Source organism: Argentina silus (assembly GCF_951799395.1).
Source record: "Argentina silus genome assembly, chromosome: 7".
Taxonomy (NCBI): Eukaryota; Metazoa; Chordata; class Actinopteri; order Argentiniformes; family Argentinidae; genus Argentina; species Argentina silus.
Window position 1 is genome coordinate 6,019,872 of NC_139661.1, and position 121,896 is coordinate 6,141,767.

Consider the following 121,896-nt stretch of genomic DNA (forward strand, 5'->3'; position numbering starts at 1 on the left):
AAGGACCCAAACGACAATACCAGACATGCAGGAAGAGCTAATGCATAAAACATGAGACTGATAGGATTTGCATGCAGGCGGGACTGTTCATTTTTAAGTATCAAGGAATACACAGCAGTTAATTTACAGAACATGACAACACTGGTTTTCCTGTGGGACTGGAGGGAGGAGGGAAGGAGGAGGGAGAGATAAGTTTCCTCTGTGAAAGTAAGAGCATTTCGCCTGGCAGTCTTATCTCCCCTGATACACTATCTTGCAGAGCTGCAGGAATAGCTCCACTGGTCCTGGATTGTTTTAGCTGTTGTTGTCTGCCGCATATTAACTCCAGATGTTTACGTGCTGAAGGCTGGGACAGGACCTCTGGGGTTTGTTAAAATAAGGAGGAGTGGGGTGAGGGTTGTAGGGAGGGGGGGGGGGGGGGGGTTGAAGTGTTACACATTTCAGGAGAGGATGATCTCTCTCACCCTTTGTTGGAGACTATGGGAATGGTGGGGTGTTAAATGGCGCATTAGGCTCCTCCGAACTGGGACGGACAAATTGTTCTCCTGCAGTTGAGAAATTGTTCCCCAGTGTGAGTCACTCCCCGAAATTACAGTCCCCATTGTACATCAATTTCTAAATTATACAAACACAAATACACAAACAAATATTTGAAACCATCTCACTTGACTAGTTGACTAGCTGGCTAACAGCACAATTGAAAGTCCACACTGTTTGAAGAAAGGGTTAGCCTAACCCTAACCCTAACCCTAACCCTAACCCAATACAACTATTTTAATGCAATTCCTAAGCTAAGATCTGTTTGAATGGTGTTTGAATGTAAACCCAATATCAGTGTTATGATACACTGAATGTGATTGAAAACACCATTACAGTGCAACAAAAGTTTTAGAGGAGCTTGTGGGACTTATCCTGAAGAGAACAGATTGCCACTGTGTCATAGTTGTCAGGCTCAATTTACGGGTATCAATAATGTTATATTTGTAATGAGGAGGACTGTAAGTTAGAGGTTAAACTTGGAGGTCAGTCATCTAAGTAAATTGTAAAACCTGAGACTTGAACCTGTCACCTCAATATAGAGGAGTAGTAGTGGATCCCGTTGAGCTAAAACCTGTGTCCTCATTAAAAAAAAGAGGTGTTTCAATTCTGCACAAGAAGTGATTCGAAACACCATGGTATTGGGGCCCAAATACCTCTAGATTCAAGTTTTGAATCTCTTGGAGGTGCTTCTGAACTCTTGATTTATTGGTGTTACAACACACCATGTTTCAAAGCATGATGAGTGTTTCATGCATCCTAAAACATGTCTCAAAACCTTCATAAAAATGTGTTTCAGTACTGTAAACCCCAGCAAAAGAGATGTTTTGAATGCTTTAAATAGTTTTTTGGGTTTTGCAACACTTTCTTTTAACAATGCAGGCTAGTCTGTATAAACAAAACAATACTAAATGGTGAGTTCACTGTAAAGAAAATAGAGGTAGTTGACGTCTAATCTTTGTAGATTCTAAATATCACCATATTTTATTCAATGACTGGGAACAAAATACAGCACAAATAATTCCCTGTTATGAGTTCATCGTACGTTGGGGTGAATAATGAGCCAAAGTTCTTTAATACAAGTAGACCTTTGTAATTTGGTGAGTCAGAATTAAAACAACATTTCCGTAGTCTACAGTACTAAGGTTTGTCATGAGTGACCTTTTCCTCAAAGTGTATGTTAGGTAGCTATTGGGAATTGTAGCCTGGTATCTAGCCGTGTGCTGTATTATAAAATCCAACCATCACTACACTATATAGTGAAATATATTCAGCAGATCAATGCATGTGTGCAGTAAATAAGTTACTAAGTGAATAATGTCAACATATAAACAGAATTGTCAACGTTGTAATACCAGTCAAAGGGTGAGCTTGTGATGGCAACTACTACAGTACCTGAATCCTCTATCATGCAAGTGAAGACAATAGCCTTTTCTCAATTGTCATGTCCTCTCCTCCGTCCTCCACTCGCTTCAAATCGAAATCGAATTTTAATCAAATCAAATCAAATGTTAATAATCATTTACACAATATGCAAGATACAATGTAATGAAATGCTTTAGGGTAAGCAACTCCTCAACAGCACAACAATCAAACAATAACAATTAACAGTGCAATAATAATAGCAATAGCATAAGGTGTCACAGAATAGCAGCAGAAATTGAGGGGCCGGGGTCAATTGAGCAGTCTAATGGCCTGCAGGTAAAAACTGCTCCAGAACCTGTTGGTGCGGGTCTGGATGCACCAGTACCTCTTTCCGGATGGTGGTAGAGAGAACAGGGCGTAGCTGGGGTGGCGACTGTCCATCATGATCTTCCCGGCCTTCCTCTTGCACCTCTCGGAGTAAATGTCCTGAATGGCTGAGAGCTCATGGCCCGTGATGAACTGGGCCGTTTTCACCACCCTCTGTAGAGACTTAAGGTCGAGGGCGGTGATCCAGCCAGTCAGGATACTCTCTATGGTGCACCTGTAGAAGTGTGTGAGGATCTGGGGGTCCAATTTCCTCAGGAAAAACAGGTGCTGATGCCGACACCTCTTGATCACAGAATGAGTTTGGTGTGACCATGTTAGGTCCTTTGTGATGTGGATAACGAGGAACTTGAAGCTGTTGACTCTCTCCACTTCAGCCCCTCTGATTTAGATGCTTCCTCCTGGTCCACAATCAGCTCCTTAGTTTTGCTCATATTCAGAGAGAGATTGTTATTCTGGCACCAGTCTGCTTCGTCCTCAAAAAGCATCGGAGGAGAATATGTAAGGGGGGGAACCTCGATCTTCTCCTCCAATGCGTTTTCAGTAGGATACAAGTGGAGGACGGAGGAGAGGACGCAAGGAGTTGTGTTCCTAACAATTGAGAAATGGCTTATGTAGTCTAATATGTTACTGATGTTATGTGATAACTTGTTAGACACATACAATAACTAAATAAACACTTGAGTGTAAGTTGAGGTGACAAGCCCAACATACTGCACTTGACATGAGATAGACTTGTTAAGAAGTGTTAATTCCAAGACAAACATACAACTACTGTGCACTCCGCAGAGAAACAGCTGTTCTGTATACATTCAGACACACGGTCTAAGGGTTGTTTTTGTTGAAACCATAAGGGACTAATTTAGAATGTCACCAAACACCAGCATATTACAATGTGCAAATACGAATGAGTTACGTTTCAGTTAAGAAGAAAATATTTCATTGGATAATGTTTTTATAAGCCCACCGGTGGCACCCTGTAGAAGTATTTGCATATAAAAATAGAATCAATCCATGGAAAATCTTCCCAGATAAGAGAGATTTCTAGCTACAATTCACAGAACAAATACCTTGGTAAGAAGGAGTAGGTTTTCTTGGAGAAAAACTAGCCTGGTCTAAGATTGGTATGTGCTCAGTCAACTTCTTCAACTATGACAGTCATAAGAGTTGGCTTAAGCACATACAGTATAATTCTGGGAAACAAAACCAGCCATGATCTTACAATCATATCAAATGTTGCTTCAAAAAGGAAAACAATTAGGAATTGGCTCACATTCTTATCCATAGCAACTTTCTGAGAAATAGTTGGGTCGATATATCTTTAAATCATTCCATTCCATACCCATAAAAATAACAAATGGCATATTTAATATTACTTCTTAAACCATTAAGTTCAGCCCTCCATTTTATGACAAGATATTTCAGTAATTGGGTTATATTTGAAAAGTATAAATTCAATGATTTCTCATAAACATACAGTGGACCTTTTTACAATTTGCTTTTTACAAGCATATTTCAAACTGCCTTTTCCCTCAATTACAAGAGGGGCCAGTTTAGGGAGCGCACAAGGGCACAGCAAACACAGAGCCCCAGTGGGAATGACAGAGCTGACATTGGAGGCCCGAAATACACTCCAAGCAGAATCACAACATGCTAACAACAGCCGTAAGATTATTTTTGAGGCCACTGTGGAGTCCCATCTACCAAACATTATATATCCAGGGATGTTGGAGAGAGAAATTAACTCCTCTTGGAGAAGTATCTCTGAACTATGATGGTTATGGTGTATTTGACAGATGTATCGTATCTCTACTTAAGAAAACGACCCCAACTGCTCTTCTCTTGGGGTAGCACCGTCTCAAGGCTCACAACCTACAGTTCATCAAAGTGTGCAAAGGTGGACAAACGTGCAATAGCACGCACAACTACATCTGCAAGTACTATTCTTGGATTATCTTCACTTACTAGTTTGAGCAAGTACTGAGGCATCTGTGCAGCATTATTTAAGAAAGAGATTTAATTTATGTTTAGGGTTTGAGCAAAGTGCTTGATCAAATAGGGCAAAAGTTGCAGTCAAGTGATCTGTGATCTGGACCTTGAGATGACTTATCTTGCTCAGTGCTGTACAGTATGTGATGGCACAACAGATTTGGGGCATTGATATCTGTCATATTTCCCTTGAAACATGAGAGTATGGGCTGCATTTCTAAACAACTCAGGCCCCCACCCTGCCAGCGATCCTGTGATTACAATCTTAAGAGCTTTCAGGGTTTTCTATTTGCTTGGTTATGATTTGGTGGGAAGTAAGCCTGAAATAGAATTCATAAAACACTACATATCACAAAATAAGAAACTCTTACTCAAGAAATAAGCTAATGCAGAGTGGTACCTTTGGATCTGGCTTCTCCTCTCACTTAAGCCTTGTTCACATAGATAGCAGTTCACATGAATTATATGTTCGGGGTCTGGCGGAAGTCTATTCGTGTCAATGGGATATGGTGCGCACCATTGTGACCAACTGAGGTCATTTAAAAATTCCATCCCACAACAATGCTTTTTAACCAACAATGATAGCTCACATTCAAATTCTGTGTTTGGCTTTTAGATGCTGCTAGTTGTTTGTTTGAATGACAAAGTGCAAAGCAATCAAAACCACCCAGTTTGATCTTATACTTACCATACTGTGCTGGCAGGGGAAATAGTTTGGTAGAACACAAACAATGTACGGCAGTATGAGGGTACCAGGTGTTACACATAGATTCTCTGTTGTTTATTTTAGTGATATGAAATTACAATTCCTCTACATTGCAGCCAATGTGAATGTACAGTAGAGGAACTAAGATATCATCACACAGTGACGTTACCTGAGATCTGCAGAAGTGTTGCCCTCCCCCAACCAATCCAATGGTTTTGGTAATGTAATGGCTATGTATGCCAGCCCCTCGAGTACATTGTATTGTGTTACATGGGTTTGAATCCAGCCAGGGGTGGACAAGGATCGACCCTGTTACAGTGGTGCCATGACCCTGGTGACGGATCACATAGTCTGGCTCTGTCTGACTGCTGGGCTGCTGCAGTTAAGGAGGAGGTCAGAGGGAGATGCATGTAGTTGATGGCTAAGACAGGATTGTGCATTGCCCTGCCTAAACAATGCCATGGTTTTATTCAGGTAATTCTCAGTGCACTAGCTTCTAAAAATAGTATGTTGCATCGTGTCGGTTGGATACGAAACCAACCTCGGGTGGACAAGGATCAACCCTGCAACATGAATCAATAACTCATTCACAACGGAGCATCTTTTTAACGTTGAGGTTTTCAATACTTGTACCGTCCCTCTTTAAACATTAAACTCGAAAATCATGCACAGTGTGTTACGGTCAGATCTAATGAACGAAAGCGTGGACACAGAGTCAGGACATGAAAATAAAATAATAAGGTTTTTAATAACGGGGGCTGGGAATGGGACAAGCATGGGAAAATGACAAACGGGGTAGGGCAGGCAGGCAGGTAGGGCAGGCAGACAGGTAGGGCAGGCAGACAGACAGGGCAGGCGGCCACGTAGGACAGGTAGGGCAGGCAGACAGACAGGGCAGGCAGCAACATAGGGCAGGTCAGGCGGGTAGTGCAGGCAGGCAGGCAGGTTGACAGGCGGACAGGTAGACAGGTGAATAGCCAGGTAGGGTTTCTGGGGAATAAAGGAAAGATCAAAAACAGAGAACAAACACGAGGACTAGTATCTAGAATACGAAAGAGGCCGAGAAGCGAGACTAACGTGTAGAAACACTGAATAACGATCTGGCGATGAATGGATGGGAAGCCGGGGTTTAAGTACAGTACGGAGATGAGTAGATGGCCAGCACACAACACACACAGACAGGCAAAGACAGACAGGAGAGAGGGAGGCACTGGCACAGACTAGGAGGAAGTGGAGGGCGTGACACAATGTGTTACATTTTGGCATTGTTCTTGAGACCCTTTTTTTCACTGTGTCAGTGATATAGTTGCCTGTGGTTGCTAGTTTTCTGGAAATTTGCTCTGATCTCGGCATCTTATTGTTAGTACACACATGTTTCCCTTCAACAGACAGTGTCAGAAGGGTTCAAAAAGGAAGACCGTTAATTTCAGCTGTCTTCACAGTAACCTGATGACGGAGCCATCTTCTGTAACCCATCAACTAATATTTCTAGATTGCAGTCTAGCTTGTAATAAATCAGACAAGACTAACTACATACTGTATTGTACTGCAACTCAATCTACCAGGGCCTCATTTGCCAGAGCCTTCATAATGAAAGGCTGTTCTGAAAAATAGTTATTCCCAAAAGCTATCTGGGATTGTTGTTGTTCCGAACGCCTAGGCTGTGTTTACACTGCAGCTCAAAGGGATAGTTCAGGTTTTTGAAGGTTAGACCTAATTTTCCACTTACTTGGAGTGTTGTAGGCTCATCCAGAGACTGACACTCAGACATAGAAGCAGCAACCACTGTATCAGTATGACTACTTAAAACATCCACTCCACAAGAAATTCTACAGCCATCTCATGTTTTTCTGGGCACACGTCAATATGAAAACACGTTGTTATTTCCTCTATAACAAGCACAACCACATATAATATTTGAACTGAGAATACTTCACTATACTCACTGTTTTTCAAAACTAGAAGTATTGTATTTACCAGCCAGTTTATCTGTGATACAATCATACACTGGGTCCTTTGTGACATGGAATACATTGTTTATTAAACAAATACATGAACACCATCTTCTTTGGTGCTCAATTGAGCAGCATTCAATTGTCTATTTAAAAAACAATCTGGTTGAAATCCCGTCTCCATTTGAAGCACTCCTCTCTATTCGCAAGCTGATAATCTATACTTTAACCTCATAGTAATTGTTCTATTTCAAATCCAAGCTTTTGGAGTTTAGAGCCAAAAGAAGAAAAAATGCTTCACTGTCCCATTACTATGCATTTTTGATTTTACTATGATTTTACCTTCATGATTTAAGTATTGTCTGCTTCATCACTTTGTGAAAGTTATGGCTGTGGCTGTTAAAGTAAGATATAGAACTGCCATTCACAGCTGTTATGGGATATAGAGGATTAAAACAATTCAATCTGTGTTCTATAGTTTCTCCTGACGCATAGACTACTTTCCCTTTAAATATGGGACAACGTTTACAGATATTTTAACCAGCTGGTTGACTCTCTGTGTTACTTGACACAATTGACATTAACATTGTTAAGGTGGCACTGTAGTAATGATGCAGTGTAAAAAAACATTGAATGCGGGAAACCTGGCCTATGTTATAAGACGCCTGGTGTAACGTTTTGGTATAGTAAGCGGACCCAGATGCGGTGCAGATAAAGGGAGGCAGACGAGTAGGTACCAAACAAAAGGATCTTTACTTAATGAAGTGAAGACAGAATGGTATACAAACATGGACTTAAAACAAAGGGGGAGAACACAGTCTCCAAAAATGGTACTCATATATTAAATTAGCTCACGTTCTCGAAGCGACCAACAAATGGTGAACACACGGTGAAGACTAAGCGGGGAGTGAAGGGAAGTGAGGGTACATAAAGCATCAGTGACAATTACACACAGGTGCAGGTGATAAGTCTGTGATTGAGGCGGCACAGTGGACAGCCGGAGGGAGACACCGAGGGACCGCTCTTCCGCAACAACCTGGCACTTGTATCCCAGATCCTGGACGATCTCTGAGACAAGTACCAGAGTTTGTGTAGACCATTATTTGTTTTATTCTCACACATACTCTACTGTGTATTATGTCATAGTGTTGGTCAGAAGCTAAAATGCCCCAGGATTACAACCAGACAGTGACATGTGAAAAATGCCCTGAAACACTTTTGGATCTGTAATGCATTGAGTGTGGATCCTAAGAGAAGCAGGAGAGCCCACTAATCCACCACACAGCACCATAAATCATGGGTTGAAGGTTCTGGGCACTGTTCCAGATGAGGATTATAATGTCCAGATATTTGCATCTTCATCACAGACAGAGAGCATACTGTAACACACACATCCGTGGAGTCTGTGGGACTTGGAGTGTACAGCTCTGTGCATTGTTTCTCCATAATAAACTATGCTGTCATTTCTCTGAGAGTCTTTGATTATGGAGGTAAACAGCTACATTGAACAAAGCATATTATGAAAGTGGGATATTTTGGGAACGATTTTGTTTATTTAATTGTTTACAGATTAACACAGCATGGAGAAAAAATACATGTAGATGAAAGCTGTGTTTAACCGTGTTATATAAAGGTGTTATTGAAGGTGTTATTGAAATAGGGTGGAATCCTTACTTGAGGGCATGTAACTCCAACATTTGTGTAAATCTTGCATTGATGTCAATGGAAAATTAGTGTGATGATTCAAGTTACACAAGTGGATCTCAATTTAGGATTCCACCCATAGAGAATAACGCTTACATGTTGAGCATACTGTAGGGAGGCATCTGATAAAATACCCAATACAATGTACAGTAGACAGTAAGAGTGACCTGAACACAGGAATTAGAGAGCTGACAGGATGACTCACAGCTGCAGTAAAATGGTGGTCAATTGTTGCCACCCAGTTAAAAACAAGATTTTGCCGAAGAACTGTCATCTTTGAAAAGTTAAGCGAATTTCAACTTTGCACCATTGTGGCGCCTGACCTTTTCAACCTGTAACTTCAGCCTACCAGCAGCTGTGCGCCCACATGGAATGAGCTCTCCATCAGGCCTTCATAGCCTGCATCCATCGGAGCCCCCCTGAGAGACAGCCATATTGAGCATGACAGAGTGAGCCTGTCGGGGGGAGGAGGGGGGGGGGACTTGGCACAGGGACGGAATTCAGAGGCAGGTATTGATTGGAGGAAATGGAGTGGCTCAAAAGTTGAGGAGGGGGGGGGGGGGGCAATATGACTCCCCTCTAATCAAGAATAATGGCCCACTCCCTCAGGATTTCAGGAAATACCTGCCCTGAAGAGAGAGGAGGGGTGGGGGGAGGGGGAGACAGGCACCCTAACAGAATAAGCATTGTTCCTCCAGACAAGTTCACTGGGACATTGTGACAACCAAAAACACTGGTGCCTCTTCAGACCCAGCTGCCAAGCCAAAAGACCCAGAGGTGGATAACCAAAGCTCAGTTTGGTGTGATATTGAGAAGGAAGTATGGTTCAGGCTGAATGACTTTACTGTTAACACACATAGTAACCCCTACACTCCCATGACACAGGACAACGTATTTTTACTGTAATTAAAGCCTATGACTACTAATATTTTATACCTGTATTTCTAACATTTTATACACTAATGGACACATACATGAAAACACAGGCACACACACTCATACTTAATGTAGACTCTGTTTCATAGATTGGCACATGTAGATGCCACATATATAAACCAAATACGTTTCAAGTTTATATGAGTTTACGTTATCAGACCAGGTAAAACACCTTGTATCTCTCTCCAAGAAAGTGTGTGGACTCTTGATATCAGTGTTAGGGCCAATCACCCCAGGAGAAAGGGGATACCTCCACTTCTAGTGGTGACAGCTGGTGATGTGGTGTGTGTGTGTGTGTGTGTGTGTGTGTGTGTGTGTGTGTGTGTGTGTGTGTGTATGTGTGTGTGTGTGTGTGTGTGTGTGTGTGTGTGTGTGTGTGTGTGTGTGTGTGTGTGTGTGTGTCTGTGCGTGCATATGTGATGTATGGGTTTGATATGGGTAGATGCAGCTGCAGCCTGAACAGATAGGGATCAAGAAGAAGATGCAGGCCCAAAACTAAACTGCAATCCCTACAAATCCTAACCTCCATTTTGAAAAACCTAGGTGGGGTGAAATTAAAGGTGAGGGAAGTTTCCTCTACATTATGTGTTGTAGAATGACTCAAGAATGTTCTCAGAATGTGTAATATTCATTAGGCTATACATTCTGAGCTCTCCTTTCAATTTTCAATTCCTTATCATAAAATATATTATTGCCTATATGTTTATATGACACAACTCTGCAATGGTGCTTTCATGTGTTCCTTAAACACTATAGAAAACAGTAACCAACTACATAATCATGCAAGCCATAGATTGGGGGACTGAATATGGAGAATTTTGCAAGACAATTTAATCCAGGGAGAGTAACTGACACCCCAGCCTGTTCAGCCCCTCTGGCAACACTCCAGCCCAGGGTCCTGCTATGTTCTGTTGTTCAGGCATTGTTCATAGACACCCAAGTCGAGATGTGACTCAAGAGCCTTGGCATCCATGCACAGGGAACCAGATACCCAGAATCACAACGGGTGGGAGAGAGCAGGAGATTCATTTCTTCCCCCCTCCCACCACTGAATGGCCCATACCCAATACTACCTCCATCACCCCCTTCCATCCCCATTCTGCCACTAAGCCCCAGTCCATGAGCAGCAGGTGATAGCAGTGAGCACAATATGGGTCTCACTTTTTGCCCAGCAGGAAATCTGCTTGCTATGTGCATTTTGACATGGTTCCACAAATTTCCCAGTACAGAGACCCCTCAGCCATCTGCAGATACAGTATGAGACCATGCTGATTTTATTCAATCTGTCCAGTCAAGTTCCTCAGCAGAGAATATGTGCATGGTAAACGGAATTAGGGTAGTGGATAAACCACAAAAAGGGCTGCAGTTTTTTACATACCCCTACCCGAGGTAGAACAAAACACAACTATGTTTTTTCACATCTCTAAGGTCTCCCATATATGAAATGGATGGTTGTATAAAACATTTTGACAGCAAAAGTGGTTAAATTGGTAGATATTGTGACACCCCATAAACTTGTGCAGAATAAAGTGCAGAATAAAGCCTGGCCACATGGGGGGTTGTAACACATAAAGTCATGTAGATTAATAATGACAGCTCTGTTGTTTCTAAAAGTTGCTGTACAAGTAGTCAGAAGTCTCACCTACACACAGAAATAAACATGTTTTTAGAAATGTTTGCTAATTTATTACAAATAAAAAACTGAAATATCACATTTACATAAGTATTCAGACCCTTTACTCAGTACTTTGTTGAAGCACCTTTGCCAGCGATTACAGCCTCAAGGCTTCTTGGGTATGACGCTACAAGCTTGGCATACCTGTATTTGGGGAGTTTCTCCCATTCTTCTCTGCAGATCCTCTCATGCTCTGTCAGGTTGGATGGGGAGCGTCGGTGCACAGCTATTTTCAGGTATCTCCAGAGATGTTCGACCGGGTTCAAGTCCAGGCTCTGGCTGGGCCACTCAAGGACATTCAGAGACATGTGCGTTGTCTTGACTGTGTGCTTAGGGTCATTGTCCTGTTGGAAGGTGAACCTTAATATATAATAATGATGTTATTAATGCCTCTTGGCCATAATACATGGTAAAAGTGTATAAGATGAGTATGAGTAAGAGTTTCCAAAAGAGATAAAGAATTCAGAAAAGAAAATCTGAAGAAAAAAAAGGAAAAAAAAGCTTTGAATAAGACAGGTAAAAAAAAGTTTTGAATAAGACAGGTAAAAAAAAGTTTTCAATCGTGATTTAAAACTTGACACCATCTCTGACTCCCTGACATAGGTTGGCAGGCCATTCCAAAGTGACAAGGCTCTGTAAGAAAAATGGCCACCTGCTGTCTTTTTAGAGATCCTTGGGAGGATTCAATCTCCTGCCCCACGGGATCAAAGGCCACAGATTGGCATATAGGGCTGAAGAAGATCAGCCAAGTAGGTTAGAGCCAACCCATGAAGTGCTTTAAAAGTAATAAGGAGCACTTTGAAATCAACCCTGACCTTAATATGAACCTAGTGCAGTGGCTTAACGACAGAGGTAATGTGTTCAGTCCTTCTGATCCTGGTCAGGATTCATATATATTTAGCTGACGCTTTTATCCAAAGCAACTTACATTGCAGTGAGTGCACACATTTTTCAGTATATATGGTACCAGCGGCAATCAAACCCACAACCGAAGCGTTGTTAGCACCATGCTCTACCAACTGAGCCACAGAGGACTTTCTTGCAGCTGAGTTTTGGACCAGTTGGGAATTGTGCAAAGCCTTCTAAATTTAGTGCCATTTGTGAACTTGGACTTGTTGGCCAGTGACCAACAATCCTGTTTTTATCAAAGTTAAGAAGGAGGACGTTTTTTGCCATCCATAATTTGGTGTCAGTCACACAGGCCTCCAAGAGTAAGCTGCATGCCAGATTTCATTGCAGTGTAAAGTTGTGTGCCATCTGCATAGCAATGAGCATTGACACCATGATAACATATTATATTACCTAGAGGTAGCATTTATAGTATAAGGAGAAACTCTGTGGTTCCAAAACAGAACATGTGGACAAATTGATATATTTCAGTGAGATACGATTAAACCGAGACAAAGCACACTCACAGATTCCCACAAGTTTCTCTAGCCTCTGTAATAGAATTTGGTGAACTATATCAAACACACACCACACTCAAGTCAAGGAGCACAAATATAGAGACAGAGCTTCTCTCAGAGTTTAGCATTAAGTCATTTAACACTTTGAAGCCGGTCTCTGTGATTTGTTGTGACCTAAAACTCGATTGTAGGCTCTCATCGATATTACTATGAGAGAGAACTCAACTCATGAACTTTGAAAGTCATTCTAAAAAGAACTCGCTCATGCACTCTTGAGGTCATTCTAGAGAGAACTCACTCATGAAGTCTGGAAGTCAAATCTAGGGAGAACTCTCTGCCCTGGCTATGACCCAGCCAGGCGTGCTCCCGGGGGCCATCCCAAAGAGCCCAAGAGGCCAGAACCCCAGGAACTCTGCAGCATGTCATCAGTCTTCTTACAAATCTCTGTGATAATCTTTGCTCTTCTAATGTTAGTCATGTTTGACAGCTCTGGGAAAAACAGGGATGCATTGCAGTGAAATCAAATGGCAAGAATTCAATCCGCTGATGTCACAGTGCTAGTAAGAACAGGTAAAATACATTTAGAGAGTGTTTGTTTCATGCAAAAAGAGTGCAATTTATTTCAGAAACTGTGCTGGAGATGTCCTCATTTGAAGTAGCCTCCATATTGTTGTGAGTTTTCTGTTTGTCCCACCTCTCTGTCAATTTGATTGGTTTCTTGGCCCAATGTGAAGTTGATGTGCAGCGATCGATTCCAAAAGTTGAACAAAATTCAATATGAGGCCGGAGTGCTCCACCAAAAAAAGAGAGGTGTGCCGCTTTGGTGGAGAAACATGCAAAACTTTTCCTTCCCATTGAAAACCATAGGGAATAGGCTCTGGTGGACGGCCCCTTACACATCAAACTAGAACACTACTGCAGCTAACTAGCTTCCTCGAAATACACAAGTGCCAAAATTCTGTAAACAAATTAAAACAAATCCACAGACGTAATTTAATCCGCAAATGCAAATCCAACAGTTGTAATGCTAAAGTGTTGTATTGAAATGATTGGATACCTACACAAAGCAATGCTTTTATTCATAGCTTTGGAAAGATGTTTGTCACTGCTTTTGTTTTTATTCCCACATTGTGATATTTGTTTGAAAATGTAAGAGCATTTATTCATACATTTTTGCCTCATCATTTTGCATGTATTAAAATACTGGTTTACAAATATTAATCAAGAGCTGTTTGTGTGTGGATCATAAATTATATTTGTGCTTTGTGTTTTTTGTTTACAGGTCATGGTGTGCATTTGTGAGTTGTACTCGATTAGTTTACAATAATATTGGCAGTAATCTATCTCCATAGTATATTTTCTACTATTAATTACTGCAAAATGTTTTTTTTAATAAATGATTAATTTATGCATTTCTAAACTATTTGGAACACATAAGAAACACTATTTGTAAATGCACACTATTAGCAAATTCATTCATTCATTAAACAAAAAGTGTATCTAAACATTCATGAAAATGTATTAATGTTGTACAAATGTTGTGATATATAGGCAGTTACAAAATCATTATAAAATGTTTAACAAATCATCTCTAAATTATTTGCAATCATTATGAATATAGTGACTAATAGTTTAGGAAGCATTTCAAAATGTTTATAACTAATGAGTTCATTATTTATAAATGGTTGAATGAATTTATAAAGTTTCACTGTAATATGTTTTGCAGCACAGAAAGATATCATGAGAATAACTTTCTAATATGGTTGCATTTGAAGGGTGTGCTATTCTTTATCAAATACTGTAGTCTGGCCTGTGGCGTAGTATATAACTAGCTGCAAAAAAAGCTTGGGGGTCTGCATGGGGTCACAGAGAATATCTCAATGGACCTTGATGACAGCTGACCCTGAAAGTCATTTATGCCTGTTCCTAAACTACATCATAAACAAGACATAAAGTTGAAGTAGCAGAGGCTACACACAACAGCCGTTATATCTATAGCCACTTTCTGGACCAACGCATCACAGAGATTTGGGCAAAGCTCAAGCTGTTAAATTTCATTCACTTTGCAGAAATCCCACAGTAATATTCATTCAGCATTTGTCAAGCTGAGAAAAGTTTTACCACATACATCACCACATACTGTACATTAACAACAAACATTTTGTTTTGATTTGATAAAGCATAAAAGGAATGAGTATTTCAATGCTGGATCCAACAGAATAGGATTATACTGTAAACTGGTATCAAGTTTACCAGACATACCATGGTGCTGAAAGGCCCTAGGAATCTGGTGAGCTTACAAAGAAGTGACTTTAAAGTGTAAACCAAAGCCAGATCACTGGCTTGTGACTCACGTTGGTCTTGCACGCAATTTAAAGGAAACAAAATTATTTACATATGTACTTTCCACATTGGTCATGCGGAAATAAATCAATTGATGGCACCTGCATCCGCACATGAGCAATTTCCCTAATGGAAATAATGATAGACACAAGGAACATTCAATAATGGAAACTTTTTTTCTTTTTATCTTCACCTCTAGCGATGAACAGATGCAGCATGAACTGAACACTTTTATGTAGCAGCTAGTAGGGGGCACTATATATGTTGCCAAATGATGCCTCCTTTTTTGTATGAGGTAAGCTCCTCTTTTAATAAACAATACCAAATACACAGGTTCGAGATTAATGGTGGAGCATATGAACAGAGGCAAATGACAAAGTAAAAAATGATTTTATTTTCCAACACATAATTTAAGTCTCACTAAATCTAGTCACATCTTGGACCAGGGGCACATTCACTTGGTTGAACGTTGTGCAATATTTAGCAATATGCACTGCACAACGACCCGCTTCAACAGTCTTCGAGGTGTGTTTGCTCCCATTTGATGGGTGTGGCGGCATGTTAATTCATTACTACAGTTTCTCAGTCTTTCGATTAAACGTTGCACAATGTTGTGCTGCACTGAAGGCAGTGGTGGAGTTAATCCTGGTCATGTGGGAAGACTACTGGTCTTATAGCCTATAACTAAGTCCAGTTTTTATTGGTCAGGTAGGAAACAAAACTGAGCCTACTCACATGTTATAGCAGCTTACAAATACATGGTAACACACATCTGCATGCAAATACTTACCTATATAAACCAAGTCTGGACATGAGTTACAGCCACTGTTGCGTGGCAGTAGTTTCAGTTTTATCACCCCAATTATAAATAAAAACGTGACGCCTGTGCGAGTGCCTGCTTGAGTTTTCACCCGTTAGGGAAGGAGGGGAGTGGGGTAAGTGGAGAAGAAAGCATACGTAAAACAATGTGTAGAATTTACAGTTTATCAAGAGCCTATTTCCCAGCAGGAGCTGTTTTATTAGCAGTGTTTAAATGACCAGGCCATTAAACATCAAGCAGCAGGCGGGTCGCCGTGGCTACAAGACCCTCGGAGGGAGAAATTGTGAGGCAGGGCCGTTGTGCTGGCTATTTTCACACTCAGAGCATGGTGTGTAGACAAGGCTGTTTCAAGAGACAATAATCACTCTTAACGTAACTTGAAACATTAGATTCCTACTTGAGACAGGGCGCTGGTGGTGGTCCAAGGCAAACATCTTCTCCACTGTGAAGTTACACCGAGGGAGAGAGAGATACAGCTGCCTCAAAGGGGCCAAGGGACCTTTTCTTAACTTCTACAGGAAACACAGCACACCCACCCATATATGTGCACACTAAAATGTGTGCACACTTATTAAACATACATACTTTATACTGTTGACACAATGAAAGAGCAAGAGAAACAGCATTTAGAAACACACACACACTTTTCTCCCCCACCCCACATATACACACCCTTTGTCTCATGAGCTAAAGATCAATGTTTTATTGCTTTGACAAGTAGAGTTCTTTAATGCTAATACAATAAATGAAAAACATGTTTTCTTTTAGTGGAAGAGGTTATGGGAGCACACAAAAAAATGAAATCACCCCCTGAGATTAGGAATGCAGTCATGGAAAATATGAGACATGAACCATGGCCTTTGATGATTTTAACACAGATGTGGCATTAGAAACTGGATCCTGTGGAGCCTTTGACAGAGAAAGTTGGCCAACACGGCCATTTTAGTCCATATCTTGACCAGTTCCTCCTTCAACATGTTGCTACTCTTATTTGTTAAGGAATGTGCTTTTGCTTGAACTCTGATATAAAGTCCTTAATCAGTCCACACAATCTGCCTAACGTCTGGCTATAACTTTGAACATATTCATAAGCACAGTGTTCAAATTGCAAACATGTTGTGCATGTTTGACACAAGGTTAAATCTATTCATTGTATTTCTTTTCTTCTTTTTTCAATAATAATGTTAATAATTTTTACATAACACAAAAAGTCCAGGTTCATGTATACCAAATGTGGACCTGTGTGAAAACATAATGGAATATTATTAAACACATAATGTATGTTTGATCTGAGTGTATGCTAAGTGTACTGTATGATTATGGCCAAATAATTCAGTCTAGCATTTCTTAAGAAGCAGACGAAAAATTCTGGCAAACTACTATTGAATGTGTCACTATGACTCACTCTCTTTTGTAGGTGTACCGACTAGATAGATCCATATTGAATAAACATTTTATAGTTCAAAATGTATGGGTGCTGCTTAGTGGAGAGGTAGAACATTGAGATCAATTGTTCAGTAGCCCAACCCTTACACAGAAACACTTGATTACTTGATTTTGCAGGAAAATAATATTATTTGTGTCATAAGAACATTATTTCATTCAATTTCATTCAACTCTGATTTTGCTTTACTTTGTTTTGATTATCTACTTTAAAGATAGACTCAGAGATATGATGTTATCATAGGAAGGTGGATGACTTCAGAGATGTTTCAGATTCACCAAAGCAAGATGTTTTGCTAGCAATACCATAGGTACACAAGCCCGGCAGTATAACGTGATGACCATGTGACAAAAAGACTGGTGAGTGAATTGTCTTGCTTCATGCTAGCTATCTGCATCTTTCATTGAGAAGGAATGATGTCGTTTTTCCACAATGCAAATTGAATTCTCTCTGGTAGTGTAGGCCTTACGTACCAAACACAGAGACTACGTCAGAATTGCAGACATGCTGTATTGTTTACCCCTGCTTGCATGGTATGGTGATGCTGAGTTCGAGCTGGGTGGTTTGCACTTCGTCAATCAAACAATTGAGTCTAATACAGGATTTGAATAAAAGCCAACATTGTTGAGAGGGTAAGCAGTGTTGTTGTGTTATTCTACACTAACGGCTATCACAAAGTATCTTTTTTACATCGACTTCCGCCGGAATGCCCAATAACATTTCAACGCACAAGGTGGATAAATTGAATACATGTGGTACGCAACACATAAGCAGTGTTCGCACAGATCCCCATTGAAAAGCAATTGGATTTCCACTGGACCGCAACCGCTGTGTGTCTGTGTGTACGAGGTTTAAGAGCAAACACTTGTGCTCATACTCCACTTTGCTTTCTTGACATTTATTTTGATTTATGGCATAGTGTTTTGCCTGGGTACAATTTTTACACACTTTATTGTGATGTTCCCATTTATAAAGAGTGCTAATGTCTGTCATTCTCATCAATAGTTAGAAACATATAAAATATTAACAAAACTAATCATGTCTTGGTTATTTGATAGCTAATACTAGTGCAAATAGTGCAAAGAGAAGCTCAGCATATTCCATTTAATCTGAAACCCTACTACCGTGAAACTGTTATTTCTCTCATCCACCAGGGTGTCTCTCCCAGGACACTAGCCCTGTTTCCCAATTTTGTCTATTTCCCTGTGAGCACAACAGCAGTGGCATTTAAAGTAAGACCTTTCACCAAATGGTAAAGTAGTTACAGCGTTTTCCCCATAGGCCACGGGGTCAGAGGCCTTGTCCCTATTGGCTGAGCTGAATCAATTTAGCTCTCTCAGGCAAGGTCTGCTTCCTGTCTCTGGTGGGCAGGGCCAGTGAATTTAGCCATTCCAAATGCTTTCAGAGAAGGACACTGGTCTTTCTCTGGCATATGAGAGAAACTTGGCAGAGGAGGACAACTTCTACTTTAATGTAAACTGCAATCTGGGACACCTTGACTGCCAGGCTGGTCCACAGCAAAAAGGCTAGCATTGTTTTCCACGCCAACTTGAATCAACCTGCCATTTCTTTCTTCCTCTCTCTCTCTCTCTGAAAATAAAAACAAGTTGGCCTCTTCTTTCAGAGAGGAAATGATACCTGTCTAGACAGGATGTAGCGTGGCATTATAAGATCATTTCTGGGGAATAGAGGCACTATTCTGCATCTGTCTCCATAGGTTTCTGCCCATGTTTTCCCCATTGGTGCCAGACAAAATAGATTAGAAATGTGTCAGCGAGCAACATGCATGGACCTATGAACTAAGGCTATTCACAGAATATTTACTTGTGAATGTAATATATAACATGATTCAATCAAATGGTAATAGGGTTTCCAGGACAAGTTAAAAACAACAATACTTCCATTGCAGACATATTATGTTTGAATTAATATGTAGTTCTGTTCCTATTTGTTACTTTCTGTAAACATTTCTGTTGAGTGCTGTTACATTCTTGCTGTAACAAAATCATAATGTGACTTGTCACAAATGTACTGAATTGGACATGAATTATAGCTTTACAATGATAGAAAGCTATAATCTAGAGAGCTACAGAAGTTGAATTCCATTGACCTCAACACAGGAATTTTGCTGAAGTCCAGGTTTCATGTATTCACTGTCAATGTTTAACTAGCGATTCTATACAGTAAGTGCACAAGCACGGCAATATAATATGATGACCGTGTGACAAAAAGGCTGGTGAGTGAATTGTCTTGCTTCACGCTAGCTATCTGCATTTTTCACTGAGAAGGAATGATGTAGTTTTTACACAGTGCAAGTTGAACTCTTTGGTAGGGTAGGCCAAAGAACCCACACAACGCACTCATGCTAAATTCCCAATCTGGCCCTCATACTATCATGGCCACCTAATCATCCCCTGCTTTCAATTGGCTCATTCATCCCCTCTCCTTTCCCCAGCAACTATTCCCCAGGTCGTTACTGCAAAAGAGAACATGTTCTCAGTCAACTTACTGCTTGAGATAATGTTAGGGAGCAAGAGTGGGTTTAAAGGTCTGCCAGAGCTCCTATAAGGGGCCAGAAGAGCCAAGCACTGGATGAAATAACCTGATGTGAACAATTCAAAGTTTGCATAAAAAAACATAAGCACATTTCCCTGGCCAAGGTGTTTACATGAACCTGTCATTTTACTGAATAAAACCCATGCTTATTGATGTCACATCCTCTAAAACATTGTGTGATGTGTGACAAAGCCTACCATATAGGCACGAGTTCATCTTGCATGCTTTTGTAACAAGTTGATGGCTATCTAATCACTGTGGTCTTCTGCTTAGGCTTATAAATATTGAGTGTAACGAGACTTGGGTGCTGCTGCCCAGAAGACGGATCAGAGGATATGGAGCCATTTGGTTTGGTTATTGATTCGTAAGTTTGAAACTATTCTGAGGATTGATTCAGTTTATGCCCAGTTTCCCTGTGATCTGCTCCTGTTCATTGTTGTATAGTATATAATATGATGTAAATGACAACTCTACATTTGTTCCTCCCTATTGGGAAAATATAAAAGATTACACCCTGGTCAAAACGTGTCGCTCTTTTCATACTTTATTGAGCTATGTAATCTCTTTTTATGTTTTTCTAATCTCAGCTAATTTTCATTTATTTTGTTATTGATTTTTGTGGACACATGTATTTTGATCTGATCACTTATCTGTGCACTGATTATTATGTTTGGATAACTAAAGCCTGATTGAAGAGTCAGATGTAGATATGGCCTTCGAGGACCTGGCCTCTTTAATAAAGGTGGTGTAGTACCATGTGTTACACTGTTGCATGAGATTTCTTTCACTGAATGTAAAAAGCAAGATTTTAATGAGTCTCCATTTAATGACCATCACACTAATTGGTCATTAGGTGCTAACCCAGGACACCTCAGAAAGAGTTCTCTTTCAGTTGGCTAGCTAACTAGTCAGCAAGATGGAATTTCTATTCTTCGTCTTCCATAATCCCTGTCTGTATATCATAATTCCTGAGGTAGACTCAGTGATACGACATATCCTCTCCGGAGTTGCCCCGCTATTTCAAGGCTAACTAGTGTAAAGCAAGAGCATTCCCTGCATCCCAATCTTTCCACTATTCCTAGCATCTTCTAACTGCTCCCTTCTCAAAACACATTGGAAGACAACCATAGAACTGTTAAGAATGTCAAACCAAAATTGGCGACAGTCACAACCCTAGCTGTTAGCTGTGATATTGTATAATGCTCAACACCAATTTATGGCCCAATTGCATCCAAACGAACTGACTTGCCAATTAGCTTAGTGCTTACTGTCCATCTGGTTAGCTAATCCAAGGAGGTAGGAGATTGTGGGGAGAACAATGGGTGATGACCATCAGCATGCGAAATTGAATTCACTTGCAGCCAAAAAGCCGCCCAAATTTTGCTGGAGAATGGTGCTAGATATTTGCTGCTAGATATTTAAATGTAAGTTCGCTTTGATAGCAGATGCCGATGCTCTCTTCCCCCCACCCATCTGAATTATCAATCAGAAATCTCAAAAGAATCCATGTTGTAATCATTTCTCACTATGAAATAATCCCTAAGGACAAATTCATTTTGATCCATTTTACAACATTTTATGCTGTAGTTGGGAGGGGTCCATGTAACCCAGCTCTCACTAAAGGAGAGAGGTGCAATCTTTGACAGTCTGGGAATTTTAGGAATGATAACAATTTCCAATATTCAACCGGGGTTACCTTTTAAAGAGGAATTTGATGTACTACCTTCTCACTAAGATGTACACGTCTCTGCGCCACTGCTGCCATGGCAACTAGCAGGTGCTCCTCCATGACCCTTTGCCCAGTATGTGATTAATAAGGGAAATACATTTAGTTTAGCCCCTATGACAGTTTTGGCACAGGGCGTCCAGTCTTACAAACTCAATCTGGTAAAGCATATTCTGTTTATAACAGCATGAAGGTGCCAAAACCTTCCTGAAAGTGGAGCACTCCGTCCCAAATATAGGTAGACCCTACATGGGGATGGGAGGGAGATGAGGGGAGCAAAAGGGGGAGTGAGAACTCTGGATTGTATTATGTTATTCCAAGCAGGGTGGTCCGAGCTGCTTGCTTAGAGCTGTAAATTCTAAAACACTGTTCCTCTCTCCAAAACAACTCGGCGCTCCATTTTCTCTATCAGGAGAGGGGGGCCTGTTAACTATTTATGGGATAAGACAACATTGTCTTTGTCAGCCGTGTTACAAATAGACCCTTATCTGGTGATTTATTGTTACTGATGAATATGTCGGGGGGGATCTGCTGAATCCTGATGTTGTTGTTCTCCTGGAACACAGCTGAAAATATGGCAAGGTGGTTTGACCCAGACAGGGTGGAACGGTTGCCCCACCGCATAGGGCCGGGGCACTCTGAGGAATACCAGTAATGTATGGAGATCACTTCCCTTATCGCCACTCAGCAATTACTCCTATTCCGACTGGAAATGGTTGTGTCCGGGTAATGTCCTCTGGAGAAAGTATGTACAGGATCTGGTGGGCCTGATTGCAACTAAGAGGTCCCTGCTTACAGTAAACCTGTGAATCATTATTCCAAATGTGTTTCTGTCCATTCAGGTCCTTTCCAGTCTCAAAGTTAATCATTCAAGAATTTTGTATGAAGGAGCCCATCCTCTCCACTGCATGAGGAAGAGCTCGAATGTAGAGAGGAGTAATATCACTGGAAATAGAAAATGGTGTTCCATTGTCAATACATGAATGGCCTACTTTAGTATTTGATCATTTAAATACTAGTGGTTCTGGAGATAGGCTTTAGCTCAGAGGGCTAACACTCGCACACACACTACTTACTGTAAATACCAGGTCAATTACAAATTCTCCTTGGAGAGTAATCTTGATGCAAAATACATTATTATTTACTCTTATCACATGAATAATAATGAATATGAATATGTCTCCAGGTTGACTTGACCCTGTCCTGTCGTAGTAGCCTAGACAACGCAAGCTTACTGCCCCATTCAGACAGCTTGTATGAGAAAGAGCTTTCATTACTGGGATGTCTGTCTGTGTCTGTGATGGATTTGATTCTGATCTGGTTAAAATTGCATTCCATGGTGGCCCAGGCTTCCTCTGATGTATCCTGTGCCTCCATATTAAACAGTGTAAGTTCCAAGTAACCTCATAGGCAGCACCTTTCAGAACAATTTCAAATGTAAACACATTTTGACAGTGAAAATCTATCTAGTGCCTTGGGCCTTCTTTATGTTATTGGAAAGCAAAGCAAAGTTGTGACAGAGAGAAATATATGGCTGGCTAGAATAGGACAAGGAGTGTGTTCGAGCAGTACAAGGCTGCAATCTAGATTTCAGTTAGAGAAGGGAGTTGGAGACCTATGGTATGGTACTGTTAAACTGGGTGAGATTGTTGCTCTAACCCATGACATGAATATAGAAGAGTTGTCAGTCATATATCCCTGAGATTTTCCTGAACCATGTGAATTGACCAGGAAAATCTCTAGGCTCATTCTGCACCTCCTCAAGGTGGGCATACCATACATTGTCATCTCAAACATTGCTTAGATTTGTAGTCCACCTTTTTGGTACTGCCATTTCCTTTGTGCTCTGATGCATCAATGCAGTCACTGAGAACCAACTGCACCATTATACAGAAAGTTTCACAGGTACCTAGCTGGGTGGTGATGACTTTTTGGTCACTGTATACATCATTGACTTAAAATGAATGAACTAGACCAAAGAATCTGACATTGCTCCCATTCATTTCAATGTAATTTGCTTAGTGGTAAATGTCTTCAATACTTTCTGAACAAACTATTAAATAATTCCTCAAAGTAAAAGTCAACCATTATTTTAACCAAACTGAACAGAAAATTAAAAACAACAACATTGCCTTCAATTAAATCTTAGTCAGCCCTTATTCTAACTCTTCGGCAAAGGACTCCTCTAAAAGGACAGCGGCTCAAAGCAAACGCCTGCAACATGAACACACTGGTTTGTTGACGATTCACTGGGGACTATTTCAAAGCCACAGAGCATATTTCAAGGCCAGAAGAATGAGAGCTGAGGTTTCTGGTTTAGGGTCATTTGAAGAGTCAAGAACAAGCATCCCTCATGGAGTCTCAGGGGGAAGTCATCGCAAGGAGTGCAATTAAGGAAGGGAGTTTTTGTCTGCAAAGAGAGCATTTCTGTCCCCTTAAACACCACTGTCATTCTTGTTGCTTTTGTTATTGAGTTATGAATGAGAGAAACTCGAGAACACAGGAATTCATGGAAACTTCACCAAACTTGACTGGGCTGACTCTTGGTCCAACAGACTGTCAACTAGAACCTTTGCAAATGACACAAAGCTTGAAAGACCTAACATGATTGTCTTGGTCCAACAGATGTTGAATTTGATCAAATCGATATAATGTGCTCAACCCGAGTGGTGGTACAGTAGCTCAAGATGGATTTATGAAGCTGTTATTTCACGTTGATGATGGCTTTGGGAATGTTTCTAGAAGGCTTAAGGACTTCGCACTATGTTTAAAGTGAGACCGTGGAGCCTTCGCCTTGTCATCCATTCCCTGTGGTGGTGGAAGAGATTCATATCATCGTTCATCTACTTCCTTCACCAGGCTGAATCATGTCTGTTTATTTTTTAGCAACATTTTAGTACCACACTGTACTCTGCCGCCATTGCTTGTTTACATTAATACTGGAGACCCACCACCTTCTAATGACATCAATTCTGACAAGGGAGACACAGACGCTTAGTGTGAACAAATTCACATTGTAAATATTTCCATAGCTGTGCATTTGTCGTGTGCCCTCTGCCAGTTTCTCCATTCTGCGAGACGTGGGCTTTAATAAATTTAGCCTGTCCTATGGAAATCTAGCTTACTACAAAGACCAGGCATCAAATTAAACTGTGCTGTTTTGTCATGAATCTCAAGTTATGACCTTCCTCTTGTGAATACCATGTTAATAGTAGCACTCATAACAGAAGAGCCCTAGTTGTGTTGGAGTGAGGGACAGATTCCATCAAATCTGCAAAAAGGTCAACTAAAGAAAAAAACATCTGCCCAAAATGTATACCATCTCATCTGTGAAACATGGTGCAGGGGGTGCTAGGTTAGCGCATGTATAGCTGCCACTAGACCTTGCTAACTTGTCTTAATTGATAATTGTAACTGCTAATGGCATCAGCAGAATGTATTCTGAAGTGTACAGAAACATCTTGTTTGCTCGAGTGCAAGCAAATGCCTCCAAACTCATTGGACGGCGCTTCATCATACAGTAAGACAATGACCCAAAACATACTGCCATAGCAACTAGGACGTTTTTCAGGGCCAAAAAGTGGAAAGGTCTTCACTGGCCAAGTCAATCTTCAGATTTAAAGTCTAGTCTAATTTCCACCAGCTCAGTGTTCTTTTGCAAACGATAAGCATTAACTTAACAACATTAACATGTAACAGTATTCGCAACTTCAAAAGCCAGAGGTAAGAGATTAATGTATTTTTTAATGTTATTAACATTGTAAAGTGGTATAGTTAAAAAAAATATATATATATTTTGAGAACCTGTTAATTGATTGATTGCTGAAAAGGGGACTTGAGACATGACTTGGACTTTACAAACTCGGATGAGCATGAAGTGACTTATTCACAACTCTCATAGGAGATGATACAGCAAAAATGCTAATCAGAGCTTATGTGCCAGTTTAATAAGGTGTTACAGTATTCTATGTTTTATGTTTCACCACTTTTGTTGAAAATGTTTATGAAACTTGCAGAAGGAATGACTGTACACTTTGTAATGACAGTGAGCTACTTCACATCCACAATGCTATTGGATATTCTACAGAGACTTTATGACTGCAGAATGCTGGAAGAGAGATGGTATTTGATCTTTCAAAATAAATATTTTGATAAGTATTTTGTGGGCATGCTTTACCTCCTCTGGGGTAGTTTTGGCAGGACATTTTCATTCCAAATCAGGATATGGAGACGTGAATTTTTCATCAGAGGTCAAACTGTAGTGCAGAGTATATTAATTTGATTCGAAAAGGAATTCCTCTCAGATAAATAATTAGTCTCCATGACAATGTCGGGAGGGAAAAAGTGATGTTGCTGCTTTGGAATTTCTTCTTCCTCCCCTGCCAAAAAATGAGCTGGAAACACTTAGCAGAGAAACAACATGTACTGGAACAGCTAATAATTTGCTTAAGGAACCCACATCTGGTTTGCTAGCTGAAACAGAGGTTAAAAGTGTCGAAACTAGGCCTCTGGCCTCTGCCAGTCAGAGGCTGAGAATAACAAAAATCCGGAAATAGGCCTGTTATCATAATATAACCATTTACCTTGGCCGACAACCAGTCTCACACTTAAATGGCCATGTTTACTATTTTTAATAAAGTCAGAAGTTTACAGATAAATAATCACAAGAGTCCTCGAGAGCAACCACAGGCTTGGTTGTTTGTTTTTTGTGTCCTCTTGCCAAAACTGGAGCAAATAGACTGAACAAGTGCAAAATAGACACATTTGTTTACACTGTTATCAGCTTTGTTAAAGGGCTTAGTTGATAATCCTAAGAGTTCCGTGTTCTGAGCTACTGAACTGTGTTAGTGCATGAATGCTGCACAACCTCACCATCTTAGCTCTTCTAAGACTGATAAGAGCAGTTTTGAGTGGGTAGTTTAGGTAACGGAGGAACTGTAGCTAAATATTCCCTATTTGAGATACACACAACTTCAAACTTGGGGTTAGGGACTACAACTGCCTGGAGTGTACAGTATTAGACCATTGAGATCAGTGGCACAAGCTGATATTGACAGATTTCTCATTCTGTAAAAGAAAAGGTAAGGGTGATGCAGCACTCTTGAGTTTAAGCTGAGTACAAGCTTTCAGACCAATTATTCTTGTTACGTATTCCTCTCAAGCATACAATAAAGTTGATCAATTGTGAAAAGTCTAGTAACAGAAAAGTCAGAAAACACTCCTCATTAGGAGCACAAACATGAAATCTTATGATCTAGAATAGTTCAACTCATACTCCTAACAATCAAGCATGCATGACAAAAAGTTAGGCTAAAACCCTTTAAAAACGCAAGTGATATGGCCTGACCAGTGCAGCTGAAGGAGGCTCTGTGACCTAGAGCAGCCCTCAATCTATGCAGGGTTTTGGCTGCACGTCTGGCCCTTTTCTGATGTAATCAGTGTTTGAGTTCCTGTGGTGGTGGTGTAGCTTTCCATCAAAAGCAAGGGAGCACGATTCATACACGGCGCCACATCTTTGTGGTTATTAAAGAGGAGCTTAGTGGCCTACACTGGCATGCTGATCCTCAGTTCTGTGTGTAATAAATTTTGGGACCCTGGGACTGCGCGGCACCCTTGTTACGGCAGAACCCCGCCGAGAGAGGCCTTACGTAAAAGGCACAGAGCAGCTGGGAACACTTACAACCAAGTAAGGATATTAAACGTTCAAAAACAAAGTTAAGGTTTCTTGCATTTCAGATTCTATTAGTAATATACATCGTTTTTTTCTACCTCTTAAATGTAAGGAGTGGCTATTTCTTGAGGCTTGTTTTGTGTTTTGACTGCCAAAGAACAGGGTTTTCTATTAAGTTCACAAAGAGAAATTCTATATAAAGCCGCTTCTTAATAGTCAAAGAGTGAGCAATAGAGAGTAGGGAATATGACATCACAGCAATTATCCTCTGAGAAAATCAGGGTACGTCCCAAAATCAGGCACCAATCAAAATTGCTCCTCAATTAGTTTTATCTCTGCGTCTAAACGGCTTTGATCCAAAAGTAAAAAAAAAAAAGAAAAAAAAGAAGCCTAATGGAGAACAATTTGGAAATTCCACATCATAATAGCACGCTGATTAGGACTGGAAGTTTCAAATGTTTATTCAGTGTTTTTGTTTGTCACAGTGTACTTGTCTGACATTGGTTATCATTTTATAAATGTATCGTTTTGTTTACTCTATCTAAAGTCTCTATTTAAACAAACATGATACAAACCAGTAGCCCTAATGATATTTGAGTGTACAAACATGCATTATGAAGAAATAGAACCCTACATTTTATACAAAACATAATTAATTTAAAGCAAGTTCCTGTGCAATTAATCAGGTAACATTGCCCATGACATCGTCAATAATAACAGCACTTAAGGTCATTAAGTTTGATCTAAAATAGGTAGAATATTAAAACTGCAGTCTGCAACTCACAGGAGCTCAAATAATAGCCACCCCACCCCTATCATTCTAATTATACCACTGCTCTGAAGCTTCAGGGGAATATCATCAGTGTTGTAGACCACCAGAACAGAAGAAAATACTGCTACAAACCAGCCACCATGCAGTCTGTTGCTGCCGTACCCATATATTATATATCCAAACTATTTTTGCCCCAGGGATTTGGTAAGCTAGGCCTAGCAATGTTCATGTTTCTACAATGAAACATTGCTAGTGGCACAAGCGACCATTGCCTTTCATTCGAATATTAAAGTGCCATCAACTATGTTGTCCAAGTAACAAAAACAACCCATTGAAAAGTCTCTTCCATTCTCTCTTTTATTTCATTTGATAAATGTAATATTTTATAATACCCAGAAATGGTAACAGTCCCATTGTTCTGAGAATGTGGAGATGCAAAATTTAATCTAAACCATTTTTGTCTGCGGCCTATCTGAGGGAATTTAAGGCAAGGTGCTAAACTCTAACTACTAATCTGTCATGCAAAATATGTATATGTTAAATTATTACTTAGACATTTTAAGGCCATTTGTTTAAATAATTGACTAGGCCTTCACATGGCAAGAACAGACCATGTCTATGAGGGATTGAAAAACTTGAACCCACATACTTTTGTCCAACAGATCTTGCCACATTATAAGTTGCACCTCTCTTTGAGCCCTGATTCAATTCAAATAGTTTATCAGAAAAAAAATGCAGATAATAAAAACAGAGAATTTCAACATGTGCGAAAATACCCCCATTTTTCATTCAGATATAAAGTGACTGTGTGTGGTCTGCTTTTCCAGTGTAACCTGAGGTAACGCAGTCACGACTGTAAGAAAAATACTGCTTTCTATTTTTAATAAACATCAAATCCTTCCTGCCCGAGGGAAAGGGGAAAAGTCTGAACTGAATTTCACTTTTGGCTTGTAATAAAGGAACAGTCCCCATGCAGGATTCTCATATAAGGGGAATACAACAGAAAAATGCATGAAATGCAATTACTGTTCTTTTCTCATCTTGTTTCATTACTTATCTCTAGGTCTTTCTGCAATGTTCTCCGTTATTGAGGATTTACAACTGTAATAAACCAAAGAAGTCTGGAGGGGAAAGTTTTGTAGCACAAAGATATTTTAAGTGTGGACATTTATTATCAACCCCAACCGTCACACTAAAAGCACATCCATAATGTTTTTGTTTCTACTGTACCTAGAGCCTTCAGCCATTATTACTTAACCTTATAGATTAAATGTGTCCAATGACATTTTCACCTGCAAATAAAACTAGATTTTTATGATACTGTATCTTGTTCAAGGAATGACACTCCATTGAGAGCAGCATGACTTGAATCTATCATTTGCTTCAAAGTCATGACAACAAAAAAACATTAATAATGGGAGGTCGGTAGTATTTTGGCTATCATAAAGTTAGACAGTTTTACTAATATCTATCATTTATATTCTTAATCAAGAATTCTAAATCAAGGGCTATATTTCATTTTCAGAAATGGGTGGAAATCTTTCAGACTTTAAACATACTATATTTCATTGCTATTCTATTCTATTGCTGTGAAGCAACAATATCTGCCCTCAGCAGATTTAGATTATATTACTGATGTCTAACATTTTGATGTGGTTAATTCAGTTGATACAGTCATCACATCAAGGTAACAACACACATTCATGACCTGTGCCACATGGGACTTTATTGACTCTGAGTAGTTCTGGGAAATATCTGTCTATAAAATGTACATTTATTTACCGGTTATACAGTTATTATGAATGCATGGATAAAGCATACATGAGGGAGTACCAAGAAAATGCCTAGGCTATGTAACTCTGTAGAACCCATCTCCGAAAGAGGCTATTTGATTCAAACATTACCAATGAACCCTTTCTAATACTGGAAGTTATGGAAATCTGCAGTCTTCTGTGCCACGTGACGAGACTAGCCGAGTCATTGTTTGCTTTTCTTCCTGGTCGTGGCACACGTTCGTTACCAAGTACGACATTGGCAGCAGATGTGAAGTGGCCCAGGGAAAATAAACTGGCCGACTGCGATCCCGTCCGCAGAAGCTAAATATTGACTTAGTGACCTGTAATCAGATTCACACACATGACAGAATGGAAATAAACAGCAACATGTGCCCATCGCCTCCATCTGCCTCTGTCCCACAACACAGAAGCTGGGAATGCTGGGAGAACAAAACCGCCCGGGGCTGTCTGCACAGCTAATCTGGTAATGGGCCCTTTGCTTTTGACACGCCAAGAGCTAGCAGCAAGAAAGTGAGGAGACATATATACTGTACCATAGAGTTTAACTTAGCGTGCATGTGCATATGAGTGAAATCAATGCATGAATCGCTTGAAAAACTTGGACAGTCATACCAAACCTTGCTAAATTGTTTTTAAATGTCTTTTTACTGTGTGCTTGTCAATTCCTGAAAGAGATAGCGGTTTCACATTTGTGTAAACTTTTTTTTGTAAAAGCACAGACATATGCATCTCAACAGTAAGGGCTGTTGACTTATATATGGAACTGCAGCATAAATGCACAGATCTCATGTCAGGATTCAGCCCATAATGAGAAGGTTGATGCTGACAGGGGTCAGAAAGGTACATTTCTACTGTTTATTCAGACCACTGTGAGTCTAAACATCTGTTTGTCTGTCAAAGTCATGGCTCTGGCTCTTCAACTTCAGAGGGAGAAAGTCAGGCCTTCATACTCTGAACAGTAAATAATGGATCCAAACCTCTGCCTTCATGTGGTTGGAATCTGGAGATTAAACAATGATCATAAATCTCACTGATATGTACCATCATAAATCTATCGTCCTATCATTGGGCTCATCTCCCCTCCCTACTTCCCCCTGGGGATTCACATTCAGTACAGGGAGAGGCCATTGTTATGTAATTAACATTGTCAGGCCATGGTATTATTTGTGTTTAGTTCAATAGAAGAAAGGCTTATTACATGTGTTTCAATATGGAGGAAGACTCAAGTGAATATCAAATGATTTGGAGGTGTACCCCAGTGCATTTGTGGGGGAACGCATTAGTGAAGATGTACTGTACATTTGATGGGCTTAGCATGATTATTTAAGGTGCTATGGATAATGACCCCAAAATCTAAATCAAGAGTCACTGCTGATGAATAGCAAATCTGTGTTTGAGGTCAGAACTTCTGCCACTTTTTCTGAAAGACAATGTGAGGGGTTTTCGTCCTCAGGCATGAAATGAAAGCTTGTCTTCTCAGACTTGTTTCCAACATATGTCTGTAAATTCAGTTGGTATTGTAGACCTAGCCATCTGCTATTCATTCCTATATTTTTGTCTTGTATGAATTGAACACCCCAAAAATGTTCAAGATCTTTTATCTCTTGCCAAAGAACTAAAATAATGAGGGGAATAAAAGCTTTTAACCAGACCTTGTGTTTTGAAATACTGTGTCTCCAAGCAAGTTAAAGCATAGATCATATCAAAAGCCATAGATCTCGACTGTACGTAAGTGTATAAATTGTTTTTTAAGCCAACACCATGCGTTTTCTATTTTTTTTGTACTACACTTCAAGTTCACCATTGGGATCCTAAAAGATGAGCTTACCAGAGAGGAGGATGGGTCACATGACACCTCAGGGGCCAATCATGAAGCTTGCCTTTTGCAGTCTGGAACTGTTTTGTGCAACCACAGCACTTGGAAGTCTTTCGCTGTGCTCTCTTATTTGTACCCCCTCCTATATAACATCATCCCCCTCCCTACTTCTTAAAGAAGGAGTCCAAATGCTGCAGATTTTGAGCTGCCTTTGTTCAGCGAGGCCGTAATTGCCGGGTGCCTGAGTAAACTGTCAGCGGAATAAGATTTCTTACACAGTCATCCAGGCCATGCGTTTATGGCCCATTAGTCTTCCGTCGATTCTAGCACATTGTTGGCCCTACTACACAGGAATGCAGATAGTGGCTCAGCTGATGCCAAAAAGCAATCGCAGGAACTTCAACATGCCCTTGCCACTGCCACAGGGTCTTGATAACCCAGGACAAAACGTAAAAAGTATTTGAGAAAAAGAGGGCTCTTTATTTCTAACATGAGCCCAACAGACTTCCTTTTTGCCACTGATTGCAGGCCAGATACAAGGGGATAGAGGCTAATCAAGATGGCTGTGTTTTCACCAAACCCAGGCCAACCCTTAGCAGAGGTCTCTTGACTGCACTGGAAACACATTTTCTTGAATGTGAACACTGCTGGATGAGGTACGACAGAAACATAAATAGAATATAATTGCATCCCAAACCACTAGATTTTTAAATAAGCATCTAGAGCCACAGGTGTACCCTATTAAGAGAAATCTGTAATTCAGCGTTGACTATTACAATATAAGGGGTTCATCATTTAGAGTGTTAGATTTCGACAACAATGCTGTTACATTATGTTAAGACAACGTCACAGGTATAAGAGCAACTTAATATAAAGTGTTACCCAACCATTCTTTGTTGATGAACATACAGAACACACAGGCAGGCTACAGCAGGGTTTACTCAACCAAGAGCAAGGGTTTCAGATGAGTTTCTTCTCCATGCTAGCTAAGTCTGTTTATGTTTGGCAGAAGGAAGGAAACCACTTGGTAGCACCTCCTACTCATTGTGATTGAACATTGTGATTGTTAACTGGAGAGGCTTCACTCTAAAAATCTTAGATTTTTAAGCTTTTGCCACCCAAGCTGAGGGCATTAAAGTGAACAAGCATGGCGATGATGCCGCCAAATTAACATTACTACTTTTCTGCCCTCCGCCCAGCTGCCATTGACAGTGAATGGACCCCTAGCAGCTGCCACTCCTGTGTGTAACCCACTTAACAAATAAACACGAGTAAGCTACAGTATTCCACAATACACTCACCGGCCACTTTATTAGGTACACCTTGCTAGTACCGGGTTGGACCCCCTTTTGCCTTCAGAACTGCCTTAATTCTTTGTGGCATAGATTCAACAAGGTGCTGGAAACATTCCTCAGAGATTTTGGTCCATATTGACATGATAGCATCATTGCTGCAAATTTGTCGGCTGCACATCCATGATGCGAATCTCCCGTTCCGCCACATCCCAAAGGTGCTCTATTGGATTGAGATCTGGTGACTGTGGAGGCCATTGGAGTACAGTGAACTCATTGTCATGTTCAAGAAACCAGTTTGAGATGATTTGAGCTGTGTGACATGGCACGTTATCCTGCTGGAAGTAGCCATCAGAAGATGGGTACACTGTGGTCATAAAGGGATGGACATGGTCAGCAACAATACTCAGGTACTTTGAAAAATGGTCAATTTAACACTATGCTCCAAGCAGATTTCTACATTCTCACTGATGTAGAACATTAACACAGTTAACAATAGCTATTCTATTCTTTAAAACTACAGTCTGAGCAGAAGCTGATAGAATTCCAGAAAGTGCAAGTAAACCCTTTTCTCTGATGACAACTGCTAACTGTTTTAGGCATCATTAAGGTCAATATCCAATTCAATGTTAATTTTAAACCATATGTTGATGCCCTTTCTACAATATTGTGAGAAAGGTTGAGCTACCACTAAAATACAAAAAGTACATCTCAGTCAATGTCCAAATTGTGTGTGTGAATGTGTGTGTCTGTGTGTGAGTGCATGCGTGCGTGTGTCTGTCTGTGCGTGTGTGTGTTCTGCTCCAAATTCCATATCTTCAATGTCATGACACTATCATGGCCACATTTACATTCTGGGTGGCCACTTGAGCATCCCAGCTCCACTGGTCTAATCCCTGTGCATTGTGCCCCTGGCTGCTTTAATATTAACCGGATGAAGGGATGCTGTGCAGATGTCGTTCAGAGGAGAGTAGAGGTGGAGGAGAGAAGAGCAAGGGAGGAGAGGAAAAGAAGGGGAGAGGGATAGAGGCAGAGGGAGCCCTCTCTGGATGAGCTTCCTCTGACCCTCTAGGTATAGAATATGTATACAGAGCTTCAAGAAAGAGAACAGATGAAAATTACTGAATTGCTTCCCAGCAGGGAAGGCCGTTGGTGGCAAAAGAGCGGCACATCAGCCAATATCTGACTCCTAAACAGTAAAATGATGGCTATGATCTATCATGAACCAACATCACAGGTACATTGGTTAGCGAGATATAACAACATAAAGGACTGAAATTAACAATTATCCAACATTCCCTAGTAAACGTACATTGCTCCCTCCTGTTGCTAAAAAATTGTGGGGAATTGTGCATTTCCGTTCTTTGTGTTGCATTAACTCACTAACCGATGTACCTGTAATGTTGGTTATTATTTGATTATAACTGCATTACATCTGTGCTCATGTTCATGCATGCATTTTGTTGGGGTCGTTGGTCTGGCACCCATTGACATGAAGTGCGTACAAGTTTATCAGTGCAGCCCTCCACTTTGTTTAATTAAACTTGTTGTGCAAGGCCATTCACCTTTGAGGTTTCTTAAAGTTCATAACTTTGAGATGTGTTGTAGTCAGCTAATGTGAAATTGCCTGCACTCTTCTGGAAGCTAGGCTACTACTAGTTAAAAATAAGATATATACAATATAACCGTTTAAGGTTCTTTTGACTATCAAATATAACCATCTAAGATGCTTTGAATGTTATAAATGGCACCATACATGGGTTAGGGAACCCACTATGGTTCATGAAAATAATTTAAAATGGTTCTATGTATACGTTTCAAGGGTGCCTTATATGTATCAAAGCTTAGACCCTTTTTTGGTTCCATATCAAACTGTTAGTTCTAAGAGTGTACTACTACTTATTCTTTAAGAGTGTTGTAATGCAATTGTCTCCCGATTCTTCAACCTGTTGTCTTTGCAGGCAACTGTTTTTCAAGTCTCACCTGGTGTAACTACCATAATGTTCAGTTGGTCTAGTAGACATTAATTATTCATGGTTTTTAATCTGTAGCCCCTGGCAGAAGGCTGATGGTGTTACTTATATTCCATACTCATTCTTGTATTCCCCTGATGTGTTTCCTCCAACTGAGAACCTATCAACAAGATTTTATATCTCAATGTACCCATTAATAATAAACAGTCACAATCAAGCTACAGTATCAACATCAACCAGGAACTAAGAAATATACAATAACATCAATGCAATATTGCTTCTTTCTTTTCGTGTTTCCTATAAAGGGATTAGAGTATAGTAAGTTTTCGATTGTGTGTACGTTTGTTATTGTGTTTCGTGAGGTGTGGAGGTTGGTGTGGAGAAGCAACGGTGGTGAAATTCTAAAAGAATGTTGACACTGTGTGCTGGTACGTACTCCCTTCCTTGGCACACCTCACTGTTAGGTTTGTATGTTGCTGCCAGAAATGATCAGAATCCTAAAAATGGTGTCTTGAATATGGTGAAAATAAAACCTAAACATTCTAAAACTAGACAATTTTCTTTCAGTCGACTTGGTTCAACCCCTCACTATGGGACAAGCACTCCTGTGTCCCTATTATTGAGGGGTGCTTTCAGGCACGTAGCCCTGTCTGGTACCGAGGAGATATAAGATCTCCCTAACATGCCCTTATCCATTCTGAAACACTTTTACTCACTATTCATACAAGCCCATGAGAATTCTTCTGGTACCTAGCTACTTAACTAAACTGTCCTCACTGAAAAAGTAGTTTAGCACCCTACTTTTAGTAGTAGTAGTTTCCTTGTAAGAACCCTCGCTAGGCGTCGCTCACGCCAGTGAATTCCGTGTTGGAACTTATACAGCGTGAGCTACTGTCACTTAGCCCTCCAGCTAACGTGCCTTTGCTAGCTATTGTACTATAAGTGGTTTGTCTACTTGGTACACACCACATACTGAGTAGCTAACTCGTACTTTCATACTGTGCTTTTCTTGCCTACCTCAGCATAGACCATGCCAGGGAGGCTCTGGTAGAACCCGACACTTCCAAACATTGTGCTCAGCTGGATGAGGGGCTTCTTCTCCACTGAGTGAGGTACATGGAAAAGATCCATATCATTGATCAGCCATTCACGGACGACTCACTGAAGGGAACCTCCTGTGTGAAGTCAGATTGAGTCTCATCCAGTGGAGGGGTGGGCTTAGAAGACTCAGCCAGTGAGGGCAGTGCTATATCACACTGTGCCTCAAAAAATGACTTCTCAGGTGAGGAAATGGAGGATGGTCAAGACCATGACCTCCTCCTTCCTACCCAGCCTAGCCATCTGGGAAGATACATTGGAGCACACCCTAAAGCTTTCTCTCCCCTTCATGGAGGCACTAAGGAGACTGGATAGCGATTAGGGAGTCGACGGAGAGACCTGGTCAAAGCCCGCTGGGGTGATGCCCCCCATCCGTGTCCACTTTGTGGGGGGGGGGGACCAGCCAAACCCAGCTTTGCACAGGTGGTGATGATGAGGTCCCCCCCCTCCGGACTTCCGGCTCAGTCACACTCCTCAGGCAGTAAATTCCCCTCCCGCACCTCATGCAGGGGACCAAAGCAAGTAGCATCAGAGGGGCACACCGGCCCTGTGTGTGCACCAATGTGAAAAGCACGTGTGAATGCCGAACATTTAGGTGCCCACATCAGACGTGATTAAAACACGCAGGAGAGAACGACAAAACCAACTATGTGGGTGGGTCATGTGGTAACTTTGCACCTTTTCCATCCCTCCCGCTATTTTTCAATACTGCTGTTTTAATGCTAATTTACTCTGTGTATGCAAGCTGAACAACAACAGAGAATTGAAGAGTGGGCTTTAGCATGGGTGAGTACATGATTGCATGTTGTCCATAATTGATATGTAGTAGACCTGTAGCCAGGCTATTGATGGCATGCCAATTGCATTGGTGTATTTATTTCAGATAGCATATGCTATAATGGTTTAAAATCATGATCATGAGTATTTTATTTGTATACTGTCTATGTGTACACCTGCTGCTTAATCACCTGCTGAGACAACTCTTGATGCATCCCACCAACAAGCATAGGAGGGAGAATGGAGAGTACTACTACCTGGTCCAAGAGCTGCTCTTGGACAGTAACCGGCACATGAATTACTTCCGGATGAGTGCTGAACAGATTATGGCTTTTGTTGGGCCAGATCTCACCAAACAGACCACCAACTACAGGGCATCAATCGAGCCAAAGCTTACACTTAGGTAATTAAGACACAAAGTTCTTTGGTTATTCTTTATTTATGAATAGCCACATCAAGATGAAAAAAACAACAACTTATTCAGACTTATTCTAACCCTAACCCTAACCCTAACCCTAACCCTAACCCTAACCCTTAGTAAAACAAAACTTTGGCCTGAGTAGTAGAACAACAAGTAGTAAAAAAGTAGTAAAACAACTGTACAACTATACAAAGTTAAGTCAAGAATTATAGGACCTCCTGAAAAAAAACATAGGCATGTTACATTTTTATTCAAAAAACATGCTAGAGGAATGAGATCTGCCTTTGTGAGGAGATTAGTGAGATGAAAGTGAGTCCCAGCTGTCTTGGGAGTATGTATTGTTGAACGCTGCAACACGTGGTGACCTAGTAGGTGCTGAGTATGGATCCCTGGGATGGTCATAGTTAAATGGCTGCAGCCCACCTCTTTCAGACTGGCTAGTATTGCTGGGCCATTGTGGTGTTGGTTGTGGTGTCTCCTGCTACTCGTCCCAGTTTACGATCAATGATCTTTCACTTTCAGACGTCCCTTGTTCCTTCCAATTCTTCTTTCTTTTTAAATATGTTTTTTAGGGCATTTCTGCTTTCATTGGGATAGAGACCGTAGAGATTAGATTCTGAGATGAGATTCTGGGTTCCGAGTTTGGGATTCAAGGGTATAAGTGGTTCTTTATTATATAGAGTATATAGGAGACAACCCTCAAGTTTACCCTTGGTAATTGCATTTCTGTCATTTAAACTGATTTTAGGTTCAGTGGTCATTGTTTGTTTTTTATATCTCCATTTGAGGTTAAGTCAGCACTGAGAACAGTCTTTTATTGTCTGTGTAAACTTTGTGTGCAGGGTTTAAAAGTAAGCCATTCATTTATCGGTATGAAGTCAATATAAAAGCATAATAACTTTTGCTAGAAAGTGCCAAACCACTTGAATGACCTCTTGAGTGTTTATAGAGTCTATTCGTAACTAATGCATTACTAAAGGGAACCAAAGATGTGGTGTCCGCTATGGGAAACTGTCCCTCACACAGATACAATCAAAGAACAGGGACAGTAAACTGTTGTTTATTCTTAAGAGTTTCCTCCAAAGCCACAAAGAGAGTGCCAACAAGGTTGCCATTGTGAAGGAAACAGACCTTCTTTGTGTGCAGTATTTCCAGATTAGCCTTCCTCCCTAAAAAAATCCTATAATATTTCTGAATTACAATGACATGTGCAGGGTAGGGTTTCCCTTTCCTAGACGAATCTGTCAGGGCGCCTTAAAGTTACGTCTCTCCCAAGAAATACGAACCACCCTTACTGGTGACACAGAGGCAAGTTGCAGACAAAGCCTTTCAGCAACTGATTGGATTAAGAGCCATAATCAATACTCATCTTTGAACGAGGCAGTGAGACAGACAACATTCTTTACATTGTCACTTTGCAATATGAGCAAATTTATATTGCCTTTACTAAAGAAACAAATATCCTTTACGAGAAAATAAAGCAGTAAAGCTGGATCATCGATGAGACAAAAGCCTTGACAATACTGAAACATTTTCCCCCAAAAGTTATTTTGTCTGTTGCTATGGTGACAAAATGTTTTTCTGACACTTATTGGCTAACGTGTACCGCACAAAATGGACTGCACTGCTGTATGATCCTCTGTTTGCCTTGGCAACTGTGCAAAATCCTCAAGAAAAGCATTGCAAACATATTGGGTCTCTGTTCACTGGTCTTTCACTCCCTTTCTCACTCTCCCTCTCTCCCCCTCTTTCTCCGTCTTCTATTGGCCGTTGAAGATACGGCTGTGGTTCTGTGGGATTCTCACATGTAAACAGCTATGTTTTACCACCAGCCTCTTGCCAAACCCCTCAATTTGTCAGTTACACAAGTAATTTAGTGTTTGTGGGTTGCAAGGTGTTAGTGAAGGTATAAGTGAGGTAAGCTTCACTCCATAAGCCCTAGGATGAAGGAGATGTGGTCGTGGCTTGTGGTGCAACTATCCACAAGTAAAATTGCACCACTGCAATTCCTGCAAAGAGATAGAAAGAATTGTAACCTGGCTAACCTTCATGGTGAAATTAATTCTGAAATTCATATTTTGGGACAGAAACAATACTGTACACTGTTTGAAAATGGTATTTTACTCAACGAAGACATTTGTTTTGCAGCATAAGCTATACAATAATACACTCAATACAACAGTTCATGAACACAGATGTGGAACAACAGATACATTTCCCACATGACTAAGAAAACAAAAAATGGTCCCTGTGTGTTAAGAATTGTTTCTTTCAAACTAATTTAAGAGTCAATAAAACAGACTGATAGTTTCCAGTGATCTCTGTCTGACAGGTCAGTGCTTTGAGTGTCGGCAGAGATTTGTTATACACAACTCACACACACACAACTAGACAAGACAACACAATCACACTCCCGTACACCACAAATACATGATCAGGACACACCAAAATGCCTTAGCTGCCTTATTCTGCAAATCTGTGGTAAAAAGAAAAAAAGACACACACACGCTTCTCCCATTTCTGTCTGTCCACAGATCATGCTCACCAGATGGGCTGAGAAACAGACAAGAGAGAGGGAGAGAGGTGGGGAGGGATAGAGCAAAAAGGGAGCGAGAGAGAATGGAAGAGCACAAGGGAGAGAGAGAGGAAGGCAAGAAGATAAGAGAACGAAGAAAGGGATTCAGCCCCCAGGCTCCATGTCTGTAGAGGTTGTGGTAAAGTATCCGGAAGGAGTGGGGGTAATAGAGAGCATAGGGGAGGGGTGAAAATAGAGATGTGTGCATGTTGGATGATTCACGCCTGCGGGGTGAAGGAGTGGAGGGGTCAAGGGGGCTGCGGGGGGGGGGGCGAAGCTGACGAAAACACATGCTGGCCTCCCTCCCGCTGATATCTGTGTTAGCGATGGGGCCTGTCTCTACAGGTCTGCTCTCTTAACCCCCGCAACCCCCCCTCCACACACACACACACACATACAACCCCTCTCTTACAATCTTTTACAATCCTACTGCTGTCACCTCACAAATTTAGAGTTAGCCTACCCACCACTAGCTAATCGAGTTTATCTGTATATCTGAAAGTTGGTGTCTAGCACTGCCATATGCTTCTGTTTGCCGCTATGTATGGTGTCCTAGCAGGGTCAAATCGAACCATCCACACTTTGGAACCTAAAGCCCCTTAGATATCCTAAGAATGCGGAACATGGCCGACAAATAAATAAACATCTGCAACGGTTGGATCTGGGCCTTCCCAGGACGCGAGTCACACGTGGCTCTGTTTGATTACGCTCTGACACCGAGAGATACAGAGACAGATAGAGGGAGAGAGAGAGAGAGATGGGGAAAGGTAAAGAAAGGGGGGGGAAATGTTGGATTTACCCCTTCCAATAAAGCTTGTTTGAGTTTGAATTTGACAGATAAGGGGTGGGGATGGAGAAAAAGAGAAAAAGAGAAGGAAGGAAAGAAAGAAAGAGATAGATGATGTCTCCATGCTTGAGGTAAGGATCCAGTGTGTATGTTCAGTATGTGTCTTACCAATGTCAACCAGATGATCCAAACTTCATGGACAAAGGAAAACATGCACACGCACATGCGCCGCACAGACACGGTCACACACACACACACACACACACACACACACACACACACACACACACACACACACACACACACACACGCCAGCTGCCCATCCTAAAACTGTGTCAGTGAACACAACAAGATTATTTTAAGACGGGGGGCTCTTTGAAGTAGTGTCACTCAGTCAGTAACCCAATACCTCCCTGAGCCAAGGAAGATTTACGACTTCTCCAGCTAACTTCAGCCGTCCCACAGCTGCATTAATTCACACTTCCTGTGATGTCATAACTGTACATTAGCAGTGAAGGGAAAGAATAACTGCCATATTGACACCCTTTTATATTCACATTTACTACATGTAAATATTAGTTCTTCACAATTTCTCCTCATTTGATCCTGCAAATCCACTCTTGCCTCTGATAGGTATTTTAGTGCAGAAGATCTGACTTTTACCAAGTACTAGCGCCCTCTAATGGGGCTCGGATGATCTACACTGGAGGACTGAAACACCCTTGCTTGATGTACAGTGCCCTGCATAAGTAATGGGACAGTGAAGAATATTTTCTTCTTTTGGCTTTATACTCCAAAAGTTTAGATTTGAAATCAAACATTCACTATGAGGTTACGGTAAAGATTAGACCTAGAATCAATATTAGGCATTGACAACTCTCTTATGGCTGCACAAATTATGTGATGGAACACATCTGACTAACCAGAAACACCTGTCAAGCCAATACGCTGGTAAAGTGGATCGTCATTGGAGACACCCAAACAAGCACGCAGCGCTGTAACACTGACATGATAATGTCAAACTTAATAAAAAAAAGTTGTAACAGTACACATGTCTCCAATATCAAAGCTTTATTTACTGGTCTCCTATGGAGCTTCCAATACAAACTTGCCATGTTTGTCCCCAGTTAGCTTTGTTGTCATGGTATTCTTTGATTATGATGCAGTCACTTTTACCAGCGTATTGTCCCATTGCTTTTGGTGCAAATAGGAGGACTATGTATACAAAGTGTTGTCATTTCTAAATGGTGAAACCAATATGTACAGTACACAAATACCCTCAAATAAAAAAGAAATCTCTACTTTAACCTCGTAGTAATTGTTTGATTCCAAATCCAATATTTTGGAGTATAGAGCCAAAACAAATGCTTCAATATTCCATTACTTACAGTATGCAGGGTACTGTAGATGTACTATAGAATAGAGGGGAGATAGTATATAGTAGTTTTCAGTGAAGAAAACGGCCTAATGGTATACTTGATGAAACATGCAGGGGGCGAAAGCAAATATGTTGTGATAAAGGGTACTTGGTACTCCACAATTGATAACTGTCTGGTAAGAAAATGTCATATAGTTGTGTATGCGTCAGTAAATCTAACAGAAACAGTGAGTGTAATTATATAACTATCATTAGTGTGTGTGTGTGTGTGTGTGTATGTGTGTGTGTGTGTGTGTGTGTGTGTGTGTGTGTGTGTGTGTGTGTGTGTGTGTGTGTGTGTGTTTGTGTGCTACACACTGCTATCACTCTGTGGTGCTATACACTGTTGAGCTACGCAAGACTTCTTACATCTTCCACCTTTGCAGACAAAGAACACAATGAATGTTGTAGATCCTTGGTGAGATATGTCCTCCTATAACCTGCATAAGTGTGTTTGTGACCCACACGGTCATAAAAGAATAACATGTGGCACTAGCATCCAGAGACTGATGCCTGGATGATTAATGTCTCTCTCCTCCTCTCCAAAGCCTTCTTGTGTTTTCCTACTCAATTGCTGCAATTATGAGAAGTTTTTCCAAAGACTAACTGGTGTTGGAACTGAACTTCTACGAAAATGAAAAGTTGTATTTTCAATTCTCACTGGAGACCTCAATTAGGGCAATAATTGAACCGCACTTACAGGCCATTATTTCAATTAGGGCACAGGTTGACAGGCCCAAGGTTGCCCCCCTGGGAGTAAAAGACTACCTGCCTTTGTTTGGCTGAAATGGGAGAGGACAGTGGACCCTTGGCCTGACCCAAATGAGGTAAAACATTGCCGGAAAACTATCACTTATGCCTGCGTATTCCCAGCAGCTTGATGAAGACTTTCGAAATAGATTTAATTGGCACTTTCTCCCTTCCAATCAGAAAATAGCAGAGTGATGTGTTTGATTGCTAAAATGAAGGTTGAAAAGGTTAACTTATCAGCAATTGTGTAATGAACTGTGTTTTGCTACAGTACTGAGCGGAGGAAAAGCTGGATACATTTCTCATCTGTGCAGAAGTGTGTGGCCTTGAGTTCTTATGGCAGAGCTTTCATGTTTGATTCAGGTCTGTCTTTGGGGATTTGCTCTGGGGTGTGGGGTTCAGGGGGAAAACACTGAGTTCACAAGACCCATCATCTGATTTCTTTCCCACATGTCGGGGAGAAAAGCATTAAACATAACATAATCTGACATCACTTAATAAGTCTGTCTAGAGTGAAGAAAATGAAGACAACTTTGTGAACATACAGTATATCAGTTATGCAATACTATCAGTGGGTAGATCATTTTTCTTTGAAAGAAACACGATCTTCTATTTGATGACTATTGAGGATGGTACGAATAAACTATCTTGCTAATGACGTGTATTGGAAATATATAGGTGGTTTGCAACCACACTGCAGTACACTACTGCATGAAGAGTAACCTTGCCTGAGAATTGAAGACTAGGCTGGAGCTCAGTAGGCTAACACAGTCTTGTGATACAGGTGTCCGAGGTGCCCTTGTTATTTTGTAATGTACAGTAACTTGTTTGAAATGGTCTCGTTATGTGATTAATTCATTCACACAAGGAGGAGTATACAGTACAATATGGGCCTGTCACTTCTTGATCATCTCTGTCTCTATCTGCTACAGTATTATTGGCAGGGGTAAACATGGTAAGGCCATTCTATATCTCACTCAGAGCCCCTGCCTTAGAATGTTTGGGTCTGCAGTGCAATTACACCAAATGCATTGGTCCTTAGTCTTGAGTTGAGCCGCCATCGTTAGTGCGCCTGCACCAAACCACATGGAAGTGACTCATGAGTTTGTGTGCCTTTTTAGGTTTCAAGAAGAAAAATCCCACACCCAGCGAAAATTACACAGTTGTGTTTTCAGAAAAGCATAACTTCTTACACAAATACGCAAACAAACAAAGCCCAAGCATAACTAAGGTCTTGAAATTGCTATGTGTGTAACCATGAAATTACAAGGTAACATAATGGTTTATACAGCTATAAAAGCCGTAATTATGTATTGTGGGTTCATAAATGTTGTGGCTCTCAAATTTAGGTCTCTCTGAGAAGCTAAATACCTTTCTGTTAATTTGCTTCCTTTCCCCCTGCCTGCGATTCGTTTGCTGTGGCAAGGTAAACGTTTAAAAATAATGGCCTTTGCGATTGAGACACTTAAGGCACACTAGCGTATTGGGCCCAAAATGAATTTGGTTTGATTTGGAATGTGCCAATAATAAAGCTAGGCTAATCGGCAGGGAAATCTAGTGAAAGCCATAATGGATTTCGCAGACGTGTTTTGAACCACAGCTTCATCGCAAATCCATTTAGCCTTTTATTCGATTTGGTTAAATATACAAAATCCTTTTTATCTTTTTTTTTTTATGTGGCCCTCTTGGCCATGCAGGAAAGTATGATGTAGCGGGGGGAACTTGCCAGCTTACTTGCCAGCTTCCTTTATGACACCAACGCTATATCCATTAGACAGTATTGAATCCTTGTAGCCTGATTCAACTACAATGTCACTAATACCTACTCTAGACTCAGCTCTACAGCAAGGTCTTAGTCTTAGGTGTCATTGTATTGTTAATTCTCCTGTTAATGGCTTAGAGGTGCCTCACTCCTAACATCTCAATTCAACCCCTGATGATAGCCAATAGGTTTTAGCAAACAATGTGGTCACCCTGCTTTGAGTTGCTTATACATCAGCATGGAAAGACGCAGCTTTTCCTCTGTAAGTATCAAACAGCTCCATGGGGGATGTATAATGAAAAGAGTTTGACTTTGACTTTGAGTGTGTATACACACCCCTGCAGCGATAGGGGGTAAGAATTCAAGTCCAGACCTTTCCCAACCTTTCTGTCCTGTCTTCCTATCTATATAATAGTAATAAATATATAAAAAATAGAAAAGCAGTGTCAGATCGCATTGGCCACTGGGCTCAGTGGACTGAATGCAGTTAATTAGATAGAGCAGCACTCCAACTGTGTGTTTGCTGACCTGTGATCGAAAGGGGCCCAAACTCCTGATAGCAGGTTTGGGACAAAAGCAAGCATGAACCATGAATTCCAGAGAGTTAACCGTATTACTTTCTCTGGGATGAGAAATGGTCCTTTTGGAGGCAAATGTTGAGTGCAGAGACCGAGAGAGAGTTAAAAGTCCAACCCGGATCTGAGAGTTAATCGTATTTGTGCAAGGAAAGTGAGTGCATTCAGAGCCCACTACCTGCTGGCTACAACCATGCCCCCGCAGCTGACCCATGGGGTGCAGGGAACAGCTGTTTCAGAAAGATCATCAACTAACTAATACTCACACTCACAGATATCTGATAAACGTGTTTGAATAGAGAAAAATCTGCACACAAGTGTATCCCCCCATGAAGTGTTTATTTAAGCATGTGCAAAACATGTTGAAATAAACAGATAGTTTTCTACACACTAGCCTGCTTTAGCCAGACAGAGAGCAATGATTGGAATGGGCTAGGTGTTGGAGTTTGAGAAGAATCTGCTGGTTTGTGTGGTGAATTAATGTTGACACAGGAGCTTCCTTGAAGTAAGTGTAGGTAGCAAGAAAGGAAGACAACAACAAGAACTGCTGGATCAAATCTAGTGGAGCAGCTCAGTGCAAATAAGGTGAGTACCACACCACACCATTTGGCCACAACATTACACTTTGGGCGGCCTTTTTTCATGAAACCATGTGTTTAATGTTGGTAAACATAACTATATCAATGCTCTTATCATCCCCGCCCCAAGGGAACAAGAAAATACACCTCTGTGATATGGGAAGACAACCTGTGGAAGGTTGTAGGGAGGTTGGAGTGTTACATGAAACTGTGTGTATGTATGTGTGTGTCAAGTCAAGTCAAGTCAAGTCAAGTCAAGTCAAGTCAAGTCAAGTCAAATTTATTATCCCACTAGGGGAAATTTGGTTGCAGCCAGGTATTAAAAAACACATTCAATCCATCATAAATACAACATGAAAGTCAATATACCAGACACGACACAGAGACAACAATACAATACAGTACAGTGCAAGATCACTTCATGTGAAGACAAAGGAGTCCAGAAAGTACTTAGTGTAATTATTAGTGCAAATTCAGCCTGCTAATTGCAGTGCAAAAAAAAGAGTCTTTGAATTTTTTAGTTGGAACTCTATATCTCTGCAGGAGGTGGTCAGTACAGTCCAATATGGCATGGGCCTTCCTTACGACCTGCCGATCGTAAAGGTCAGAGAGCTGTGCTTGGTTCACCCCAATAACTTTACTGGCCACTCTGACAAGCCGACTAAGCCTATTCTTAATGGCCATATTCAGGTTCCCAAACCACGCCACAAAAGTTCTGTAGAACAGAGTCATCATTTTGGTGCACACATTAAAATAATTCATTTTTCTCAAGAAGTAAAGTGTGTGTGTGTGTGTGTGTGTGTGTGTGTGTGTGTGTGTGTGTGTATGCGTGTGTGTGTGTATGCGTGTGTGTGTATGCATGTGTGTATGTGTGTGTGTACATGCATGTGCATGTGTATATGATTGGTTACAACGCCCCAGAATAGGAGGCCTGTGAGGATCACAACCCCAGCGAGGATCACAACCCCAGCGAGGATCACAACCCCAGTGCCTCTCACTCAGCATGGTGCAAATTATGCCCCCAAAAAGGAGGGTACAGCTCTCATTTCCCCTATTTACTTTTACTCCAATGGATAAGAAAGTACAAGTTTGTTGATGATTAATGCAATGGCGTCAACTACACGTGTACTATACCAGAGCATGCAAATGTCCAGAACTTTTTAAAAAGAATGTTGTCTTTCAGTCAACTCAGTTCGACATCTCATTATGGGGTACATCCTTGTGCGGGTCATTTACTGAAGCCTTATTCAATCACTCCTAACAGGATGGAGAGGTCATAGCGCGTAAATGCCTTGCTTTATAAGCAAATCAGTTGCTGATAGCTACTCTTTGCACACTGCAATTAGTTGCTAGCTTCCTCGGTCACAAGGTCTAAAGGTTAATTTATGCTTTGTCAATCAATTACGTCTAGTCGAGTGTCGCCAAGAGGTTTGCGCACCGCCTGAACTGTCTTATGTCACTGACACTGTGATACATAATGTGATACAAGAGTTCACATGTCATCTATGACACCTATTTTTGGTTCAGATATGTCGATCGACACATATTAAAAAACATAAAAAAGCCTTTAGTTAGCCTAGCTACTTTTCTTCAGGTTTAGTGTCAGCCTGCTCAGACCCCGCTAGCTGTGAGCATTACAGTATGCTTAGCTGGGGATCTTAAACGCAAAAACAGAGAACATGGAAATTAAAAGAGAAATGGAATATTCCTCTTCAGGGGCATCATTTGTCTCCCGGCCAGAGAGGCTCTGCACACTGAGACAAACCATTATTCTCACTTTCGGTATCGTGGGAGAGGTCCGCCCCCAGCACAAGATGGACACTCTCGGCTGGGTAGCCCCTTCCTCCCCCACTAGCAAGAGAGAGGTCTGGCAATACTCTCCATATACTTAAGATCCCCAGCTAAGCATAATGCTCAGCCTGGGCTATCTATCCAGACTGAAGAAGGTGGATAGAGGTCCGTGACTGGTATTGCCTTCACCGAAGCAATCAGGCATGCTGCCATAAAATTCGACACGCCTCAGAGTGTTCCGGTTCAAGATGCTAACGCATTACTGCTGACTACTGTAACGTACTCTTGGCCGGTCTCCCCGCCTCCACCATCAGGCCTCTGCAGCTCATCCAGAACGCTGCCGCCCGTCTGGTGTTCAATCTCCCCAAATTCTCCCATGTCACTCCCCTCCTCCACACCCTTCACTGGCTCCCGGTAGCAGCTCGCATCAGATTCAAGACCCTGGTGCTCGCTTACTGGGCGTAAAAGGGAACAGCCCCTCCCTACTTGCAAGCAATGGTCAGCCCCCAAACCCCTGCCCGATTACTCCGCTCTTCCACCTCGGCTGGCCGCCTGGCACCGCCGCCTCTATGTGGATGCAGCAGCCTACATATCTGCTGTCGCGAAGAAACCCAGCAGTTGTGGAGGAGGTTTGGAGATGCTATGGCAAGGCTGCTGTCTATCTTTACGCATCACAAGACAGCACGCATTGTAGCCTGTTCAATGAGAGATCACAGCGTTCCGCTGGACATGGACGCACTTGCCGTGTGGTCAGGCTCACTCCTGGATGGCTTCCCTTCCTTATCCTGATCGGGTTAGGGTTAGGGTTAGGGTTAGGCATGGGCTTGTTCCCTTCCAGCCCTTAAGAGGCCTTGTCCCATAGTGAGATGTCTGACTTTTTATGCATAGTCCTCCTATTTTAGGGTACCCAAAAGTAATGGGACAATTGGCTTGACAGGTGTTTCTGGTAAGTCAGGTGTGTTCCGTCACATCATTTGTGCAGGCATAAGAGAACTGTCAATGTATAGTATTGATTCTAGACTTTGCATTTGCCTTTGGAGTCAGAAATCAGAAACATAGCCAAAACCTTAGGATTGATTTTATTATTATGGAGGATGTTGAATTTCGCCATGGTGGCCAGAAGTGGCAGATTTCCAACAAATGTACGCCTTGCTCTTTTAATAATCCTGTCCTATTTTCCAGAAAAGTATTCTCCTTTGTAGGAAGTCTGACAGCTTTCCCCCTTTGAAAATGTGGATCAACCAAATAACCAAGTACATTTGTTTTGAATGGCATATGAACTTGTGAAATGTAAAACATCTTTAAATGTGTACTTCTTAATGTTTACTGTGTTGTTTCCAACACACACTCACAACATAAATGTAATTAGGGATACTGTAACCACACTCTACCATGCCAGACAGCTGGCAGTGTGTGGCATGTAACACACTGACACGCCTACACACCCGTCAGTTTGTCTGTGGTGGAAGGCCCTCTGGGGCATCAGGAGGAACACATAAAAAAGGCGCCATGGGAGTGCAAAAGTCTGTATTTAGTGAAGTGTGTGTGTGTGTGTGTGTGTGTGTGTGTGTGTGTGTGTGTGTGTGTGTGTGTGTGTGTGTGTGTGTGTGTGTGTGTGTGTGCGTGCGTGCGTGCGTGTGTGCGTGCGTACGTGTGTGTTAGTGACTTTATGCATTTATGTGTGTGAGTATTAGTGACTTTATGCATTTATGTGTGTGTGTGTGTGTGGGGGGGGGTGGTTGTTGTTGTGAGCAGCTGTGTAAACAGACATGATTTATGGCCCCACCTGTGCCTTGTTAATGAGCCAGATGACACCAGGGCCACTCAGGCAGGCAGGTTTCACTGTCTACCCCCCACCAGCCCAGGCCACTTCAGCCTGTTATTTTAACATTGACTCAATGGGAGTGACACCATGCTTTGGCACTGGAGCATGGGACAGCAGGTCCAAGTGTTGGCAGCCAGACCAAACCTTTTAAAATCCATAAAATCCACATACAGTTTTCTTTGATATTTTTTTTAGTTGTTTTTTTTTAGTCAACAAACATGGGACTGTAATAAAACAAGACTTGAAAACCTGTAGTTGATTTGTGGTTCAGATCTAGGTTAAAATGTGACAAAAACTGTACACATTGATGACTTCTTGCAAATTAGACCTAAAAGGACAAATGCTTAGTCTCGTAGTTAGGCAACATTACTGTCATGCAAACTTTAAGGTGAAAATAGCACGGCCTAAATAAAGTGACAGAGAGAGAGAGAAAGAGAGAGGAAGTGAGAGTAAAGTAAAGAGACCCGATGTGTCTGCAATGCTTTTGCCTAGAAATATAAATAAATCCTGAGGATTTTGCTCAGTTGCCAAAGCAAACAGAGGATCAGACACATTAGTACAGACCATTTTGGTGCGATACATGTCACACCAATATGTGACAGCAAAACTAAGAGAGAGAGAAAGAACAAGAAGTTTCTGAGAAAAACGGAGCACAATCTGCCAACAACAATGGGACCTGTTGTTCTGCCCAGGGTCAGCGGGACACAATCAAACTTAGAGGTGTTTGAATACCCAGTGGCTTCTGTGGTAGAATTACTGCTCTCAGGTGGTTAGTGTTTGATGACAAGCCAGAGCGGCCTTCATGGTGTGCCGAACCCACCATTCAACTGCAACACTGCACTGCCTAGAGTAGAGTCTAACCAAGCCACAGTATCCTTATATGTAGTTTTGAAGTGGCGACTGAATCATTTCCTTACTTCAATCAGCATTACATCAGGGTCACGGTAAGTGGGGTGCAATGTGATGTACAAATAGAAATGTCTTATGTGGAACAGATACAGTATACCTCCCCCGTCATCTTATGTCTCGCTCAAGACATTTCTATCTGCAATGTTCAGAACCTTGCAAACTTGCGACTCAGATGAGCTTGCTACTGCAAGTTGGTATTGATCACAACACCACCCCTTAGACCGCAAGCCAGACAGCCGACTCATGGTCCTTCTCCCGTGTCTGTCAGCAGTAATTCCCAAGGACCTAGTAATAAGCCTTGTGGACCTAGTAATAACGCCCATTTAAACATATCTCTGCTCCCCGTGCTAGATGTTGCAAGTCCAATTTTCACAGGGTTGGTTTTAAACCTTATCACTGTCAAACACACTCTCAGTGATACTGGTAGTGCTGCTCATTCGAAAACCGAATTGTTAAATGTTAGATTACTAACATCTAAGGTGACTGTTGTGAAATAATTATGGACCAATATGGACCAATCATCGATCATTTTAAAATAAACTTGACTGGGCTTGACCCTGGACAGAGAAACATAGGTGGATCTCACATTTATGCTGGAATTTCAAAACATGTAAAATATAAGATGAACACAAGGTGGTGCTATATCATACCATACCATTTTAGAAAAGTCAACAACAGTTCAGAGAAATGCATTTTTGATGTCAAATCAAATCAAAACTGTGCTTGTATAGCACATTATATTTCAATGCAATATAATGCAGTTTACAAGAAATGTTTTGATAAAAACAGTACGTTTGTGAATTGTATGTGCACAGCAGTGTCCAGGATGGATTTGACACAACATCTGAAAATGCATAAATCTTACATTTAAGTTATTTAGCAGACGCTTTTATCCAAAGAGACGTACAATAAGTACATTTGTCTAAGTAAGTGAATCAACGATACAACAGTCATCGTCATCATCAGGGCTATATTTGAGCACCGATGACGTTCAAATCTACCCCCCACCTTGACTACAATAAACACAGCCGTTTTATGTATGTAGTCCTTCAGTCCTTGATAATTAGCCTAAAGCTTCATGAGTCAGTTGACACAAACTCACCCTGTACTTACTGAACTCACCCCCGCAAGACAAGATGTTGTGGGGCACCTTTTTTTGGTAATACAATACACAGTTCACCTATAAAAACACAAACGACTGGTTAAGGAGAGTAAAAAAAAGTTGTGAATCCCAAAGCGTACCGCAGTTGATGACAGATACACAACACTCCAGGCTATGTGAATTATATTTTATACATGATTTAATTATTGGCATTAAATTAGTGTTGACAAGTGGTAACCTAGTGCACAGACCACAGTGCCAGCCTGGAGGAATTTTGATGCAAGTTGAACATCATAATTATTACAAAACACATGGGATGGCATCATCCACACCAATGTCTGCCTGGTAGGCAAACTGCAGGGGGTCCAAGGATGTCTTCACCAGCAGCCTCATGTGTGATAGCACCAGTCTTTCCATGGTGTTCATGATGTGGGATGTCTATTATGTCATTCAGGGTAATTTCATGTCTATTATGTCATTCAAGGTCATTTATTTTTAAATTCAGTGATTTTGAGAAACTGCAACACGTTTCCTGCCAGGAGGCTGTAGCTTTTGAAAATCACTGAATAAAAAAAACAAAGACATCATAGGGGGTAATTTCCTTAGGATCTTTTTGAGTACAGAACGTAGAAACTGGTATGGTGCTGGAGATGAATATGAGGTTAAAAATGTGGCCCTTTTAGTTTGAATCACACAAGACTCATGTCATGAGTGCACCAAAACTGAGACACACACTACAGATGGCCGTAGTAAGTACAAGTTCAATACAAGTGGAGGAGTCCACCTGCATCCTCAGCAGCTTATCCGCAAGTAGTAAGGGCTGTACGGTGTTAAATGCACTGGAGAAGTCAAAGAACATGACCCTCACAGTGCTGCCGGCCTTATCTAAATGGGAGTGAGCTCTGTGTAGCAGGTAGATGATGGCATCATTCACACCAATGTCTGCCTGGTAGGCAAATACATGATACACAGCAAGGATTTTACCTGTTACCCAAAAAGGTGACGGTACGCTTGCTATGAGTCATCAAAGCATATTGCTACACAGAGCTCACTCCCATTTAGACAAGGCTGGCAGCACTGTGAGGGTCATGTTCTTTGACTTCTCCAGTGCATTTAAGACAATACAGCCCTTACTACTTGCGGATAAGCTGCTGAGGATGCAGGTGAACTCCTCCACATTTTCACAACTTGCAGTTCATTTCAAAACCAACAGATGGCATAATTGCTCTCTGCAATCAAACCCCACCTACTCTCAGACATACAGCAATGGCAAATATGAACAAATCTGAACACACTTAAGCCTAAAAGATCACTAAGATGGCCACCAACTGAAACTGCAGTCACTGGCTGATTAGTCTCTCTTGCCACACTCATAGGGCTCCGCTATCTGCTCCACCATTGAGTCTGGCGATGTCGGTGTGTTCAATGGCTATTGAGAAATCAAAATGTGGGTGTGCTGTTCAAAATGAAACTACTGACAGGTCATAGCATCAGTCAGATATCAAAAGAATGGGAGTTGAGGGTGGGAGGAGCTGTTGTATCTCAGCCAGGGAGCGCTGGACTCCACATTGCATGAATTTTGGGGGTTGTGGCCCAGACGGTGTATGATCAGATACAACTGTTTGAAGGTAAAGTACTGGCTGATAAAATCATAAAAACCCCTGAGGCTGATAAAAAACCCTGAGGCAAAGTATGATGTCAAAATGTGTTTCATGTCCATCAGTCAGGATGGAATCCTACACTCTTAGAACTAATGAGTCTATGTGGAACCACATTTTTTCAAAATGTATTCTTCTTTTGGCTCTATGAAAAATAAGGCACCACTAACAGTTCTATATAGAACTATTTTAAATGGTTCTTATGAAAGAAGCATAGGGGGCTCTTTAAATGGTTCTAAAATAGTGTATGGTGCCATTTATTAATCATGGCATATAACCTTTTTTATGTCTTTTCGGTCTAAAGAACCTTAAATGGTTCTATTTTATATTCTTAGGAACCTTCAATGGTTCCATTTTATAGATTATTTATTTATAATTATTTATAATTATTTATCATTTTTAACTAGTAGTAGTAGCCTGGCTTCAAGAGGAGTGCAGGCAATTTCACATTGGCAGACCACAACATGTCTCAAAGTAATTTTTATTTGTTTTTTCACAAGTCATAAATACATTTTTTAATCCATCAATGTAAATGTCAACCATCAATCAATCTGTTGTCTGTATTATATGTAAATGTCAGGTCGACGCTCTGCTGCTGGTAGCTCCATAGGACGTCCTTGACGGCGCTAATAATGCAACACTGTGTTGATGTTGGGTGGTGGTGCATCTCCTGGTAGGACTATACATGATGCTCACACAGTTAGTGTGTTCAGTGTCAGTGCATCCGTGGTGCAGTTGTCATTGACATTCAATCATACCTGTTTGGAGTCCATGGCTGTGCTGGCTCTTGGGTGGGTGATGGTATCCCGGGATCTCATGAAGGTCATGATGTCCTTGTACTTCTGTTGTGTGGATGTTAGTGACCAAATTGGAGATTATTATGCCCTAATGATGTTAAAGATGTCTGGGACCCCCTTCCCCCCATTCTCCACCATTTTGTACATGGTGTTGTCCTTGAGCTTTTCCATTGAGCTTCCCCAGACAAAGCTGAACATCATTCATTCAATGGTCTTACTTGTCACTCTGTGTGGGGGAAAAACCCTGCCTGCATAGAGGAGAATGTGGAGAACAATTGCCTTCAGGACCAGGATCTTTCCAGTCATTGTAAGGGTTCCATTCACAGATCTTTTGTTGGACATGACGGATGGTCTTTACCCAGCTAATTGTACCCCCTCCATCTCCCTGCTAGGTGACACCCCACAGCTTGATGGAGTCTGTTTTTAGCGGGAAAGAGGTGGTTAGCGTCTTATGCCAGTCCTGTGACAGCTACAGTTCACTCTTACCTCAGTAGATCAGAGCGCCAGAGGCTGCACAGTAGACGTCCAGCACCTTTGTTGCAGTGGTGATGGCCCTCTGTTTCCTAGCCTTCCTTTGCCCTATTGCTCCCTTGGTCCTGGCCTTGAACATTTCCCACCACTCTTTTTCAGAGAGTAAAATAGTTCTCTCAGGGTTTTCCATTCCAGGTGGGATGCCGCTTTGCTGGAGGATGTAGATGTCTTCTGGGTGTTCTGTGAGATGTTTGAATACTGTCTGCCTCTTCTCTGCCTCCCCCATGCTTTATGCATGATAGCTTATGAAGAAGGTCCGGGTCCGGATTTGGCCAGGTTATTGCAAAAGTGTAATGGAATTATAGAATTAACAAGATGGTTGAGTGGGTCGAAATCCAATGGAAGTCGTTGTCCACCATGGAAACTAGCAACTAGCACTGCAGGCATGCGCACAAGTTTGGAATTTAACCTTGTATGGGTCTCTTTCTTGCTGTGGCCAGCAGGTGCAGCTGACTAGCATAGACTTAGTGGATTGACTATATCATGTAGTGTGTTTAATTATAATTAGTTTGTAATTTATTTCAAGTTATTGTCTCAATATAGTTTCTTCTGACTTTGTGAGTCACTTTTTGTCGAGTCCAACCACGTAGGGGTGGGTTATATGGCCATATACTCTCACTCCCCCGGGGTTGGTGGGAAGGGGGGTTGGGAAATGGTAGGTGACCTGTACTTGTGATTTGGATTTTAAGGTGTGTATGTTGTGTTTGTGGAAGAGGAAGCATGTCTGTTTCTTTGATTTGTTGATGAATAAAAAGGAAGCTATGAAATAGAAAAGGAAGTGTGCATACACTGAAATCATTTAGTTTGAAGTTTTTTTTACTTATTACACTGTATTGTGTTGTTGATTGGTGTTGCAGAGCTGTTCTACCTTAAGCATTTTGTTGCATTGTGTACTATATGATGTAATGACAATTTCAATTTCAATTGCAATAAACTTGAACTTGAAGTTCTAAATGCCTACTAGACAATCACAATCTGTAGCTGTGAGTGCTTCTCCTTTCATAAAACATAATCTGCTGTAGGGGTTTAGTTTGGTTACTAATAGGACACAGTGGGTCTTGACCAACCACTATAGGAATTAACCCCTTGCCTACATTGATCAACTACCACAGTAGATAGGCTACCTATTTTCATGCTCTATGCTGCCTCCCTGCGACCGAGGCACACTACTATCCACACCTATTAGCGCGCAACCCACACACAGGGAAGGATACACGCCAGCAGGCTACATTGTTACAATCCTTCCATTTCCTGCAACATTTCATTTTCATGTTCTGAAGGAAGGTACGCGACTTTAATCGCATTCAATCGGGATTACCTGCCACCTGTACAGCGAAGCGCGCGGGGATAGTAAGATACTTTGATATTGTGTCTTCGATACGTTGTTTCAATGTTCCGACGAATGTTGTAGTAAGAAGGCTGTACCAATTATTGGCATGAAATTGGCTATAAAGCGCTGAATCAGTTTTAGCTGACCAGGCTATAGCTTGCTATGATATAAAGCACGTGCATTTGTTTGCTTACTTCTGGCCGCAATTGAAATGGTTAAGCACCTGCTCAGCTCTAGAAAATTAAGATTCTTAAGAAAAACAAGTCGTGCCTCTTGCACTGGTAACAAGACCTGCATGCTGTAGACTGGCTGGCTATACCCGTGTTCCCTTGGCTACAGCAAGCTTTTGAGTCAGCTATGTCTAGCCGGTCACTATCTAACGTATTTCCGATGATAGACATCACTGAAAGTTAGAAGTGTTTTCTACAATAGCCTACTAGAGAGACAAAAATACTAATTGTCAGTGAAAGTCGTGACGTCTCTCGACCCTCACAAGCTGCAGGTTTTATGTGCTCTAGCTGGGCTCCTTTTGTTGAAGTAGCCTAATCTAACATCCAAATGCCAACTCCGTATGCCACTTTCATTTCAACGCCCACGTTACACAACGTTTGCACTAACGTTATTACATTTTCCTTTACAATTTGAAGACCAAATATGAGTAGTATCCGCCGTAAACTGTCAAGAGGTTGACAGGGATGGGTCGCTGAGAGCGGCGGTGGCGGCGCTGATTTGGAATTGTCGGGAGTGAAAGCGCCTTACAACATGACCATTTTCAATCAAGAGAATGTTGAGGAATATTACGAAATTGGAGATGAGCTTGGGAGGTAAGTTATCACCTTTTAAAAATTGCTAAACATTTTCAGACGGGGAGAGGGGGATGGTCTTTTGATGTTCGTTGTGCAGAGCTGCACAGGGACAGAAGACGAGAGAGAGAGCCAGCCAAGAAGACAACCGAACTCGAATCCCATAAAAGCTTTGTGTATAGTAGGCTACCACAGTGTATCTTATGATGCATACCTGTATAGTGACAGTATGGCATGAGGTCAAGACATCTGGCTCTCCTTTTTGAATAGCCTTTTGAGCAAATATGTTGAGCTATTATGTTGTGAAGAACACCTCATTGCAGTGTGTACTTGAAGACATGTACAGGTGATGACTTGAATTGGCTGTGAAATGTTTACTGTAGACATCATGAAATTGAATGTATATCAACAAAACTGTGTAACCAGAGTTGTCCATATCCCTGATTTATGTGAAACATAATGACTTATCCAATAACCTACATATTTAGAGTTATGGCAAGATGTTATCGTTTGCTATTGTGGCTGTATTAACATACCCCTGATTTATAGCAGGATCCATTTGACAGTGAGGGTCTATATGCACCAGTGTGCATCTTCATCTCCCAGTTAATTTGCAGCTTGTCATGCCCCCAGTCCATCTATTTCATGTGTGGTGTGTCAGCCAACCCGTTTAGGCACTTGAGACTGCTCTCAGCAGTGGAAAATATGTCATTAACAGAAAGGGAGTGGATGATTTAGAATAATCTGTGAATTTTGGTGAGGGAGTGCATTCTCTTCAGTAGAGTGTAGTACTGTATGTGGGTGGTGTGTTTCTTGTTTTCATCTTGGGCTGGCTGTGTCATCATTGTCCTCATTGCACACTGCCAAGAAATATGAGCCAACTAGATTTTAGGAAACAATTTCCTGTTTATCATACCAGTATAAACAGGTTACGTAACTGGCTTTATGTATATGTTGCCTAATGCATGCAAGAGTTCTCAAATGACTGTCACAAGCAAGGGAGTTTTGAATAGATGAAGGATGTTCTTGTTTTTTTTTTTGTCCAAAGGGGGACCCATGTATATCAATCATAATAGTATAATTGTGTTGTCCAGGGAGCACTCTGCTGTGCTGCTTCAATGACCTAGTCTAGTGCTTCTGTTTCAACGGTAGAGGAGTACTAAGGTAGCTGCTGCATTCAACGGGTTTTGTAATGGAGAAGGCGTGGAACTGCGTAGAACAGTATTGAATTACTGACTGGAGGTGAAGAGACAGTTACTTGAGTGTGAGATGTCTCATTTGGGACTCAATCAATGCTGATTTGAATGTGTATTGGATTCCTGTTCAGAATGTTACAGATTTCCAGAGGGGTAATTCTGCCTGAGAACATTTAGGAAAAATATTTGTAGGGAAATGCCTGTTATTGGTGAGATTGGTTGGAAAGTAATCCCTAGTGATTTGTTGACTCTGTGTGCCAGGGTCTTGCCAACATCCCTCTATAATTCCGTGCCCCTATCTCCGAATACTTGAAGAAGGATCATTAGGTTTGTGGAATGTCTGTTTACAAAAACAAAGGTCCGTCTTTAATAGAATCTGCCTTTGTTTTTGTTTCCGTGTGCAATTAGAAGGGCAGAAAACCTTAGTTTATTAGTTTAAAACCTTAGATTGCCTACTGCATTGCATGTGAGCTTGTCTATTCATTGGCTGTATTACACCAGGTTACCTGCTTGGTAATTCCTTGCACGCTTAAGACAGAGAGGCTTTTGATCTGACTGTATTCCACCTCTGACTGTAATTGGAAAGAAGCCCGTTCGGGCTCAGAGAGTGGGAAATAGTCCAAGCAAAGTGTATAGTCACTTGTGGGTGCTAGGCTAGCCATGCCTGGTTTCACTGAAAGCAACCTGGAACCTGGAAATTGCTCAGCAAAATAGACATGCTTTACAGTATGGAATTGTTTATGTTTAGAGTTATAGTTAGGGCTAGTTATCTCTATCAGTAGTCACCCTGGTATTTTGTGGCTACATCATGTTTACCTTTAAAAAAAAGAGCTGTTGATGTCCAGAAATTCGCTCAGCAGCTTCTCACAAAAAAATCCTCCCAAACTTTTTTTCCCGAATAAGAGAGAAAGTAAAGGACTGACCACATCGCTGCTCAATTGAACTCCTGTACAAGATCTCAGCTAATTGCTCATCGGAGCGTTTGAAAGCTCCTGTTTAGTGCTCTCAGATCCGCGAGGGAATTATATTGCATATATATATATATATATATTTTATAACCATTGAACACTGGCCTCTCGTTTGATGCCCATCAAAGTGGTCGGTCGTGAAAGGGGCCCAACTTCTCCGTAACCCTTTAGCTGCATTGAAGCGTTTAATAGTTGTGCAGCAGTGGTGTGCTGTGGGCTTCTCAGGCCCCAGGGTTAAACACACAGCCTCCCTCTCCAAGGGGGCTTTGAAGCCCGCGGCCAGGGGACGGGCAGACGTGAAGGGGTACTCCTTATTCTTCTCGGGGGGCCTCTTTCGCGGGTGGTCCCCCATAATGGAAGCAGGCACTTGAATGGGCACCTGAAGATGCCTGTTCCCATTGGCATTCAACTGCTTCAATCTACGTTGCCACAACTTTGGAAACTCTGTTGGCAAGTATTGTAGCCCTCAGGAGTGGCCATAGAGGTGAGAGCTTGCACAGCACAAATGGCCGTTGGTCATTTCTGTGGAGATTCGTCTGTGAATTTCAATCCTTTTTTTTAGGATCCATTAATCTCTCCGTCACTTGCTGAACAGACATTGATCAGCCTAGTCTGTAGAGAAAATATTGCTAAGTCATCAGCATATAAGCCCAGCTTGTGGAATTAGTCTTCCTCTAAAAATGTTAAGTGCCTTCATTTCATGTACATTGATATCTTTTTTAACATTTCGCTGTGTTACACTGCCTCTGTCAGATCTCCAGCAAGCCTGGCTGCCTCCACAGTAGCTCTGCTAATTGCGGTCGTGTGTGTGTGTGTGTGTGTGTGTGTGTGTGTGTGTGTGTGTGTGTGTGTGTGTGTGTGTGTGTGTGTGTGTGTGTGTGTGTGTGTGTGTGTGTGTGTGTGTGTGTGTGTGTGTGTGTGTGTGTGTGTGTGTGTGTGTGTGTGTGTGTGTGTGTGTGTGTGTGTGTGTGTTTGTGGCGCATATTCATTGTGGATGTTTTTTTGTGTGAAGAGGAGCAGGTATTCTCAAGAAACCTAGATATACCCCTGTAAAGCAGGCCATCATAGTACTGTATTTGACACAGTCATGAATCACATTACCAAGTTGGGTGAACCCCCTTTATAATTCAGTGTCACCCCACCACCTCTGCCACCTCTTAATGCTATGCATACATGCAAAATGTTTCCCACAGAGTGACCTAGATCCCCTCCTTACAATGCACTGTGGTGCAGGAGGGCTCGGGCACTGGAGTGGTCTGGTGGCTGGACTGTTAGAAGCACAACTCTTCATGACGTGCGTGTGTGTGTGTGTGTGTGTGTGTGTGTGTGTGTGTGTGTGTGTGTGTGTGTGTGTGTGTGTGTGTGTGTGTGTGTGTGTGTGTGTGTGTGTGTGTGTGTGTGTGTGTGTGTGTGCCGCCTGGTACGGCCTGGGAGACCACCGCGGGGTACTGGGGCGAAATACTAAGTGACTGTCATATCACAGATACAGCAAATAAGACAAGGGATCGGTTATGGAAAACCATCATTTGACAATCAGATTAGCAGGTTTTATATGAGTGCATATTGGTTTATCTTTTCTGTCTGTCTTGTCGGTAAGAATATATAAAGAAAACAGCATTCACTTGATTTTGTCTTATTGATATAATCATTCTCAAAGACATTACATTTAAGACAATGCCAAAATGTCTTGTAAGTCTGTCTGTCTTTCTAGATGTCTAATGCCTTCTGATTACACAGACTGTTGATTTAGTTTGTATTCTGGTGATGTCGGGAAGCAAACTGAAATTCCCACATTCCCACATTGGGAAATCCTCAAGGAACATTATGGGGTAATTTCAAGAATCAATCTCTAAATTGAATGCGGGATCATTGGAATAGTGCCAACTGTGTTAACAGTGAATGGAGGGGGCGCGTCACACTAATGTATGTGTGTGAGCACTGAGCACGTACTGTTGGGTTGGGCTTCAACGGTCTTGTGGGACCTAATGGGGTTGCTTGAGAGAGAGAGAGGCAGGCAGGCAGGGGGTGGGGGAAGACTGGGAGGGGGGAGGATCACAAGACAAACTCATTGCTGTCAATGAAGTGAGAGAGCTCTGCCCAGTCAAGCATGTTGGAGAGGCCAAGGGTGATAGCATGGGAGAAACCCAGCTTCTCCTTTTCCCCCCCCCTCTCTTTCACTTTGCAGACGAAGGAGCTGTAGTGTTCGCAAAGCAGAAGACGATCACACTGAGGCAATGCCTTGAGAGCATCTGGTGTGGTGTGTGTGGATAGAAAGAGGTTTAATAACAGATCGACAACAACAGCCTCTGCAGCCCACCGAAAAACACAGCATCCACCCAAGACATTGAAGACCCACTGTATGGAGTGTTTCCTCCTGCATTCCCTCAAGCTCTGACACGGTTGCCCCTAGGCTTAACAATGGCTATGTTCTGATATCCACACTAGCATACTAGATAGAATTATTGTCCCTGCGTGCTAGCTATGCTAGCGTCAACCTCTTAATATCGAAACACAACCAATATCCTGGTTTCATTTGAGATGGTATTTGTTGTGCGTTGCTTTGTGGGTTTTGCATATATGGTGGCATTTCAGGAGTCTTATTAAGAATGCACCACATCACAGCTCACATGGGACTTCAGAGCCAACTGCCTCTTGTCAGCACTTATTGATTGAGTGTGTTGTCTTTAATGTCCCTTGTTTTGGGGTTTGGCCAGGCATTTGTTACTCATAATGATCCTGAGCATATTATCTATCTATTCAGATCTGCACAAGTGTCTAGGGAGTATGCGCAAGGGGTTGATTTAGAATGGCCATAAATGGGCTCTCGGAAATGATTTGAAGAAAGACTGACCAGCAGTATTAAGTTATGTTTTGGGGGCTCTTATGTCCCACCCTAAACCTCATTCATTCACTGTAGTCCAGGCCTGTTTAGGTGTACATTACAGTGTAAACTCACTCTGCAATCAAAGCCCTGAGTGTCCCCTATTGTTGCAGACACCGGTTCCATGTGATTAATGAGTTGCCCAGGCGCAAGGATGGTGGGAGCTCTGACAGAGGGGGATGTTTCATGCATGTTGATTGGCTTGGCTTGGAGCTCAAGCCATGATGCTGCATGTCAATGATGGATAGACAGTACATGCATTTTACATGTATTGTACAGTAACTGACGTGGTCATTAAAATGACCCAGACTTAGCTTGCAAGTGAAAACCAAATGCACCTTTTAATAATTTTCAGAGAACAAATACTATTTTGCATTAGGCGTTTCAGGAGGTTTATCAAAGAATGCACCATTTGCCTTTTCCAACTGTCAACCCACAACCCCAACAGATAAAACATGGCTCAGTCGTACTAGTGGAATAAGCAGCTGACTGTCCTGATGTCAGGAGTTGATTAATAATATTCCTATTATATGTCCCAATATTTATATTCACTCTGACATCTATTTTCTATATTACAATTCCCTGTCATGTATTTGTTGCCTGAGGGGCACAGAAGAAAGGGGAAATTCTACTCTTGGCAGATGAATTGATTATATGAAACAAATAGCCCACATTTGCGACTTAATCCCTAGTAGAACATTGTTTCACAAGTTTCATTACAACATTTAATGTACTTGAAGCTGCACACACTCTGATAACATTATCTCATTGTTACAATCAGTAATAGCTCAAAATTAATTTAGGAGTGTTTTTTATCAGGCTATGGAATGCTTTCGCAAGCACTTTCAATTATAGCTGCATTTGTAATGGATTTCAGACATTCCACTCAGTCTTTGCAATCATGCTACTGCCCCTCTCACTCAAACATTCTTTAGCTTCTTGTTTGCTGCATATCCATTTTCCAAGTATTCACACCTGATTTTTTCCAAAACTTTCCATGTCAATGTGTAATAGTAATTATTTTGTTTGTTTTAAAGGTTAATTTATGTTTTGCTTATAAACCCCCTTAGTTTTTGAAGAATACACAATAGAAATACAGTACCTTAAAGATCTTAACACTACTTAGTTATATCATAATAATCCAAAGGGTATTCTTTGATAGGGCTGTGAATAGTTATGCTTACATTTTCATGGTTCTAGAACGAGACCCAACAGCGAATCAGGAAGACCAGGCCGTCCACATTGACAGTAAATATCATTTAGTTATAGCTTCAAACAATGTTAAAAAATGTCCATCTTTACCTCAAGGTATGTCCACTACAGATACTATATAGAAGGGCTATTTGCATGTAGAAATGCACCTTTAACAACACAATACATAGAAATAAGGTTGACTGAACAAGGTGTAATCAAACTGTCTGAAAAGCCCTGCAACGTCTGTCTCAACAAAAACGACAGCCCTACCAAAAAAAGCTGACCCTTTTTTTGCAGCAATCTTTTTTCATAAGAGGCTCCTTGAAAGTTATCTGGAAGAGAAGGGAAAAGGGGCAGTCAAGTCAATGCGTCTCTAAACCTACAAAACCAGTCCGTGGCTTTTAACACTCCATGTGGTGACAGACAGACGGGCCACCTCGAAACCAGGTGAATGTCAGTTTCAGTACACATAAGGGCCCCTTCTGAAGACGAAGCAGAAATAACACCGGAGATTACAGACTCTTTCTCCAACATCCTCCCTCCCTCCCTCTGTCTGTGTGGGTTGCCAAGGCAACTGTCTGTTTATCTATCTGTCTGTTCCGAGCGTGGCCATCAGATTGGCTCATCTGTCTCACCCTCTATTAGACACACTTTAGGTTATTATGGGCAACTTTCTGTGCCACTGGGCCATACTTATTTCCCCACACATGTACTCGTCTGAGTATAGTCTACCCAGCACCCATACAGTATATGCCCAATGTCAAATAGTTTTAACTGGCTACGGTGGACTTATTACCACATTTTCTATGTCCAATCCTTTAAGATCTACATGAAGTGCATATGGGTAGCAGACCTGGGCAAAATAAATATTTGAAAGGGTTTCAAATATTGCTAGATTTAGCTTGCATTGCAAGTGGTGTTTGCACTTCTGAGACAATTCCACTGGTCCCATTGTACCGGACAAGTAATATCTAGCACATGTCAAATATTTGAAACCATTGTAAATATGTATTTTGCTGCCCAGGTCTGATGGCTAAGTGCTAGTGGTGTGTTTGGAATTGAGCAACAGCAGCATTGATTCCACCATCAGTCACATTTTGTTTGATGGAGAAGTGGATGGATGGTGTTCCCCTTGCTGATTTGATTATGGCCCTGTAGTTGTTGTTATTATTAATAACCCCCCCCCCGGTTTGCCTCTCCTTGCCTCCAGATACAATGTGTCCTTTGTTGTCTTAAATCCACAGGAAGGAGGCAAATTACATTCCATTGACATGTTGAATGCCTGTCCAAGTAATTAGAGAAAAAGGCAAAGACCCAGCATTGGACGTTTACTTCTGTGTCATAGTCAATAGTGATGCTTTTGCATGTTTTTGGTAAATACCTAACTTTCCACAGCCATATACAGTATATAGAGGATGGTTCCTAGCTTGAAAGTAGTCTATGGGCCAGGAGAAACTGTAATCCATTGTTCAGAGTTGTTTTAATAGCCATTACTAACTTCAGCTAACTTTAGCCACCGCTAACAAAACACGGGAGTGATTGGGGAGAAAAAAGTGATGTTCAACATCTGTGACTAAGTCACCTCAAATTAACTCTCTGACTTGGTTTAAAGTTACGTTGTTTGAGGTGTGTGTGTGCCTGTGTGTCCTCAAGGCGATAGACCTAAGTGTTTGTATTGGTTTGGCTGCTCTACATTGTGAAAGCAAAACCAGTCTCCAGATGTAATATGCTAAGAACCTCAGCTGAGAGGTTGTCTCAGAGCTGTAGCTTTCCAGTAGTCAAGCATGACAACAAACAACGCATATTTAATCACCACGAAAAGAGACCTCTCAGTTGACCATCTCTGCTTTGACCTTAAACTGCTCCCACTAGTTAAGTAGTAGTGGGAGCATTTTATACAATGGGTTGATCAAATCAAGCATTCCCGAGAAGCATTCCAGCCGTTCCGATATCCACGATATCAGCACGGCTACCACATCACTTTCACTGGCAAAATGTATACATATGTCATAAACACTGTTCTGGATATTGTAGCTTTTTTTAAAATGTGTTTTTCAATAATAAAAACGTTATTAGACCAATGGAAGTATCTGACAATAATGGATCATTCATCATGGTTGTTGTCGTCATCCTTATGCTGCTACAGTCCTCAAAAAACAAAATGGCTAGCTAGCTTTTATAAACCAGACAGGTAGATATGTGTTTACTGGTTTGTTTACATACCAATCATATTAGACCATGCGTTCCAGAACTATCAACCAACCTGTGTTCCTAACTACAGTGGTATTACATTAGTTCCAGAACTACCAACGAACCTGTGCGCCAGGCATAAACCAAAACAATATATCATGAAAAAAAAACCTCTGGCACCATTGCTTGTTGTTAAAATTGTTACTGTCGGTGTAAACCTGTCGTATAAAAGCAATAACCCACTCAAGGGTGTGCTATATCTAGGATATTGGAACGGCTGTGACGGTCTACGGCATGTTATTGCTTAAGTAACTAACAGAGCTGGTAGAATTCCAGTTGTGCTTCATGAGTAATTTGGAATAGCGGAAGAGTGAAGCCTACAGAGATTGCTTTGTAATGAATGCTTGCCTCGATGTGGAAAAAGGGTTCTGTCATTTATTTTAAAGCCACAATCCGGAGTTAGTGAAAAGTAACTTTTCCTGTCAAACGTTGCAGGATTAACAGCATGGAAAAACATGGTGTTCGGCTTAAGTAACCAGAAATACAGTTTAGGTACGCTACTGTCCTAAAAATAACATTTTGCCATAAAACAAAATTGCATTGCTGACTGTCTCTCTGGTTATTTTTAAATTTTTACTAAAGCATTTAAAAAAATATATATATATATATATATATGTATTTTAACCAGAGTGAGCCAGCCAATTTTCTGTTTTACCAACTCCAGATTGATGGTTTAAGGGTCTCTGAGAGCATAGTAAGAATGTGATTACTGAAATGAACTGGAATTAAACATTGGGCGCAACGAGAGGACAGTGGGGGCCGGCCTGGCTTACTACACACACACACACACACACACACACACACACACAAACACATTCCCTCCTTAAACATGTAGGCTAACATTTGCCCTTTTGGAGCATTAGCCCAATTTAGGGTGGGTTTTCCACCCACCCCAGACACCAGCTCTAGAGGCGTTTGCCTTTCAGACCAACCGATATCCTTATTCAAACCGTGAAGTGTGCCTCGGCTAATGCTGCCACAGCGCTAATGCTGTTTCCTTGGTTACCCCTCCCTGGCACACAATGGCAGCGAGGGGTTGCGTAATTTTTTTGTCAGTGGCGAGGTTTGTGGCACTACAGATTAGTGGGCCGGGAGCACTCAGCACTGTCCTCCCACAGTCGCTCCCCACTAATGAATAGGTGTGACTCACTGGGGAATTAGCATGCTAAATGATACACCTCCAAATATGTGCAAGAGCTGTGTCGCTGGGCCCTGTATTGTTGCCATGCTGTGTAGAGTGGGAAGGGTACTCTCCACGCTCTTCCGTCATTGGCTGAACTTTGTTGATGTGAGTAGGCGTTTTATTGGTTGATAGTCAAAGTGTCGGGATTGTTCAGACTTTGATTGTACGAGTTGGTGTGTGTGCGCCCGGAGGATCAAAAGGAATCCATCCAGTGTCACCTGCCCGAGTCATTCTCGAGTGGAAATCAAGAGTAGGGCTTGCCGGGACTTGTGATGACAGTGTCTTTCCCCTCCAATAGTGAAAAGCCAGTTGATCATATGTTTATCTTTTTGGAATAGTATTGATAATGATAATAATCGTGAGCCCCCAAGGCTCTATACAAAGTGTGAAAGGCTCATGGAGAGAAGCAGCTATGGTACAATGTGTCCTCCCTCCCTTCCATAGAGCTGATCTGTGGTCAAATCTCAAGTCTTTCCTTGATTCCTTGCGTCCACTCTTCTCACGTCCTTCTCAACCCATTGGAGCAGAAGGTCTAAGGGTAGGAACCCCAGATCTTTTTCTCCTCCAATGTGTTTTGAAAAGGAGGCAAGTATAGAGGACACGAGTAATCAAGGGAAGACTTCAGATTTGGCATATGATTCTCCGGTTGCTGCGTCAGTACTTATTAGAATGTTGTTTACTTAAATCATGTGTTTCAGTAGGGGACAGATACAATTGAAATATTTAACACACACTGACACACTAACATCAGTCAAATGCATTGCACCATAACACTCAACTTTACGCTCATTTCCCGTGTTTGTCCCTAGATCGGTAGAACCAGTGAATGAGATGCAAAAAGGCTCACTATTTTAGAGGGTAATTTGGCCACTGGCAATACTGAAGCTAGTTAGCAACGCATCAGGGCTCTGTCTGTCCACCATGAGCCAAACACAATTCAATTAGCCAGAGGAGAGAAATTCAACGTTTTGAATACAATATCCACAGCCCGCCGAGTTCATCAAGCTATTTCACCACCCCCCTAATCTATTGTTGAAACAAAAAAAAAGGATCATTTTATAATACATGTTGATCAGTTAAATTCATTGGATTTCATTCATATGCATGTGCATGTCTTAATCTAGAGGCCAAGTTAATTAAAATCCCAAGTTTTATTTTGTCTATGTATTTTGACAAGCAACCGTTGAACTGTATTCTAGCCTATTCTCTTTATCAATATGGTGGCCCTTGACCAAGGCAAGGCCACTCTCTACATGGTAAGAGAGCAAAAGGCTAATGAAGTATTGATGAATGGGTGGCCTTGGCTTCAAATGTGTACACACACACACACACTCACTTAGACACTAATCTCGTTCCCACTTCTACCAAATATGCTGGGACCAACGCGTCAAAACATTGGCTTTACCTGGCATCAATCATCTCCCACAGCACTTCCCCCCCCCAGTCCTTGCACACCACAGGTTTCTGATTCGGAGCCACGCCTTACAGTCATGTGATTTGCTGGAATCAAATAGTGACAAATACTTGACCTTACTTTTTAGTAAATTCACTCCCACTAAGGCCAGGTTTGAGTCATTGTTAATCCAGGCTTATCTGCACAATAGCCTGGGGACGAGGTTATATGTTCACCTGTTCTTGCACATCCAATCTCACCTCCAAAGCTAGCCTACCTATAACGTTAATAAATTATACAGGCAGCAAAGCGAACCATACAATGGCCTATACATACTGCCAGAGACTTTCCGAAGGAAACCTTTTGACATTTTTCTGAGAAGTACATGGAGGAAGCTGATGATGCAAATTACTCTGTGAGCACGACACATAATTAAAAAGATATGAAGCCTGATTATGTTTTTTTCCTATACATCCTTCATCAGTGTCGAACTAAAGTTTCCCAATTTATTCAGCAATTGTCTATAGAATCTGCAGTTGCAGCAGGAATACTTCCACAGGGATTAATGCACACCCAACTCATCATGAGGTGCCAGCACCTTCGCTGCTATAGAACTCATCATGAGGTGTCAGCACCTTCGCTGCTATAGAACTCATCATGAGGTGCCAGCACCTTCGTTGCTATAGAACTCATCATGAGGTGTCAGCACCTTCGTTGCTATAGAACTCATCATGAGGTGCCAGCACCTTCGTTGCTATAGAACTCATCATGAGGTGTCAGCACCTTCGCTGCTATAGAACTCATCATGAGGTGCCAGCACCTTCGTTGCTATAGAACTCATCATGAGGTGTCAGCACCTTCGCTGCTATAGAACTCATCATGAGGTGCCAGCACCTTCGCTGCTATAGAACTCATCATGAGGTGCCAGCACCTTCGCTGCTATAGAACTCATCATGAGAGGTGTCAGCACCTTCGCTGCTATAGAATGGCCGTAACTGGTCCACCGAGTACCATCTCAGCAGAAATAAATGTCACTGATTTATTTGAACAGGGTTCGTCTCCTTCACACTCTCTGAATTGCCCTTTCCAGATACAACCCCTAGTCCCTTCTGCCTAACAGAGTTAGATAGGGTTGGATAGTTAAAGGTATACATAGCGATATGATGTTGCCATTATAGTCGATGAAAATAAAACACTGAAGAATAGATGACGGGTCAAACATAAGACATACATTTATTCCCAATGATTACTTCTAACACTTATGGACATGATCGAACAAACTCAACACAAGTGGTCACGTGACCAACATTACATTATATCTGACTCCAAAAGGTATTTCATGATTAATAATGATTGATAATGTTTTGCTCATCCCTGTGTGACAGACAATGGATCATATCGGATCCTAGATTCCATTAAGAATACCCAATATGCTATGACCATGCTTATGAGTTACAAGAAATCAGGAGGAGTTTACACATGGTCAAATACCTGATGTGATGACTCGAGTCTATGTGTTGCCATAACTCTCCCTCCTGGCTGTCCTCGGCCTGTACTGCTCTCTGGGCTGATGTGATGTCAGTTTCAAAACATAAACTGACCTTTGACCCTCAAGTGTACAGTAGAATGAGCACAGAGGTAAATGGCCTGCTTAGTTCAATAATTGAACTCTGAGTGGTGCCCAATCACTTGAACGTCAATTGAATCCCAAACATGAAAGCTTTAATAAGGTTTTCCAGCACACTCAGCTTTGACACCCGCTATTACCGGAACCTTGTTGGTCTACTGTATGCCGGAGAACCTTGAGAGCTACTGACATATTCTAAGGTTTCCATCTATGTAGACACAGACTTGGATTTACTGTACAAATTGTTTGATTTACCCTACAGAAGCATTTCCAAGTGTGTTTGGTAACATTAAGCTCCAAGGCATATGCTCATATGGAGGCATACCGACATGTCTAATGGTGTACGTCACACATTTGACCTCCTCTACTATTTCACATTAGCACTCTCAGGGTTGGTTTATCAATAATAGGCTTATGGTGGTGCTTGGAAACAACATCAGGATCAATGCTGTGTGGATCCTCTACAGTACCTTTTGCCTTATTGCTAAATCGAAGATACTGTACTGTATGTGCATTAAGCCGGACGTGATTCTGTCTTGCTGTTCTCAGTCATAGGAATTGTTGCGACATCCACTAAAGAGGAGGAATACAGGGGGTCATCTGGTTTGACATGTATACCCAGTATAAGCCTAATTTGTGTTCCTTTACACTTCTTCAGAAAATAGGCTTCATGGCAAACCAAGGGTACATATCTAGTTAGCAGGGGACACTGGCGGAGGTAGAAATCCGGAGGTTCGTGTTTGATACCTTCCCTCATTCTATTTCATGCATTACAATGAGCCCGTCCTTCGATTTCTGCCTCCACCAGCCTCCCTTGCTAGCTAGCTAAAAAGGCCTCTAATGCCATCTGTATGTGAGAAATGTCTATTTGTCTGTATTGACCTGAGTGTCCACCAAGAGGCATGAGGTAGTGGATGCAAACACTCTCTACATCAATGAACCATACCTCAATAATCATTTGTGGCACACATGCTGAATGTATACCAACATTATTGTGTGTGTGACCATTTTCAGAAGAATCGCACAAAAGGCGAAATTGATCGTTTTGTTGTAATAACCAGTCTCAGTTATAGAGCAGATGATTCAGTGTCTCTTAATCTAACAGCTTTTGTACAGTATATGTATTGTTTCTTCTCCCACCAGATGGTCTGGTTGATTTTTTCCCCCTTGCAATTTCCAATTACTCACTTGAACGCACAGGACCAGCTGCACAAAATTGAGGTTCTTTTGAAACAAGTCGAGAATGAAAACACCAGCTCTAAAGCTGCTGCTCCTGACGGATAGCTCTAGCGCATTCTTTAATAGAGATGTGCTTTCTCCAAAAGCAATCAGTCCTGTACCATAATTTACAATAGGATACATAACAGACTGGCATAGATAAAAGGAGTCAAATTCTAGAAAAGTCTGTGGTCCTGTCTCCTGGCCAGTGTACACTGACATTTTAGGCTGCGTTAAAGTGGGTTTTGATGTCCCTTACTCATCACCACCAGTCATACTTTGGACTATGGATTACCGCAGGATTGAGGCCAAAGATTAGAAGGATGGTTATCATTCCTCTCCCCAGCTGCTAACCCCCCTCCAGACGTCTACCCCCCCCCCCCCCCCCCCCCTCCCCACCTCTCACCTCACCTCCCCTCAACCCCATAACAGCAGAGTGTGGATCTGCCTCTTTGGGTGAAAGCACAGCGACAGCTGGGGCCTGTTCTCAGATCAGCTCTCCAGAGTGAGTAAGACAAGTACAGATTTTCAAGGCAGGTGTCTGGGAAAGCAGCATTGGGAGGTGTCAGGGTAGTCTGAGTCAGCCAGTGTCAGCTATAGCTGTACAAATTAGGCACCCTGAGGTTTTCACAGCATGCACCACGTGTGACTGTTAAAGCGGCACATGGCTTGTCTAACTTTCTATTTGTCCTATCAGACTAAGGTATCGCTTGTATTCCACGCCTGATATGCTCTTGAAATGTTTGCTTCTTGAAACAATGGTGTTTTCTGTTGGTATTGGTTCAAGTTTGATTGCAAATTCTAATTATTTGTCTTCAACTCAAAGCATGGGTGAGAAATTACTGCCATTATTCCATTCTGGATTTTTTACTGATACCATGTTTTACCTTCCACTGTAATTCATTCCATTGAAACTGATTCATGTTTGATTGAACAGTAATGCATGTTGAATGCCCTTTGTCAGTCTTCTCCATGTTCATTGCTGTCTTTCCTGAGTGGAACCTGAATAGCATGCTTTTTTCTTTTCTTTGGGAACTAGAGATTGCACTGGTGGTGAGTCATGCTGCTGCGCTGTATCACAGGTGGATACAAACCAGCAGGAGCTACAGTATGAATGCGAATGGTAGCACAGTTGGACATAGAACATGGGGCATTTCAGCACTGAAGGGAAATGGAACTGCCAAGAGATCAATCCTTGCAGAATTGTCAAGGCCATTATGTAGTACAATGAAATGTTATGTGTACTTGCTTTAAAAGTTCTAAAACGTTTCCTGAAATATATAATACGTCAAAAATGTCCTGAAATGAGACAATTGTGAAGTGCTAGTGTACCATATAGAATGTTAACAGAACCCCAAAATACACTTATTGATGCTCTTGAGGATTGGAAATGCCCTGCTTGAGGAGGATAAAATATGTTGCCCTGAGATACTGTAGTAGAGCTTGACTGAAACAAGCTGCACTCTCTCTCTCTGGTGTTTTCCATTCTCTAGTGCTGCTATCCTGGCTTCATCCCCCACACTTTAGAGCCATCAGTTACTGAGGAGGCAGCTCATTACTGACTGAGAACAGTACTCTGGACTGGATAGTATCCTTCAGTCCACAGCTGCCAGTGTCCTGACAATCTGGACAATCATAGCTACTGGGGCTCAGGGCAGTTCCCTGTAAAAGGGCCCATGAGGACCAGAATGTGAAATTCATCAGAGCATATCACACAATCAGACTCAGAAGCATATTAGCTTCCCTGCCTACTGTTCCTTGTTAATCTTCATTTCTTACCAAATGGCATGGGACCTGCAGCTCTCATCAAAGCCAGCAATTGGTTGTGACATACGCCTTTGTTCAGAAAGCTAGCAATAACCTGGGATTGTGCCGCTTAAGGTTTAGAATGGAACACTAAAGTCTGAGACAATTGCCGTACACAATTAGAGTGATAGGGAAACAAATAGGGAACTTCCCTGTTCTGTTGTTTTTCTCTCTCATGGCACTGTTTTGGAATACTAGAAATGTATAGGTAGCAATATCTAAAGGTTGATTGAACTCTACATAGTGGTGCCATCTGTCTGGTCCTGCTTTTGCGTGTATGATCTGTCAGCTTGACCCTTACTGTGTGTGTGCACGAGCGTGTGTGCAAAAATAAAGGGTGAGGGGGCTTACATGGCACGTATATATAACAAACAGCATTACTAGCAATATGCAATTATCTATAGCGGTTATTTTATGTCTGAAAGAAAAGGCTAGCTGAGGACTGTTTAGCCATGTAGCCATAATTACCTTGGCTGTCGTTAGCGTGGAGTCCGAACACACACAATCCACAAGTATGTTTTCCCAGATAAACCCTCCCACCCACCAGTGTTGTGTAATGCAAATCTCTATTTTGCTCCTCTGTGCCCGAGGACCTCTCGAGTAGGGCTCTGATACGTACAAAGAAAACAACAAGCAGACTGAAACAGAGACTGCTCACATCCCTCAATCTACCTCCACATTTCCCTCCTCCTCTTCCCCACCTCTTCTCCAGTTGCTCTTTGGAGACAAGTAGGCCAAAAAGTTGGAAGCTACATGCATCCTTAAAGCATGACAAAGGAGAACATGCAACTTGATCTCCTACCCTGACTTTGTTGTTTGTGTTTCAGATTGGGAGGGAAAACTACTCTCTAAGGAAATAGATTCCCTACTGTGTTGCTCAGTGATGTAAAAGCACAGTTTTTAGTAATTACTGGCTCATTAATTCTCAGCTTTGCCGCCTCTGCGACGCATGTTTGTTCAGCGGAGTTAACCCGCAGTTAGAGCATGTGGTATTTCCCTCAAGGATCCCCTGTGTAATTAGAACAAGGGATTTTCTAGCTACAGTAGCATATGCAAATAAAAATACATGTAAACTGACTCCAGATATGTGTCGGTGGGGAAATGGTAGACCTAAACCTCTTCAGTCTTACGGAGAGTGAGATCTTGTACACACTGCAAGGAAAGGGCTCTTGAATTTTCATGGCAACAACACTCATTTGGTTTGATTCCACGGCCTCACCAGGGAGGTATGGCTAATTTGAACCACTGCCATTTTCCCTTGTTTGTATCTGTGCACAGCTGGTGTTTTGTGTATGGAAGGAGGGCTCTTATTCACCATCTATACACATATTGCTCAACATCTGTGGGCTTGGAGCTTTGGAAATAACATCAGTGGGGGGTTTTAGCGCACCTCCCATGTTGGAGTCCTCAGAACGCATTTGTTATTCTAGCATTAGCATTAGCATCAGCCTCCAACCATTGCTCCATTCCCTTGAAACAGGCTTAACATGTGGTAGAGACCTTGGGAGGTTCCCCTCTTTTCTCATGGTGGAGGGGGTGAGTCTCTCCGGGGCTGTGACTCCGGCACGCTAATTCTAAGTAAAGGCTTTGATAATGCTGAGCCTATGCAGGATTACTTAGCTCCTGGAGACGTGGCGCCTTTGGCACAAAATGTAAAGCTGTGTAGATCTCATAAGGGGATGTGATCGGTCGGGGTGGCCATATCACTTCACTCTAACTGGTGGTATTTTGTTGAGACTTGTTTTCTTAACCAGTGGTTATTTTATAAGTGGCATGTGTAGCAACTCCCCCAGACATATTTAGACCCTCTACAGGATTCCAAACAATGGTTCATGAATGAGGAAGGGAAAGAATATATATATGAATCTTTCATTTTTCTCTTCCTCACCCTTAGAGTTGGATGTGTTTCTTCATACCAAGTGGCATGAGGCCAACTATGACAAGTATGACATTGTTCATGAATTCAGAGATGTTTTTCAGTTTGTACAGAACATCGAATTATGTTTTGGAGTAACCTATCACTTGCATTGACCAAAGTGAACCTTGCCAAATACACTCCCATTGACTTTATTGCCTGTGTACTGCAGGTTGTCCTCATGGGCACAAACAGACATTTGTCCAAAGACACCTTATTCCCCTAATGCCACAGCGTCACCCCTCTAACCAAGGACACATTTTTCACAATGCTCATTCTGTAGAGATATGCAACCATTGGCAAGCAATTAACTAGCCTTAACTATTGCCAAAACACTTTACCACCATGGTGTAACAATGCCTTGCTGCTTAACACCATACACTACACTAATAGTGTATGGCATCGTAGGAGGCTGCCCCTTTAAAATGGTCAATAACCATTTGAGTTTGAGAGCCCTTGTTTTGTTCTACCTTGAAGGAGTGTTTGAGTTTCCTGTTTTTGATGCAAGTTGGACTTTATGGAGAATCATTACATCTTGAGTTTATGCATTGAACCTGCCTCATGCCTGCCTGCTGCTATTTTTGTGGTTAAACCTGGCCATGTTAGCACCACCAACCCCTGGAGGTGCCACAATTGGTAATGATCATGAATAATAATGCCTTTGTGTGCAGTAGGGGTGTGACGGTATGATAACCATCATGCTCAAGTGCTGGGTAACCACGGTTGTATTTATTTTTTATTACAGTTTAGACTAGTTTAAAAAAAAAAAAAAGAAGAATCCTACTGTAACATCTAAATATTTTTAAGTGTGGACAGAAATAACAGTATTTCAATTGCATAATTGCATTTACGAACAGTGCTTTGTTCTGAAAAATATAAAAACATTTTAAAAAATCTATGAAATATGCTATTTTAATGCACATATTACTCTTTTACCTGAGCTGATCCTTGAATTGTAAAAAATAGCCATATACATCACCAAAGGTACAGGGGATTCCCCAGGCCGACAGTATAGCCTATAAAATAACTGTGGCTCAGTCACAAATTGGCCTACCTGTCTGTCAAACCATAGCCATGAAGTCACAAGTTAACTATTCAGAGGGGAGGATGGCATGGCAGAGAAAATTAATCTCCTGTCCTAGAGCCTACTCAGCAGCCTATATTTTTAAAACTCTACAATAGATCATAATGTGTAAATTAAAAGTAGTTTAAGAAGTTCAAAAAGTAGCTCATAATGGGTTGTTGGTAGTTGGCTTATTGGCTCCTCGTAAGGATATGCTTGTTATTGCATGCAGTATAACGCAGGCCTCTCCACTCTCTCCTCAGGCTCTCCAGGGCTCAAATAAAATGCTAATGTCTCGTCGCTATCTGTTCAGAGGCCTGGTTGGAACCTGGCCCACAAAAGGTGAAGCCAGAATGAATGGGGAGCACTGGAGCCACGATTAGCATAAGTTAGCCTCGTCCCAAGCACCCTTTTCCTTCCCCTCATTGTCTAGTTTATGTCTCTGGCTCAAAGGCAATCGTCACTTCCTCGGAAAGTCTTGATACCCTGTCCTTTGCCCATAAATGTGAATAGGGATCCGTCAGTTGAGCTGTGTCCTGCATTGTAACTTGCAACTGTAAATTGGATTGACTGACATGAGATTTTTTTCAAAAGTTACCCTGTTGGCTCTCCATAGAGTCAGTTCGTATAGCTTCTGAATCTAATGTAACTGCTAATTACTGCTTATAACATCTGAATCTGCTACATGCACATGACAGCATTTTGTGGGCCTTGGAACAAAATGTATTACCCATCTCTCCATCAAAGCTTTTTGCCACTAAAGCTCTGTCAAATACTGTAGCTTCACTTTTCCAACAAGCACTGTAGGACTCTTGTACTCTCATACTTTGAACACCTTCCCTCTGTGTGTCTCTCGCTCAGGTTCTCTCTCTCGCCTGCTTGCTCTCTCGCTCTCTGTGGGTGTACTAACTAAGTGCTTTCATATTTGCCAGGGTCGTAAGCAGAGGCACAAACCGCAAAGCCATCAACCACTACTCAAGTGTCCTTGCTCTCTGCTACCGATGTTATGGCACCGTGATGGCATCCATGTGAAATTGGTATTGCAAAGGAGTTAGTGTTATCTGCTCCGATAACATCATCACAATAGTGACAAAAGCAGCATAGGAAAAAACACTGTCTAATTTTTCATTAAACACTTGGTTTGGAAAAATGGGGACTCGTACAGGAGATGCATAAGAAAGGCCTAAGAAAGTCTGTGGTCAGGTTTCAAGGTCAATTCGCAGTCTTCTGAACTATCAGAAAACTAAAACATGTCATCTTGCCGATGCAATCCTTTCAGATCTATAAAACTGTATTGGGGACTAGGGATTGTTTCTGGACAGTACCACTGTGTTCACAAGACATTAATCAAGATGACTCTCATAAGCAGGCCATCAGCAAACTCTGACTCAGTGATTAAACTGAACAGTATATCTCCCCTGACCTTAGATGAGGCTGTTTTTTCCTGCCAGTCAACAATCAAACATATTGTACTTAGCTAAACTATCAAAACATCCCTTCCCTAATGAGTCGCATGTGTTACAGCGGTACACAGGGAGAGCTGAGTAGAGGGTGGGGACCACCATTCTGTGTCTTGGATGGCATTCAGCTGCGAGTCGTGACTCAGTAGAGCCACGGGAGTCTTCAGTATGTCAGTGACAGCAAGAACAGGGTGTGCTGCCTGTAAATTGCAGTCTGTTGCGAAACCCGTGATCAGGGGTTTTGTGGATGCCAAAACAGTTTTTTTGGCAACTTCTCTGTTTTTTTTGAAGGGTGTCTGTATGTGATTAGCATCTTAATCTGAGCGCAATGTGGTACAGTTACGGTAGAATAGTCTCATTGGTGAACTGTAGATTTAATGCCAAGCAACATGCTAAGAAGACATTTATCTCAATGTACACTCCCTGTCTCTTAGCTCTGTTGCCCCTCTGTCTACATTGTTTTACCTCTGTGGCAATTAAATATTTGTATTTAATCATCTCTGGATGTGGCTTTGAGGGGCTTTGTGCTTCACCAAGTCTAGGGGAATCATTGCAGTTTGTCATTGATTATTTTTTTTAGTGGAAATATGTTTCATTTTTGCAATTAAATTCCCAAATCTCTGACTGCCTCTTGCGAAAAGTGACGACTTGCTTTGCCGGTGCTTAGAGTGGGGTGATGTAGGTTTCTCTGGAATTAATTCCACCTTTCCGTTCTCACATGTATTGTCGCAGAATGAGGAAATGAAACTAGCGCTGGAGTGGGCCTTTAACTTAGTTTTGCCTCCATAATAATTACACGAATCATATTCATCATCTCCATGATAAGTTGGAAATGGGTCTGAATGTTTTTATTAGACCGCAAGGAGATGGGGAGGATATTGGTTCAACAATGGGGAAACATAGATTGTACTGTTTATCATGTACTGCTTTCTTTCAACTGTGTCCAAGAAAGAAAACTTAAAAGCCACCTGTGTCCATCCATGTGTACGTGCAATTGACTGATTCTCCTTCCCCCTTTTATCTTTCAGTGGTCAGTTTGCAGTGGTGAAGAAATGCCGGCGCAGGAGCACAGGCGTGGAATTCGCTGCCAAGTTCATCAAGAAGCGGCGGAGCAAGTCGAGCCGACGCGGGGTGACCCGGGAGGACATCGAGAGGGAGGTCAGCATCCTGAAAGACATCCAGCACCCCAATGTCATCACGCTGCACGACGTGTTTGAGAACAAGACAGATGTTATCCTCATCCTGGAGCTGTAAGTCATGCTTATTTAACTATGCAACATTAAGGGCTATAGTGTCCCACACCCACATTAAAGTGGAGGCGTTTATATTGAATTTCGGTGGCCTGTGTTGCTGGCCTCAGAATCCATAACTGTGGTGCAATTTTCCTTTCTAAACTGCAACTGGTCTGATAAGTTGAACCTGTTCACCTGGTGCTCCAAACCAGTTTGGCCTGTTTGCATTGAGCAAGCTCATTGCTTTATCAGTCTAGCCTGGAAAAGGGGCCATTGTGTGTGTGTGTGTGTGTGTGTGTGTGTGTGTGTGTGTGTGTGTGTGTGTGTGTGTGTGTGTGTGTGTGTGTGTGTGTGCGCGCGCGCGCGTGCGCGTGTGTGTGTGCATGGGGGAATGCGTGGATGCGATCTACACACAATGGTGAACAAAAAGATTAAATTGAATTCAGGTTAGTTTGCTGAGAAAATGTGTCCCTTGAGAACCTGATTGCAAAGGCAATATTTGTGCACAGGCACAAAATAAGTTGTACAAACCACCAATTACTGATGAAAAGGGAAAACAACAGCCACTTTATTGGATAAATTGAATCTCAAAAGAACAGAAAATGTCAACCCCATTACATCCAGTGCCCTCCATAAGTATTAGAAAGAGGAAGCATTTAGCTTTCTTTTAGCTCTATACTCCAACAGTTTGGATTTGAAATCAAAGAATTACCTCGCGATTCTCAGCTTTAATTCAATGTTTTCTTTTTTTCAGATTGATTTCACCATTTAGAAATTACAACCCATTTTCCATATACACATTTCAGGGCACCAAAAGTATTTAAATATAAATATAATATATACAGTTATAAATTGTCTTGACAAGTGATTCTGGTTAGTCAGGTGTGTTTCATCACATTATTTGTGGCATAAGGGTTAGGCATAAGAGAGCTGTCAATGTCTAGGATTTGATTGCCTTTGGAGCTATTGGTGTCTGTCAACCCTAACCCTAACCCAAAGAGATGTCAATGAAAGTCAAGGAAGCCATTATGAGGCTGACATATCAGAAAAATCTATCAGAAACATAGCCAAAACCTTGTACTTAACAAAATCAACAGTTTGTAACATCACTAAAAAAGAAAGAAAGCACTGGTGAGCTCAGGAAGGCTAAGGAAGACTTCTACAGTGGATTACCGAAAAAATGCTCAGATCAGGAACACTCTCCAGGAGGTAGGCGTGAATGTGTCAGAGACTACCCTCTGAAGAATTAGAAATAAAACACTGAAGAATAGAGGATGGGTTAAGAATAAGACATACATTTATTCCCAAGTACAACTTCAAACGGTTATGGACATGGTGAAGCAAACTCAACACTAGTGGTCACATGACCAATTAACACAAGCTAACATTACGTCATATCTGACTCCAAAAGATATTTCATGGTTAATAATGATATGTCAATAATGATTGATGATGCTTTGCTCATCCCTGTGTGACAGACAATTGATCATATCGAATCCTAGATTCAAATAAGGATACCCAAAAATGCTATTTTCCCATGCCCTCAAGTTAAGATAAGTCTGATTGTGAGGAGTTTACGCTCAGGCCAATATCTGAAGCTGATGACTCACTCTACGTGTCGTTAACGATGCATGTGAACATTAGACATTAAATGGGAGATCCTGGTCACGATTATGTTATGGAGAAAAAAGGATCTGCCCAAGATTTACAGCATACCACCTCATCTGTGAAACATGTTGGAGGGGGTACTATGGTTTGGGCATGTATAGCTGCCACAACAACTAGCTAACTTGTCTTAATTGATGATGTTACTGCTGACTTCATTGGATGGCACTTCATCATACAGTAATACAATGACCCCAAACATACTGCTATAGCAACTAGGGAGTTTTTCAGGGCCACAAAGTTGAACGTTGTTGACTGGCCAAATCAGATTTAAATCCAATTGGTCATTTCATTTCCTGATGATACGATTTTAAGCACAAAGACCTGCAACATGTCCAGTTGAGTTTACCTTTGTATCACAAGAGTGATTATGTATGGGAGTCTTTATGTCAGTCAGTTTACTTCTCCAAGCATCTGCACTACACTGCAAGGTTGAAGAACCTTTATCTTCTCTGTTCACACAGTTGTAGTTTCGTCTTACGTTTGATACCAGTGTTGATTGGATGGGCCTGAAGGTTATGCCAAGTTTGGGCTTCACCTGTTCAAGAGAAGCGTGTGTGAAATATGGGGCCCTTCTCAAAGTACAATTACAACAGGAAGTGTCTTTTGTATTCACACAAGGTTTGTCCTTTGTCGGTTTTTCTCCACATAGTTCTACTGTATATACACCCCCACCCCGACATTTATTCCCAGCACCAAGGGACAGTTTAACTACGACTTAAAGTAAGGCGTCAAAACATTTGACTTTTGAATTGTTGCTTTGAGTGACACAGGTCCCAGGGCCGTAACTTTTTCATGTTGTAACATGCTGTCTGTTATTGCTGCTTCACTTGTTTTTGGCCTTGGGCAACAGGCTAAAGTTGCTCAAGGGCATAACAACATTTGAACATACCGCATAGGTCCCTCACCCCTCCATTGAAGTTGAGTTTGATTCCATTTAAATTCTAGTTAAGGGTATTGAAATTCAGTTTATGGATAGAAAATGTCATTGCAACAGTGTTTGCTATATGGTGTCTTGTACTTTGGTTTAATACTTAGGATAATCTATTTCAGTATTTCTGTACCATTTATATATCCGACAGTTATTTCAGAGTACATTGTATCACATTGTGAGAGTTAAACACCTAAAACGTTAATACCCTAAAACGTAATTCGTAAACATAAAACCCTAGTGGAAATATACTAAAATGATGTGTAATATGTGTTATGTTTTAGGATGTCACTCTTTACATTCTGAACCAACCAAATATGTAATTCACAGCACTTTCTAGACTCAAGGTAAACTTCCCTTTGTCTCTCAGTTCTCAAGACCTTGAGGTCTCCGTTTTTGTGTGTGTGTGTGTGTGGGGGGGGGGGGAACAACTTTTCTTTGTGAGGTCGCAGTTTACCTTATCTCCAATTTCAGGTGGTAGCTGAGGGCAGAGTTAGTAGCAGAGCAACACCGTAATTCACTCATCTTTCATATATGGGCAAAGGTGCATTGCTATTGGCTAGGTAAAGAGTTACATATTTGTAAAGGCACTCCACCAGTCAACTGATATAAAGTGAGCGCTTCACCTCACAGTGTGAAAATTAGGCCTACACCCCCAGGCAACTAGCTAACATACCTCCCAGTGGATGTTCAGTATGTGTGGGAAAATTAGCCCTTTATGGCTGCTGTGATTGTTTTTGCAGCTGGGTGTCCAGTGACTGTGCACGCCGTGTTTTACGGCTGTGTCGTTAATATGAACTCACATTATCTTGTCACAGCTGTGCAGCTGGCTTTCTGCTTCCGCCCTTAGGGGGGAAATAAGCGTGGACTGTCATGATTACAGCCATCTACCATCTCAACCCCTTCTCTCTCTCACACACACTCACACCATGCCCTTGTTTCCTCTCTTACTTTCTGTTCCTCACTCCCATCTTCTTTTCTTTTTTTTTCCTTTTCTTTTCTTTTCTTTCTTTTTTCTTTCTTTCTCTTTTTGACTCTCATAAGTCTCTCTGTCTCTCTTTCTCTAAAGTAATACATTAAACAGTATAGTAATCAAACAACTCCTGCAATTCGTTAGAGAAAGAAGATGTATGGTAGGAACAGCCAGCTGCAGTATTGTTGTTGCAAGACGTCATCAGGACAGTTGCTGGGCGTCAGAAATGTCTTTGTTAGCCATAGGTTGTTTTTCTATAAAGACTGACTCGGGCAGCAGGTAATACTTCTCATTAGTGGACAAATACGTTAGCTTGGCTCTGGTTTGTATGGAGCTTAAAGATAAGTATACACAATCCCAGTGTTGAATTCCCTATCTTTCTCTCTCTCCTCCCCCCTGTCTTTCTCTCTCTCTCCCTCTCTTCTCTCAGTGTGGCTGGGGGGGAGCTCTTTGACTTCCTGGCAGAGAAGGAGTCCCTGACGGAGGAGGAGGCCACAGAGTTCCTCAAGCAGATCCTGGACGGCGTCTTCTACCTGCACTGTAAACACATTGCCCACTTTGACCTGAAGGTACGGAATGCACCACAAGCACAGATAACGTTTTATCTTGTGTTTCTTCTTGAGTTGCTTTTTAGACAACAAAGTAGGGTTGGAGTATTACATTGAATTTCAATTGTTTTCCTGAATTGACTGACTTGAAATGGATTTTGAACACTCACAGCAACTCTTTATCAAAGCAGAACCCTTAAAGTACCTTTACGGTTTGATTTTCAATTGTTTCCCACATGATCACATTGGATACATTCAAATATACAATATTGAATGGGCCATTTTGCTTATGGATAGATTGATAACTATAACCCTACAGTACTTTGCCCCAAAGTCACCCATGTCACTCTGCCTCTCAACTGTGAACAATCTATTTGACTGCCGCCAGACAGTGACCCTGTGACCTCTTAAAGCCATGGGCCAAAGTTCAACCCCAGCTAAAACGTTGGGTGCCTATTGAAATGATTAGCTCGGCACTAAACCAGCCTCAACCAATCAATGCGAGTGCTTCCACCAGGCCTTGTTATCCTGTCTCCGGTCGTCATCATCACTCACCGTTAGAAACTGGCTGCTAGTGACCAGGAAGTGGATCCCTTACAGACGTTCGTTCGAGGCCTGGGTTGAGGTGTTACAGTGTGATTGACCATGAGAGTGAAACACGTCACCTCGGTACCGGGTTTTCCAATATTTGTCTATTGATTTGTCCAGTCAAGCTGACAAAATAAAATTTTAAAAAAAGAATTAAAGGGGAACAACAGTCAAAACATTTGATATAAGGTTTGGTCCTTTACCTTTTAGTATATCAGCTGATGTGACTAACCCAGAGCCATTAGTCAAAATATGTAGGAGCAGTATTAAAGCTGATGATGTTACAGGGTTATGACCACTCTCCTCAGTTCCATACAGGCGGCTAATCCAGTTAACTTGAGACCAATACCAGTCATACTATCAGTGATTTCTCTTATTACTGGATCTGAGTCTCAACGAATCCATTTGATTTTCACAGTGGCTCCTGTTTCTAAAAGCACACTATAGTCTAGTACATTGTCTGTTTCTGTCTGTCTGTCTGTGTGTTTCTCTCACACTCTGTCTCTCTCTCTCTCTCTCCACTTCCTAGAGAGGGTTCACTTGTGTTTGCATGCGATTTCCATGTGTGATGGCTCTCTTCCTTCTCTCTCTCAGGGCTCTATTTTAACAACCCAAACGCAGTCATCCATCTAAGCGACTATGGCATGGTGCTATCGCTCAGGGGACGTTTTAGAATATCCAACAATCTAAACTAATGACTTATAACTGTTTGTAAATTGTTTATAATTGAATACTGGTTGTAAATGACTTACTAACTAATTATAAACCATTTATAAACCCTTTACAAATGTGACCTTAATGTAAAGTGTTCCACTTGCGTTTTCCAATAGCATTGCTCAGAGGTGTCGCTAGCCACCACTGGGCCCAGGTACAGAATTTCAGGATTGGGAAGGAAGCTCATTTTGAGGCAGAGAGCGTGTGTTAGAGGAAGGAAGAGATGGAAACAGTTAGACAGACAGAAGGTAGCAAAACAGTTCAGTTGTTTTACACTAGCTACATACTGAGTATTACTTAGGTATGCTCTGTCATTTAGGAGGCACTTAAATAGTTGCACTGTATACCCTTTACCCGAGATTGAGCGTTATCCATCGGCCCCCCCTGGACCTGGGCTCGGGTACAAGTGTGCCCTTTTTACTGGTGCCCCTGCCATTGCTTTGTGCCCAAACACTGTTTATCTCTGTCTGTCTGTCTCTACTCACTCTCACTTATAATGCTCACACCTCGATGTTGTCTCTTATCTCATCTGTTTCTATACATCCTTAAGGCCATGCTAAGGCAATGATTAGACTGAACTTTGCCTACTTTATGCCAATAAAAGCCACCAGCTTTGGGGAACATATGGGGTTATATCAATTGTGGGTGGGGGGGGTTATATGGGGTTATATGGTTAATTTTTGCACTTGTTCTGACAATGTATTCACTTTGTTTAAGGCATCAGCCCATGAAAGTGTGTTAGAACTCAACTCTTTCTCCGTCTCCCTCTCCCTCTCCCTCTCATTCTTCCTCTCTTCCAGCCGGAGAACATTATGCTGCTCCACCGAACAGCGCCTCACCCGCGCATTAAGCTCATTGACTTTGGCCTGGCCCACAAGATTGATTTTGGCAACGATTTCAAAAACATTTTCGGCACCCCGGAATTTGTAGGTCAGTCCCGTCGGCTGCTCCTCTTGTCACAGCGCGTTGCAGTCACTCGCTCCATCTGTGTGTGTGTTTCTTGCGCAGGTGTTTTAACAGTGTGTGGGGTGTGTGTTTTGCTAGAAGGTTAGTTACAGTACAAGACTTTAGGACCCAGCTGTCACTTCCTCTTTTGTCTCTTCATACATGTGCTGTTGAGTCACCTCGGTTTAACACCAGAAGATAAAGACACACACAGACACACACACACACACAGACAGGCAATCATGCCCACTCAAACATCACACTCATAACACTCACATTTAAACACACACACACACACACACACACACACACACCAATGCCCTGCCTCTCTGGCATCTAACCCTGCGCATTCTGAGCAGCTGCCAATTGTGCCATGGGGAGTTGATGAGACAGAAGTGATAATAGAGAAGAGATTATCAGAGAGGCCCAGCAGCGCTGCCAAAATAGACATGGCTGCCCGTACCCCAGCCTCTGCCCCCGGCCTGCTTTTGTCTGCGCCCACTGGCCACCTACCCCCCTCTGCTCGCTAGTGCCCACCACCCATGCCAGTCCGCCACAGGACGGAGCAGTGCCCAAACCAACAGTGGGCACCAGGTGCGCAGAGACTAAGTATAGACCTGACCGTGGCTGTGGGTCACATGTACAATACAATGAGAAGGGCTGGTGCAGTTTAATGAGCTGTTTAACTAGCACACTGAAACGTCACCTATGAATTCATACATAAAGTAAATGCTTGGTTTGGCCATTGACTACCTTGCTAATAATAATGGGCAGAATGCCTTTATTTTTCAATATTGCTGATATTGATAACTATGATAAGATATTTTATTAATTTGGATATGTACTGACCCAAAGAACACTACATCAATATAGTAATTATTTTTCTATTTGTGACCCATGTCCTGTCTTTGTTGTCTTGTGTATGATGTTGTAGTGATACTACTACACTACTACCATTATCACCACCACTACTACTACTGCTGCTGCTGCTGCTACTACTACTACCGTTATCACCACCACCACCACTACTACTATTACTACCATTATCACCACCACTACTACTACTATTACTACCATTATCACCACCACTACTACTACTATTACTACCATTATCACCATTGCTGCTGCTGCTGCTGCTACTACTACTAATAATAATAATAATAATAGTACTGCTACTACTACCACTATCACCACTACTACTACTACTACTACTACTAATAATAATACTGCTACACCTACTACTACTACTACCATTATTGCTGCTGCTGCTGCTACACCTACTACTACTACTTCTGTACTACTACTACTACTACAGTACTGCTAATACCACCACTACTACTACCACCACTTCACTGTGTTTGAAAGGTTTTTGATGTACCAGTTTTAGTGTGTTTTTGTGGTTGAAGTGTTTGACTGATGCTTTTGTCCTGCAGCTCCAGAAGTAGTTAACTATGAGCCACTGGGACTGGAGGCAGACATGTGGTAAGAAAGACATGTTTATTTATCAATGGTAGATCCAGCGATATGAAGTTCCTCTAAGTAAAGGGGCCACATCGCATTAATTTATAGTCAATTTTGGATTCCTATCGCAGAATTGTTAAACCCCTACTGTAGTATAAACGACATCCAGATCAGGGTTGGGGCTCAATTTGAGTTGAAACTCACCCAATGCACAAGGAACAGGATTGAAATTGAAGTTGTGAAAATTGTTAAATTCACCTTTTTTTCCCAGGAAGATTTTTTTCTGTTCAATTCATGAATTCTTGCATTGAGTGAATTGAAATTCCAATGGTCGCTGTATTGATTATTTGCTTATCTTCTCTGGTTTTCCTCAACCAGCGCAAGAGGCAATTCTACTGTTCTTGTCTTAAACCATGTTCCTCTCTCATTTCAGGAGTGTTGGCGTCATTACATACATACTGTAAGTACTGGGATCCTAAATGGAAATAATAGTAATGAATATGTTAATTATTTTAGGAATATTAAATGTGCCTGCATTTCTGTGTGTCCCCATGGGCCCAATTCAGCAGCTACATGCATAATGATGGCATAACAATGTATTTACAAAGCTGGGGAAGTAATCATACAGTAGGTTATAGTTTTGTGTGAGTTTGACTGCCAGTAGGGTACAGTGCAGTTCGTCATCATCAGGGAAGTGAAGATTGAAAGCGTAGCAGTTTCCTGTAATTATTTTGATTACAGTCGCTTTCCAGGTCTCTCATCAGTCACGACACTGGCATTAATTAAGCCACTGATGTGTGATATAATATGAATAATAACAACATTCATAGCACCCTCTGGAACGGGCGATTAGTATTGTGCGTGTGCGTTTTCAAGTCTGAGTGAGCATCCTGCAACGACTCATCGGTTTGGCAGCAGCTGCAGTGTGATCGCTGTTGATTCCCCCCTGCTGAGGTCATGTAATCGGCAGTGTCCCTTTTTGTCCAAGAGAGGGTTTGGCTGAGATAGTAATGTGTGTATACCTGCATAGGACGACATCTGGCTGCTGTAACGGCCAGTTTGGAGCTGAGAGAGATGTGTCTAGGGGCAGCTTCCAATCTACGCAGGGCACTGGTCAGGGCTCACCTCCATATTGGAGGTCAAGCCATAAGGCTCTCTTTCGATCAGGAAGAGACCTGCGAGCAAGGTGGAACTATAAGGACAATCTGTGGTCGCTACAGAGGAAGAAATGTCGGCCATGCGTTGATGTAAATTTCTGCGAGTCAGGTTTGGGCCAGAAGGGAGTTGTGTTCAGTGATGCGGACCCAATCCTCCCCCTCAGCCTAAAGGAGATACTGCGTTATACTGTAAGATGCACTCCTGGTAAAACCGCCTCCCTCTCTCCTTTCCCACGTCCACCCGACCACCCACTCACAAGGCATCATGGGTCCCCAGGACTCAAATATGACCTTGGTCTGCCGCACACTCATCCACTTGTGTTAGACAGACCTAATGTCTTCCATGGCTCTGCTCTCTCACACCCATACCATGCACACACACACACAGACGTATGCACACACACACGGACGCATGCACACACATATGCACGCACACGTTAGTAATCTCCTACACATTATATCCCCATGTCCTCCATGACAGACTTGCCCCTACACCACCCCCTCACTCCACACTCAGATCTCATGTCTTCCATGGCTCTACTCTCTCACCCCCATACCATACACACACACACACACACACACACAGACACACTGTGCACACATACCTACATCAAACCGAGAAACATTTCGTCTCTACAACATCGCTTTCCCAGGTCCTCCATGACCATCTCGCACCCACACCACCCCCCCATTACACACACATGCAGACGCACACACGCACATGCACAACCTCCAGTGGAGCAATCCTTCCGTGGACCTCAGTGCCCAATCCACCCACACTGCTGTCGTAGCCACGTTAAAATAGAGCCATGTCTTAGAGCTGCTTATTGTCATCACAGCTTACACAACTCACAGGCCACCAGGCTTGGTCTGCGGAGGGGTCTGGAGGTTGTATCTGGTATCGCCACATGCAGATGGGCCTCCTCCTCTTCCTCCATCACTTTCTCCTCCTCAGGCGCTTCTGTCCTTTGCTCCGTGGAGAATCGACTTAATTGGCTGTTTTTGTGTTCTGAGCAGCTGCGCTCAAACATTCCAGAGATGCATATTTCTTTCCACTTCTTAGACCTTTGGCAAGATTTCCACCTTTGGTTTTGTCTTCCCTACAAGCCCCCTGTATGTTACATATTCACACTAATTGCTGCTTTGACCTTGTGACCATTCAGTGGAAAATATGGTGTGTGTGTTTATTTAATTTAATTGCATTTAATTTATTTAACTTATTTTAATTGGACTTAATAACTTGATTTGACTTACGCTCTCCTAATGCCTCTGGTTGATAGCAGCCCATAGCAGGATGATACAGCAATAACAGTTATTTCCTAATCAGGCCCTCAGAGAAACAAAAATGTAGGCATTTGTGTGCTGTAAAACACTCCTAAACTTTGACCTAAGTCTCAATACAAAACACAGGAAGGCAGGTTTGAATTGTTTGAATATATTTTGAAAGACCTAAATGTGCAGTCTTGTGTACAATTCTTTTAGAATGGAGTGGAGAGAGTAGAGCAGAATACAAGATATACTGAACCAAAGGAGTCATTTGCTTAGCAACATGTAGCCATCAGTACAGACAACATTCTAAAGAGTCCAAGAGTCCATTGTTTTTTACTCAAATACATCCTTCCTTCCTCCCTTCCTTGAAGAAATCAGTGATCTGACCTGACTTGATAGGTGAAAGCAATGCAATAAAAAGCCACCCACTCATGTTAAATCAGTCATTACTTCAATGAAGGGGGGATTGCATTTCTAGTATTTGAACACAGCCCATTGCCGAAATAGTAGATTGCAACTGACGTCTATCCATCCGCCCCCCCCTCCCACCCCCCTCGACCAGTCTGAGTGGGGCGTCTCCATTCCTGGGAGACAACAAGCAGGAGACCCTGGCTAATGTGTCGGCGGTGGACTACACCTTCGACGAGGAGTTCTTCAGCAGCACAAGCATTCTGGCCAAAGACTTCATCGCACGGCTTCTCATCAAAGACCCTAAGTATGCCCCACCCCACCGTGTTAATAATAAAAATGACACTACATACACACAGTCGACTCCTGAGACTCCTGATAAATGCAGTGGCTTGGGACTGTCTTGTGCAATATGTGCAGCACTAAAACTGGAGCATGTAGAAATATTTCCAGATATTTCCAAATACTAAAACATGTATTTGGAACGGATTGGGACTGGTTAACTACAGTGCATTTTTGACTTTTCCTATGTATATATTTGTTGTAAGTCGCTTTGGATAAAGGCGTCTGCTAAATGCCATAAATGTAAATGTAAATGACCGATGTGCATTTATCAGAAGTGGACTCTGGCACATGCAGGCACTGTAGACTACATACATGTGCTACATACTGTCAAAGCCCACAAGTATTTTGACATGTTATCATCCCAATGGCCCTAACGGAGGTTGCCAAGGTAACAAGAGAATGGAGATAAGGTTTCTATCATGGTGTTTTTTTGCTGGTGGCAGCCCTGAATATGAAGTCTATTTTTACGACTGAAATACTTGTTGTTAGGGGGAAATCGGCTTTCCCAAAAGAGGGAAACGGTAGTAAGGATCAAGAGGAAGCAGTATGTGTACACACGAGTGGTTTGACAATAACGTTTCCTGTTTTAGCCCTTCTTGCTTGGTATCCAACCACCACACATCTGTCTGCAGTGCACCATACATGAGTTCATAGTCTAGTGTTTCCATTTAAGTCTTTATGTTATCAGAGTTTTGGCCTTGTTCCATTTTCATTTGCATTGAAAGAGAAGTTGGAGCTGAATAAAAAAAAAAATGGAAGTTGTTATTACCTATTTCCCACAATGTCTGCGGTAAACTGAGACTGTGATAGTGTTAACATAGAGAATATAACTAAGTATATTTTATTGTGTTATATATATGGTTATGGTTATCTATGGCAATGCCCAGTGCATTTCATTGTCTCTGTACTTGTACTCTGCACAATGACAATAAAGTTTAATCTAATCTAATCTAATCTAAACCTGGGAGCTTCAGTTGATTCACTGCAAGAAAAGCATGGTCGTGTTTTACCAGGGGAGGCTGGTGGAGGTAGAAATCCTCCGATTTCTACCGCCACCAGCCTCCCTTGCTGTTCAGTACACACTAAACGGGAGAAAACTCTTTGTAACAAAGTGAACCAGAGGAGTCACTACCTGAATGTGTCCAATAAGAACACATACTCTTGTTTTCCATAGCAAAACTATGCTATGGCGTGTCCTACTGAACAGACCCCAGTTGTCCTCCTTCCTTCATTCACATCAGACCAGCCCAGCCCCAAAATAAGCAGTAGGCCACAGGGTGTCCTTCACTTGAACCCTATCCACTGTGCCCCTTGCTTACTTACTGTGCCCTTGGCTTACAACTCAGCAAATTGTTATTTTTTTCTATTTGCCATTTCCAGAAAGAGAATGACAATCCAGGACAGTCTCCAGCATCCCTGGATCAAGGTTGGTCCACATCACTGTCAATCCATGCTTCTTATAACTACATTTATGAACATTTGTGCAAATTCCACTTACCAATGGAAAGAACATCCTAATTGAAGACTATTTTATTTTATTTGTGTTTTTATTTTGTTTTATTATAGTTTATTTATTTATCATGAGACCTAAAACTCTGGTCCACATTTGTAATACAATGGTCACTTATGTTATTTTGGTGTAGGCTAAATGAGTATTTTGTCTTATTGCTATGCGTAGGGATTGCTTTCTCAAAAGCATGATTATGATCATTCATAGCATTTAATGAATAAGATATTATTGACAAATTAATTTTCACTCTCTCTTGGATCAGCCAAAGGACACCCAACAGGCTCTTAGCAGAAAAGAGTCTGCAGTCAACATGGAGAAGTTTAAGAAGTTTGCTGCTCGAAGAAAGTGGAAGGTAAATAACACTCCTTTCTCTGCCTGCTCTTCTCTCTCTGTTCAACGAGATTGTCCGTTGAGATCTGTTTCAGCGGATTATAGTGTTAGATTGGTCTCTAATGAAAGAGGAATACCTAAGTCTGGTTTGTTGGACACACATTCAGTCAAATCCGACCTACCTGTAGACTAAAAAGCATCTTCAATGGATTTTTTCCATTGAAAGTGGGATTTAGTCCAGGAGGGCTTAACCAGGAGGGCTTAACCAGGAGGGCTTAACCAGGAGGGCAAAACAGCCAGAAAGTCAAAGTGGTACAGACTAGACGAGGATCGGCCCTTGCCTGTTTTGTTGAGTCACTGTAGGCCTCTAAACTCTCATATATCATGGCTAAGCATGTCAGCGGTTGAGTTGAGGGTAACGGACAACGGTCTTGTCACGCAATGTCTCTCCCCGCTGGGAGGACGTCGCCACCACCACACTGGAAAAGCCACTGGGCCGCATCTTCACAACAAGGCCTGTCACATTCACAAACACTCAGCCTGTGGCACACTGGCATTTCCCAATACTTTCCTCTTCCCTTCACCACTCGCATCCCAGGCTTTTTTTGTTTTGTTTTTCTACTAGTGTGAGGATCAGTCTTTATAGTTGACTGATCAAACGGATTATTAAAGCGTATTAGGGGTGTTTGGGGGAATTTTGTTGCATCCCTCAAAACAAATGTGTTTGATATTATGGCGTACATGGTAGCACTCAAGGACAAACAAAGACACTGAAATACTGTGACTTGACTCTCAATGTCTCTCCATTTTGATCCCTCTTTTCCAGCAATCCGTCCGCCTCATCTCCTTGTGTAACCGCCTCTCCCGCTCCTTCCTGTCCAGGAGCAACATCAGCGTGGCTCGGAGTGATGACACATTGGTAAGACCTGGGATTATATCATAACAAAATTGGTCACTCCTACTCCTATACCCTGCCTAAAACCATCATGAGCCAAAAAACTAAACTGACATTGGTTTGCTTGATTACAATTCTAGTTGTGGATGGCATTTATAGAGCTCTTTTCAAATCAAAGTCTCAAAGCGCTTGACATTGTAAGGGGAGACTCACCTCTCTCACCACCAAAGTGTCCAAGCACAATATTACATGGTCTTCAAGACGGGGGGGGGGGCTTTTAGGGGACAAATACAGCAGCAGGGCCAAAATATCTGACGTTAATGTAATAATGTAGGATAAATGTTTGCCCAGGGGAGCACACTAACACTACTGGGTGATAGTGTTTTAATAATGAAAAAGGTTGCATTGATATGTCCTGTGTGGCCTTGTAGCCAGCATGCCCAAGTGTGAGAGGGATAATCAACTCCCTAAAATTGTGTTTGTGGGTGTTTGTGTGTGTGTTTGTGTGTGTTGTGTGTGTGTGTGTGTGTGTGTGTGTGTGTGTGTGTGTGTGTGTGTGTGTGTGTGTGTGTGTGTGTGTGTGTGTGTGTGTGTGTGTGCACACGCGACTGCTAAAGGCTAACATTGAGGTCAAAAACATCTCTGTTAGGGAGCTCTGAACTCTACCTTCCGCAGGGTGAGGGTTAATGATTTGCAAAACAGTCGACCACTATGTGAGCCCTATTTACTTATCTAAAGTTTACACGGTCACTTCCTTATATTACCTCAGAGCTTGTTCTGGGAAGCAACAAAGTGGCTTTTTGAGAACAGGGCCCCCTAGATTTCAAAAAGATTATTGCAGGACAATATTTGATTCGTCAGTTGAAGTGTTCACTGCTAGGGTTTGCTGCACAAAGAATGAAGAACTTGTACCCTATAGGATGTCAACATTTTATTTTTAATAGTGTTGATTTTCCATCTGCTCCGTCACAACATTGTATTAATTTCATCACATGCACTTCAAAACACTATTCACACATAACATTGCATTAGGGTGACTTCCAGGAAAAGGTTTGTGTTGGGTTGCAATCATCAAATTACAGTAACTGTGCAATCATCTTAGTGTTAGTGACATGAATTTGGAATGTGTTGTTGTTTTTAAAACGAGTGCTAAAGGAACATTTCACTGATTATTATTACGACTCAACTTATTTACTGATGCGCATCTAAGCTAAGGAGCACGTTATACATGTATAGATACGATAGATGTATGCGCTAGCACAGTGCTTATGGATGTAAACAAACCAAGCAGTAGCTCATTTGGAAACAATAACCTCACTCCTCCCTAAAGCTCCTTGTAGTTTTCAAAAAACATGTGATTACCCCCCCAAATACGTCACTCGGGGTAAAATCCTCAAGCTAGCGTTACTTAGCTTTTGATCTACAGAACGCATTTGGAAGCTGTTTTCACATGCCCGATTTTGAGGTAAACAATCTGTGAAGTGTCCCTTTAAAGCAATGATCTCACAGTTTTTTTTTTACTTTTACACAGTCTCAATTATGTATCACTATCAGTCACTGATATTTAACCATCATGAATTGAAAACATCAATCAAAGCCTGTGCTCTGTCATAGCTATCTGTGGAAATTGACATGATGTATCACTTGCATATGTGAAATTACATTGTGAGAATGTACTGTAAGTACCCTTTGCTTTTTTGTTTTTGTTGCCATGTCCCACTCCTAAGCCGTAGCACAATTGTCTTTTGACTGTTTAAACTCGGCGGCATTTAACTCCATGAGCGTGCGTGTGCATGCTGTGTTTCTCTGCACACAGCTGTGTTGGTCCCTCGCCACCTCGCTGCCTGTATGTTGGGTTGGAGAATGTAGCTGCCATACATTCTTGGACGAACATCTCCACTCCTATCTCCTCCCTCCCCACTCTCTCACTCACCCCCCGGCCACCCTCCTTATCTTGTAGCCAGTGCATTCTAGCTGTGCAGCTGAGAATTGTGCCCCCACACCCCCTACCCATCCCCCATGTCAGAGCTGTCAGACTCGCTTTGAAGGTTATTGGGTCACATGGCTAGCTAACTAGTCGGGAAAGAAGGAAGGGAACAAGTGAAGCACCACTCTCTTCCTTAGAAGTGTGCCTCACTCTCAATTATTTATGTTGGTCATGTTATTCCCTGTAATATGTGGTTACATACTTAAAAAAAAAAAAAAGAATTATGCGATTAGCTACTGAGGAATGTTTTGCTTCTCTTGCAAAGTGTAACAGGATTGTATCAGACTGAAGCCTCTAAAAGAGATGAACAATGTTTACTGAATCTGTCTGTTGGATGATATGCTCTTGGTTGCTTGCAGCAATATTGTCTCAAATGTTGTATTTCTCTCAGCATTGAGATTAACATTGGTTGGCTGAAACAATGTTGATGGTCATTTAGCTGTCAAACCTCCCCACAGTGAGGTTAGATGCAATACAATGTATTCCATGGCACCCTCGCTGCATTTACTGTAGCTATAGGGGGACATTTTGCTTATGCAAATCAGGATAACCTTTTATTTTATAGCCCTGTTTCAGCTGGTATTTACCACAGTTTATACTAAAAAACTATGTCAAGGGGTAGATTCTGGTACTTACTGCCATGAATTCAGCACAGTTAGTAACTACCTGCTACTAAATGGCACACAGAGGTGCTTGAGTGCAGTAAAGTACTTTGATAAAAGCACTGTATAAATGCCATTTTCAACACTTGACCAATCAAATCCGTATTATATAATAGAATTTGTCCCCTAATGACCTGGTCAAATAAACATTGTAAAGGTTAGAGAATGTTCATGTGTTATAATGACACCTTTTGTGTCGTCATAGGACGAGGAAGACTCCTTTGTTATGAAGGCCATCATCCACGCCATCAATGATGACAACGTGCCTGGTCTACAGCACCTGCTAGGCTCTCTCACGAGCTACGACATCAACCAGCCCAACAAGGTGAGAGACCACATATACACACACACACACACACACTCACAGATATGTACAGTGGGCCAGGTTGAGCAAAATTGGTAATATCGAGTTATATTTTATTATAGCTTATTATAGCAGCTCATGCAGAGATGAAGAGTAAATATCAGGTTATTTTAACCAGGACCAAGCAATGGGACCAACTCCTATCTACTCTCATACCATCATCACACATTCTCTCACAGTGCAGAGTGGGGGAAAAAGGGGTAAATATTTTAGTGCAGTCTGACATGAATAAGCACGAGTCAGCTTTAATAATGTCACCTATTGATTACAGAATGAAGTTAGTAAGGATTTGGGGTTTCAGTCGGATTGAGACTGGAAAGTAGCCTGTCGTTGTTGTCATTAAAACCGTAATAATAGGCTGCGAACATCCACATTTTCAGCAAGGGCAGCCTTCTCTCGTTCACACAGTGTAATAATAATGAACACATTAATTAAAAACACATTAAATTTTTTATTTTTTTATTTGTTCCATGTTTTAATGAAAAAATCTACATTTCAACCTACTATGACAACTAACAAACAGACCTGTGTCATTAGATCAGAGCGAAAACAAATCTCTGGCAAAGTTGAGTTTATTATAGTAAATTGAAGAGTGGAAGAGATGAAGAGTGGAAATGGTATAAATATCAGGTTATCTTAACGAGGATATAAATAATTATATCCTTATCTACTCCCTTACTGTCACTAACCCTAACCCTCCCAAATATGCTACAATTCCTTCACCTTTCTCCACTACAATGACCTGTTCTGATAATGGTACACAGAAACTCATGTTGTCCCTCTTAATCATCGACCTGTGTACATTACAGAATTCAAAGTATATATTTATATCATAATTGGCGACATGATTTAATATTTGGGGGATATTAAATAAAAGTTTACCAGCCAGTGAAAATTAGCAGTACGTCTATCTGTAACTATCTTGATGTAAAATGTAACATTTGAGCTTGTTGTAGTGGGCCAGTGTTTAATAGGTTCAGCCGACATCGCAGCCCCCCCTCACAACATTTTAGGCAGCACCCCCCTCATGAAATATACCTACGTCCATGCTTAAATGAACACAACCATTTTTATTATTTTTGTGATGTGAAACGGAATTGATAACAGTTCTCTAAAATATGTAATGTCAAAGTAAGACAGAGACACGTGTTATGTTCTATGACAACTGCATCTTAACATGACAACATACTGTATGTAGGCTAACATTAGACAGCTCACAGAACCATGACAAACATCTCTGCTGCGATAAGTGGGTTGGTGATTGGCAGTGAATTACAGTGTATTGAGGCAAGGTGTGAGGAAATTAGTGTTAGTGGGCCAAGGAAGACTTCTACAGAGGATGACTGAAGAATGCTCACCATAATTAAGAAAAAACCCAAAACAACTGTCCTACAGATCAGGATCACTCTCCAGGAGGTAGGCGTGAATATGTTAGAGACTACCATCCGCAGAAGACTTCACCAAGAGAACTACAGAGGCTACACTGCAATACACTACACTAGTGTAAACCACTAGTTAGCAACAGAAACCGGATGGCAAGATTACGGTTTGCTTAAATGTACCTAAAGGAGCCTGCAGAGTTCTGGGAAAAAGGTATTGTGGACAGATGAGACAGAGATTAACATGTATTGTACCAGTGTGGAGAAAAAACGTCATCTGTGAAATATGGCGGAAGGGATGTTATGGCTTGACCGTGTATGGTTGCCACTGGAACTGGCTCACTCGCTGAAGAGGGAACTTAAGGCAAAAAGACAAAACAAACAACAACTGAAGATGGCTGCAGTACAGGCCTGACAGAGCATCACCAGAGAATATACCCAGCGCCTGGTGAGGTCAATGGGTCGGAGACTTCAGGCACTTATTGCAAAGGATTACGACCAAATACTAAACATGAGGTCAATCCTGTTCCTGGAGAGCCACGGGGTTGCGTAGGCTTTTGTTTCAACACTAAATGTAGGCTGATTTGTATAGATTAGTTTATTTTATAGATTTGATTTGATTTGTGTATAGCATCAGAAGTTATATACTGTATGTTCCACAAATTATTTTGATTCAATAAACGTAAACCATAAATCAAAACATAAAAACATCTGACTGAACGACTCTTCGTTCATCACAGTACTGGGTTGAGCAACAAGAATTGTATTGTATTTATTTATCAGTCAACAAACTGTCACAAAGATTATAAGCAAACTTTCATAGATCTCTCTCTTCCCTACTAACCCACTTCATCTCATCCCAGTATCCCACTAACCCGCTTTGTGAATAAAAGGCCTTGCTCCGCTTCTAATCAGAAAGCCTCATTAAGCTAGGAATTAGCCGTAATTAGTATTAGGGAATGAGTCGCCGGACCATATCTTATTCAATTTGGGGACCTGGCGCAGATATGCCACGCATGCCCACACATATAACCCCCTTAGCACGTGTGTGGCATGGCACCAGGGTAAGGCTGGCATGCAAATAGACTGTGGCATTTTGTCAGGTTCATTACAATCTTATGTCCCTCTCCAAAGAGCTGCAAATGTCTGTCACCGCGGCACTGAGCGCGTCTATGACGGCCAAACTATTTTGTTTGTAAGAGGAGAGAAAGTAAGGAAGGAGGAGAGGAGGTAATGGAATGGTAATTTGTTCAGTGAAGTGAAGTAGAAAAAAGGAGGGAGAGAGAGAGAGGGGAGATAAGACAGACTGAGGGAGAGAGGTAGAGCAAGAGAGCGAGGGAAAGTGTGTGTGTGTGTGTGTGTGTGTGTGTGTGTGTGTGTGTGTGTGTGGCAGCGATGTTGATTGCACTGCTTTGAGGTGTCCAGCTGTGTGCCTATGCTAAGACCCACTCCCTGGGCTGCTGTATGTATTCATGTCAGCTCCTCCAGTCCTCTGTAAACAATTTCACCAGTCCTCATTTCAGAGAGTATTTAAGCTACCACAGAGAGATGGGCAAGATAACTGCCTGGCAATTAGGAAAACTGTGTAAATCATCATAAAGGAATTAAAACTAATGAAGCCGCAATTATACTGCATTGGGTGGAGACAGACTTCATAGAGCTGCTCTAGGTATGCGTGTGGGTTTGCGTTTGTGCGCACGTGTGTGGGTTTGCGTTTGTGCGCACGTGTGTCCAAGTACTGTATGAGCTGCTTGTTTGTATAAAGGACATGTTACATATGCAAGTGTGTGTATTGTGCGTGTTAGTGTCTGCTTCAGTGCACAGATGTAACATGAGTGTGTGTGTTTTAGCATGGGACTCCCCCCCTCCTCATCGCAGCCGGCTGTGGAAACATTCAAATCATCGATGTGCTCATGAGAAAAGGAGCTGAGATTCAGACCCACGACAAGGTACCTTGACTACTTCAATTCTGATTCATTTTAATTCCCAAGCAAACCAGCAACCAGGATTCTTAACACAAACACACAGCAAGATAACATCATGCTTGTTTTAGTTTATAAAATCATTGGTATACAGTACAGTTGAGTGTCCTTTTGTTTCATAATTTAATGAATCCAAATGTTCATTCCTTAAAAGCTGGGAGGGCCCTGTACTATTTTTGGCAATCCTCAACGATTAAAAACAAAAACAGCACCTCACACTGTGCATCAAGGTCTTCACATGTCTTTATCGTAACTTTTTCTTTGGTATTTATTTATTACAGTATGATCACTATTTGATAAACGTTTTCCCAGCTGTCTTTGTAGGAGAACCTTTTGTAGAATCCTTTTGGTGCCATGTAGAATCATATCCACAGAGAAGGTTCTACATGGAACCAAAAAGGGGTTTTCAAAGGGTTTTCCTACAGGAACAGCTGAAGAACCCTTTTTGGTTCTAGATAGAACCTTTGTTTTCCATGAGTAAACGAATACTAGATTCTTGCCAATATGCCATATGTAAACATCACTGAAATCCTTCAGTGTTTCATTCTTTCAGTTGGTTGAATTCACTGTGTGAAGTATTTTCAGGATGAGTGTGTTGTTTGAGAATGGATCGGCTGGTAATAATAATAATCTTTGAGGCCAATGACAAACAGCCTTCTAACAGTCTCCATCAAATATATTCTCTCCCCCAGTCTGGTGCCAATGCTATCTACTACGCAGCAAGGCATGGCCATGTGGGGACCTTGAAATTCCTGTATGAAAAGAAGTGCCCTCTGGACATCCAAGATAAGGTGACGATCACCTGAACACACACACACACACACCTCACATGCACACACACACATATTATTCACACCTCTGCACAAATCTCAATCACAACACACTCCAATCCATCAGGCTCCTGAGAGAGGCTCCTTTGATTTTCAAACACTCTTTTTCAAACACACACATACCACACCACACACCCCCCACACACACACACACTCACTCAAACACACACACACACACCCCCGAGTTCAGTGATTCCTGTTTTTTATCTGCTTTTTTGCTGTTGCCATGGATACGAGGCCAGCAGGGAGAGATGTAGCTGTGCTGCTCTCGGAGCTTGTCTGGTCTAGATTACTAAGTGTGCTTTGTCAGCCCAAACTACAGACACTGCACTCAAGTGGTGTCTTGTTTCAAGTGTGCAATGCACTGTCACACTTTGCTTTCTTACTTTCTTTCACTGTAAACGAAACATTGTTGCACCGTTGTTCTCTCCACTCGATTGGTGTGTGTGTGTGTGTGTTAACCCTCTGGTCTCTTTCCCTCTGCAGTGTGGAGAGACAGCCCTTCACGTGGCAGCGCGTTATGGCAACATGGACGTGGTCCAATACCTGTGTAGTGTTCAGGCCAACCCAGACCTTGCAGACAGGGTATGTACTGCCCTGGACCTCTACACACACACATGCGCGCGCACACACACACATGCATACACCACAGGTATTGACATTCTGGTCATCAAAGGTCATCATCTTTCTCTCCCCTGGCCCACAGGAGCAGGAGACGCCACTGCACTGTGCCGCCTGGCACGGCTACTCTACAGTGGCGCGGGCTCTGTGCCAGGCTGGCTGCCAGGTCAACGCCAGGAACCGGGAGGGCGAGAGCCCGCTTCTGACTGCCTCAGCCCGCGGCTTCAGCGACATTGTGGAGTGTCTGGTGGAGCACGGGGCTGACCTGGAGTCAGCAGACAAGGTGGGTCGTCACTATCTTGGCCGTGCTGCTAAACAGGAAGTAGAACTAAAATGTGAGTTGAAACACTATGCCTCACACCTCACCCCTCACCCCGAGCCTTAACGGGGCAGTCTGGAAATACACACAAAATACATGACACCAAAAAAGGTTCTTCAAAGGGCTCTCCCACAAGGACAAGACAAAGATCCCTTTTTGGTTTTCGGTGTAACTTATTTTCTAAGAGTATGGAGGTACAGTTTGATGGATACATGTTGCATATAGGCTCAGGGTGAGTTCCCTACTCTAATGATCTGTTGAGGCACTGGACATACAGTTTGATAAAAGTAAGAGACTGTAATAGTTTTTTTATGCTGTAGAGCATTTTGTGTCAAGGGGCTTGCGATGCCATGTCTATGTGATTAGATCGCGTGTGTGTGGTGTGTGTGTGTGCGTTTCAGGACGGCCACATTGCTCTCCACCTGGCTGTACGGAGGTGTCAGGTGGACGTGGTCCGATGCCTGCTCCGACACCACTGCTACGTAGACCACCAGGATCGCCACGGCAACACCCCTCTGCACATCGCCTGCAAGGACTGCAACCTGCCCGTTGTCACGGCGCTGTGCACCGCCAAGGCCAACCTGGACATCCCCAACAAGGTGAGAGTTGGTTCAGTCCACTTTGGGTCAAACCATTACTATAATTCTAATAGTATATAATACACCAAAGGCCAAAGACAGTGGGGTTGCCAACTCTGGTCCACAGTGTGCAGGGTTTTGTTCCAGCCTAGCACACCTGATTCAACAGCTCATATTCAACTGCTCATCAAGACCTTGATAAGCTAAATCAGGTGTGTGAGTTAGTGCTGGGCTGGAACAAAAGTTAGAAAACTGCCTGCTGCTTTCCAGGACATGAGCTAAATACCTCTGCTTTAAAGGGAGAGTTCAGTCAACTTTGTACAGTGTTGTTAATGCTATATTTGAACAGTCTGAAAGGCGTCAAAGCCCAAATAACTTGAATTTATGAACCTTTTTGGGTCAACTAGGCTACTGTGTATTATGCAGCCAGGATTTTCCATAATACTTTTGAAGGAAGAGAGGTGTTGAAAAGGAATAAGGAAGTTTAAAGGAAGAGAGTTGTTGAAGAGGAAGTTTGAAGGACCGCTCCAATTTGCATGAGCAAAAAAGTGCCAAGAAGTGAGCAACATTAGTTATCTTAATTGTTTTAGTTTTTTTTTTTAAATTAGACATGATGCGATGAAACATAATCCAATGAGAGTTTTGTATACTATACATTTTGAATATTATGCACAATATGCTTTTTAAGACCAAAAACCAAAAACATTGTTGGAGAAGGTACGATAAAAATAGAGTATATTCTGAGTTGTTAGATATTTTGTGCTTATTTCAGCACTATTTGCTCAAGCAAATTGGAGACCTCAGTTTTCATTAGAAACCTGCCACTAACTGTAAATGTCAAGTGTGACCCTCAGTAAGGCAAGGCTTCCCACATCTCTACTTACTGCCTTAAAAACCCATCCCAACTTTTGCTTTGACACCATACAATTTTAAATGAATGCATTCAGAGAAGGGATTGCTTGTCACAGATTGTAGCCATCCCTTTATTTCTGGGATGCCATGTGCATCGATGCAGGAGTGACAATGTCTGAAAACTGTAATGTGTCGCATTCATAATTTATTTTTTGTGCTGCAATATTATTCAAGCTCATCTGAAGCAGCATGTCCATTTGTCAAGAAGAGGCACATAGTTTGAGCTACAGATGGATATTTCTTCACTTCCAATTCCAAACTGTCAGGGAGAGATCTCTGCATAGCTGCAAATTGTAACGGGATGCATTATATTTGTTTTCCTCACATGACATGTATTTGATGGGTTGAATCAGCAAACGCTCTAGTCTAATAATCTAGTGTCAAACTGCTTTACATGATACAATACGCACTGCACTGGGCAACTCAGCAGAACGGATTTGAAAGGTATTTGACATACACTGCCCAGTGTAAGTAATGGGACAGTGAAGCTTTTTTTCTTCTTTTGGCTCTACACTCTAGAAGTTTGGATTTTATCAAACTACTACTATAATGTTAAAGTAGGGGTTAGCACCTTTTATTTGATGGTATTTGTGTACATATTGGTTTCACCATTCCAGAAATTACACCACTTTTTATGGGTACTAAAAATAATGGGACAGATTTATGTCCAAAATGTTTAGTATTTGGTTGAAAATCCTTTGCATGCAATAACTGAGCCTGTCTGGAGTGCCAGATGGGTGGGGTTTACATAATTTAGGACTATTCCATAGGTTCCAGTGTCCAGGCAAACTCAATTATATACATATCTATTTGTAACCAGGTCAGAAACTCAAACGGAATCCCTCTTTGTCCCCACACAGTTTGGACGGACCCCCCTCCACCTGGCAGCTAACAATGGAGGTCTTGAGGTGGTCCGTCACCTTTGTGTCGCCGGGGCCAACACAGATGCCATCACCAATGTAAGTGTGACGTGTCAATAGATTGCATTGCCCCTATTATAGCACCTTACTAAGTCTCCAAGCACTTGACATTTTATACATAAAATCTCATCCAACATCAACATGTACTGTAGCACTTGTCTTTTGAAACCAAATCTGTGTCTAAAATGTCCACATTATCAAAATGTTACATACCAGGGTTGGAGTCAGTCAGTTCAGTCAATTCAGGAAGTGATTTTAATTTACAATTAAAATATTTCATATTTTTTAACATTTTCAGTTAGAGAAATCAATACCATTTACTTCCTGTTCTGTCAAATGTTCTAGATGCTTCTAGGCCTTTGTGCCTTATTAAGTAGGTAAATAAAAATAAAAAAAATACATTTGTTTATATATAATATTGTTGATATTGGTTTGTTGGGGAAGTGTCCATTGTCAGGTATTTACTGTGAAAGCTTCCATCATATTGCTGTGATCTGATTAAACCATAGTGAATGGTGCTGACTTCTGTATCAGACCATGCACACTTGTCTCAAATGTTGTGTTTCATAATGATCTTCAAACAAATGGTAACCTGTGTTTGATGGTTTTGATATTTCATTTTCTGCTTGAGGTAACTCGTTGCTATAAACCCAGACGCTGTGTGGTCATTTTAAATAAGAAACGCAAGACGAAGCTCATTTTGGTCAACATGGAATCGCGTCTCCAGAGTTAAAACAGTAGCACATCCACTGGAATAAAATGTAGTGATGCCAGAGGGGATTATGGCAATACAATGCAGCCTTGGAGTGAGCAAGTCATGTCCAGAAATAAATAGTTAATGTCACCCTCAAAGACCAAGACCAAGATCAATCAGCCCTCTCTTTCCATCATTGTGCAGCAGGCGTGTACAGTAGTGTGTATTCAGACACTCAAGCATCGATTGGATCTTTGCTGCATCTGCTGCACACAATAAGCTTGAGAGTGATGATTCTTCATTCTTTCTTCACATGCCGGAGCTGCGCACATGCGGGCGCACACTCACACACACACTCACTCACACACACATACACACTCGCAGCCGCACACATGCAGACATACTCTCTCACACACACACACACACACACAAACATATACAACATATCCCCAGGCAGTGGTGCTTCATACAGTAACAGTTGATGATGTGCGTGCGTGCGTGCGTGCGTGGGTGGGTGTTCTGTGTGTTTGCATGAATGAGTGGGGAGTTGTGTGTACATGCATGCACAAGGCTTGTGTTTGCTTTCATTTGTGTACGTGTAAGGGGGTTCTAGATTTATATGACAATTTCAAAATGAGACTTTTCATTTCTGTGTCTCCTCTCTCTCTCTCCTCTCTGTCTCCATCTCTATCTCAGCCCGTAGCAATTTCAGCGATTCAGCCCACTCCTCCTTCCCCTCGTTAATTAAAGAGCAGAACTTGTGTGCCCGACTGTCACTCAAACTCCCACCGCAGGGAGAGCAGACGAACCTCCGATACACTCCAACTGAACAGAGCAGACCAAAGCAATCCATACTTCACCGTTCTTATCTTTAGCACCGAGAGAGGGCAGAGCACAGCAACATGATAGACTTTATTTGGCAGTCCTTTATTTACGTGGTAATATACTGTACTTTAAATCGCCATGGTGACATGGTAGCCTTATACATACTTAATAACTGCTTTGTGTCTTAAGCATTTACTGAAACAACCACCACTACATACCATTTGGCATCTGATAGTCACCAAAATATGTTGAATTCTTTGAAGTAGTAGATTCCAGAAAGGGCTCATATTTACCACATGATATATGACTAACTTTAAGGTTAATACAAGCTAACTGCACGGCAGGTTAGTTACATAACCAGAGCAATACATCACTATAAATGTAAATCAAAGGCTTGGTGCGCAAAGGGCCGACAGTAAGTTACATTTTCCAAATTTGACAGGAGAGCCAAAACAAAACATTGATTCTGAGCCGATTGTATTGCAATTGTTTGTTTATTTACTTTATTTCAATGCAGTTAAGGAACTCAGTTAGCTCCTTTCACCACTTGAGCTCAAGAGCTTTCTAAAGATATATATATATAACTCATTTTGGCCCAAAATCACTTCGACCCATCGCACGCCAAGCCCTCAAAATACACATTGTTACATCAAACCATAAAGAATCAAATACAATTGACAGTGCCACAGATGGGTTTCAGATAAGGCCCCTACTCATGACCTGAGGATTGGTCTGCTTTTAAAGGTAGACTCCGTGATATGACGTAACCACGGGAAGCCCGATGACCTTAGAGTTGTTGCAGATTCACCTAAGCATGATGTTTCACTCTCTAGCGATTCTGTCGGAACATGAGTATGGCAGTGAAAGGTGATAGCCTTTGCTTGCTTTATGCTAACTATCTCTGTCAGTAGTCACCCCGCTTTTTCATATCACAGAGTCTTACTACTTTTAAGTTTATGTGTAAAAGTACTGTCATTTGAAGTGTTTCTTATTTCAGGATGTACATTTAAAATACTGTACCGCCTTACTGTTGACTTTTCTCAGTGACTCACTGTTTTATGGTGTTAATATTGTATGACCACTGATGCACTGTGCATGTACATTAAAGAAATCCGGTATTGAGATCTATAATTCATTCCACACTGCATTACAGTCAGCAACCTTTCATGAAGCAATGGAATGTCTTTAGCCACAAAACACTGTGTTCCTTTTTCAATGTTATTTTTCAGAGTATTAAACATTTGTAATTGTGTCATTTCTGTGATATGTTCCATCCTAAGGAATTTTCAGGCATCAGTTGGTGTTTTGTCTCTGCTTTTTTTTTTTTTACCTCAGTAATAACTTGCCTTGTTTCACCATGGCTCAAGAAGAACAGAGCATCTGGATTTCACCTTTTACGTCATAACATCACCAGTTGTCCTTCAACACTATTGAGCTATCTTTATTTTTGATTTCTGGTGGAGCATCCATTTTGTAGTAACCAATTGGTGACGAAAAACATTTGAGAAACTAAAACAGAGAGAGAGGGATTCATTTTGTCATGTCATGAATAATGTTACTGCAATAATGTTACTGGTTGAGAGAAAAAAAAGAGAGACTGAGAAAAATTTGAAGATAAGGATGTCTGAGAAATAACCAATTTTAGAGAAGGTGTGTGCGTGCAATGTGTGCACACCAATCACACTATCAACTTGAGAAAACTGTAACTGTTAACTGCATCCTGTTAAATGGAGCAGACACTCGACAGAGGAATAATTACCAAGCCCCCCCTCCCTCTCCCCCTCCTTAATCACATAATGTGTCTGAACAAGAACAAGGCATTTGGCACCTAGGTTCAACTCACCACCTCAAATGTCCCCATTCATTAATTTCATCTTTCCTACTGGTTCAGTAATACTTCGTCTTCACTACTAGACCCTTCACACGCACACTCACACACTCCCCGCAATAGTAGGAGTGGTGCTCAGGTGAAAGTCAATATCTCGTCTCCTGAGCCGATTGAGCTCTAAAGCCCCACTGGTGTGGCTATTCCTTCTATCAGGCCATTACAGAGAGCCAGAGGAGAGGAATGAAGTACTAATGCAGAGCAGATAGAGGTGCTTCAGCCTCGCTAGGTGCCTTTATTTACTCCTAATTGGGTGTTAGGGTGTGTGTGTGACGGGTGTTAGTGTGTGTGCGTGTGAGGAACAGATAGATAGGCTACCTGGAAAGCTCTGGTACATTGCCATACTTGCTGTCATGCTCTTTCTCTGCAGTTGTTTCATCCCTGTCTCTCTCTTTCTCTCCCTTCTCTGCCTTCCTCTCTCTGTCAATGCAGTTCAATTCAATACAATAGACATGACATGACAAGTATCCAATGCTGAAGCTCTCTCTCTCTCTCACTCTCTCTCTCTCTCTCTCTCTCTCTGTCTCCACAGGATGGAAAGACTGCTGAGGAGCTGGCTACCATTGAGCAACAGGAGCACATCGCTGTGTTGTTGGGCAAGCTCAAGAAGGTATGCATACACACACACACACACACACACACACACTATTTTAGATGTAGTAACATTCCGCTGAAATTTTAGCCTAGCATGTATTACCAACCAACTTGAATTCAATACCCTGTCCACGACTGAACACATTACATAAGACTCATAGAAAGAGATCCCATGATTAAATTAATTTAAATCTTCCTCTCCAAGACAACCTGCAGAGTACAGTGTGAAAGTGTGAAAACTGCAACTGTGAAAAGCATCACAGCCTCCATATGCTTGGCTAATTTGAGAACCGCCGCAACTCTCTTCTTACAGTTTGACGAGTGCGTTCTTCAAAGTGTTTGGTATTTTCCTCTAAGTAACGTCTTGTTTTTAACCTCTCACTGATGTGCAGCCTTACACAGGCGAACGTACACTATATGGCCCACATTTTAGAAATAGAATATGAATGATTGCCCTGATGAATGATGCATGGGTTCCACCTTCCATAAGGTCCCATAGCTCTCTGTCACAGGGCTGAACCCCCCCAAGTGTGTCAGGGTGTCATATGAACCAGACTTGCTTCAGCATGGAATAATTTCAAATACAAATAGCGTTTGCTTGAATCTGCCTAAGAGTGCTAATTTTTTAACTATTCCATTGGTTCCATTGCATCCATTGCAAGTGTTACCTGAGAAGAGATTGTGCTTTGTTTGCACAGTGATTAGCATCTTGAAGCTTTCCAGTCACTAAAACGGGGAGCTATTGAAAAACAATGCACTTGGCATAATGTTATATTCATCATAAAACGCCACATTGCAACAGTACAGATGATGAAAATAGTAGTACAGAATTTCACTAAGATATACTAATCAAAATCCCGGAATTTGCTTTTTGCTGCAAAAAAATAAATAAATTTGACTCGCAAAATAATGATGGGATACTATTGAGATTCAAAATTGGACATATCTTATTGTGTCTCGTAATTTATTTGGTCGGGCAGGACACCCACAAAGGCAGCTACATCCTACAACTGAGGCCCACCCTGACGCCTCAGCCCAGGGTGAAGCTCAAGCTGTTCGGCCACTCTGGGGCGGGCAAGAGCACCCTGCTGGAGTCCCTCAAGTGTGGCATTCTGCGCAGCTTCTTCAGAAGGAGGCGCCCGCGCATGGCCAACACCGCCCGCCACCCCAACTCCCCCATGGCCTCTAAAGCCGCAGGTAGGCAAACCTCCAAACTGCTCAGGTACATAATGTTGCAACCCTTGTTTTGCTGTATTTTGTGAAAAAATACAAATCTATATAAAAAAAGTATCACAGAAATTGTGTGTAATATTGCAAAATACCTTCCCTATGGATTTAAAATGTTCTGGTTGAACTGACAGCACCTAAGGCAAAACTTCTGAAAGAGTAAACTATCCCTTTAAAGCTACTGTCCATCATGGTGGCTAGTGTGGCACTGGATAGGTCAGCCCAGTGCTCTCCCAATGACAAAGATGTAAAATGTTGTGGTCCATTCCTGGTTTTTAAAGCAACCTCACTCATTTAATTAATCCTCATCATATCATCTATAACTAAATCCTCAGAAGCTAAATCATGATTCAGAAATCCAGTTTTATTCTGGATTACTTGAAGTAGAATTAGGGCTGATTTAAATGTAACTCTGTCTGGGACATTTCCCTATTTTCCAGTCCTGGATTAAACCTAATCCTAGACTAAAAAGCATATTCAATGGAGAATGTCATCATATAGGCCTATTGTGCCTATATAGTATAACATGTACACAACTAGCTATTAAGTTCCAATGCCAGTTTTTTTTTTAACATGCTATGAAGTCCGTACATCACAAACTGCAAAATGTAAACATAACTGGAGACACTCAACTTTTTGGAGACAAACGTCACTGTTGTGATTGCTAGCAAAAGTAAATCTGAGCGGTTGCTAACAAACGGTAAATATGTTTTGATTTGGCCCAATGTTTACTAAGATTGATGGTAATGTACATTTAGTAATTTATTGGAATTTACCGTTAATCTGTTTCCAAGATGACTCTCTTTTGCTAGCAATCATAACGATGACGCCTGTCTCAAAATGAGTATCATGTATTGTGATAAGGTAACTAGTCACATGGATTATTTGTCCGAATGCCAGCAAGCTGACGATTTGGAATGGTTATTTTCTGTATTCATGAATGCAATTCTGTTTTGGGGGAATTCTCTGAATGATTCTCTCCCACGCCTAATTTAAGCCTAGGTAAACCTTCCTAACCAGATAACAAATTTACTAGCTGGCTAACTATCAAGGAGTACAAGTTGGCTAGCCATTTTTAGATGGAATCATTGTAATGAATGGGACATAAAAGGATCAGTGATCCCATCACTGTCTTTAAAAGAAGAGCAGTCAATACTACTCTTCTCTCTGTCTGTACTCAGAAAAGCATTTGCAGGAAGTAAAGATTCTGGGGAAGAATTTGTGCTGTGTCAAGTGTCTCAAACATGCTCAGTGTGACAAACATTTACTTGGAAAAAGGATCACACACACAGACAAAAACTTTTTTTCTCTCTCTCTCTTCCTCACACACACACACACACACACACACACTCACACCACACACACCACACACTCACACCACACACACACACACACACACACACACACACACATTCACACCATCAGTGTGAATGACCAGGTCCATTCTGTTATCTGTAACTTCCTCATTATCTATGGTAGAGGTCAGGTCTCAGCCATTATCCTCTCTGAGTACCACATAATGGTTTCTGACTGGTGCATTAGAGAGAGAGGTCCTTCTCCAGGATCTAACTGTCTGTAGCAGTGGAGGTTGGTGGAGGTAGAAATCGTAGGACATGCTCATTGTAATGCATGGAATTGTAGGGCCTTTATAGGTTAATTGATGTCTCCCCCTACAGAATGGAATGAGGAATGGTATCCGTGTTTGATACCATTCCTCATTCCATTCCATGCATTACAATGACCCCGTCCTCCGATTTCTACCTCCACCAGCCTCCCCTGGTCTGTGGCTGTTTTCTCCTGTGTGAGGGGGAAATGTCTGCGTTTGACGCTTCCTTGTCATTGAGATGTCATTGTGAGTTCTGTGGAGTTGACGGACAGCATCAGGTTTTGGATGTCTCTTCACAGAGGAAGACAATATGCTTCTTGGAAATGTCTAGAGTTTACACTATTTCCTGGCAAAGCAACAATGCATACAGTACTTGTTTTAGTCACACAAGGGATTTTTCAAGTGGACGCCTGAAAGTATTTATGAGGGAACAGCACCACCCTTTGATTCAAAATATATCCTCTCAACTAAGGTGTTGAGAATGGGCAATACAAGTGTGGTTCTATTTCTACGTACAGTGCTCTGCGTAAGTAATGGAACAGTGAAGAATTGTCAACACAAAGGCAAGCTCTCTTATGACTGCACAAATTATGTGATGGAACACATCTAACGAACCAGAAACACCTGCCCAAGTGTCCCATCACTTTTAGGTACCCTGAAATAGGAGGACTATTCATAAAAAGTGTTGTAATTTCTGAATGGTGAAAGCAATATGTACATAAATACCATCAAATAAAAAAAAAGTAGAGAATCTCTACTTTAACCCAACAGTAGTTGTTTGATTTAAAATCCAAACTTCTGAAATGTAGAGCCAAAAGAAAACATGCTTCACTGTCCCATTTCTTATGCAGGGCACTGTTTACAGTATCCCTATATTGACTTATTGTATCTTCCCACAGCTACTATTTGTTCATAATGCGGTTGAATTGGCTGTAGTGGATCAATACAATTTGTGTGTACAAGTGACATTTCTCTAAAGGACTTTGTGTGCGTGCGTGCGTGCATGCCTCTATTTACTGTATGTGTGTGTGTCACCCCAGTGTCAGTGAGCATCTCCAACCTGTACCCGGGCTGTGAGAACGTGAGTGTGCGGAGCCGCAGCATGATGTTTGAGCCCAGCCTGACCAAGGGGATGCTAGAGGTGTTCTCCCCCATGCACAGTGCCCTGTCCTCAGCCGATGAGCAGGCCACAAAGGCCATCGACATCCAGAACACAAACATCAACGGTGAGTGAGCGGGATATGTCATCTTCCCCGTCTGACACAAAAGCAATAGTTAATCAATGTAGTGGCATATCTCTAGAATATACAAGCTCTAGCTTTGTCGATTCTGTATAATAAATGACAGATTTCCTATGCTTTCTCCCCCTCTCTCCAGGCGTGGGGGATTTCAGTGTGTGGGAGTTTTCTGGAAACCCGGTCTACTACTGCTCCTACGACTACTTTGCAGCCAACGACGTGACGTCGCTCCACCTGGTGCTGTTCAGCCTGGAGGAGCCGTACGAGACGCAGCTCAACCACATCACCTACTGGCTCAACGTGCTCAAGTCCCTCACCCTGCCCCAGGACTCCATCGGTCAGTCCCTGCCCTACCTACTGCCGGCCTCGCTGGAGAATCTGCCCGTCTGTCTGTCTGCCTGTCTGTCTGTCTGTCTGCCTGTCTGTCTGTCTGTCTGTCTGCCTGTCTGTCTGTCTGTCTGTCTGTCTGTCTGTCTGCCTGTCTGCCTGTGTCTCTGTCTGTCTCTCAGTCTGTATACATGTACACTCACAGAGCACTTTATTAGGAACACTATACTAATACTGGGTAAGGCTTCCCTTTGCTCTCAAAACAGCCTCAATTCTTCGTGGCATTGATTCCACAAGATGTTGGAAACATTCCTTTGAGATTCTGGTCCATGATGACATAATTGCATCACGCAATTCCTGCAGATTTTTCTGGTGCACTTTCAAGCTGTGAATCTCCCGTTCTACCACATCCCATAGGTTAGGGTTCTATTGGATTCAGATCCGATGACTGGGAAGGTCACTGAACAACACTGAACTCATTGTCATGTTCATGAAACCAGTTTGAGACGACTTTTGCTTTGTGACATGGTGCATTATCATGTTGGAAGTAGCCATTAGAAGATGGGCAAATTGTGGCCATGAAGGGATGCACATGGTCAGCAACAATACTCAAATAGGCTGCGGCATTCAAGTGATGATTGATTGGTATTAACAGGCCCAAAGTGTGCCAAAAAAACATTCCCCACACCATTACACCACCTCCACCATGAGAAGGTGTACAGGTGTTCCTAATAAAGTTCCCAGTGAGTGTATGTGCATACAGTATGGTATTGTTGTACAGTTCTCTTCAATGAACATTCCCATCTGAAGAATCATCTTTCTCTTTCACTTTGTCAGACCAAGGTCAAAGTAGTTTATTTTCTTACTTTAGGTGCTCTTGATGTAGTTTTCCCATTGTAATGCATCTAAAACAATAGTATCGAATAATATGAACATAATATGATAATAATAATAATACATATAATAATATTGTATATCATACTGAAGTGCAACACTGCCCACCAGGCATGCCATCTGTGTTTTGTCTTGTCCCAGTTTCCTCCCATCCTGCCATCCTTACCTCTCATCTCTCCGATAATCTCTCATACTTTGGCTTGCCTTCTCTTTCTCTTAAAAGAGGTGTCATTGTCTGTGTAAGTATGCTTGCGTCTATCCATAGAGTAGATAGTGGAATAAATGCATTAGACATATAGACTGCAGATACAGTATTGTGGGTTACACTTTATTTTACAGTCCACTGTTTCCCTGGTATTTACTAGCTTGGCCATAGGCAATTGGGTAATTCAAATGTATTTACTTTTTGGTTTCTTCAGCACTATTATGTAAAATTTGATACTAGGATGTTATTAATTGAATCATTTGAAGTTAGTAAGAAAGCAACCACTGAAACAGGACTGTGAAATAAGAAATGTGCAGACAGTGCATGTCATTGTATTATGCACTGTACTATATCAAGTGTCAAAATGTAAATGATCTGCAGACCTCCTCAGAGCAACTGCAAGATTAATGGTAGTCTGGTAACGCCAACTACAAAAGGTTTGGCTGTCATGACGTGAGAGGAACTTCAAAGAAGCAGTCTACATTACAGTCGTGCTGTGCAGATGATCAGATCTCACAACACCTGGAGAAGTGTTTCATGTCTGAGGAAACCCTATCAATATGATATAGTAATCTGCACATTTGCACAGCTCGTCTAAAATGTACAGTTGGCGACTTGGAGTGTAATCACTGTAAGAGTGAGTCAGCTGACCTAAGATACCTTGCTGCCTGTGCCCCCCAGCCTTCGGAGGCAGGATCAAGAGCCCCCTGCAGGTGGTCCTGGTAGCCACCCACGCTGACATCGCCAACCTGCCGCGTGCCTTCGGAGGAGAGTTCTGCTATGACAAGGAGAGGTCACTGCTCAAGGAAGTCCGAAACAGGTACACAGCCAGTTGGTCTGGGTTGGATTGATATCAGGCCTGGGTCTAAATAGTTTTTAAAAATGTTTGCCTGCCTTGAGACTATTCCATTAGCACCATTGTGCCAGGCAAACTCAATCAAGCACAGCAAAATATTTGAAATTATTTTAAATAATTTAAATCTAATTGATATGGCTCTTTTCACAAAGTCTCAAAGTGGTTTGTCTAGTTAAAGACCCCCTCCAGAAGGGTGAAAATGGGGTGTCACGTGGTATACCTGGCAATCTGAACTTTTCAGGTAAATCCACAATCGGCAGTGTAGGCTAAGGAGCTGTGTGACTCCTTGTTCCTAGGGGCTACGGTCAAGGGCAAGAAAGTAATGGAGCTCTGCCTCCTTTCTGACCACTCGACCAGTGCTGAGGCTACCGGCAAAGTGATGGGGCATGCGGTGGTTGGCCAGAGAGCTCTCTGGCTCAACAAAACTAAACCTCAGGACTGTTCAGGCAGGTCATGGGCAACATACAGACCAGGATCAAATCCAGGAAGAGGGGAGCGGAGGCCTTTCACCAACCTTGCATGCCTTGCGCTGCACAGGTGGTGACTATGGAGCCCCCCTCTATACTTCACCTCTATAAGATCCCCAAGACGCTGCAGGCACCTCTGACGGCAGCGGCACGGGGGACCGGCCCGACCACCCAGAAGTCATGCCAGGACACACCAGGACATGGTCGTCGCTCTGCTTCTACCTCCGCTGGGACCTCCCCCGTCCCGTCGTGGGGGTCTTGGAGGAAGGAGCCACATGCCTAGCACCAGGGGCTGTGTGGGCCCGGGAACCATTCAGCTCCCCCGACCTAGACACAGTCCCTTGGCCAGAGGACATCCTGTCACACAGGCATACTGTTGTTCCAGATGTAATTCACAAGCCCCCTAGCCCTGTTTACCCCTGAGTGGGCAGGTGCATAGACCATTGGTAAGAGGAGTTTCTGCAAAATAATAAAATTGTTGCCAAACTCCCACGGGCAGGTCAGCCAGACCTTCGGGCCAGGCAGACCTCTGACCTCTCTGCGAGAATCTATGTCTGCAGCTCAGTTACCCTTCTGATTCGAATCCACTGTATATCCCCAAATAAAAACATAACGGATACTAAAGGAGAATGGGATTCAGGAGGACTGACCTCATTGTACAGCCCCACCCGTACTAACTACACACCTAATCTCACGTAGCCATACCTCCAAATCACGTTGTTCTCATGCCTTCTGGAGAAATTGTTTTTTATTATATCGATTTCGTTTGAATGGAGCACTGGCTACTAGAGGTCACATTCTGATTTCCTTTGAGCAGAAGTGATGTTTTTGAAACAGGCACGTGCACAAATAGCCCCTGCCTTGAGCCCCTGCCTTTTTACCCTCAGAGTCAAAAAGTGCTCTTTTTTGGCTGGTGTTAATTGTATATATGTAAATATAAAGAGGGAAATGTATAGTAGTATCCACAAAAAAAAACCTTCCAAATGGTTTTGTCTCAATCAATCAACGTCCTATCTTCCGACATTCAGAACACAACTTGTCATGAAAAGCACTGCATCCCCAGCCCCAGTTTGGTTACTATGGTAGAGTGGAAGCGGACAAATGAGGAGAGTTATTCAAAGAGTTATACAGTTTTGTTAATGCAGATAATAATATTTGCACAAACAAACTGGGGTCTCTGCAGAGGTTTTTTCCAAAGAATAATTGTCACGTCTGCCCTTTATATACCTGAAAGAAATGCCGTATCATTTCTTTTGGCATAAACATGTGTACAATATCCACCCTTTGGCCCAAAACCCATTGGCTTATAAGAATTGGATCAAAACATCATTGTTTCCACATCCTTGTGACTTTAGCAAAAACATCATCATTATGACTTGTTTTTCTCACTCCTGTCCCAATAACAACATCTGGATCCTATTAGCCATTATTCGAAAGTGATTTCTTAGAAAGGCTATCACTGAACTTTCTGTCACATCATTCTGGGATTTTCCACCACATTACGGTGAATGATATCACTCAGGTAGGCACTGTTTTAATTATGAAACCACGATTAAACAACACTTACTTTTTATGTTATATATCCGTTAAAAAAACTATGAAGTAGGTCAGTAGGACTTGCCACCTTCACGCTGTAATTTTGTTGTTGGTACTTGGTACTCGCGAGCAAGCAAGCTAGTCTAATTATCATTAAAACGACATTATCTCCGTCATGCAGGACAACTTACAAATATGCAATTCATTTCTGAAGCAGGTAGTTACATTTTGCATAGTGTTAGTATTAGCCAATCAACTTAGATGACATTGCTAGCAAGCTATATACTTTTAAAATGAACATTTCTGAAGTGTTTTAATTTTTTCCTGGAATTGTAATTTGGTTGTTAGAACACGTTGTTAGCCACGTGGGGACCAGTGAATGATTGGCTGTTCCGTTTTGAGCTATTGACTGGTTCGGAGTCAACTTCCCCAGGCTTTCCGAACAGGGTCAGAAGAAAGGCTGGGAGCCTAGGTTATAATAACACACCTAGTTCATCTAACCAAGGGCCTGATGATTAGTTGCTAAAGTGAATCATGTATTAATGCTGGGCTTCTCTTTCTTGGTGTCTGCGCACCAAGAATGAGAAGCACTGAAGTACTGTAGATAGACAAATGTGTAAACTTACCGATCCGTTCCAGAAGTATTGGTAGTTTCGGTGGACTTGGTCATTCATTGGCTGATCATTGGTGATCACTTTTGTTTGCAGGTTCGGGAACGATCTGCAGATATCTGAGAAACTATATATAATGGACACAGGTGCCTCCAACTCCAAAGACATGAAGATGCTCAGGAGTCACCTCCAAGAGCTTCGCAGTGCCATCATCTCTGTAAGATCTGAGCGCACACACACTCTCTCTCTCTCTCCCACTCTGAGTGAACTCTCTCAAATATGTTTCTGTTCTCCCCTGTCTGCCTCGCAACACAGCTTCATTGCACTTGTTCTTGCACTTGTTCTCTCTCACTCTCCCTCTCTGTATTTCTTTCTGAAACATAGCGAATCTCACTTGTTCACTCTTGCTCCCCTGCTGTCCCTCTCTCCCACTCTTCCTCTCCATCTCCCCCCCTCTCTGTCCTCGCTCTTTAACTTTTTCTTTGTCCCCCCTCTTTCTCTCTCTCCTTTGTTTCCTGTCCCTTCCCCTCTTCGGCTGTCTAACGTCTCCCTCTCCCTGCCTCAAACTCATCCGTCTCTCTCTCTCCGTTGTGTTCCAGACGTGTAGTCCCATGACATTGCTGTCGGAGCGTCTGGTGGCCACGCTGCCCTCCTGGAGGAAGCTGAACGGGCCCAATCAGCTTATGTCCTGGCAGCAGTTTGTCCTGGACATCCAGGAGCAGATCAACCCCTTGGTCAGCGAAGAACACCTCAGAGGACTGGCCCAGCAGCTGCACAGCATGGGAGAGGTGTGTGTGTGTACGCACTCACGTGCGCCCAGTCCTGTATGAGCTGTTATGATACTTGTTTGTATAAACGATATGCAAGTAAGTGTGTGTGTGTGTGTGCGCGCGTGCGCGCGCATCTGAGTGTCATGTACATGCACGCAGGTTTTCTGAAGTTGTGTGTATGTGTATGGGGAGTGATGCGTTTACACATACTGCCACTAAGTGTCACTGTCTGGTCAGTTTATTGATATAATGATTCCTAGTGACTGTTGAGAACATGTTGTACTCCGGTTGTGTGTGAACATGTCTCTGCTCTGAGAGTTGTCGAACTGGCCTGTTAAGATTTCTAAACCCCTTGCCCTCGCTCTTGGGCAATCGTTGCTTAGTTTCTGTATTCTGTGTTATTGTCATGATAGATTGTTGATATTTCAAGAATGTACTTGTCATAGTTGACATACCGTTTGTTAAGCTGAGTGTATGATCATAAAGATAATGTAAGGCGGTATTTGCCAAAAGAATTTGCTCTCCTTACACATTTTTCCTCTCCCCTCTCTTGGTTCCTCCCTTACCATTTTCTCTCCCTCTTTCTCCCCCTCATATTTCTTCCCTTGTCTCTCTCTCCTTTTTATGCATTGCCAACCCTCTCTCGCCCCATATCACATTCCCTCCCCCTTCTCTTTATTCTTGTCCCCTCTATCTCTCTTCTCCTCCCCTCTTGCTCTCTCTCCCCTCTTCTTCCCTTGCCAATTCTCTCTCTCTCCCTATTTTTTCCCCTCTTTTGCTCTCTTTCGCCCTCTGCCTTCACCCTCCTCCTCTCTCTCCCTTTGCATTTCTCCCTCTCCCTCACCTCTCTCAGATCAACATCATGCAGAGTGAGACGGTGCAGGATGTGGTGCTGCTGGACCCCCGCTGGCTCTGTGCCTCAGTGCTGGCCAAGCTACTGTCCATTGAGACGCCCAAGGCCATCCACCACTACAGGGGGCGCTACAGGCTGGAGGAAGTGCAGGCGCTGGCCCCAGAGAGTGACGTGGATGAGCTGCTTCAGATCCTCGACGCCATGGACGTGTGTGCCCGCGACCTCACAAACCCCACCATGGTGGACGTTCCTGCCCTCATCAAGACCAACGGCCTCCACCGATCTTGGACGGAGGAGGAGGAAGAGGGGGAGGAGACCATGATCTACGGAGGAGTGAGGCTGGTGCCCATTGAGCACCTTACACCCTTCCCCTGCGGCCTCTTCCACAAGCTGCAGGTCAACCTGTGCCGCTGGAGCCACCAGCAGAAGCCCGAGGAGGAGGGCGGTGAGGAGCAGCCAGACGGGGACATCCGCCTGTGGACCAACGGCGCCAAAGTGAGCCAGGGTGGCGCCGAGGCCATGGTCCTGCTGGTCAACCACGGGCAGGGAGTGGAGGTGCAGGTGCGTGGGCATGACTCGGAGCGGGCCAAGTGCTACACCCTGTTGGACACCATCTGCAGCATCACCGACAACCTCCTGGCGTCCACGCTGCCAGGCCTACTCACGGCCAAGTACTACCTGAGCCCGCAGCAGCTGCGCGAGCACCACGGGCCCATCATGATCTACCAGCCCAAAGACTTTCTCCGTGCCCAGGCCCAGCGTGAGTCCTCGCTCACCAACACCATGGGCGGGTACCGCGAGAGCTTCAGCAGCATCCTGTCCTTCGGCTGCGCCGAGGTCTACCAGCAGGGGAGCCTGGGAACAGACATCCACATCTCAGACGTGGGTCTCCTGGCCAGGAGGAAGTTGTGTCGGATGCTGGACCCTCCCGACGCCCTGGGTAAAGACTGGTGTCTGCTGGCTATGAACTTGGGGCTCACTGAGCTAGTGGCTAAGCATAGCGGCGGGATCCCCAACGGGACCCCTGCTAACGGAACTCCAAAGGGGGGGGACTCCTCAGACTTGGACTCTGAGCCTGCCCCGGCCCTGCCCAGCCCCACGGCAGCTCTGCTACAGGAGTGGAGTGGGCAGCCCGAGAGCACAGTGGGCATCCTCACAGCGAAGCTCCGTGAGCTAGGGCGCCGCGACGCCGCCGACTTCCTCCTCAAAGCCTCGCCCGTCTTCAGGGTCAACATGGAAGCGGTGGTGGGCGGTCCTACGGAAGCTGGCTATGCCCACACCTGCAACGGGGGCACCTCCTACAATTCTATCAGCTCTGTCATATCCCGATGAAACAATTACCACGTTCTGGGGAGAAGTTGGCCCTTAGGTACAGATCTGGGGTCAGCTTACCCCTCGTCAAATTCTAACCTTAAGCATTACAGGGAGGATTCAAAACTGACCTTAGATCAGTGTTTAAGGCCAAATTCGTCCTCTGTGTGAGCTTACTAGGTGTTCACGAATATTAAGTGCAATCTTTTAAAGGGGGAATGTTCACCCCCCCATCCCCCCTTAGATCACCTTGTTGAGCTGTGATTGTGCTTTGTACACTTTCCCATTGCTGCCCTCCCCTCCCCCTCCATATGAATGTTTTAAATCAGCTGGTTGTCCTGAGCTCCAAAGAGGAAGGCTGTCCTGAAGTGAATATTTTGTTTCACCATGTAAGAGTCAGTCTTTTTTTTTTTTTTCTTCCCTTAATCTGTTTCGCTGCTGGTGACTATATCACAATTCCATTACAACTTGTGTATGAAAGAATTGAAAACTAAAACCTCTCCTCTGCACTCTTGAGGACAACTGTATCAATTTGGGACGATGTTTTGAAACTAATGGTTCTATTTACAGCTTAGTCTTGCTCACTTCTTAACCATGATGGAACCATGTCAGTTTTATGCTTGACAAGTACCAAGAGGAGAACATTTTTAAAAGAGTGCCTTTGCAGTGGTGAGCTATCGCTAGTGAACCATCTTTTCGGAATGGGCATGCCTTCTACCTCCCCTTAAAAGCACAAAGGTTCTATCAAAAGTAATACTCTCCTAGTCCTGCACATTACTACATGGCAGGTGACAAAACAGAGTAATAGGAACTGTGCCTTGGTGTTTTAAAGGGGCAATCTGGGATTCAAACAATAACAAAGCTGTCACCCTGTTACTTTTGAGTAAACCACTGAGGGATGGGGTTGGAGAAATATACCGACTCTCAAATTCATAAACAGGCTATGGATGCAAGAACTGAATCAAAAATATAGATTAACCATGTTTTTAAGCTATACAGTTTGTTACAACGTACATTAAAACAAGCTTATATTTTAAGTTATGATGGGGTACGAGTTCAACTAAACTCATGTGGCATTTATAAGTTATATTATTTGAGAATCAATGCTTATATATCATTCATTGTAAAGTTAATTGTACCAATCCCAGATTCCCCCTTGAAAGGAAACATACATATATGATTATTATTATTTACATGCAAATTAAATCTAGGAAAAGTCTGGCCAACAGGTCAGGTAACAACTTTGCAGTCAGAAAGTTGTGAAGTAAAAGTGATTGAAGGTATTGTCCTCTCTTGGATCTTCCTGATGGTAGAAAAGGCCAGAGTTCATCCAGACAGCATTCCCTTATTCTGACTAGCTCAAATCTGTAATTACTTTAAATGCTAAATTCTAAAGGAGAAAAATCATTCTTGTGTATATGAAATACTGTTTGAGAACTATACCTTAAGATGTTTACACATGCAGGCAAGCCCTAGTGTAAAAACATAGAATAGGAAGAAATATGGGTAAAGCTTTATTTTACTCCTGATTATCAGGCATTTACATATAATCTACATGGTGGTAACAGTGTAATTACATTAATTACTTTGAATTACCTTTTGAATTACTTATCATTTCCACGTAATATTATACCATGGTAAATACCACATAAATACCAGTGATAATAGGACTGTAAAAGAACATGTTACCAACATATTTTATGATAGGAGAAGATGAGAGCTGCAAATATCAATAGATATCAAGACAATGGAACAAAAATCTAACAACATTTTTAAGAATGAGATGATGAATTGGTAGATATCACATTTTGATAGGACATGAATATTACATGTTGCTATCAGGGAAGTTGTAATGGTACATCACTTTACAAGAGTTCAACTGCTGAGGTACAGTACTTCATCCAGTAATTTATCTGAAATGGTATTGATTACACCTAAATCCATGTTATCCATTTGTGTAGATTGGGTAATGGCTAACCTAATGTTACCATTATAATGATCCTAATAGTCAATTAAATGTCTTGACTCACAAATAAAACACTTCTCCAGCAGTGTTGTGACATGCACAACCTTAGTTAGAGACTGTTTTCCTGGACCGAGATTAAAGCTATACTCAGCGCTATGATGTCACTACTGGAAGTTGACTTGATGACTTTAGCGATGTTACAGATTCACCCAAGCAAGACATTATACTTGCTAGTGATTCCGTCAGCACACAAGCACAACAATGCAACAATGCCGCGTTACCCAAAGGCTACTAAGTGAATTGTGTAACTATCTCTGCCAGTAGTCGACCCGCTATCTCATAGCTACGTCTTATTGCTGAGTCGACCTTTAAGACCTAGACTAAAAAGTATTTCCAATGGAGAGTCTCCAATGAAAGTGTGATTTAGTCCAGGCCTTGGCTTAATGTCCCAAAAAAGTGCAATGCTCTCTCTGACATTCTAACAGGTTGTTCATCCATGCATAGCTTTTGCTTGCTCACTCATCTCTTACTCTGTTTTCCAGATATACTTTCTATTCCCTAACCTAGCTCTCAACAGACCATTAACCAAAAGAGCTCAGTCAGTAAAACAAGGGAAAATGTATGAACAAGTATTGATTTCTGCACCAAAGTTAAGCATGTAATGGGGTTAGGACAACTGAAATCTACTTATTACAATTCCAGTACATGGGTTAGGAGTTGACACAGAATAGCTGCAGGTAGAACAGGTTTGTAAACAGTTCTAGGATCATCTTTATTTTGACCGTAGGGGCAATAAGGCAACTCTGACCATAGATCGGCGTCTTATGGGCAATGTCCTATTACTTACAGAGTGATAGGTGGCAGCCATTTGCCACCAGAGAGAGCATGTTCATCACTATGTTGTAAATAACTGTAGGCCTTGACAGTCTTCTCTGCCTATTACCTTTTCAATGACCCTCCATTTTGTAAACAGTGTTGGACTCAACTGAATTGTATATAATCCGAACAAGTTGTAGAAACAAATTGAATGTACTATATTTCCATGGTGTTGATGATTGGGTGTAAACACTTGCATTGGTGGTGACAACCAACTCCTTAGGCATGGTAATGTTTCTCTTGGCTTTGAGGTCACTTCTGTTCTCTCCAGGAGCAACATTCCCTGTTGGAGTTTTGGGGTGGGTTACTGTTAGCAATGAAATGTGGTAACAACAAAGTGCGTGTGTGCATGTGTGTGCGTGTGCGTGCGTGCGTATGTGTGTGTGTGTGTGTGCGTGTGCGTGCGTGTGTGTGTGTGTGTGTGTGTGTGTGTGTGTGTCTGTCCACACATACACTGCCTCTCAGCTTTCTGTACCGTTGCCTTGTAGCCAAGCTGAAAAACTATGTTTCTGAAAGGGAAATTAACATAATGTCTTGGGGTTTTTTTCCTCATTCAAAAAGGCACATCTGTTTTTTTTTTTGTTAACCGGGAATCACATGTCATGTATTATTGAGCTTTTACAAATCTCTTACCTTACATTTGTTTTTGTTTTTTTTCAATAATTCTGACGGGGAGTGGTCTTTCTTCTATTCTTGGATGTCTTGGTACATCGGAGGGAAAGGAAACAGGTGTATTTAAGACTTTGTACAGTCATCTCTTTGCACAAGACCTTTTGTTTCTATTTATATCACATTCTTGCAGCATGTCAAGGAATGCCATGTCCTTAATACTTCCTGAAACTTTATAGTGTAGTACATTTTTATAATAAATTCTTTACCTGATGGCTTTGTATTGTGCTTAATTAAACACATGGTTGGATTTTTCAATGGTCATTTCAATTCATGACATACGGTCTAGCAATGGATTCTTGAAGAATAACTTCTACATGTCTCATAAGCCTAGCACAACTGTCTTACCCTGTCATAACACTGAATACACTATATATACACAGAGATGATGGCCAATCATTTACAGGCCTAAACAATACAGGCAGATGAAATGCTGTGAACTAGGGCTCCAGACAGAT

The 121,896-nt window shown here is 42.0% G+C and overlaps 1 protein-coding gene across 1 annotated transcript; it reads left to right on the plus strand.

Moving 5' to 3' along the window:
- Positions 1-55,495: 55,495 nt before the first annotated feature.
- dapk1 (death-associated protein kinase 1) lies at positions 55,496-121,651 on the plus strand. The gene is made up of 26 exons (XM_083674135.1): positions 55,496-55,566; positions 56,194-56,370; positions 77,532-77,753; positions 81,735-81,873; positions 83,955-84,084; positions 85,533-85,581; positions 85,994-86,020; positions 88,549-88,701; positions 90,120-90,165; positions 90,512-90,601; positions 91,406-91,498; positions 94,329-94,448; positions 97,717-97,815; positions 98,541-98,639; positions 99,165-99,263; positions 99,385-99,582; positions 100,020-100,217; positions 101,969-102,067; positions 105,965-106,042; positions 107,007-107,223; positions 109,900-110,085; positions 110,237-110,434; positions 112,205-112,343; positions 115,090-115,210; positions 115,593-115,781; positions 116,617-121,651. Exons 2-26 carry the CDS (start codon positions 56,309-56,311, stop codon positions 117,946-117,948), a joined length of 4,383 nt encoding a protein of 1,460 aa, XP_083530261.1. The 5' UTR covers positions 55,496-55,566; positions 56,194-56,308; the 3' UTR covers positions 117,949-121,651.
- The last annotated feature ends 245 nt before the right edge of the window (positions 121,652-121,896 follow it).

Bases quoted from the DNA above. Each gene is read 5' to 3' on its own strand.
- dapk1 (XM_083674135.1), top strand. From the start codon at position 56,309: ATGACCATTTTCAATCAAGAGAATGTTGAGGAATATTACGAAATTGGA. The intron at 81,874-83,954 runs GTACGGAATGCA...CCTCTCTTCCAG, and splicing joins TTGCCCACTTTGACCTGAAG to CCGGAGAACATTATGCTGCT. The intron at 86,021-88,548 runs GTAAGTACTGGG...CCCCTCGACCAG, and splicing joins GGCGTCATTACATACATACT to TCTGAGTGGGGCGTCTCCAT.